This window comes from Diabrotica virgifera, chromosome 7, assembly GCF_917563875.1.
Source record: "Diabrotica virgifera virgifera chromosome 7, PGI_DIABVI_V3a".
NCBI classification, from domain to species: Eukaryota; Metazoa; Arthropoda; class Insecta; order Coleoptera; family Chrysomelidae; genus Diabrotica; species Diabrotica virgifera.
Window position 1 is genome coordinate 203,289,322 of NC_065449.1, and position 131,042 is coordinate 203,420,363.

The 131,042-nt window shown below is 33.3% G+C and overlaps 4 protein-coding genes across 4 annotated transcripts; all 4 read right to left on the reverse strand.

Moving 5' to 3' along the window:
* Positions 1–4,741: 4,741 nt before the first annotated feature.
* LOC114337604 (cathepsin L-like proteinase) lies at positions 4,742–13,770 on the reverse strand. The gene is made up of 5 exons (XM_028288095.1): positions 13,610–13,770; positions 9,023–9,113; positions 8,108–8,440; positions 6,754–7,030; positions 4,742–5,059 (listed from the first exon to the last, which is right to left on the reverse strand). Exons 1-5 carry the CDS (start codon positions 13,753–13,755, stop codon positions 4,812–4,814), a joined length of 1,095 nt encoding a protein of 364 aa, XP_028143896.1. The 5' UTR covers positions 13,756–13,770; the 3' UTR covers positions 4,742–4,811.
* A 20,163-nt stretch (positions 13,771–33,933) lies between these two features.
* Positions 33,934–58,671, reverse strand: LOC114337606 (cathepsin L-like proteinase). The gene is made up of 5 exons (XM_028288096.2): positions 58,560–58,671; positions 54,882–54,975; positions 53,773–54,105; positions 43,650–43,929; positions 33,934–34,234 (listed from the first exon to the last, which is right to left on the reverse strand). The coding sequence occupies exons 2-5, from the start codon at positions 54,963–54,965 to the stop codon at positions 33,987–33,989; spliced, it is 945 nt and encodes a 314-aa protein (XP_028143897.1). The 5' UTR covers positions 54,966–54,975; positions 58,560–58,671; the 3' UTR covers positions 33,934–33,986.
* Positions 58,672–74,262: 15,591 nt separating this feature from the next.
* Positions 74,263–83,456, reverse strand: LOC114337607 (cathepsin L-like proteinase). The gene is made up of 5 exons (XM_028288097.2): positions 83,419–83,456; positions 82,246–82,339; positions 80,449–80,781; positions 75,617–75,896; positions 74,263–74,574 (listed from the first exon to the last, which is right to left on the reverse strand). Exons 2-5 carry the CDS (start codon positions 82,327–82,329, stop codon positions 74,327–74,329), a joined length of 945 nt encoding a protein of 314 aa, XP_028143898.1. The 5' UTR covers positions 82,330–82,339; positions 83,419–83,456; the 3' UTR covers positions 74,263–74,326.
* Positions 83,457–94,919: 11,463 nt separating this feature from the next.
* LOC114337610 (procathepsin L-like) lies at positions 94,920–121,893 on the reverse strand. Its single transcript, XM_050657076.1, has 4 exons — positions 121,777–121,893; positions 115,444–115,767; positions 106,371–106,650; positions 94,920–95,217 (listed from the first exon to the last, which is right to left on the reverse strand). The coding sequence occupies exons 1-4, from the start codon at positions 121,891–121,893 to the stop codon at positions 94,970–94,972; spliced, it is 969 nt and encodes a 322-aa protein (XP_050513033.1). The 3' UTR covers positions 94,920–94,969.
* Positions 121,894–131,042: the final 9,149 nt, after the last annotated feature.

The following is a 131,042-nucleotide window of genomic DNA, read 5'->3' on the forward strand; positions in this document are numbered from 1 at the left end:
AATAATATAAGACCTGTACGAAGACCCAAGGAAGCTGAAGATGTAGATACATCATTATTTGTTTCTTGCCCCGATTGCATGGGATTCTTTAGAAGAACGTATTTAAGAAGACATAGAAAGCAATGTCCTGCCAGATCTAAATGTAAAACTGTCAAACGTGAAAATCATTTATCTTTATCACAAGTATTCACTGTATGTTCAGGTGTACACGGTGATTTTCTTGCTTCTTTGCGTTTAAGTGACGAGATTTCAAGAACTGCTATGAAAGATATGCTCATTTGCTCATATGCTGAAAGCTTGCTAAGAAAGCACAATTGTGCTCAAATAAGAAATGTTATCTCAAATAAAATGAGAGAATTGGGACGACTTCTTATAAGTTTGAGAAATACAACTGGAATTCAACTACTATTTGATGCTTTGAAACCACAGTTTTTTGATAATATTGTCGGAGCTGTAAAAGTTATTAGCGGATATTGTGAAGAAACCAAAACCTTTCAAGCGAGCAGTTTGGCACTACACATGGGGACCACGCTTAAACAAGTTTGTGACATAGCTACAAAGAATATTATACAGAAAAGTCCTATTATAATCTGTACTACTGCCGAAGAAAGTCTTAAAGACATTAAGCGTTTAAAAAATCTTATTGAAAACCATTGGACATCTGAGATTTCAAGCCTTGCACTGAAAAATTTAAAGGAAAATAATTATGTTTCTCCAAAATTGTTGCCATTGACCCAAGATGTTATAAAATTCCAAACTTTTGTAATGAACGAAGCCCATGAAGCTTCAGATGCATTGAAGAAGAATATCCACATTAAGTTGAACTATCGAAAGCTGATCGAGTCTGTCTTAGCATTGACATTATTAATAAATAGAAAGCACATTGGGGAAATTCAGTACCTAAAAACCGAGACTTATAATTCAACAGTCAGTGAAAACCAGCAAACCGAGTTTCTAGATTGTCTTTCAAAAACTGAACAAACTTTGTGCAAGAATTACAAAAGAGTAGTGACCGGTGGAAAAGGAAGCAGACCTGTTGCAATTTTATTTCCACCGGACCTTCAGAAATTCATTGAACTTCTTCTAAGTTTCCGAAGTATTTGTGTGACTCCGACAAATCCGTATTTATTTGGTAATCCTAACACAGAGCTGTGGTTGAGTGGCTATCATATTGTGAAAAAGCTGGCGACAAAAGCTGATGTTTCGGATACAACTCTGTTTACATCAACCCGTTTAAGAAAACAAATTGCCACATTATTGCAAGCAATCAATATTAAGGATGACGAAATGGAACAGTTTGCTACTTTCATGGGACACACCAAAAAAACACATGAATCGTATTATAGGTAATTATAAATTCAATTTTTTTATCATTTTTATCAACGACCATTTAAAAACTACATTCACTTGTGTTTTATCAAGTATAATGATGAACTTTATTTAGTCGTGAATAATGAATCATAATTCACAGGTCATAAATAAATGACAATTTGAGTTTATTTATATAAAAATACAACAACTTACATCTGAAGAAAAAATAAAAAACTTCTTACACCGTAGGGGATCGAACCTATATGTTTAGAATAGTATTTGGGGTTTAAAATCTTAATTTCATTGCTTTTGTTCCAATTAAACAAATTACACCAAAATCAAGTAGTATCTACTACATTTTTGATTTAAAAAAATTCATGTGTAGTACAAAAACGTTTTCATTTTGCTTTATTTATTTAAAAACCGTGCTTATTACCTATTTTTTGTGGCACTGTCCATATTTCGCATACATTTTTAATGGGAAAGTTCTGTTTTCCAATCCTCTTTTAAAAAACAGAAACTAAAGGTCAGTCTACTTGGCTACATACTCAAATGTACGTACTTCTGATACTTTAACTAGTTCTGTCTCGTAGGCTTCCTCAAGACTTGTATCAGACAGCAAAAGTTGCCAAATTACTTATCGCTGTTAATAGTGGACAAGTAGCAAAGTATAAAGGAAAATCCCTTGACGAAATAACTTTGTCAGACAATGAATCATTGCTGGATGAGACTGAAGCAGAAAAACCTTTATTTCATGGTAAGAAATTCATAATTATTTATTTTCTTTTAAGGTACCAGAATGAAGGAAACTTTTTTATGACAATAAAGTTTTTTGTAAAATCAACAACATAAATTCCAATACCGTAAAAGTGAATATTTTGTTTGAAAATTAATAGGTTAATGAAATCGTTTGTTATTTGCTGTCATTAGAACACGAAGTACTGCGCCAAATTCATTACTGTAATATTGATTCGGAACACAAACAATAGTGCAATGAAAATTTTTAAATTTCAGTTTATTTTCAAAATTCGCCCCGTTAAAAAAATATAGATGCTTAAATTTTCAGTTAATACGTTAACTAGTATCTACGAAATATGGAGGAATTTAAAACATGCTTTACTCACCACGTAACTTTAGCAAATCAGGTTGATATTTCATTAGGATTACTAGAAAAAATTAATATATGCAGGCATGAAGATTTAATATATATATTTTTTTTAGATCAAAATATTAATGAAAATGAAATAGAAGAGACGTGGGAACAGCAATTCGGAGAACAAGCAATGAAAAATGCGGTATTAGGTAATTATCTATTTTTCCTTATCCAGAACTAAGAATTTAAAGAACGTGGAATGAAAGATAAACTGTTATGTTTTAGATGAAAGGGAAAATAGTATAAAAAAAGGAAAGCGAGGAAAGTGGAATTCAGAGCAAAAAAATGTATTGAAAACAGCTTTCAAAGATCACATAAAAAACAAAAAAGCTCCGAGAAAAGAAGAAACCGAGTTGATAATGAAAAAACATAAAGATTTATTCAAGGATAAGACGTGGGCCACAGTGAAAGCTTTTGTTTATAACTGTTATAAAGGTTAAACAATTGCTAATTTACTTTAAATATTTTAGACTTGCACTGCGCTAGTATAAACGTTTAATTTTATTTCAATGTTTAATAATTATTTTAGTCATTCTCAGCATTAATTATAAATAAGATAAAATGTAAAATAGCTATTAACCAAATATTTAATGAAGTACTCGTATTTACTTTTGTACTTCTTTTTTCTTGCAGCTGTTTGTATTTTCAGTTTAAATTTTTTTCCATAATTCGAAATATAATATTTTATTTATTATTTTGTATTATTTTCTGGTTTTTCAGACATTTTTTTTTAAATCTGTAATACCTGTTGCAGGAAATTTACTGAATGAAATCGAGTAAAGAAATATCTAACAATACATATAGGTATAGGGTGTTTTATTATAAAACAATGTATTTGTTTTATTTTATACTAAATACTGTATCAAATTTTGTTTTCAAGATGAAAAGAAGGAGAACTTTATATTTCACCAATACTGTCGATTTTTCCAAGGTGGGCATTACCCACTCGTGTCCCTGAGAAGCTACACCGATGTTTGTGTTCTTTATTGAATTAGGCACTCTTTATAGTATTTTTAAGATTGATTATCTTTATATATGTGTGTCGTTCTTACTTCTAACAATTGTGATTTACGCCCAATGGTATATATGTGAAAATAAATTTCACGCACGTTTTCAAGCCCAGCGGCGTTGTCAAATGTCGGGCTTCATAGCGATTTATTTAAATATAATAGTTCAAATGTATAAAACTTATACACGAAAGCGCCCCCTACCGCATGATTTTGGAAACTTTTTGTATAAGTGTATGTATAAGCTGTACGTTGTGAAGCCTTCGCAAAAATTTGTCCAGTTGGGTAAGAAAGTAAGGGGAATCCAATGGTTGTTAGATACTCGGGCGACGTTTCGAAACCCGCAGTCGGGCTCCAAAAGGTAGTTGCGGGCTTGTAAACGTTCAAAATATATCTTGTACGGGCCTGTATAAGAGCGTTTATATGTGTATATATATATATATATATATATATATATATATATATATATATATATATATATATATATATATATATATATTTAAATTTTGGGCCGCCGTCGTTTATTCTCCCGGTAGAATTTTACTTGCCCATCCGCCCCTGCTTATAGACAATTCTTAGACCATTTTTAGATGCGCCATAATATGCAAAAATTAGCGTCTTCCCAAGTGACGGAACCTCTGCCCGTTTGAAATCATAGACGTAGTGAGATAGTCCACATAGATATGTGAGATACTCCACATACTGTTCCAAGCTTGAATTAGACGTCATCCTCTAATTTTTTTCTATTGATTTTGCTTCGCATACTATCTACTACCAGTCCAATTTTTTTTCTGTAAGTATGTTTAGCAAAAATATGTTTTTTTTAATTAATGTGTCTAGCAAAAGTTTAATTTTTTGAATTTATCTCAAATATCCACTATTACTGTTATAGAGAGTGTCGAGGTGAATCTTCCTCCTTCTCTCATTCTCGTTGTTGTTTCAAATATTTATGATAGTATATTTCGAATTCTTAATATGTTTTTTTGTTTTTTGTATGTCACTTATTTCTTGTCAGTTTGTTGTGTCGCACTGTTCCTTTTTGTTGCCGCGATCGGCTCTTCGTTAATTTGTTTTCATTGTAGATTATGTACGAGCAACCAAATTTCTTTTTCTGGTAACAGATCACGAAGTGATAATCGCTAAGGTAATTTCAAACTTTCACTTAGCGGATGAAGCACACCAAGAAGAAATGACTTTTTGTATAAATGTGACTAGATTTTAATTTTTTTGATTCCACCAAATGTTTGAAAGTTAATTAAAACCAATCATGTAATTTTTATTTATTTATTTCTTTATGCAAACTTACATATTTATAATGTATATTATTTATTTATTCTCATTTACAATTTGGGATAACTGTTCATTTGGTTAAGACCGCATAAGTTGTGACCGCGACTAATTCTGATGTAACCAAGTTCACCCCAGCTGGTTCCCCATGAGTTTTTAACGATGAAGACGTCATTAGTGTATCCCACAGCAAGAACTCCGTGATTAAGGCTAGTTCCACAATTTTTATTGTTGAAAATTCCACCTCCATAAAGCTGCCATGTATCTGCATCTACAGCTATGGATACTGGACCTACGCTAGCTGAAAAAACAAATGAATTCTAGTTACTAGTTGAAGTTACATCAATTAAAGCTACGATAATTTTTTACAAAAAAGGCAACAAAACCAAGAGAAATACACACCATAGATATTATATATGCAACACAAAATACACAATAACTTCATCCTCAAACCATTTTTTTTCGACTACACACTTGTTGTGACCTATTAGATATAGGCCAATTATATAAATTTTTGAAAAGACATACATAACCTGACCTTGGCTATACAGTCTTCCCAGAATTTTTAGAATACTCTTTTTTTCGAAGTGGAAATCGAAACGTCAAATATTAGTTATTTAAAAATGTAATTTTCCTCTTAAAATATGGGATTACAACTGCATGTATCGACTTTTGTCCTCCTCTTTTATGAGACCTTTGTTATTTAATGATATTTGTTCTAATAATTCTGTTTCATATCCAGGGACTTTTGTTTGTTATTTGTTTCGGCTTCGTTTTTTTTTAATGTATTCTTATATACAATACGGCAATCTCCATATAGATTAAGAAAACCAATGAGATTTTTATCAATATCGCCATTGTCATCAATCTATCAGCCTAGGTATCTTCAGTAATTAAAATATTTGCTGAGGATACTCAGACATTCAGTCCAGGTAAGGCCAAACATGGGCAGAGAGCTAAATTGCCAACTAGACAACTTAAAAGAAATAAGAAGACGAATTGAAATTGCCAGGTCGGGTTTCATGAACATGCGTAAAATGCACTGGGACACCAAACTATTAGTCAAAATAATATTGAGAGCACTAAAGTGTTCTGTGTGGTCTCTATTACTATATTCATTACTTATATTCATTACTATAGTCATTACATTCGAAATGTGGACGTACTGCCGAATGTTAACCCGGGAACAGTCGCGCTCTTTTCTGTCATTTAATGGGTCGCGCGTTAGATTTTGTCTAACAATACGAATTTAGATGCAAACTTACAACAAATTTTTATGTTATAGTATTTTTGTTGCCTTGTAATGTTACAAATATCATTTCTAACAATTATTAAAGCTAATTTTTTCTCACCAAAGCCATAAATTCCAAAAAAATAATAAGAAGAAGGAAAACGAAAAAAAAAAGAAGAAAAAAAAACCTACGCATTACTACAACCTTTCTCGAGGCATTTACGAGTGGAAAGTTATGTTGCAAAATTTTTCATCCAGTTATCACGAAAAAGGATAAAATGTTAGATTTCCTCTAACGGCGCGACTGCTCACGGGTTAAGAATAATCTTGACCAGCAGAACTACGAATGAAGTACTGATAATAATGAACAAACGTCATCATCTAGGCAACACTATCAAAATTAGAAATACGTCATATCTAGGACACGTAATGCGCCATAAGGAATTTGAGCAGCTTCAGATAATATTAGAAGGCAAGCTCGATGGTAAAAGGTGTATAGGATGCAAGAAATTGTTGGCTACGAAACACCAAAGATTGGGCCAACTCAACAGGAAATGACTTAATTCATCAAGCCCAGAACAGGGAGAAATTTGCCATATTGATCGCCAACCTCAATAGAGAAGCCACAGGAGGACGAAGGCCAAACATAACTAACCTGCTACAAGTACTGTATCAGATATTCAATTAACAGATTCAGGCAGATCATAACAAATTATAAAGAATCACAATTTAAAATCAGTACTGTAAAAAGGCTGTTAACTTACAAAGAGCACTAGCCAGTGCAGCTTCAGTTTTGGCAAGATTTACATATCCACTGATAGTAGAAAGTGTTCTTGATCCTCTTTTGCAGCTACCATCTCTGCCGGTGTAAGCATATTGCTTTTCTGATGCAAGTCCGTGGCTCTTAACATATGCAAAGGCATTTGTCATTAAACCGCCATTGCAACCAGAGTTTGATGAGTCACAGTCTACCAATTCTTGTTCACTTAGTGGGACCTTTTGATTTTTGTGAATGGCAAGTTGACCTTCGAGAGCACCTGTCTAAAAAATAAATTAAATATTTAACGAAGAAGAAGAAGAAGAGGACTGGACAATTCGATGTAATATAAGGTTCGAATTGTTTTATAATGCTGTGTGTCTGTTTCTTGTGTTTCAAATGTTTGAAGTCATGGAGTAAAAAATATGGTTTTATTGACAGCTACTGAATTATTACACTACAGTGGTTGGTTAGGTAAAATTTTATAATAGGCTGTCCTAAATTGACAGCTAGTGAAAACTACACCTTGTCGACATAACTTCAAACAATGACTTACGCACTAGAGTTGTCAATGAGGTAACTATTCTAAATAGATAGCGATTCAAACTAGTCCCGAAAGCTAATTTAAAATCTCACCAAAATTCTACGATTCATCAGTCTATTGCCTTTTTGCATAGTAACAAAACTTTGAACTTTAAAAGTTTACAAATACAATTTAATCGAGGAAACGATTGCAACACTGTGAAGTACAATTAGAATAACACTATTTGGCAATTTATTCAGTTTGCAGGAAGTTGAATGGCCTTTAATTAAGCTATTAATCGATATGTTTCACAATTATGGACGGTGAAACTGTAAAAATTTATGAAGTTAAAGTTAATGTAAGATTACAAATAAAGAGATTACTTTGTAATTGAACAAGTCAAAGTCAATTAAATGTCAGTATGTACATATATTTTTTTATTAAATTTAGTTAATACTAACGATGGTTCTTTCCTGTTTTTCTTTATAATTACTTTCTTTATAACTTTCCTTTGTTGCTAATCAATAATTGTTGTTTTTTTGCGTATTTTGATTTTGCTCGTCTTTATTTGTGATACATATATCAATACTAAATCTTTCTTTCGGCAATATCTTTCGATACTAGAATAACAAACCACATATCTCAGCCAGTATTTGATAATGTTAATTGCACTTTTAGACTTAATATTTGTTAATGTATTGTTAATTTTAGTCTGTACTGAGGTATTTTGCCATTAAGTTTTTGATGAATTAGATTTTCCAACGCTTTCATGATTTGATTGTCAACAAAAATCTTCCCAAGACTGAGAAAAAAATTTAAAGTTATTAATAATACTTACGGCACTGAAAGCCCAGCAAGATCCACAACTTCCTTGATTTTTGACTCCCAAAACAGCTTTGTTTCTCCAGTCAACAGAACTTGCAAGTTCAACATTGGGATCTGCTTCGTATGTTTCGATAAAGGATAGTTCTGGTCTGTTGATAATTTGAGAATTCAACAAAGCTTTAAATTCAGCACTGGACCAATCGGCAAATTGATTGACGGCAAGATAGTAGGTTTCTTCTCCGTTCTCGTATTTGGCATTATGTTCTTCGATTTTCTTCAAGTTTTCTTGGAAAACTGCGAAACGAAGTTTGTCTTCAACAAGGGAGTAGGATTTGTTATGTGTTGCCTTGAATAAAGAGAGAAATTATTAACAGCTTTATAAAAGAAAAAAATTACGAAGCAGTTATTATGGATACAATGAGGGAAACAAAAAACAAAAATTTTTATTTGATTTATAGCAACGGCACAAATAACTATATTTATTTTAGAAATACTTAATAATTGAAAAATTAAAAGTGGTCTACAAAATACTTTCCAAAGCCAATAAAAAATATTTGCAAAAATTATGATGAAATATGAAAACAAAATTATCTTAGAACACGAGGGAGGGTTTTTTCATCCCCTTTTTCTATTTTTACTTTTTATTGTTTATTTACGCCCCCACCCCAGTCAAAAAAAATTGTTCCCAGAGCTTGGTTGTCTGTTAGTTATGGGTTGTTCGAAAATTAAGCATTACTAGGGGACACGTACTTTATATGGGATACAGTTTATAATTTTATAATTATTATATTTTAAGCTAATTTTCACATTTTTTGTCTTTTTGATGTCTTGGTTCAAAAATTACATTTTTAATCTATTGAGAATTAATACCGTTTAAATCACCGTTAAACCGTTAAATCATAAAATTAACATATTATATAATCAATACCTTAAAACTGGTCCATTTTTCAAAGGCGCCTAGGTTGGCACTTGTGGCCACAATGAGGGCAGCAAGGATGAACAGCTTCATTCTGATTTTTCTGAAAATTTAATGCGAAATATTAAGTTAATCTTTAAAAGAATTTTGATGTGAAAATTATTTGTCTAGGCTCAACAAAAGACCCAATAATTGCCCTGTAAATTTTACCATACTATTATCCAGCCAAGTAATTTGTGAATTTTTTTTATTCTATATTTTTGTCCTTCTGTTTACTCCATAATATAATATATAGAGGATGGCAAGTGAAAACGGTGTACCCTGTAAGTCAATATTTTTAGAAATTGTGAAAACAATAAAACCAGTCGAATTTTATTACAAATGGGATATACTTTTTGACTATAGAGACATCTGTAATGATTCCTGCCATTTTTTCACAACTTTTTTCCATTGATTAGGAATAGAAAATATACCATGTGTGGCATATCAGTAGTGAGGTACTTTTATTGAGTATTTAGACATAAATAAATTTTATTTTCATATATATACCTAGATATCTTTGTGAAAACGAATTTATATAATGTGTTTAAACAACAGATTGGCTAAATACCAATTAAAAATCCACTTTGAAGACAGACTCCTCAATCATACTAAATACCCAAAATATTTAGGTGTGACTCTCGATAGAACGCTAAGCTTTAAAGAACATCTTACAAAGACGACGGCAAAACATAGAACACGAAACAATATTATACAAAAGTTATGCGGTACCACATGGGGTTCCTTAGCGAATACACTTAGGTCGACAGCACTGGGACTCGTGTATCCCGTTGCAGAGTATTGTGCACCGGTATGGCTCAACAGCCCACACACCAAACGTGTTGATGCCCAACTAACTCGTGTATATATTGTTTATATGATCTGTAAGTTTCATGGTTTAAAGTCCTTACTATTGAAAGGGCTGTAGTTAAAAGGGGTTGAACGAGTCACTGATCACGAATGTATGCAAATTTAGAAACACCAAATCTTAATTAATTTTTGTCTAAGAGAAAAACAAAAAAATACATGATATTCAGAAAAGCAAATCTAATTTTTTTGTTTTTCTAGGTTTTTGGTATCTCTAACAATTTTTAAGTTATTTTGAAAAAAAGCATATTTTTCAAAATTTAAATTTTTAAAAATTTTACTTTGAAACCAAATTTTTTCAAAAATAAGCACTTTGAATCGATGAAACTTACAGATCATATAAACGCAAAAGTAAAATAATTTGTGGAGCGGTAACGATTAATTTCATTTAAGTTGCTAATTAGTAGTTGGTCTTCCCGATTTTTTTTTTGCAAAAACAAAAGGGACCAACTTTATTTTCAGCGTAACTTGCTTAAATTTAATGCTAGAAACTTTTTGTAAAAACAGAAATAAAGGTTTTTTTAAACACTTAAAAAAATTATAATGGGTTTTTCCCAAAAAGTGCTTAATTTTTTCGATATTTCACGTCGAAATATTCTATTAGAAATTTGGTGAATATGACTCTATTTTTCATTGGCTATAACTCTAGTTCTACGAGATCCAGAGACCTAGCGCGTACACCATTTTTTTAACTTTTTTATAAGCTATATTTTTGCTAAGAACATTTTTTTCGACAAAATACTTACTTTTTGAGTTATTTGCGAAAAACCGTCTAAAAATGTGGTTATTTTGTTGAAAAATGAACATATTCACTCGCAAATAACTCGAAAAGTGTTGACTTGGCGAAAAAGCTCTATAGAACAAAAGATACTTAAAATTAGTTAGTTTACGCATTTCCGGACTTATTTTGGACATATATTTTTTCACCCCCAAGAGGGGGTGAAAGTCACCCCCAGGGCAAAATCACACATCGGCACAATATCACTTTTTTTCTTTGACATGCAAGCTATACGCATGCCAAATTTTATGTCAATCCAAGCGGTTCTTTAAAATTTAGAGCAAAAACCGTGAAAGAATGGACTATATGCTGTATCTCCATTACTAGCGAATATACAGGGTGTTACAAAAATACAGGTCATAAATTAAATCACATATTCTGGGACCAAAAATAGTTCGAATGAACCTAACTTACCTTAGTACAAATATGCACAGAAAAAAAGTTATAGCCCTTTGAAGTTACAAAATGAAAATCGATTTTTTCGAATATATCGAAAACTATTGGAGATTTTTTATTGAAAATAGATATGTGGCATTCTTATGATAGGTGCATCTTAAAGAAAAATTATAGTGAAATTTGTGCTCCCCATAAAAATTTTATGGGAGTTTTGTTCCTTTAAACCCCCCCAAACTTTTGTGTACGTTCCAATTAAATTATTATTGTGATACCATTAGTTAAATTCAATATTTTAAAACTTTTTTGGCTCTTAGTATTTTTTCTGTAAGGCAGTTTTTATCGAGTTGCGGCTTCTTTTTTAATATGTTTACATAAAAATTTTATGGGGATTTTGTTCCTTTAAACCCCCCAAATGTTTGTGTACGCTCCAATTAAACTATCACTGCGATACCACTAGTTAAATAAAATGTTTTTAAAACTTTTTTGCCTCTTTGTATTTTTTCGAGAAGGCACCTTTTATCGAGATATGGCTTCTTTTTTAATATGGTTCAAAATATACCTAAAAATGTAAATCATACATAAACTTTCATATTATTACCAAGTCTCCATAATCGTACTTAACCATATACAAATATGTGATGGATTTGACAAATATTCAAAATATCTCGATAAAAACTGACTTTTCGAAAAAGTACTAAGAGCCAAAAAAGTTTTATAAATATTGTGTTTAAGTAATGTTACTACAATAATAATTTAATTGGAACGTACACAAAAGTTTGGTGGGGTTTAAAGGAACTAAACCCCCATAAAATTTCTATAGGTTGTCCAAATTTCACTATAATTTTTTCTTAAGATGCTACTGTCATAAGAATGCCATATGTCCATTTTCAATAAAGAAATCTTTAATAGTTTTCGATATATTGAAAAAAATCGATTTTCATTTTGTAACTTCAAAGGGTTGTAACTTTTTTTATATGCACATTTGTACTAAGGTAAGTTAGGTTCAATCCAACTATTTTTGGCCCCAGAATATGTGATTAAATTTATGACCTGTATTTTCGTTACACCCTGTAGTTGTGTACGATTTCGATACAAATATTATTTCTACTCAAAATCTAAAACCTGTTGTATGATAAAAATTTGTAGGTGATATGTTCTCAATGTGCTCTCATAAATCAGAGTTGTTAGACATATTCCTTAATAATATAAAGGATAAAGAAGAAATAATAACATTTGTCATGGAGAGCGTATATAATAACACACCACCTTTCTTGCATGTTTTAATCTCAAAGAAAATTACTAGATATAAGACTCAGGTGTATAGAAAACCAATAGATATCTAAATTACAAATCAAATTACAATTTTAACATAAGATGGGAAATCATTAAGTACTTATTCTATCAAAAATTTTTCCTTAAAGGAGAAACATTTGTTAACATCTGGGAAAAACTTAAAGCGATTGGCAATAAATTCAACATTTCAACAACATTTAAAACAACAAACACATTGAGATCTATTTTATCTAATAATAAACCTTCAAATGAACAAAAAGATAACCAAAAATTGTATTAATAAAATACCTTGGAAATGCGAAGTCAATACATTTTTATTGAAGTTAAACATTAAGATAAGTGAACATAAATCTTATATCAAAACTAGAGAATTTGATAGATCGTAAATATGTAAACATGCATGGTAAATAAACATAGAGTTCGACGCAAAGATTTACGTATAATCCTGAAAGAAACAGATTGTAAAAGGAGAAAAATCAATCTAACACGGATCTAATTATGTTAAATAACTATTGCGTCGCAAATTCCTCGAAAGAAAGCAGTGGGGTCTGAATCTGGTTACCCATATTAAAAAAGGAATTCAATAGAAAGGAAATATTACTATTACGAAGTTAATAACTGTGGAATCACTAACAGGAGAATTTTACTGCCATTATTGCATTTTTTTTTCAGATTTTTATGACACATTTTTTGAAACTAATTTAATGTAACCGACTGAACTATCTTACAATAAAATCATCCCAGAAACGCAACTCAAAAATATTGACACATTTTAAGGTCTTCTATTTTAAAATGTATGAAATATGTCTAAATTGCCCTTAATATGGGTCAGATAAAATTAAGAATTTAAGAATTAAGAATTAAAAAAAAATTAAGAATTAAGAAAAATAAAAATGAATGAGTCAGATAAAATTAAGAATTTATTAAGGATATTATATATTAGAAAAAATTTGTTCTTGAAAAATACCCAAAAAATGTTACATCTAACAAGATAAACAGACAATTTAAAGAAACAAACCTGGATTAGGAACACAAGCACAGAGAAAAAGAAAAAAATAGCATAAAAGAATATTTATTTAAGATTTATTAAAGAATTCTTAAAATAAAAAATTTGATTAAAAATAAAGAAGTTAACCATGAGTAGTAAAATTATTCAAGAAATAGGAAGACAGCAAACAATATGCAATAATCAATAAAAAATTGTACAAACTATGTGATTTTCTTACCTTTGACTAAGAACAACAGAATATAACTTATCGATGTAATGAAATAATACAACTTTTATAGTAAATCTTTTAATCTTGATCCTTTTGATATTATCTCGAGTGTTTCTAAAACTATACTCCACAACGAAAAAAAAACAATTTTGCATACAATCAAATATCGAAATACGTTTCAGAAAAGTACTTAGTGATAAAATTAAAAAACTACCTTCGGTTATACTTATTAAATTATTTTATTTTTAATTAAATATATACGTACCGAATAAATTATCCCTCTCGTTTACAAAATCTCGACATATTTTAAATATTGTATAGAGTAATAAGGGTTACTTTTTATTTATTTGATCCTTGTAGATGTGGTTTTTATGTGATCTTCTTTTTACGGTGCTTATCCGTTCCGAATATGCACCGTAGGATCCTTTCCTAACTGTGCTTGCAGCTATTCAGAATTGTCCAATTGTCAATGTATTGAACCACTTTCTCAGGTTTTGAAGCCAAGATATATTTCCTCTCCCTCTCTTTTCAAATACCTTACCTAAAATACCCCCCACCGCCTCCAAAATAAAACACCCCCATGTGTGGTGGTCGCCTATATCAAGGGAATCAAAAAATTCTTTCGATGCTTTTTGTCGAAATTTTTAGAATTTTTTGTTTTGACAAGGGACGAGTTGCTTCCCTCCTCCTTTATCCGGGCTTGGGAGCGACATCGGCATTTACTGAGCTACTCAATTCAGCCAGTCACTTGGCGGAGGCAGAGTTATATCTCTGATCATTGGAATATTGGATAAATCAGCAGAGTATACAAGAAAGGGATAAACGCATATTCTTTATAATGATAGGGGAAAAACTGTTACCAGCTCAGTGGGGAGGTTGTACGATCAAATAATAAAAGAAAGAATAGAATCAGAATACGAAGACATGGAAGAAGAAAATGTATTTCGTGCAGGAAGATCGTGCACTGATAATACAGGGTGTCCAGAAACTCTACCGACAAACGAAGACAGGAGATTCTTCAGATAATTTTAAGATAATTTAACCCAACGCACTTAGTCCGAAAATGCTTCCTAAGGGAGCTAGAGCTATTTGAAGATGGCGTCTTGTAATTAGTTTTTGTTAAATACCTCCAGAATGCTTCTATTTAGAAAAACAAAAATTGGTACGCGTATTTATCTTCAAGATATAAATCTAATCCATCTGTTGCAAATTTCTAGTACCGATTACGCACTTAGTCCTAAAATGCTTCCTAAGGGAGCTAGAGCTATTTGAATATGGCGTCTTGTAATTAGTTTTTGTTAAATACCTCCAGAATGCTTCTATTTAGAAAAACAAAAATTGGTACGCGTATTTATCTTCAAGATATAAATCTAATCCATCTGTTGCAAATTTCTAGTACCGATCATAGGCGTCCGTTTCAGGTAGGGCAACGGTTATTTTATCGCATAACTTTTTTATCTTTAACTTTTATGCATTTCTGACACTGGATTATTAAATTGTCAAGTATTCTAGTACTAAAAGGTACTCTTAGTTTAAATCGGTAGGACACACCGTTTTCTAGAAAAATCGATTTGAAAATTTTTCGCTTTATGAATTAAAAAAAAATTTCAAAAAAAAAACTGTTTAAAAAGACGAAAACTGGTACATTTATTTATATTCCAGGGATAAATCGATTTCATTAATTGCGAATTTCTAGTACCGGTCATAGGCGTCCGTTTTGGGTAGGTCAACTGTTATTTTATAGCATACCTTTCTTGTCTTGAATTTTTGAGCATTTTTGACACTAGATTATTAAATTATGAGGTATTCGAGTACTAAAAGTTACTCTTACTTTATGTTGGCAAAAAACTTCGTTTTTTGTTGAAAAGTTCTTTCAATATTTTTTCAAATTCCAAAAGTAAAAAACTTTCAAATCCATTTTTCTAGAAAACATTGTGTCCTACCGACTTAAAACAAGAGTACCTTTTAGTACTAGATTACCTCACAATTTAATAAGCCAGTGTCAGAAATGCATAAAAGTTAAGGACAAAAAAGTTACGCGATAAAATACCCGTTGCTCTACCCAAAACGGTCGCCTATGACCGGTACTAGAAATTTGCAATTGATGGAATCGATTCATCTCTGAAAAGTAAATATGCATACCAATTTTCGTTTTTCTAAATAGACGCGTTCTAGAGGTATTTAAGAAAAACTAATTTCATGACACCATCTTCAAAGAGCTCTAGTTCCCTTAAGAAGCATTTTCGGACTAGATGAATTGGGCTGAATTATCTTAAAATTATCTAAGGAATCTCCTGTCTTCGTTTGTCGGTAGAGTTTCTGGACACCCTGTATATCCGTTCTGCGGGAGGTAAAAAAAAACGAAAGGAGAGGAATCTATCTACCCACCTATTGTTTGTAGATTTAGAGAAGTCATACGATACGGTACCTTTGAAAAAACTGTTTCAAACATTGTCGAAAGTAGGTCTCAGTAGAGAGTACTTGACTGCTATCTCAAATATAAACCAAAATGCAAGAAGTGTTGTTAAAGGAGTAAACTTTTTAACTGAATAAATTCCAATAACAAAGGAGCTTAAAAAAGAATGTTGTCTGTCTCCGACCTTATTTAAAATATACACCTACATATTCAATCATCGCTACAACAGTGGACGAAACAAGTATCCGGAATGAGACATAGGCGGTGGTAAATATCTCGCACCTTGAAAACCATATGGCAATATCTGCAATTTTTTCATGAAATGACCTTTGAATGTAGTCTAATAAGAAAAAAAATCTATTTTTTACTGCTATATAGCAGCGTCTGCAAAAAATTTTAAGTTCGGCACCAGAAAGATACATCCCTATGGCTTTTGTCAAAAATCGGTTCTTCTTTTTATACCATCAGGCATTATCTGCAGTAGTTGATGCTCTACGGTTCTAAAATTGGAAAAAAAAACCCAGATCTATATGGCAATATGTGCAAAATGTGACCCACGCTCGTAAAATGAAAGCAAGATCTACTAAGGAAACATCCTTTGAATGCAACAAAACAGAGTGCTGCATAGAGATTTGATTGCAACACTGGAAATAAGCGACAAGACTATAAGAAATTGATATACAACGTCGTACTGCAGATCCCAAAAGAAAAGCGAATTATAACCGACAGACATTATATAAGCGACAGATTATAATATGCAAGACTTTGATTAAGTGTTAACACTAAAAATTTGTAATAAATAAGTACAATCAATAAAAAACTGTTATTTTATATGAATTTTTACTGTATCATGTGCGAAAATTGATATATTTTTTAATACCATATGGCCGTATGTGCTAAAATACCTATTTCCTGGGGGAAATTTTACGTACTTCTTAATTCATATAAAAATATGTAAAATTAAAGACAACTGTGCCAAATACCAGGTTTGCAGCTTAATTTTTGGAATTACAGTAAATAAAATTAGCTTTACAAAAACTTAAAATGCTCATAACTCAATATTATGATTTTTGCAGTTACTGCCCTATGGTTTTCAAGGTGCGATCTAACAACTTTGTTTTTCGCAGATGATCAGGTAGTCATATTTAGAAAGCTAAAGAAAGAATATGAAAATGGAGCCTCAATATGAATCTGTCAAAGGCAGAGTAACTTAAAATAGGGGATGATAAAAAAGATCTAGAATAAGAAATTAAAAACACAAGAAAAACAAAAGAGACATCGAAAACAGAACGCAGCAGGGCAAAAAAAGCGGTAAATATTCTAAGCTCTCTACTATGGTCTAAAGATATAAAGAAATACAAAAAACGAAACTGACAATCTATCGAATCTTGGTGGGCCTATTATATGAAGTAGAAGTTTGGCAGATCTCGAAAAAAGATAGAAAAAGTATAGAAGTAGGTAGTAGAAATGGATTATCTAAGGAGAGCGTGGGGTATATGCAAAAAGAATCACATCAGAAATGAAGATATTAGAAAGAGGACAAATACTGTATATTCCTGTATATACTGTATATTAACAAATTTAATTTACAAAATACCTAGGGTAAATTTAGTGGGCGCAAACAAACGGACATTGGCAACTATAAATGAAGGCATGCGAGTAATGGTACGAATGGGTAAGAAGATGTATGCACTACAATGTGTAATAATGCCAAACATGTCACATGACATGATAGTAGGAGTTGACGAATTGGCAGAAAAACATGTAGTGATAGATTTTAAAAATAATACGATGAATCTAACAGAAGAAAAAGAAGAAGAACAGGACAAGGAACAGGAGAAACAAAATACGGACGAATCAGGTAAAGAACAAACAGTGGAAATGAATTTGGCAACGAAGCAAGGACAAAGAAGAAAAGGGAGAAAAAGTCAGAAAAAGACAAAAGAAAATGAAACCTGTGGCTCCTCAAAAGAAGAGTTGAGCCCAGAAGAAGAAAAATTGAGAGTATCAAAAGCAAAAGAAAACTGGGATTCCTCAAAAGAAGAGATGAGCTCAGGAGAAGAAGAAATAAAGCTAACAAATGAAAGCGAAAAAGATATGATCGAAACAGTGGCATTTGAAGAGGAGGCATATGAAAACGAGGATGCAGAATACACGGTAAAAGTATATGAAAAATCTGAGGAAAAAGACAGAAGATTGATATGGGAAAAAGGGAAAGACAACATAATAGCCGACACTCTAACACAGGATGAGGACACTGAAAATAAGGAAACAATTACTCTACAGGTGGGACTAATTAGAGAAATACAAGAAGAAGGGGTATAAGACGTAGATTAAAGTAAGGAAATATACAGGGAGTTGATTGTATAACATTATATAGGTATATATTAATTATAGAGAACTTTTCGGTGAGAACATTCATCATTATTTTGCATTATACAGGTTGGATTTTAAATAAAGAAGTTTATCTAAGTTTTGCAATCACGTTTATTAATACAAAAATTCTTTTACTTTAACCAATTAGATACATTGATATAACTTACGTACTTATCACTTAAGATTAGGTACACCTTGACGATCGATAAAATTAAATAAAATTAATTTTTAATTAGAACTAGAACGATACCGTGTATAATGTTATATTTTTATTTTTATTGAAAAGTAATATGAGTATTTGTTAAATTAAAAACAAAACTTCCGTCTTCAATTAAAAATTTATACGTCTACTTTTTTTAAGAGCAAAGTCTTTTATTGCACCATCAATGTCTATCGCATCACACACCTCTTGCTCAATAGACAAAATAGCCAAATTAGTATGTCTTAGAGTACCTACTTATTGTTGATCTTAAATAATTTTTAATCATTTTCAATTTTGAAAAACTCCTCTCACAGCTGGAATTGCTTATAGCAACTGTGAAAAATATTCACAATAGAGTATATTCCAGTTTGTATTTAACAATAAATTTAAATAATTCAAGTGAGTCTGCATTAATCAATTTCGTTGCCTGTAGCAGCAACGAAAGTCCGCAGTCGAAGTTTTTCCAGGTTGAAACCCTGCTCGCTAATTTCGTCAGATTCGTAGTCTAGATTACATTCAGTGTTGTCTGGATCTAATAATATAGCCGGCGTTATATACACAAACTTATGCGTTAAATTCTGTTGCTGTTGAAAATGCTCACGAATTTCCACAATAACTCTATCTAACAAAGAAAATAGCTTTCGTCTCAACTCATTTTTCCGTCATCGAAAATATGTTTTCTTGTTATGCGCTTCCGAGGTTTTATGGAAATTCTAAGTTCTTCACACATATTTTTGCATAACCTACAGCGCCATTTGCCCATTCCTCTCTTTTCTCTGTCAATATCATCTGCAAAGCATTTACTTTCTGAGCGCACAATCTATGTCAAGTCCCCTTGTTTGTTTTTCTGTGTATCATTCTTTTCATGTAGCACCGGTTGCCACAGGCCCAAAAAACAAAGAAAGGAAAATGACTACATCGAAACTAGTAAAGCACCTGCATCTGTCCTAGTGTTTAAGCTTTCACCTGCCTTTTTCAGTTTTTCCAAAGTGACGAGAATGTCTTTGTAATGATGCCATCTCACATTTACGGCATAGCTTTTGCACTCCACCGTGCGTCTTGAATCCTTCTTTTGCCAGTAGCTGCTATCAGAACCTCCCAGCGATGTGTCGATGAGAGAAAAAAAAGAATAGGCAACATTCTAAAGTGCCGAAAAAAGTTATGCTGATTGTTAGTCATAAACGGGGAATTCCCACAAGTCAGTATAGACGTTGTTGCCAGTCGCTACAAAATATAATTCAAAGAAAAAGAATTCCCCGAATTCGTCACAAAATAAGTATGTAATGAAAAATTCCGTGCTCCTTTCAATCAGTCCGAATTGTAGTTGCGATAAAAATATAAAATAGTTCAAATATTTACAAAATATTTTTATTATTTATTTTTATTGTTAAATTTTGCCGCCCCCTAAAAAGTGACGCCCGGGGCGAGCCGCCCCTGCCGCCCCCACTACGCTACGCTACTGCGTCTAGTAAATTGTCATTCCATCGTTTTCGTGATCTTCCCACTGAAGAACCCCCTCTCGCTGTGCTTAATCCTATTTGTTGTCATTCGGCTTATGTGGTCAGTCCAATCTATTCTTCTTTCTCAGTCATTAATGTTATCCACCTTGCACCTCCGTCGTATATCTGAACTTCTAGCTCTGTCCCATAGAGTCTTACCATTGATTTTTCGAAGGGTTTTTATCTCCGCTGCTTCGATAAATCTTTGAAAATGTGAAACGAATAAATGAAGATAGACGGCCAAAGAAAGCTTTAAAGCACATACCAAAATAAAGAAGAAGGAGCTTTAGTTGCATGTGAAGACCATGTACAGCACATAATGAGAGATAGAGCCTCCAAAGAAGACGAGTGGATGGACAGAAAACGATGGCAGTCGAAATGCGAGAAGCGACAGAGGCTGTAGGAACCTCGCTTATAGGTAGAAAAAATTCTTCCTTGTTGTCTTCACATTGTTGCATTTAAAAAACCTACCACAGAACGAATTTTGCATCTTTCTCTTCGCATCTTTATCTTTCGCATCTATCTTCAAAGGCTGCTAAACTGAAGAATCAGTTGCAATAAGTCATGTCTCTGTGCATTGCTCCTAACATGCTCAAGATATTCTAATTTGCGCTCTTTGATGATGTTAAGGATCTCGTATTCTTTTGTCCATTCTACGTAGGACATCAACATTAGTCACACGATTCACCCTTGAAATTCTTAGCATGCATCTGTAACATCACATTTCGAAGGCCTTGAGTTTTTCAAATAACCTTCACAAAGCCGCTTGTTGTAGGGTATATACTCTAAAACCCTAAGCCTGCCTGTCAAAAGATGATACCTATCGACGGCTTAGTGTGAAAAACTCGTATCTCATTAAATTACAATTTTACATGAGAAGCAAAAGCTGATTTTCTGCAGATTTTCTGCATCTAAAAACAAAAACTACTGTTACGTATTTTTAATTTGAGCACATTGAGACAAATCTCTGATATTGGCCCAGAGCTGAAAGTGTTAAATGTTGCTATTAAATTGGAAATACAAATATTAACTATGAATGACACGTAAATATCCTTGCAGTATATAGAGCCTATGCCCAAGTAACTATGATAACCTCGTATATCTTGATATACGTGTTTTTCATCTACAATGAGGTTGTGTTTATGATTATTTATGAGGTTTTCATTTTTCATAGCTTATTGCACACCTCCAAATACTAGGTTGATACAATACCAATCTTTTGATTTAAGGTTCATAAAAATGTTTCTATATGCCGGACAAAAAACATTTCTCCAAGTCGAATCTCTTAAACAAACACTCCAAATTAAGTACTAAATTCTTGGTTATAATAAATATACGTGGAATTCACACTAAATCAAGAGAGCAATAATTGATATACGTGGTTTCTTTTTTCGGTTGTAGAAAATATTCTGGTGTATTTGGATTTTTTCTAACAGTTGTAAATCATGAGATACAAGGTTTTCAAACAAAAGCCACCGAAATGTCATTTTTGAAAAAATGAGATACGAGGTTTTCACACTAAACCAACGCTAACGTAACGGTTAGTTTAAAGGTTTCTCAGATTACAAGGAAATCTCCATATTTACGATTTGGTATTTACAGCTAAGTAATCAAAAATTAAAACGCATATTTTCATGTAAGTTATGTTGTTATTTTCTTTAATTTTCAGAACGTACGTCGTATTTTCGCTTATAGCATCAACTCATATTTTTTATTTCTTAGCATGTGACCAAAGTAGCTCATTCTCAATTATTGAAATCCTTTTTGGATATTGAAAATATATTTGGGCAAATAATTTTTAGTTATCTATTTGGTCTCACAAAAGTTCAAAAATTATTTAATTAAAAATAATGTCTGAAGGGAGGGGGCTAATTTGGTAATACTATATACTGATATATATCTTCTTAAGGACCTGATGATGGTGTAAATGTTAAACTTCGAAACCGGCCGCCCAAAAATTTTTACTTTTGCATTCTAAATAAATAAAATCCAACAAGACTGTGAGTAGTAGACTTATTACCTACCCTATATAAATAATGGCTCATTTTCCTTTCCTTTATAATGTTGAGTATTTCTTTTTCCTTTTTATCTCTCTTAATATTTCCGTGTTTGTAACCTGTTGGGTCCATGACATTTTTCACATTCTTCGAGAACACCACATCTCAACGCTGGCAAGTCTTTTTTCAGTTGCATCTGTAATGGTCGAAGCTTCAACTCCATATGCAATCATGATATGTTATAGTGTGCATACAAACATAACTACTATTTACTGTATAATATCATTGGTTGTATATTTCCTTAGAATTTTTTTTCTTTTCAGTTTTTACTGCATTCCGTGGCATACTATATTTCGAACAGATGATATTGATGTTAAAGTATCGCATTTACAAACTTATATTCTGTCAGTTCTTGATGTACATGCGCCTTTAAAGTCAATTTTAGTCAGTAATGTATTAAAGCCATACTCTCCGTGGATTACTGGTAATATTAAACATTTGCAAAAGTTACGTGACAATGCATTAAATAGATTTAGAAGAACAAAATTACCGGAACAATGGTTGTACTACAAACAATTTCGAAATTATACAACTACTGCTATTAAAGCGGAAAAAGGGCTTACCTTAATATGAAATTTCAGAATTCGAACTCAAAGGAAAAATGTGCCGAATTAAAAAAATTTAATATATCCAAACAGAAAAAAAATGAATTACCTAGGCATTTAAAATCAGTAGAGGATATAAATAATTTTTTTATTAATAATATAAATATAACAATATAAATACAAGGTAGTAAAGAATTACTTAAATATTATGCTCATAACGTAAAAGAGGGTATTAATGATAACTTCAGTTTTTCGTATGTTTCTGAAGAGCTTATTAAGGATATCATTTTTTCGTTAAAATCTAAAGCTTTTGGCAATGACCACTTAAATATTACAATTGTTCAGTTGTGCTGTCCTGTGATTATTCCTATTCTATTTTTATTTACTTCTCTTTTTGTTAGCGTCCATCTTTCGCTTCCATATGCGACTGCTGGTCGTATTATGATCTTATATATCTGGATTTTTGCACCTCGTGAAAGAAGTTTTGACTTCATTAGATGTTTCATTGCAAAGAAAGATTTATTTCCTGCCATTATTACCGTTTCAACTTCTCGCTCTAATTTGTTTTCATTTGTGATTGTTGTTCCTAGATATTTAAATTCTTTAACCACTTCGAAATTATGATCGTTTATAGTAATATTTTGCCTTATTCGCCGTCGTTCTTGTTTTGAGACGACCATGTATTTTGTTGTGTCTTTATTTATTTTTAGACCGATGTTTAATGCAGCTTCGTCAAAGCTCGTGAAAATATCCTTAATTTCTAATGTTGATTGTGCCACTGCGTCTACGTCATCGGTAAAGGCGAGTATGATTTTTGCTCCCCGAGCAGTTATGTCTGGTTTGAGTTTTGGATACATTTTTCGCATGACATATTCTAAGGCCAGGTTAAACAACAATTGAGAAAACGGATCTCCCTGTCTTAGTCCAGAATTTACGCAGAAAGCATTTAATATTTTTCCCCCTATTCTAACTTGTGCAAAGGAGTTACTTACACACATTTGTGATACCGCAGCTAGTTTCTTTGGTACGCCGAGCTCGATCATTGCCTTCCATAATGTTGCACGATTAATTGAATCATAAGCCTGTTTGAAGTCTATAAAGGTCTGATGAACGTCCTGATTATATTCCCAATAATTTTCAAGCATTTGTCTTATTGTAAATATTTGATCAACAGTCGATCTGCCCGGCCTGAAACCACACTGGTAGTCACCAACTATTTCTTCGGCGTGTGGTACTAATCTTTTTAATAATATCGAAGCCAATATTTTATACGTAGTGTTGATTAGTGAGATTCCTCGGTAATTCATGCATGATTCAAATTTTTAGATGGCTATTAAAAAATAACGGTTGCTGATAGAAAAATGAAAATTTAGGGTTGAATGTATATTTTGGTTTTACATCATATAAAATTAAGAAAAAACAGCTTGTCCAAAAAAATATAAAAAATAAGCAACCCCCTTTTCACTTAGGTTGATCGTACCAACTCAGAAACCTTCCCAGGTTCATGCACAACAATAGTTATTAAGGTACCAAGGAAGATACACTTGACAAATAATGACATGATTTAGAAGTCAATTAAGTATGATATAATGCCCTAGGTGTGATATATTGCCCTGCGTTATTTTGAAAATTAATGCCCTTGGGCATTAAATTTAAATAATTAGTTAAATGCTGTCAAGTTGACAAATAAAAACCTAAGTAAAACTATGGTTACCACAATTATTACGTTAAGACTATTGCTGGTAAATGTATTTATTTTAAAACTAATTAATTCAAAATTCATTCAAATTTTTTGCACACAAAGAATAATTTAGTCGGACATTAAACGTTGAAGGCACCACGGGTATTATAGATTATAAGGCTAGTGAGGCAGGTAACTGGCCTATTAGAAATATCTCGAGAAATAAAGGCAACAGAATCATGAAAATTGGAATAAAGGGGTTTTGAAGGATGATCTATTAAATGAAAATATTTTCATCTCTTTGCAACTTTCGGTTATACCGAAGTTGCTTATAACTTCTTTTTTTTTTAATGGGACACCCTGTATATTTTTATATTTTTGGATTCTCTTCGATGTCTTCTTTTAAAATATAAGGTTTTGTAATATTTTACAGGGTATTTTAAACGATAATTGCGTTTTTTTTTTATTAATTTCGTAGCAACATTCACACCCTGTAGAATTGTAGTAGTTTGACATCTAAAACTCTACTTACGTTCAAATGATTTTTAATATACTCTACTATTGTTAAGAATCATTAGTATAGCTAAATTTTTAATTTTAGTATACAGGGTTGGTCGAAACCCGGAATGAGTATTTTCTGAGTTTTCTTAAATAGAACACCCTGTATTTTTGTATTGTAATAAAATGATATTTTATAGAACTTTTTTATTTCTTAAGCATTCCCTATACCTAACTACTCTAATTTGTGGGTTATTGGTGATTCAAGCTAAACATTAATTGCACCAAAAAAAAACGTAAAATTTTATTAGGTTGGCCGTGAAAATACTCAATCCCAAATAATTTTTCAGAAATAAATACATATTAATCCAGAGTGGTCCTTAAAATTACCAATAATGGTTTAGCTATCAAAATACCTACGTAGTTAAGATTGTTGGTGCGATTAACAATTAAGCAGAAATTAAAGCAGTTAGGTATAGGAAATGCTTAAGAAATAAAAAAAGTACCATAAAATATCATTTCATTACAATACTAAAATACAGGGTGTTCCATTTAAGAAAACTCAGAAAATACTCATTCCGAGTTTCGACCAACCCTGTATACTAAAATTAAAAATTTAGCTATACTAATGATTCTTAACAATAGTAGAGTATATTAAAAATCATTTGAACGTAAGTATAGTTTTAGATGTCAAATTACTACAATTCTACAGGGTGTTAATTTTGCTACAAAATTAATAAAAAAATGTAATTATATTTTAAAATACTCTGTATAATATTACAGAACCTCATATTTTAAGAAAGGAGACATCGAAGAGAATCCAAAAATGTAAAAATATACAGGGTATACCATTAAAAAAACGAAGTTATAAGAGATAAAAATATTTTCATTTAATAGATCATCCTTCAAAACCCCTTTATTCCAATTTTCATGATTCTGTTGCCTTTAGTTCTCGAGATATTTCTAATAGGCCCTTTATTTGCCTCACCCTGTATACACCATTGATCTCAAGCGTTATTATCCTTATAATACCCTTGTTACCTTAACAGCTATAAGATCATTATACGATAAAATGCATAGTTTGCGAGCCTATAAGGTACATACATACTGTTGTATAATTTTTATGGAAATTTTAAAAAATTAATTTATATCAGAGACCACGAGATCATAGATTTTCATCGCCCTGTATATTACCAAAAATTATAAACATTATAATTAGTTAGTAACCAGTGTTTTAGCGGAAGGTGAAATCGTTAAGTGATTTGTTAATGGTTCTTTGAACGGATATACAATTATGCGGTAAAAATTAGAAAGTACATTTATTTCGCGTTGGAATCGACAATAGGACATTTGTAAATGATTCTTATAAGGAGAGACAATAAACAAATTTATTGAGTTTAGAATATAAGGTTTTTTGTTTAGCATATTGAAACAACGAAAAGTAATTTGGTATCTCCTAGAATTTAAAAAAATTGAAAAGTTGTAAACAAAATAAATGGGTTCTTAAGAAATGAAAATATGGATGTAGTGGATAGACAGGATATTTGTGATTGGCAGAGATTAATGGATGGAAGGGATGAGAGTGTTGAGTCTGATTTTGAGGATAGAAAAAATGGTCACTGTGTAATTAATATCTGGAAAAGACAGTTCAGTTTTTTAAAAAGTGAGAAGTCGGTGTAAAGTGGTGAAACCTTTGCGAGCACATCGTGGTAAAACGAAATCGTTGACCGAGTTGAGAAGTTAATTTTCTTTGTGTCCGAGGAGATTTCTGTGTTCTGTCTAGAACGAGTAGCCGGTGGGTATCAATTTGCACAAGATATTGAGCAGAGGGGAAACTGAATAGCGAGTCCCGTTTTTTTTTGTTTGTTGGTGAAGCAGTTTGGACGAGAAGGATCTTTCGCTACATCCTAGGAGAAAGTGTGAGAGAATCGAAGGTTGCGCAATCCAGGAAGAAGAAGTAAAGAAGAAACAAAAATGTTAGTCAGAATTTTTGTGAAACGGAAAGAGTTTGTTTTATATCAACACCATATTTGTTTATTTTTGTATTGAGCATTTCTATAGCATAATTTAGTCTTTCCAAAATTTAAAGAAGAGATAAGTAATCAATTTAAAAGGAGAAAAGTAAATTTTAGTATTTTTGTAAGAATAGTCTAACGAATTATTTAAATAAATTTTTTATTAAAATAAAGGAGATATCAGAATTAAAGCTTAATTTATTAGATGAGAAAAAGTTGCAGCAAAATGAAAATTCAGTATAATTTTTAAATCTTATTTTTATGGTATATGGGATAAGTAAAAAATATTTATAACATTTATATGACATCGAGTGTTTAATTTCTCTGTTTTGTCCCTGGATGAAGTAAGCAACTTGAGATACTAGAAGACACACACCTATGGTAATGCATTAAAATTAAAATAGCCCTGAGAGTAAAATTTTATTAGAGAATTCAATTTAATTTTGGTTTTGATTTACATAAGTATTAATTAAAATAATTAAGTAATTAATCAAAATATGAAATATGAAATGATATGGAACTTAATATTAATAAATGCTTTTTAATAACTTTTGCTAGATCCCATTCGCCTATTCACCATCAGTATTTTATTAATAATACTCCTTTCACACGTGTGAACGAAATTCGCGATTTGGGTATAATATTTGATTGTAAATTAACATTTTACTCTCACATTGACCATACTGTTTCGAAGGCATTTAAGATGTTGGGTTTTGTATTACGTTCATCAAAAGATTTGTCAATTCACACAATAAAAATCTTATATTGCAGTATCGTGAGATCAATTATTGAATATGGTTCTATTGTCTGGTCACCTAGTTATGCATATCAAATCCTAAATATTGAAAAGGTTCAAAACAAATTTTTACGTTTTGCAGCTTTTAAGATGGGTTTAACAGTTGGAAATTATACTTATGACAATATATTAATGAGACTAAATTTACAAACTCTTGAACGCAGAAGAGTCATGTTGGATATTTGTTATCTTTGCAAAATTATCTCTGGTGTTATTAACTCCGAAGAATTGTTAAGTCTTGTATACTTTAATATACCTGCTAGATTGACACGAACTCCAAAAATATTCAAGGAACAACAGCATGCTACAAATTATGGTCAATATGCACCAATTAGTAGATCGACCCTGTATGGAAACAAGTTTAGTCATCTAATAGATCTGTTTGGTTCTTCAGTTTCCTCTATTAAACAAGAACTCGGGCGTCTTGAATTTTGAATTTAAAAAATTAAATAGATTTAACTGTTATAACTGATTAAGTTGTTTTCATTATTTAAAAATATTTTATATTATTTTTATTTTTTATGTTTGTGTTATATACTTACTTATTTGTAGTTTTACGTGTATCTAAATTTTATATTTTAATTATTACGACGTATTTTGTATGTATTGGGTTTATCCCGTTAAGAAATAAATAAATAAATAAATAAATAAATAAATAAATAAATAAATAAATAAATAAATAAATAAATAAATAAATAAATAAATAAATAAATAAATAAATAAATAAATAAATAAATAAATAAATAAATAAATAAATAAATAAATAAATAAATAAATAAATAAATAAATAAATAAATAAACAAATAAATAAATAAATAAATAAATAAATAAATAAATAAATAAATAAATAAATAAATAAATAAATAAGAATTTGCTGATCAATCTTATAAAAAAAGAGAAATACAGATCATAACAATACATGAATAAAAACATTCATTTTTATTTATATAAATTGGTTAATATCTCAATCAGCATGTCGTGCTATATCCAACGCGTTATGATAATGAATGAAGCATGAATAAATATCGCAATGTACGTCTCTACATCGTTGAAATAGCACTTGTATACTAAAAAGCGCCTTTTTCGTATCCAGTACATTCCGAAAACTAAACTGTGTATGGCTGATTTTTTCTTCGCACAGTCTAATATATCCTTTGATGTATAATTTAAAAAAATAATTTTAAAAGATGGTTCATTAAGCTGATGGTCAGAAAATCAGTACAGGGTACGGATTTTGTTTTCTTTGGTCAAGCAATCAACGTCGACTTCAGCCATGTTCTTGGTATTACTTCGTTTAAATATATTCTTCTTCTACGGCACTACAGCCCAAATTGAGCCTTGGCCTCCTTTATTTTTTGCCTCCACCCTTGCCTGTCTGTGGCTGCTCTTCTCCATACACGGACTCCTAAAAGGGCTTGTGCGTCGCTGTTTACTGTGTCTTCCCAGCGCTTTCGTGGCTTCCCAACCGCTCTCTTTCCTTGCATTCTAGCATTCAGTGCTCGTTTTGGTAGCCTATCCTCTCCCATTCTTATCACATGTCCGGCCCATTGCAATCTTTGTAATCTAATGAAGTCTGACAGGGGCGTTTCCTTATAAAGTTGATAAAGCTCGTTGTTGTATCGACTTCTGAAGATTCCGTTTTCCCTCACAGGTCCTAGTATTCTCCTAAGTACTTTCCTTTCGAATGTGTCGAGTTTGTTTTTGGATGTTTCTTTCAGCACCCAGACTTCACTGCCATAGCATGTTATTGGTCGAATTAAGGTTTTATAGATTCTAATCTTTGTATTTCGGTGGACACTTTTTGACCGAAATATATGGGAGAGGGCAAAATAAGCTCTATTTGCCTGCGTTATTCTCTTCCTTATTTCTCCATCTTCTGATCCGTCGGCATATATTTCTACTCCCAGGTATGTAAACTTTTCAACCGTTTCAATGTCATCTTCATGTATAGTGTTTTCTGGGACTATATTTCTTCTCGTCTGAGTCATTATTTTTGTTTTTCTGTGTCAATTTCCAGACCTAGCATTTTTGTTTGTGTTTTTAACTCTGCATATGTTTCCTGTGCTCCTGTTGATGTTCTACTCATAATATTAATATCATCAGCATAAGCGGCCAGTTGAACCGTTCGGTTGGTCAGTAGATTTCCTCGTCCAGTTTGCATTTGCCTAACCGCATACTCCAGTGCCAGGTTAAACAATGTTGGGGCCAGCCCATTTCCCTGTTTTAGTCACTGCGAAATGTTAAAAAAGTCTGTCCAGTGGTTTTGTATTCGTACACATGCCTGAGTTTCATCCATTGTGGCTTTAATGAGTCTTATTAACTTGTGTGGTATTGCCAATTCAGCCAATATATAGTATAGTTTGTTCCTTTTGACTGAGTCGTATGCCTGTTTGAAGTCTACAAACACGTTGTGAACATCAATATCGTGTTCCCATGCTTTGCTCAAGATCTGTTTTACTGTGAGTATTTGATCCAGTGTCGATCTTCCCCGTCGGAAGCCCGTCTGATACTCTCCAATAATATTTTCTGCTAGTGGTTGGAGCCGCTGGTTTATAATATACGTGAGGACTTTATATGCTGTACATAGTAGAGAGATTCCACGGTAGTTGTTGCACTGGAGTTTGTCTCCTTTTTTATAGATCGGGAACACTATACTTTTCTTCCAGTCGTAGGGTATTTTCTCTTCTTGCCATACGTCTTTGATGAGCGCGTGGATGTGACTTGCTAGGTAGTCGCCACCTACCTTATATAGTTCTGTTGGTATTTCATCAACTCCCGGAGCTTTATTGTTTTTCTGGGCCTTAATGGCTTCGAAAACTTCCTCTATGGTTGGAGCTTCTACTCCATTCTCTTCTACGTAGATCATACCCATTTCATCTTCCATGTCTACTTGAGTTCCAAGTAGTATCTGAAAATAATGCTTCCAGGTTTCTGTGACTTTCTGTTGGTCACTGATTATTTGCCCACTTTCATCTTTACATAGACTTGTTTGAGGTTTATACCCACTTTTTATCTTTTTTAGGTATTCGTAAGCCCCTCTAATTTCGTTGTTTTTGAAATGTTCTTCCATTTTTTCTATTTGTCCATTTTCATAGGCTCTCTTTTTATTTCTACATGTCTTGTCTGCTTTCCGTCTTGCGACTTAAAATAATGTTCGTCTTTCCCGTGTTCTTCTTGATATGTACATTTTGTGTGCTTCATTTCTTTCCTCGATTGCTTGTCTGCACTCGTCATCAAACCATGCTGCTCTTCTCTCCTTTTTCTTGTTTCCCAGGGTGGACGCTGCTGCTGTCAGTACTGCTGTTTTGATATTAGTCCATTTGCCCTCTATGGAGTGCAGCTCTAGCGTCCTTAACTCATTTGCGACTTCTTGTTCGAACTTCTCTTTACATTCCTGAATCTTCAGTTTTTCCATGTCCAGTTTGTTTGTTCTTTGTTGTCTTTCGTTTCTTTTGCTGTTAACTCTGCATCTAAATTTGGTTTGTACTAAAAGATGGTCTGATCCACAGCATGCTCCTCGTCGTGTTCTCACATCGGAGATGCTACTGGCTGCCCTTTTGTCTATCAGCACATGGTCAATTTTATTGGTTGTGGTTCCATCTGGTGAAATCCATGTCATTTTGTTTATGCGTTTATGTCGGAAGCATTTGGAACTTATAACCATGTTTTTACTGGTGGCAAAATTTATCAAAAACTCCCCATTCTCGCTTGTTTCATTGTGCAGAGAGTGTTTTCCTATTGTGCCATAGAAGTGCGGTTCCTTGCCTATTTTAGCATTCATATCACCCATTATAATCTTGATGTCATTTTTTGGCGCATTATCATATACTATCTCCAGCTGTTGGTAAAAGCTTTCCTTTGTATGTTGCTCTTGATCTTCTGTTGGACAGTGAATGTTTATCATTGTTAGGTTGAAGAAGTTGGTGCAAATTCTTAACTTACATATCCTTTCACTGACTGCCTGGAAGTCGATGATTTTTTACTTAAAATCATTATCCACCACAAATGCGACTCCACATTCTTTGCTTCCTTGTTCCTTCCCACTATATAGAATTGTGTGCGTTTTAGTGTCCCTGACACCTTTCCCCAGCCACCTTGTCTCCTGAAGAGCAGTAATCATGATCTTATATCTTTTTAGTTCTTGCAGAAGTGCGGTTTGAGCTCCTGGTCTATTTAGCGTCCTCACATTCCAGTTTCCAAATGCATAGTCCATGTTTCGTAGCTTGAGTCGTTTCCGAAAGTTCCGTCCTGTATTCCGAGGCAAATGTTCAGGTTTCGTAACAGTGTGTTTTTTTCCGGGAGTGGGTTGTCAGCCCACTGCCCAACCATCCTCCTTTATCCGGGCTTAGGACCGGCAGTGGTGACTCCTGAGCTACTCGATTCACCCATTTGTCATCACAGGCGGAGTTCGTTTAAATATAATAATAAAATTAGTTAGATTTTTGTGTAATTAAAATATTAAAATACAACAAAATATAGAGCAAGAAAATAATATATTAGATACAGATTGGAAGAAATTTTGGTGGAAATCAAATTGTGTGAATCGAACACCGCTGTCCTGCGCGTAGCACCAAAAATTATTGTTTATTTCAAAAAATTTCTGACGCCGTGGTTATTAATCGATTTTAATTTTAAAAATTGCAAATGAAAGGTACAGTACACTTCTATAAGCAAAAAAAATTCAACTTGCTATCTGCTTTATTTTCAGTCCTGTAACATTTTGAAAAAATGATTTTTTTTGCGAAAGCTGGATTGCAAAATTTATTTTGCAAAATCTATTAAACCGATCTTAATAAAATTTACAGTATTGTTTACTGTATCATAAAGTTTTTCTGGGTGAAATATGACGGTCCTAAGTGTAGCATAAATTGTTGAAAAACGTAAAATGCGGATACTTGTTTTTGTATGTTTTTTTTCGCAATTATTGCTATTTTGCAACTAGGGTGACTATTTTTTAAATTTTTAACCAATTCTATATCGTAGGGAATTTAATTACGCAACTTTAACGTTGGTACAACTTTTCTCGGAAGTGAATATTTTTAAAGTTATAATCAAAAAACGAAGAAAAAAATCGAATTTTTCCTTCAATTTTTGACATTTTGATTATTTAATCAATATTCCGGACCTTTTTGAGAGGAAGGATAACTCAAATATTATTATTTGATTTATTTTCAAGCAATTCCTGCAAAAAAATTTGAGTCACCTCTCAACGTCCATCTCAAAACAGATGCGCCCTGGACTACAGTCTAATATATCCTTTGATGTATAATTTTAAAAAATAATTTTAAAAGATGGTTCATTAAGCTGATGGTCAGAAAATCAGTACAGGGTACGGATTTTGTTTTCTTTGGTAAAGCAATCAACGTCGACTTCAGCCATATTCTTGGTATTACTTCGTTTAAATATATGCCATTATATTATTGTTAGGCGTTGAGTACCGTCGGTGTTAGTTTTATGAGTTCAGCATAATACATTGTTAAGTACAGATGCTTTGTATCTTTTAGTTGTGATATTACTTTTTTCCCTTCATCTGATCTGATTCGTAAGTGTTTACTGTCATTACATTATGTAGGATGGAAGTTGTTCTGATCTAGTATCATCAAAGAGTTCTTGTATGTGTTTGGTCCATATTCAAATATCTTAATTTTTATCTGTCACAATATTGCCCTGTTGGTCTCGCAGTTTGTTAGCTTTGTTGGATTTCTGAAGACCAGCTGCTTGTTTTACCTTTTTTATGTATAAAAAATAAAAACCTTATCTTGTAAAAGGTATATTTAAAATCCCTAAAAAGAGTTTCTACTCTGCCATGTAAGGTTCTGCCTACAATTTCCCAACCAATATGGTTAATGTCATGTGATGCCAGGGGTTAATCTGGAAATATTTTTAACATCATTTAAAATCGGATAATATAATGTAACTCCAACTGTTTAAAATCAATTTAAGGGTTTTTATTCGTACATTTTGGTAGCTTAAAGCATTTAAACCTGTGAAAACACTGCTGATGGAATATTGATTCCGAAAACGTTTTGTTGTGATACAGCCCTTTTTAGGGATTTTAAATATACCTTTTACAAGATAAGGTTTTTATTTTTTGTGATTTATGGTATAGAGCCAGTACAGGATTTTTTCCTTGTGATATTTTTTATGTATGTTAAGCTAGTAAGTTATTAGCATAGCACTATAGTTATACAATTTTATAGTTGTACATTTTTTTACTTCATTTATTAAAAATAAATTCAAACCAAATCTGTAATTTATATCATTTATTATTATAAATATATCACTTTTCATTAACTGTTATCTACAACTTGGGGTAAGAGTTCATGAGGTTAATACCACATAAGTTGCTACCACGGGCAACTCTGATGTAACCTTGTTCACCCCAGCCTGTTCCCCATGAGTTTTTAACGATGAAGACATCTTTAGTGTATCCCACAGCAAGAACACCGTGGTTAAGAGCGTCTCCACAATTTTTATTGTTGAAAACTCCACCTGAATAGAATTGCCATGTATCAGCTTCGACAGCTATTGACACTGGACCAACATTAGCTAAAATAAGTAGATATTAGTAATTTGTTTAAAAATAATGTATTTGGAAGGGGCAGTATTTCGTAGAAAAATATTTAGTTTGTTCAGATTATATGAATCGGAAAGAAAAATAAGTAAATAAGCTGAGAGCAGAAAAAAATGCAAGAAATCGATTTGTAGCGGAACCAAAACGTCAGAGTTATAATCGAAGTTTCCATGTCCGCAGAAATGGGAAGTTAAAAGAGGATTATGTGTCACAAAAAAAAAACATTTTATATTATTTTTTTTTTATTATTTCGAATACTTTCTCTCTCAAACACCGACTATAATACGCGCATATTCGCCTCCCCCCCCCCCCCCGGCATGTTTAGAATCTGTGCACTGTATGTGCTTCTCTTTCGACTACGTTTATCAAAACATGATATAATAAGAATAATGAATAAGAAACATGATATAATAACATTATAAGAATTTTGAACGTGCGAGGGTTTTCTCGTGCGACAGTTTTGACGCACCGATCCTTTTCACACAATAAGAATTGATAGCCGGGGAGGTAGTGTCAAATTTAACCGGAACATTTTAGCATGGCTGTTTTCTTTTTATTCAGTTAGGTGTTCCAAAGCTTATTAACAAATCATGTGTCAGCTGGCCCAAAACCGGGGATTTTAGGCAAGAAAAGGTAAAATGTGAAATTTGATGGAAAAAGCTACAACTTATATGTCAAATATTTATCTCCGTGAATTACGTGTATAATAGCCAAGGATACCTAGCTACTGGCTTTCACCCAGATGACTCAGGTTCAAATCCTGGCCTTGAAAATATTTTTTGTTTTTAAAATTGACATTTTGATTTGAAAAATGATTATGATAGGTAAATTTATATACCATTTACCTACAAGTGAGGTTTTACTTCCTTAGAAAAAAATATTGTTTTTGTAGTGTCTGCGTAAATAATAATTACTTAGATTGGTCGTATTGACTCAGAAACCTTCCCGGTTTCATGTACAACAACTTTGCTTGAGGTTATCATAATTAAGATCAAATGCATAGTTTACGATTCGATAAGGGGCATACAGACAAACATTCAACACCCTTTTTCACTTAGATTGGTCGTACTAACTAAGGAAACTTTGGGGGATTATGTAAAACAACTTTGTTTATTAAGGAGCTCAATCATAATAATATTATGATTTTATCATATATGATCAAATACATAGTTTACGATTCTATAAAAGACATGCAGACTTTTTTATATTGTGCCGTATAAATAATAAAAACGTAGTATTATCAAAAAATAATTATGTTTCAAATCAAAATGTCAAATTTAAAAACAAAAAAGATTTTCAGGGCCAGGATTTGAACCCGAGTCGTCTGGGTGAAAGCCAGTAGCCAGGTATTATTGGTTATTATACACGTAAGTCACGGAGATAAATATTTGACATATAAGTTGTAGCGTTTTTCCATCAAGCTTCATATTTTACCTTTTCTTGCTTAAAATCCCCAGTTTTGGGCCAGCTGACACATCATTTGTTAATAAGCTTTAGAACACCTAACTAAATAAAAAGAAAACAGCCTTGCTAAAATGCTCCGGTTAAATTTGACACTACCTTCCGGGCTATGAGTCGCCCGAAGACATTTTGCTGTGTTGTTTGGTATATTATTTTTATTTACACTTTGTGGCTGAGGTAGGTACATGATACGATGTCAGATATGTATCATTACGATGTATCATTACAAATGGGTATTTTTTGTCCATACTTTTGTCCTAATGTACTGTAATGCTTATTTAATTCATTTGCAATGTCTATTTTGTCAGTTAATATTTCTTATATTTTTAATTAAAAGACTTAATTTGTTTTTATGATCGTTGTTCTACTAAGTTATTTGTGGGATCTTGGATTAGCTCATCTAATTAGATCATACAATCTATGTAATAAACTATTCTAAATGGGAAATAAGCCACAATTGAACTAAAAAAATGATTTTATTAACGTTTAGACATCCGATTTTAGCGTCGAAACGTTAATAAAATTATTTTTTTTTTGTTTAAATTGTGACTGATTTCCCGTTTAGACTAGTTTATTGTAAAAATTTCACAAGGAAACAGCTTCAGAAAAACATTACAATCTATATTTTCCATGTACAGAATTTAAAAGACCCTCTGTCATCCATTCATTTTTAAATGTTGTTCCCCTCGTTTTAAATGTTGTTTTTAGATAATTTCACACAAGACGTGACTGTCGCCCTACTCCAGTTTTCACCGAGTTGTTTACCCTATAAAACTAAATAAAATTTCGTAGAAGAAAAAGTATATTTTATATGGAGCGAAACAAATTATAGCGTTGTGTTTACTTTATCGTCGAAGAAAGAAAAATAAGAGGAACCGAATTCATTGGGTCCATCCTATTAACACAAAAGATAGGATTTATATATTTTTATATTCACACATATTGATGGAACACTCTCTATACTCAACGTTAATTGCAACTATGTAAAATAAAGTTTTTTATAATATACTTAGCAGTTTTAATTACTGTTATCAGTAACATAATATAATTAATTTTGCTGTACTTATAAAATGTGTTTTTTTCTTTATCACCTAATTCGTCAAATTAATTAATTCAAATTAATTCGTGCACTGTTAAGTGCACGGCATACACCATTCCAAGCATTTCTCGTCAAGTTTCGATCTTTATATATTTCTATTGTTTTGTCCCAATGAAGAGCTTCCATTAATGTTATTAATATTTCACTATCAATCTGAGACATCATAATATAAAACATATGCACCTACCCAAGTAGCAATTTGTCGACGCGACAACGTTGTCTACCGCATGGCAACGTTTTCTTACAACGTTGTTATTGCCTAGAAGACGACCCTATTCTGCACTGATTTGGTGGACGATTTTTGAGTTGTCTTGACGTTGCCTAGGCAACCTCCTGTTTAAGCAACATCGTTTCGTAAGCGTTGCATAAGACAACTGAAGCGACTATAAAAAGCACCTGCGCGTGCAATGGTTGCTCAAGGAGTCAGACTAGTTATGTTTTTTTACCTATATTTTTAACACATGTATGGTGAATGCGAATACCAAAAAGTAAACTGTTTTGACATCGTATTGGGTATTTAAATTTATATAAATACATAAAGGACTTATTACCTGATGTGAAATTTATAAACGCATCTCAGATTACCGTCAAATGTGGATATTTCACTTTTAAAAAACACACGCGCTCCTTTTTTTATGACATTTTTGACAAAAAATATGCAAATTTAAAAAACCAAATTTTAATATAAAAGTCAAAATTTATGTTCAAGATGTTCTGTATAAATTTAATGTATTGATGGTGCTTTTAAAGGTATCAGAAAATGCCTGCATTTTTTATATTCTGTGTTTTCATTTTCTTTACATCCCAAAAATCTCAAGTAAAACCAAAATGGCACATTAAACAATATTACTAAAAAATACCTTATTACCAACTTTAGACGGATAAGACAACTTAGAAGTCCAATCGCCAACCAAACCGGCCGCGCCGACTATCAAAACCATTTTAGAACGCACCCTCTTATTGGGTGACAGAGGTCATGTGACCAGTGTCAAAAGTGTATCACTCTCCTTAACAGCGTTGCCACATTTAGTAGATTTCTACTTTTTTGGTAGATTTTTGATATTTTTTAAAAAATTCTATTAGGCAATATTTTTTAGTAGATTTTTGGTATATTTCAACAGAATTTGATCCATTTTTTTCGAATCATGAGGAAACTATAATAGGTATTTTTGAAAAATATAAACGCAGAATGAAAGACTGTATTATTTAGAAAAACCAAAACGTTTCTTTTGAACGATATATTTGGAATTAAAAGTCACACTATTTTTTTTCTTTTTTCACCCCTGTAACTCATTAAAATAAACATTATAGAAGTTTTCAGGGACTTTTGGTCCTCGGTAATAACGTAATCTTTCTTTCTGCGTTTAAATTTTTCAAAAATACTTATTAGTTTTCTAAGGATTCGCAAAAAATGAAAACATTTAATATACATTGAACATTTTAACAGACGACATTTTGCGCCTGTCCCCTTAAGTTAGCTGTTGTTTTTATTATCAAAAATCCCAAATATATCCCAAAACTCCTTAAGTATATTTCAGTTTTTGATTTAGTAGATTTTAGCTAAAAAATGGCAATTACCAGTTGGTGGTTTGGAATAATTAGGTTTCCAATTTTGTGGAATTCCTCCTGAGACATTTAGGACGGATGTGCATATCACTGTATTACTGTATTTACATGGCCTAAAAAGAAACTCCTGATTTTGTGAAAACAAAACTACTGAAAGAGTAAAAACTGACCTGGCAACCCTGTCTGCCAAAGCTGATACAAAGATTAAGAGGATCGGTACGTATTTTCGGCTGCAATGCTATTCAAATGGGGATTCATTTTTTTCGAATCCTGAGAAAACTAATAAGTATTTTTGAAAAATTTAAACGCAGAATGAAAGATCACGTTATTAGCGAGGGCCGAAAGTCCCTGAGAACTTCTATAATGTTTATTTTAATAAGTTACAGGGGTGAAAAACTAAGAGAAAATTTAGTGTGATTTTTAATTTCAAATATATTATTCCAAATAAACTTTTTATTTATTCTAAGGGACTTTCGGCCCTCGGTAATAATTTAGTCTTTCATTCGGCGTTTAAATTTTTCAAAAATATTTATTGGTTTTTTCAGGATTCGAAAAAAATAAACACAATGCCGTGGTAATATTTTCAAAATCTATCTTTGTCTTACAACGCACTCAGCCGAATATAATATTGTCAGCATATATTGTCAGTCAGACACTGACAATCAGTGATAATTTTAAATATTGGACATTGCATCGGGAATATGTTGAGTTATTGATTAAATATTATTGAAATATAGTATATTTGATAATTAATTGATTTAAGACGTGAACTTAATAAAAAGTTATTTATTGTGTATTATTTGTGGAAGATCCAAGCAGAGAATACATCAGGATAATATATTCTGTGATCCAAGTATTTTGTTGTTAAAGATAAATTGTAAGCGTTCCATAACAATATATTATTAAAAAATCACTTTAACACTTTTCTTCTTTTCTCGATTGAGTATTAGTCTTTGTTGTACAAATAAATTATTACAATAACTGAATACATAGTTAGTGAAAAAATTATCACATTTATTAACTGAATTAATAATTTCCAATTATAAAAATAACAGTTATCCAAGAACATTCAAAACCCATCTCTTTAAATTAATGATGACATTTTCAAGTAGAATGACATTCTAGTAATGTTTACATATCAATACCAGTGTGAATTTTACTACACGTAATTTGCCGTGTAAAGACAGAAAAAGTAGGGATACACGTAAAATATTTGCGAATTATGTACCCATAGCCTTAAAAGGTTATCAAATCTCAAATCTACTGATAAAACAATGGAATGGAAACCAGCTATTAAAAAAACAAATAAACAGGTTGTTAAATAAATCGAAAATTTCCATCAAAATAAAATATATAATAATAAGAAAAACTGAGGTTATAAAGGAAATTCTTTTTCTCCTCTGGAAGTTGCCGCAAACGTGTCACAACTCTAGAACAACACCTAAGGTCGTGACGTGACAGACAACTACAGAGTCGGCCAGGGCGTAAATTAGTTTAGCATTATAACATTTTTAAGTCGTTGCGATTTTGTTGAAAAAACTGAACTGTGATATGTAGTTGTCACAATGGTAATAAATTAGTTGCCCCTATAACTAAAACTAAAGGTATTACTTAACGTTGTAACATCGTAATGTCAGTCGGGGTAGGGGACGTTGGCCTAAACAACTGAAAATACTCTTGGGCAACGTTGTATACAGTGCATTTGTTTGTACTGACAACCAATGCGTCGAAAAATTGCTAATTGGGTAGGTACAAAAAGCCACAAAGTGTAAATAAAATAATGTACCAAACAACCAAGTAAACTACTTTCGTGCAACTGAACGACTGTATCATATGAAAGGATGCATTAAGTTCCCTATGTTACTGGGTGCGTAAAGACGGCACGGTTGCCGTCTGTAGTTGTAGCAAGGGACGGCATAAACACGGCGACTTCACCGAACGTTCCAACCACCATCTAGTGAGAAAGGCTCCATATGATTATATGCGCCACCATTGGAATGTCGTCGTGCGTTCTAACCCTCTCACGTTTAAATTCTTATAATGTGAAACAGCACATACGTTTTGTCTGGTCGACTTTTCTCATACAGTTGAGACGTGGATCCTTGAAACATCAAACGTAAATAAATTGGAGGTCTTTAATAGTCTAAGAGCTAGTGAACCCTCCGACTAACGGTCGTCCTGTAAGGCTAGAAATTTGTATAGCGATAATTCATAGCACACCAAGGCTAAAAACCATGATCTGGCAGGCATCAGCCGTGCACGTGTATCTACCAGGTAAATCGAAAAGTGCATAGTTTAGGGGTAAAATAAACCTTCTCATGTAAAGTTTAAATTTAAGTATGTGTTTGAGTAAGTCATTTAGAAGAAATGTGTACAATGCCAGGCGATACTCAACAGCATAAGACCTTGCTAGGCGAGGGGAAAGGTTAGTGTTTTTCCTAAAATTATTTTTTTTTGCATCGAACAAAGTTTTTTTAGGTTTTTTGAATCATTCCAAACCGAAAAGGTCTATACTGACTTTTCTCTTAGGGTAAGAGTTTTTTTCCATATAAGCGATTAAAAAATTTAAAAATCGCGAAATCGGCCATTTTTAACCATGAATTGGACATTTAACTGAAAATTTCAATGTTGCCAAGGTAGGTTGCCAATTCTTTAAACATCGATTAATGAAATCCCGAAGAGATTTTTTTAATACAATATCGAAAACCCCTTGTTTTTTAATTGCTACTCAAGCAAGCGCGATTCTGTAGTATGAAAGAGGGCGCTTGAGTTTGCATAAATTATTTATCTCTAGAATGGGCAAATTTGAAGATTAATCCTCGTACAGGTCGTTTTTTATTTATAAATAAGGACTTTTTGGCATTAACATATATAATACTAGTGACGTCATCCATCTGGGCGTGATGACGTACTCGATGATTTTTTGAATAGGAGTGGAGGTCGTTTGATAGCTCATTTGAAAGGTTATTTAAGTCTCTATTCAGAAATATAAACATTAACATAATTATTTATACACGATGTACAAAAAATTGTGTTATTAAATTAATTTACACAAAAAGAAGAAACATTTTTTGCACACCATTTGTATAAATAATTAGGTTAACGTTTATATTACTGAATAGGGAATTAAATAACCTTTCAAATGAGCTATCACAGGACCTCTAGTGCCATTCAAAAAATCATAGATTACGTCATCACGTCCAGATGGATGACGTCACTAGTATTATATAGATGCCAAAAAGTCCCAATTTAAAAATAACAATCGACCTGTCCGAGTATTTCTCTTCAAATTTGCCAGTTCTCGAGATAATGAATTTATGCAAACTCAAACGTCCTCACTACTTATACTACAGTGTCGCGCTCGCTTGATTAGAAATTAAAAAGAAGGGGGTTTTCGATATTGTATTGCAAAGAACTCTTCGGGATTTCATTCATCGACGATTAAAGAATATCTACCTACCTTAGATTCATTGAAATTTTCAGTTAAATGTCCGATTCAGGGTTAAGAATGGCCGATTTAGCAATTTAGTAATCCTATTAAAAGAGGAGTACGGCAGGGATGCCTCTTGTCACCCCTGCATTTCAGCGTTTACTCCGAAAGAATTTTCAAAAAAGCACTTTCTGAAGGAATAATTGTGAACGGTGAAGTCATCAATAATTTGCGATATGCGGACGATACAGTATTCCTAGCTTCTAGTCAAGAAGATCTGCAAACACTACTTGATAGTGTCGTTGAGAGTTGTAGGGAGGCAAGTCTGGATCTGAACATACGGAAAACCAAAATACTCGTAATAAGTAAACAACAGCATATAAAACCGTCTATATATGTAAATAATACCAAACTTAAGCAAGTTGATAAAATCGTTTACCTTGGACAGCAATTTAATTGTAACGCAGAAAGTCACGGCGAAATTAGATCTAGGATAGAGCAAGATAGAGCGGCTTTAAGGAGGATATCCAAGGTGTTATGTAACAGAGACCTAAAATTGGCATTGAGGATCCGCCTACTTCGCTGCTACGTGTTCTCGGTCTTACTTTATGGTGTCGAATCCTGGACTGTGAATAAAATCTATCTAAATCGCCTTGAGGCTTTCGGGATGTGGTGCTATAGAAGAATTTTAAAAGTTTCCTGGGTGGAGAAGATTCGAAACTCCACCATAATAGAACGTCTCAGCAAGACTACTGAGATCATAAAAAGCATCAATCAGAGAAAGCTGGAGTATTTCGGACATGTAATGAGAGGTCCCAAATATAGGTTGCTACAAAATATCATGCAAGGAAAAATAGCAGGCAAACGCAGTCCAGGACTAAGAAGAACCTCATGGTTGAAGAACTTGCGAGATTGGTATGGTGTTGATACAAGCATGCTATTTAGGGTGGCAGTGAATAAAATTAAGATAGCTACGATGGTATCCAACGTTCTGAAAGGACATGGTACATGAAGAAGAAGAAGATTTAGCAATTTTTAAACTTTTTAAGCGCTTATATGTCTAAAACTATTAACCTAAGGGAAAAGTCACAAAAGACCTTTCCCGTTTGGAATGATTCAAAAATTCTAAAAAAAAATATTATCAATGCCAAAAAAAAATTTTAGGAAAAAAGCCTAATCTTTCCCCTCGCCTGGCAAGGTCTTATGCTGTTCAGAATCGCCTGGCATTGTACATATTTCTTCTAAAGGACTTACTCAAACATATACTTAAATTTAAACTTTACAGGAGAAAGTTTATTTTTCCCATAAACTATGCACTTTTCGATTCACCTGGTAGATACACGTGCAGAGCTGATGTCTGCCAGCTCATGGTTTTTAGGCCTTGGTGTGCTATGAATTATCACTAGATAAATTTATAGCCTTACAGGAAGACCGTTAGTCGAAGGGTTCACTAGCTCTTAGACTATAAAGTGTGTATCTACCGGACAATTCTCAAAATTTGATACGAAAAGTAGCGCATAGGATAGGCAAGGAGCACAGCTTTCAACACAGCGAGAGTTAAGCCACATACTGAGAAATAATAAGTACCAATATGCTCAACTAATAGTGAAAAAAAAATAGAAGGAAAATAGGACTTAGAAGTAAAACACTCGGACAATGGACTGGGCTAAATTTTGAACAGCTAATAAGAACAGCTGAAGACAGAGAAGAGTTTGCAATTTAGAAATCAATCTCCATTGAAAAGAGAACAATTTAAAAAAATATATGATTTTTAACAGAAAAGAACTTGGTAAACTTCAGGCTCATTATTCAGGTAAAATTGCTATTAACTTACCGAGAGCATCAGCTAGAGCACTTTCAGTTTCATCAAGTTCGACGTAACCACTGATCGAAGAGACTTGTTTGTCTTTTACATGATTGCAATGACCATCTACGCCTGTATAGGGGTATTGTTCTTCTGATGAAAGACCATGATGTTCAATATAAAAGAAGGCATCTGTCATCAAACCTCCGTCACAACCATCGTTTACCTTATCACAGTCTACCAATTCTTGTTCACTGAGAGGAACACGTTGATTTTTGTGGATGGCGAGTTGACCTTCGAGGGATCCGGTCTAAAAAAAATTAAAAATGTCGTAAATAAATTTTTCTCTTCTCATACTTTAATATTACTCTGGGCTAATTAGCAAAATTCATGGAAAAGTTATTTACTAGCAATTTTATTGCTGGAATCGAATTATCAGATCCTATATATTAATAATATAGGTATGCAAAGTCCGCAGATAGTGTGCTACTTCTTTTTATAAACAAAATGGCGCCGACAAATCGTATTTTTTTCAATTATTGCTCTATAACTCCGAAGATTTTAACTTTACAACAAAAACACCCAAATAAAAATTCACCGCAATTTAATTCTGCATAGAGATAAGTTTTCCCGATTTGCTCCGACGAAACTTTCCTCGGAAAATGCGGGTTTTCCCAACAAAAACTCTAATTTTCAAATAAAGTTTTAGGTAAGTAATTATTAATCAATAATTAAATAACTTAGTGACATCAAAGCTTTCTTGGTATAGATTGCAATTACAGAAGCCGGTGAAAATTAAACGAATATTTTAGCAAAAATTCAATTGTTAATTAACAATTTACGGTCGCAATAATAACCAAAATAATCATGATACGATTAAACTTATAAAGATTATAAAGGTGAGATGCTTATTTAATGTTTTATCGACAAAATATAAATTTTTCGTTTTTTTTGCATAATCTTTAAATTTAAAAAAAAATAGTTATAATACGCTGGTCTAATTAGTAAAGTACAAAGAAAGGTTACTTACCAGCAATTTTATTGCTGGAATCGAATATTATGATCCTATATACCGGGTGTCCACTTATATTTTCACCCATTTTAACTGCCTATAACTTCTAAACGGCTTAAGATAGAAATATGCGGTTTTCGATGAAATGTTTTATTTTGGTAAAAGTTTTGTCTGAATGGATTGAATTTTTTATATCGCTTTCAAATACAAAAATAAAAATAGCGGATTTTTGAAAAAAAACATTGTTGACTTTTTTTAATGGAAAACCCAGTATATTTATTTGTAAATTGAAAGAAAGGTCATTGACCTATCCAGCGATATAAAACTTTTCAAAATCGGTTGTCAAATCACTGAGTAATTAATTTTTAAAATGAGCGGTGCAACGTGGATACCACATACCTAAATAACATAACTAAGCAAAATGATATTATGTTACGTGATTTCCACATTGCATCTTTCATTTTAAAAATTATTTCCTCAGTCATTTGATAACCGATTTTAAAAAATTTAAGATCGCTGGATAGGTAAATGACCGTTTTTTCAAGCTACAAAAAAATATACTGGATGTTTCAATAAAAAAAGTCAACAACGTTTTTTTTTTCCAAAACTCCGCCATTTTTTATTTAAAAGCGAAAAAAAATGGTCATTTACCTAAAAACTTGAAAAAACGGTCATTTCCCTATTCAGCGATATAATTTTTTTTTAAATCGGTGGTCAAATGACTGAGCAATTAATTTTTAAAATGAGAGATGCAATGTGGAAATCGCATAACATAATATCAATATGCTTAGTTATGTTATTTAGGTATGTGATATCCACATTGCACCTCTCATTTTAAAAATTAATTACTCAGTGATTTGACAACCGATTCTGAAAAACATTATATCGCTGGATAGGTGAATGACCTTTCTTTCAATTTACAAAAAAATATACTGGGTGTTCCATTAAAAAAAGTCAACAACGTTTTTTTAAAAAATCCGCCATTTTTCTTTTCGTATTTGAAAGCGATATAAAAAATTCAGTCCATTCAGACAAAACGTTTACTAAAATTAAACATTTAAGCGAAAACCGCATATTTCTATCTTGAGCCGTTTAGAAGTTATAGGCAGTTAAAATGGGGGAAAATATAATGGTAGGGGAGCCCAAGCGGGGATTTTTGCAGTTACTCGAGCGCGTCAGATTATCATATGGGGAGAAACCTGGTACCCTGCAGATGTACCTATACCATATATTGGCTCTTAACACAGGGGAGTTCGTTAAGGGGGAACCGAAAAATAAAATCTATCCTTAAAAAATCTCGAAATTGTCAGATTAAGATAAGGTAAGTTAAGTAGATGCCAAATAGTGTATATTTCAAAAATCTGACGATTTGAGCCGGGCGTAAGGAAATGGGTGAGTCCCAAAGTTTCACAAGAAAAAAGCGAATATTTCGCGAAATTAATGACAGATCGAAAAACTAAAAAATATGTGCTCAATATTTTTTTAAAATCTATCGAATGATACCAAACACGATTTCCCACGGAGAGGGGTGGGGGGTAAATTTAATATTTTAAATACGAATCACACGATATTTCGCGAAATGAACATCAGATCGAAAAACTGTAAAATACACTTATTCAATATTTTTGAAAAATCTATCGAGTGGCACCAAATACGACCCCCCACGGAGATGGGGTGGGGGGTTACTTTAAAATCTTAAATAGGAACCCTCATTTTTTATTGCATATTTGGATTCCTTACGTAAAAATAAGTAACTTTTATTCGAAATATTTTTTCGAATTATGGATAGATGGCGTTATAATCGGAAAAAACAACTGTTGGAAATGGAAAATTAAATTAAAAAATGACAAGCGCCCACTAAAATGGAAAATTTTACTTAACTTTTTTTGGTTTTAGGACCTACTGTTCACAACCCAATAGGTCCCCAAAGCGCTCGAGTGACTGCACATTTAGCATACTTTGCTCCCCTACCATAAGTGGATACCCGGTATTAACAATATAGGTATGCAAAGTCCTCAGATAGTGTGCAACTTTTTTTATAAACAAAATGACGCCGACAAATCGTATTTTTTTTAAGTCTTGCTCTATAACTCCGAAGATTTTAATTTTAAAACAAAAATACCCAAATAAAAATTCACCGTAATTAAATTCTGCATAGAGATATGTTTTCCCGATTTGCTCCGACGAAAACTTTCCTCGGAAAATGCGAGTTTTTCCAACAAAAACTATAATTTTCAAATAAAGTTTTAGGTAAGTAATTATTAATCAATAATTAAATAACTTAGTTACATCAAAGCTTTCTTGGTATAGATTGTAATTCCAGAAGCCGGTGAAAATTAAACGAATATTTTAGCAACAATTCAATTGTTAATTAACAATTTACGATCGCAATAATAACCAAAATAATCATGATACATTGATCAAACTTATAAAGATTATAAAGATGAGATGCTTATTTAATATTTTATCGACAAAATACAAATTTTTCGTTTTTTTGCATAATCTTTAAATTTTGAAAAAGAAATAGTTATAATACGCTGGTCTAATTAGTAAAATATAAAGAAAGGTTATTTACCAGCAATTTTATTTTTATTAGCAATTTTATTGCTGGAATCGAATATTATGATCCTATGTATTAATAATATAAGTATGCAAAGTCCGCAGATAGTGTGCTATAGCGTGTTTTTTTCAATTATTGGTCTAGAACTCCGAAGATTTTAACTTTACACCAAAAACACTCAATCTACATAGAGGCATGTTTTTCCTGATTTGCTCCTACGAAAATTTTCCTCGGAAAATGTGGGTTTTCCCAACAAAATCTCGAATCTTCAAATAAATTTTTTGGGCAAGTAGTTATTTATCAATAATTAAATAACTTGGTGAAATAAAAGCTATCTTGGTATAGATTATAACTAAAGAAGCCGGTGAAAATTAATCGAATATTTTAGCAACAATTCAATTGTTAATTAAAAATTTACAGTCGCAATAACAACCAAAATAATCACGAGACATTGATCAAACTTAGAAAGATTATAAATATGTGATGTTTATTTAATATTTTGTCAACAAAATATTATTTTTTTATTTTTTTGCATAATCTTTAAATGTTTAAAAAAATAGTTATAAACAAATTAACATTTCTCAGAAATTATTTATTATATTCTAATTTTAAAAAATACCTAAAATGCGTATTTCAAAGATCTTGAAAATGAATGCTTTAAAAAAATTTTCAAACCATTTGCAAAAAAGTTATGAAACAGCAAAATAAATATGCGATTGCTCCGTTGTTTATAGTTTGTTTTAATTGTTTCAAAGCTTAAAAGTGAGTCTGTGGTACAATCTAATTACTCACAAAGAATATCAAATATTAGTTCAATGGTTATATTTTAATCAAAGGTTAAATATACTTTTTTTTGTAATTTTTAGCGCGAAATTAGGCTTGATACAGAGCCGGAGCTAAAATTTTCACTCGAAGCGACTGACACGCAGCATACATAATACTATGATTTTATTTATTAAGTGTACGTAGCGAGACGGTCGTCGCTTCGAGTGAAAATTTTAGCTACAGTACTGTATTAGTCTACTTTTGCGCGTGTAAATTACCAAAAAATATATTTATAATCTTTAATTAAAATATAACCATTAAAATAATAATGGATATTTTTTGTAAATAATTAGCTTGTACATTAAACTCACTTTTACGCTTTGAAAGAATTTAGAAAAATTATAAAAAACGTAGTAATCCTAGGTTAATTTTGCTGTTTCATAACTTTTTTGCAAATGGTTGCCAAAAAGGTTTAAAGCATTCATTTTCAAGATATTTGAAATACGCATTTTAACTATTTTTTAAAATTAGAATATAATAAAAACTTTCTGAGAAACGTTAATTTGTTTATAACTATTTTTTAATTTAAAGATTATGCAAAAAAATAAAAAATTTATATTTTGTCGACAAAATGTTAAATAGGCATCTCATCTTTAGAAGATTTCAAAGTTTGGTCAGTGTATCATAATTATTTTGGTTATTATTGCGACCGTAAACTATTAATTAACAATTGAATTGTTGCTAAAATATTCGTTCAATTTTCAGCAGCTTCTGGAACTATAATCCAAACCAAGAATGCTTTTAAATCACCAAATTATTTAATTATTGGTAGATAATTACTTATCTAAAATTTTATTTGAAAATTAAAGATTTTGTTGGGAAAACCCGCATTTTCCGAGGAAAATTTTCATCGGAGCACATTGGGAAAATCCTATCTTTATGCAGAATTTAATTGCGGTTAATTTTTATTTGAGTATTTTTGTTGTAAAGTTAAAGTCTTCAGAGTTATATGAGCAATAATTGAAAAAAAACAGGATTTTCGGGCGCCATTTTGTTTATAAAAAAGTAGCACACTATCTGCGGACTTTGCATATCTATATTATTAATATATATAATCATAAGCTTCGATTCCAGCAATAAAATTGCTGGTAAATAACTTTGCCCAAAAATGGCGTATTCTCCGATAATCAGCCCAGACTATATATCCATTATGATTTCACCAGCTGTATTATAAATGATACAGATTGTCATTACGATACAGATTTTTAACTAATAGAATCACGATATCAAATACATACGCTTTGACAGTACATCAATAATATGTAATGGTAGAGAAGCCCAAGCGGGAATTTTTGTAGTTACTCGAGCGCGTCAGATTATCATATGGGGAGAATCCTGGTACCCTGCAGATGCATCTCTACCATAAATTAGCTCTTAACACAGGGAAGTTCGTTAAGGGGGGCCCGAAAAGAAAATATATCTTTAAAAATACTAGAAATTGTCAGATTAAGATAAGGTAAGATAAGTATATGCAGAACAGTCTATATTTAAAAATTCTGACGGTTTGAGCAGGGCTTAAGGAAATGGGTGAGCCACAAAGTTTCACAAGAAAAAAGCGAATATTTCGATAAATAAACCTGAGATCGAAAAACTAATAAACACCTGTTCAATATTTTTCAAAAATCTATCGAATGATACCAAACACAACCCCCCACGGAGGTGGGGTGGGGGTTACTTTAAAATCTTAAATGGGACCTCCAAAATTTTTATTGCAGATTTGGATTCTCTACGTAAAAATAAGCAACTTTTATTCGAGACATTTTTTCGAATTATGGTCAACGCTATAATCGAAAAAAACGATTGTTGGAAATAGAAAATTAAATTAAAAAATGGAAAGTCCCCACTAAAATGAAAAATTTTACTTAACTTTTTTTGGTCTTAGGGCCTAATAATCACAACCCAATAAGTCCCCATAACGCACGAGTGACTTCAAATTTAGCATACTTTGCTCCCCTACCATAAACAAACTGACTAATGTAAAAATTAAATCTTTTTTTTTATTATTAACTACACCGCGTCAACCATGAAAGGTTATTGGCGGGGGAGAGTTGTGTACATAAAATCAGATGTTAGCTTATAACAACTAATTACAATTGAGGACTTAAGTCTATTTTTATATTAGATTGTACAATTTAGTTAGTTTTAGAAATTTAGTCACTTTATCACTTTAGAGCACTTTTCAGATCACTTGGTAAATCACTTTGAAGTCGTTCCAGGTGATAGAGTGGGCAATTAATTAAATATTTTTAAGAAAATGCCGAAAGACGAAAGGGATATTAAAAATGTACCGTCAAATTCATTTTAATAATTGTAATATTGAAAATATAAATTTATCAACAAAATAATTGGTTCAATCATATAACTTCTTAATTTGTTTGCATAACAAAATTTATAAATTTGAATATATAGTTTGTTGTGAACGATCATAGAAAAAATCATGTATACAACTTGCATTTAATTATCATTATGAAGCTCGTATTCTATACGTACTCGCCGCAGGTTGACTCGCTTCGTATCGTTTATACTCGCTTCATAATGACCATCATTAAATGCTCGTTGCATAATATACTATTATATGCTTTTTAAGCGGTGTCCGGACAAATAATCCCGGACAAAAAATCCCCAAAAATTATCCCGGACAAAAAATCCCCAAGAAATATTTTCTGCCGAATAGTTCTCTAAAAGTTTTCCCGAAATTTTAACAAATTTAGAATTCCAATTCCATGCCGAAATTTTTAAATTTTACATGACAAAAAAATGTGAGTTTTTTCAAAAATGTTTCACAGCTGCTCGGGAAGAGAAGGTCTGTAGGACGGCCTCGAAAAAGATGGAAAGATGCAGTCAGAGAAGATCTGAAGCAATTGAAAGTGAGACAATGGGAAATAGTGGGACAGGACCGACAAACATGGAAAGTAATAGTAAACGCGGCAAAGACTATCGAAGAGCTATAACGACATTGATGATGATGATGACTAAATATTTTTGTCGTCAAATTTACAAAAAGGAACGGGTTTTTTGCAATTGCAATCAAGATTATCGTTTTCACAGGCAGCGGAAATGGAACAAGTTTTTTTACAATCAAGATTATCGTTTTCCAGACCATCAGTTATCATCACGAATACGCAATGTTTTAAACTTCCAACTGATACACCCACCTATCTATAGCCAACCAACCTACATATCTTTATATCATCAGCCTCCTCCTGTAAATTATACTACTTATCATAATTTCAACATTACTTTGATATCAGACCTCCACATACTATAGACTGTCTAATTTACTCTTACAATTAGTACATTTAAACCATTTTTCATTCATAGTAAACTCAACTTTCATCAACACAGCTGGACTAGCTTCCATTTTAAATTCGAACCACAATCATCAACCTTTACACATAAATAAAACATCGTAGCAAAAAAATTTTCCCACTTAATTACTGGGTCCCAGATGTTCCTATACATAAATGGATCCATTTTCGCTAATTAATTTATTTTCATTATTATTATGTATATATGGTTGCATACAATCTGGCTAATTCTCCATCCACATTATAAAAATCATTTAATACAACCTACATAATTGGGTTAAACTTTATTATAGCCACATCTTTGTTGATGTTAGCTATTACTGTTGGAAATTTAAAAAAATATCATATCACAATCAGTTGGCTGAGGTAACACATGGTAACTATTATGTCACATTGTCACATTGTTCGGTTTGATCTTTGACACCTTTCAGAAACATCACTCAACTTTCATCCAGTTGCCGTAATGTTATCGAAATGTAAACAACTCAATTTTTTGCATCCCACATGTTGGGAAGTTAAATACCTTACCTTAGGGCATTATTCCTGTTGCCATTTGCCCATCACAAGGCATTTTAAGTAAATATGCATCTGTAAAGCATAAATTTTATATTTGAAGGGTTATTACTCCTATATTTCTTTGGTGGCTCAGCTAGCATCCAGACTGTGAGTATAACCGCTTGTTTTAAACCTTAGTCAGAATTTAAATAACAATTTTACATTAATAAAATAGGTTATACTTACTTTTAGGTCTTACACTGATGATGATTTTGTAATAAAATCGAAAACGTTTTGTTCTGATGTAACCCTTTAGGGATTTTAATAAATTTTATACCTTTTACAAAGGCTTTATTCCAATTTTTGTGATTGATGGTATACAGCCAACTACAGGAAAAATTTTCTTTCCTTGTGGATTTTGTTTTAAACATAGTTATTCAAAGAATAGTGAGCAAAAGATTTAAGCAGATAATTGCAACATAATTCCCACAGCCTTAGCTCATTCCACATATCTTCCACGATTTTTGAAAAAACTCACACTTTTTGTCATGAAAAATTTACAGTTTTCGACATGAAATTGGAATTCGAAATTTGGTCGTCGAAATTACAATTGATGCTTAATCTTAATTGCTATTCATTACTTTCGTACCGAAAAGCGGTTTCATGGCGATTGCTATCTATAACTCTAATGCACTGAGGTTGAAAAACATTTGCGTCGATTGCATTCACGGGAAAACTTTTAGAGAATTTTTCGGCAGCAAATATTTCTTGGGGATATTTTGTCCGGGAATTATTTGTCCGGGGATTTTTTGTCCGTGAAATTTTGTCCTTCGATAATTTGTGGGGATTTTTGTCCGGGATTATTTAAACGGGGATTATTTGTTCTAGTATCTTTTAAACCCTTTTATTTATTTTTTAACATATATTATATAGAGCTGTTCACAACTAAAGATGCAACAATTTTAAGTCAAGATGTTTGACGAATTTTAGCAGACGGTTCCAACACAGTAGCCCCTTAGGAGGATATACCTCTCTATTTCAGGCAGAGGTATATGCAATCATGTATTGTGCAATCATGTATTGTGCAAGGATAAACAAATTAAGGACTTATATTACTAATAGGAGAATCATTATCTCTTCAGGAAGCCAAGAGGCCTTGAGAGCTCTAAAGAACCCAAGGATAACATCCACGCTTGTACGGGAATGCCGCGAAGAACTTCTGGCGGAACATAACGAGATAAAACTCATATGGGTGCCTGGACATCAAGGGATCGCTGTCAATGAGAAAGCTGACGAACTTGCTAGACGAGGATCAGCAACAAGATACGTCGGTCCAAAACCGGCACTGGGAGTGCCCAAAATAACAATAAGAGACCGATTAAGAGGATAAATACGAAGACAATACAAAGGATACTGGGAAAAAATCCCCACAAAAAGGCATGAGAAGAGTTTTATATCTTAGACAAGCGCGAAAAAAGCTGAATAACAGCGCAAAATGAACAGGAATCAGCTCAAAACTACTACAGCACAGGTTTCCTATCTGAACAGTTTCCAGTAAAAGGACACCTAAACACTATATGACTATACAATGAAGACCTCAATTACGGACTATGCGATATAGAGACATCTAAATTTACTGTCCTATATTCCTAATCCAAATTAATGTATTTTGCTCTTTTAATCATTTAGATCTAAATACAAACTGGTGATAATTGTGTGGGATTCTTCTTCTTCTTCCTCTTTGTAAGCAAATCTGCTTGTTCATTGGTAGATTGATACCTCTATGGAAGGTTGTCAATACATATTTTGCGCGGCGGCTCATACTTCTTCTACCGATTGGTGACTTATATCTTGCTATTTTGACCACAGGGCATTAATCTGATGATGGTGTTACTTTTATTTTAAATCATACCATTCTTAAAACTTAAATTTTATTTTAATATTAATACTTACGGTACTGAAAGCCCAGCATGATCCACACTGTCCTTGATCTTTGACTCCCAAAACAGCACTTTCTCTCCAATCAACTTCTTCTACAGCTTGGACATTGGGATCGACTACGTGTTTTGCAATGAAGGATTGTTTTGGCTTGTTAGCCATCTGACGGTCCAACATGGCTTGGAATTCTGCGCTGGACCAATCGGCGAATTTGTTAACAGCCATGTAGTAGGTTTCTTCTCCCTTTTCGTATTTAGCATTGTGTGCGTCGATTTTGCGGAGATTCTCTTGGAAAACAGCAAAACGAAGTTTGTCCTCAATAACGTTGTAAAATTTGTTGTGTGTTGCCTTAAACAAAAATACAACATTTATTGTTGTAGATTATAAAATTATTGATTTATTGCAATAATCGTTATATTTTACATTTATTATTAAATAACGTATTAATAATATCACTGTAACAATATTATATTTTACAAATATAAAACCAAATTTTAAAGAGATTCTCGATTTTTTACATAAATCGAATTTTATTATGCATGTATACAGTATACGCTGTGAGCTCGTACGTAGAGGGGATATTTACAAATTCGCGAACGCCAGTAGTGACAAGTTTGTAAACGTTTACCGGAAATTTGACATAAATGTCAAAGTGATTAATTTAAAATTAAAATTAAAAACATTAATTATAAACAATATTAGTTTTAAACACTAACAATACATATTAATATTAAACACTAACAATATACTTTTACGTTTTAAATACTGAATTTAAGTTTTTTTAATGTTCCGTAATATCTAATTATAAATAATCTATTATAATCTTAGCGCCATCTACACGATTATTGTCAAAGTATCCGAAGTAAGAAATTGATATTTTATCAATAGAACGTCAAAATGATTAGAAAAATCTTAAAAAAATCGATTACAATTTAATTACTTTTTTGCGTTGTAAATATTAAGCGATAACAATTAAATAATAAATTTAAAAATTACCAGTAAAAGTTGAATTAGTAACCGCTAGGAGCGACACCAGCGAAGCTCAGAGCGTATACTATAATAATATTACTAACTTGATTGTGAATTAAAGATGTAAAACATAAAAATAACACTAAAATATATACCTTAAAACTGGTCCATTGCTCAAAGGCAGATAAATTGGCATTTATGGCCACAATGAGGGTGGCGGCTAGAATTAACAGCTTCATTTTGAGTTTTCTGAAAACATAATTCGATATAAACATTTTAATTCGATATAATAGGTTATTGATTATGTACTATAGAAAGGAACTACAACGTTAACGGGGTTTTATTATTTCATATGGTCAATGAATCTCTATATATGAAAAAACCGCGGAGTGCTACCATTTAAAGGGGTGCGTTTTTGAGAAATGGGTAAATTAGTCCCTGGGCACAGGTTACATTAGGGTGAGGTCTATGCACTTTTGGTACAAACACGTCTACATAAAAATTGTTCCTGGTTAAATTTCCTATCTAAATATAACTTGTTAAAGTCAAAGGTATTTTTTTTACAAAAATATATTCAAAAGAAAAAGCACAAAGAAACCCAAAAGAAAGAAATTTTGTTTTTTGTCCCCTAACTTTTGCCCACTGGGATATAAGTATAGACATTGCTTCACAGAAAAAAAAATTACATATTTTTTCTTTAAGTCTTACTCTCTTGGTAGAGGTCATTAGGATTTACAGTTTTCGAAATATGATTTTTCAAAGTTCGCCAGTCACAACAATTTTGGGCAATTTTCCTTGTTATTTCGCAAATATTGTTCTGTAATTTTTTCATTGTAACTTTAGGCATACGCAATGGTACATGTAAGCGGAATAGAAATCAATTACCTTTAAAATGTTCTACTGTATAATGTTGTACGACTTCTTTTAAAGAGGTTATCTTTTTCAAGATTTTATACTTTTAACGAGTTTTTATATTTTTTACGATTATTTTTTAAATTTCCCATTATAACTTTTTTTTCTACATTTAGGTAGGTATATATTAATATAATAAAAAAGAAAGCTTATTCTGTTTACTTTAAGATGGTGTATTATAAAAAAATTATAGGATTATTTTTGAATAAGATATGCTTTTTCAAAATGTAATAAGTAGGTACTTGCAACGATTTTTGATTTTAGGATTATTATTTAAATTTCTCATTATAACTTTTTTATGTGATTGTGTGTTATGATTGAACCTTATTTTTTATAGGTAATACTTTGGATCCACTTGACTCGGCCGGGCAAACTTCAAAATATGGATTAATTCCAATATTTACTGTCAAAGCTAGTGCACCTGCTTTGCTTGAAAAAATAGCATGTAAATGTACCAAGGGATGTACAAAAAACTGCGGTTGTAGGAAGATAGGAATTAGTTGTTCAATATTCTGCAAACGGTGCATGTGGATGGGTACTAACTGTGGGAACTCTAAGATAACTGAGGTGCCAGAGGAAGATATTGAAGCTAATGCTAACGAAGAAATGGATTTTGATTTTGAAAGTTGTTCAAAATGTCAATGTTTAAATAATTTTAACTAAAGTGATGTTTTCTAATACTAATGTTTATGTAATTTTTGTAAGAGAAATAATTTTAAATAATACAGGTAAAAAAATATCAAAGAATCACTCGTCTTCCATTATTTAACTATAGATGATACACCATTTTAAAGAACAGAAGGTAAGCCCTCTTTATTGAGCAATATATAGTATATTCATATACAATAAAAAAAAAGTTGTAATGAGAAATTTAAAAAATAATCCTAAAATCAAAAATCGTTGCAAGTACTTATTACATTTTGAAAAATAATATCATATTCAAAAATAATCCTAGAATTTTTTGTAATACACCATTTTAAAGTAAACAAAATAAGCTTTTTTTATTATATAATATAATATATACCTAAATGAAGAAGAAAAAAAGTTATAATGAGAAATTTCAAAAATAATCGTAAAAAATGTAAAATATAATATTTTTTTATGTTAGGTATTATATAATATAGGTATAATATTATATTATATATACTATATATAATATAATATTATATAATATATAATATATTATGTAATACACTATTTTATTTTTATATTATATTATAAAAAAATCGTTAAAAGTATAAAAACTTGAAAAACCATAATCTCTTTAAAAAAAGTCGTACAACGTTATACAGCAGACCATTTTAAAGATAATTGATTTCTATTCCTATTACGTGTACGATTGCATATATCTAAAGTTACGTAGAAAATAGTTACAGAACAATATTTGCGAAATAACAAGGAAAATTGCCCAAAATTGCTGTGAGTGGAGAATTTTGAAAAATTATATTTCAAAAACTATAAATCCTAATTAACTCTACTAACAATATTTTAATATTTTAAAGAAGAAATGTGTAGGTTTTTTTTCTCTAGAGCAATGTTTATACCTATATCCTTGTGAACAAAAGTTATGAGACAAAAAACAAATTTTCTTTCTTTTGGGTTTCTTTGTGCTTCTTCTTTTGATTATATTTTTGTAAAAAAAAGTATCATTGACTTTAAAAAGTGATATTTAGATAGGAAATTTAACCAGGAACAATTTTTATGTAGATATGTTCGTACCTAAAGTGCATAGAACTCACCCTAATGTAACCTGTGCCCAGGGACTAATTCACCCATTTCTCAAAAACGCACCCCTTTGAATGGTAGCACTCCGCGGTTTTTTCATACATATATAGATGTCCATTGACCATATGAAATAATAAAACCCCGTTAACGTTGTAGTTCCTTTTAGCAATATTATTTTGAATATAATCAATAGCCTATAAGTTTTTAAAATGTTTAATGGATAAAAATAAATTATTGGATATGTTAACAATTGGATATGTAGGTATGTTAACAAAATAAACAATAAGGTGCCCGATCGAATTTTGTTCTGATTATAATTAAATAATAATTATAAAAAATGACTTTTTTTATGAATTAAAAAAATTTACCCGGCAGGTATTGCTTCCGATTTTTTGGATCATTTTAAACAAAAAAGGTTTTTTGTAAGATTTCTATTTAGTTTATCGTTTTTGAGTTATAAACAACTTAAATCTGAAAAAAAAATGAATGATGACGATTTTCAAGGCTCAAAAACACACGTAAAAATATAATTTTTTTTAATGACTAAATACCTAAAATCTTGGTACCTTCATCTGTCAGGTTCTGTTAAGAATTTTTGCTATGTTTTATTCTAAAGTATATTTTTTTACTTGTTAATGAGGAACGTTTCTTATGGGATTGGGATGCATTAACAACTAAAACGCAATGTTTTAAAATAAAATAAATACAAAATACTAAATTAAGATCTAGTATAGGTATTAAGATCTGAACTTGAATGTAGGTACTTCATAATTTCAAAATGATATTTTTTATTTATGTTTTTGAGCGTCGTAATCTGTTATTTCTTTTTTAAATTTTTATTGTTTATACATAACTCGAAAACGATCAACTTAAGATAACAATTTCAAAAGACCTTTTTTGTTTAGAATGATCCAAAAAATCTGAAATAATACCTGCCGGGTCGAAATTTTTTTAATATATAAAAAAGAGTCATTTAAAAGTCAGAACAAAATTATATCGGGCACCCTTTGTTTTTTATAATTGTTACATACTAAATTACATAATATATCCAATAATTTTTATCCAATATACAGATCGGTGCAGATCAACCTTATAATCATATCTTAGACTACAACTGTAGTACAAACAATTTCAAGTGCAAATAATATAAACAATATAAAAATATACTTAAAACAATGATCCTTGATGATTCTTACCTCTCACTAAAAGATGCAGATTATAACTTTGCCGATGCCACAAAAAAATACGATTTTTATACAATTTTTTTTATCTTAATCCAATCGAATAATTTCTGCCATATATTACTTTCAATGATAAGCAATTTTTTAAATATAATAAGATATTAAAATTCACTTTGAAGGTAGCCATATAGAAGGATTTAAAGCCTTAAAACCTAGAATGATAAGTATCTCTTTCGAACTCCACGTTAATGAAATAAGTCTTTTAAAAAACGGTACGTGGCACTTGATGAGTGCGTAATGAAGATTTTTGTTTAATAGCAACATTCTTCTTCTTCATGTGCCTCATACTTTAAGGATATTGGCGATCATTATGGCTCGTTTTACTCTGTTAGTAGCGATTCTGAAGAGTTATATTGTTGTTTTTCCACTGCACTGCTTTAAATGTTTCAACTAGGACGTACGTCATCTCCCCGTTTCTCTTTTCCTTCGACTTTCCCTTGTATAACTATATTGTATACCTATCAACTCATATTTTTCATTTCTTAGTATGTAACCAAACTAGCTCATTTTTCTTTCCTTGATAGTGTTGAGTATTTATTTTTCTTTCTTCATATTTCTTAATATTTCCGTGTTTGTTACGTGTTGCGTCCATTATATTTTTCACATACTTCGACATTTCAAAGCTGGCAAGCCTTTTTTCAATTGCGTCCGTAATTTTCCAAGCTTCAACTTCATATAAAAGGACAGGAATTACATACCATCTTAATAATACTCTAGCTCTAATTTATATTCTCAGTTTTCCATTACATAATACTGTTTTCATTGTTAATTTAGTTCACATCCCAATTAATTGTATCTTAGTACTTTTTCTATAGCTTTACCGTACGTCATTTCGTCCTCAATCTTGTTCTTACTGACAATCATGATTTTTGTTTTTTTTTGTGTTAAGAGCTATTCCATACGTCTCGCAGTACAGCGTAGTGCCATCAACAAAAATTTGCAGCCATTCTCCGCTGTCCCCAAGGAGTATTTCGTATTTTGTATGGTCTGTATACCTTTTTTCTTGGGAGGTGGGAATCTTCTCAAAACCGTCTAGGAAGGTATCACAGGTGTGTCGGATTCGGCCCATCCTATCCGTATCACGAGCCGCCTACCGTCTAAACCCAACCCCTCTTTCTCCAGCCGACGGGTCTTTCTTTCGCGAGCTTTTCTTAGCGAGCAAGTCTGACCCATCGACCTTACTCATAGCTCCCCTCCGGCACTTCTAGCGGGCATTCCATGGATTCGATCGGCCGCCCCCCTCGCCCACGCCCCGCACCGGACAGGCCGGTGAAGCGACCGGATAGCTCAACCCGTGCGCAGGTAGGCCGACCGGGGTGTCCCCAACTCAGGATAGAACTTACTACAGAATGTCAGTTGGCAGTTACGAGTAACTCCACTTATTCATGAACGCTTTCTCATCCACCCATTCATTCTGACATTTAGATGGGGCAGTCTGTGTAGGTTGGATGTAGAAGGTCCTTCCCCACTGACTGTCCCAAAACGGTATAAAACATGCTATAACATACAAGAGAAGAACTAGAGTAAAAGGAGATAAAAAAAGCAGAGATAAAATTAGAGAAGAGAGAAGGAAGAGAAAAGATGAAGAGAAAGAATAGGAAAGAAGCAAAAAAGGAAAAGAAAAAAGAAAAGATAGAGAACATAAACAGGAAATAGAAAGATAAAATTGTTCAAAAAACGTTGACTGGTATAGATAAAATTAAATAAATAAATAAATAAACTACCATAAAATAAATAAATAAATAAGTAAAACCATGTAAAAATCAAATAGGCATTCAGTGTAGTTTGGAAGTAAAGGGTCCTCCCCCGCTGGCTGCCCTCCACAACACAAATACATTTTAAAGCAACAAATATAGTGGTCATCCCATCTGCAGACGCCTCTCCTTCTCTTTCTTGTGTTTCATGGTCTTGGTGACAAAAGCAATGACCAGTTCAAAGTCTCTTGCCATTAATGGATCTCTGAGGAATTTTTAACGTAGATCTTTAATCTCATCCGTTCACCAGTAGAGGGTTTTTTGGTTGTTTTTCCTTTTTACGGTATCCAACTTTGCTGCTTATCTTTTTGGCCTCCGATAGGTAGGTATTTTTGTTAAAATATGTTTCAGTATGTCCTATCGGCCGCCTTATTCCCCCTTTAACCTTGATTTCATATTTGATTTATCGGTGATACTTTTCTTGATAGCCCTTCGCTTGCAAAAGTAACGTCAATATGCGTTTGACTGGCCCCCCTTAAGGACGTAGGTTTATTATTGCTTAGCACTTGTAGGTCAGTCTGGGATATCCACTCATTCCGGAGTTATCCCTTTTTGTCGTTTATGGGGGAACTTCATAACCTAGATTTCGCATTAATGTCCCCGGCGATCATATTTTCTTTTTCGTTCGCGGCGGTACTCATTATCTCATCTACTATGTCTTTGTATCAAGGTACAGGAATATTGGGAGACACGTAACATGCCACGAGGCTGAAGTTCCTAAGTCTGATGAGGACATGATTTTCCCCCCTGAGAATGGCACGCACTCCCACATCCCTATTACTAATAAGCAGTGCCACGTTTTGCTCGCTATCTGCCACCCACCCGCCGACCGAGCGACCGATGTAATTTTCTTATTTGGTTCGGGGACGATGAGCAGATGTATTTCTAGCTTGCAGGCTTTTGCGTGGATAATCTGCGCGCTCTGCCCACGTTTACCTGCAGTATCCTTATACCAGGTTGATCCTTGAGGTCCATTTAGGTCCAGTTCCCTAAGGTCTCCTCTGCAGCGGATTCGCATCTTATTGTTAAGTTACAATGTCTAAAAATTAGATGAATAAATAAATAGGTATAGATAAAACTAATAAATAAATAAAAGAAATAAAATGTATGTATTGATGTGATCTTGATTATTGATATGAGATAATATTCTTATATGTCATTTAATTTAATCAATGCATTAATCATAATCTAATTAATTTACCAGATCACATATCAATATGTTTTCAATCTCAGGGCGAATTATAAAATTAATTACTTACTCTCGTGGCTTCTAAGTATTTCTCAATGGTTCCTAATCGGGATAGGAAAGAAAAAAGTAAAATAATACACACATATGGGTTACAATTATAATCAAATTATTGTTTATTTCCCGCGTGGTAGCGGGTAGATACTTCTCTGCGATCCCGGTAGGGAATAGATCTACTTCAGGAATAGCACACCTGCCCTACGCGAGCTCATGGATTTCCCCAACATCCCTTTACCGGGGAAACCATGTCCAAACCCAAAGCATTCCCATCTCCACCATTTCCTCCTTCCACATCCTAACCAACTCGCCAACACGCACTAGCCAAGCGTGGCGTTTTAATGGCTAAAACCCCAAAAGCAAATTTCCATGAAAGACGAAACTACTGAACGGCCCTCAGTCTCCGGCGGCTCCAACACCCCCAGCCAAGGTAGCGGGTGGAAAAGGGTTGGAGCAGAGGGTGCTAAGAATCCCCGGAAAAGATCAGGCTACCACAAAGAACGACAAATGCATATCACCTCATATAATGTTAGAACTCTTATATCGGACCAGAACATGATGGAACTGGAGGAAGAACTGAAAACCATAAAATGGGACATCATCGGCCTCAGTGAAATCAGACGAAAAGGAGAAGCGCAAATTACCCTTAAATCGGGGCACTTATTTCATTTTAGAGGAGAAGAAGACACTTCAAATAGTGGAGTAGGATTCATTATACATAGAAAGCACACCCAAAATATAATGAAAATTAACAGCATAAGTCCCAGGATTGTGTACCTCATCTTCAAATTAAATGCAAGATATAACCTTAAGATAATTCAGACATATGCTCCAACGACTAGCCACTCGGATGAAGAAACTGAAATATTTTATGACGACCTACAAACAGCATTACATACTACACCAGCATACTACACAATAGTTATGGGCGACTTTAACGCGAAAATGGGCTTTAAACAAGATGATGCAGAAGTAGCAATGGGCAAGTATGGCTACGGCGAAAGAAATGAACGAGGGCAAAGACTGCTTAACTTCTTACACCAGGAAAATTTATCCGTGATGAACTCTTTTTTCGATAAAAAGCCTCAGCGTAAATGGACATGGATAAGCCCAGATGGCAGTGTCAAAAATGAGATAGATTTTATCATAACGAACAGAAAAGAAATAATTAAAGATATTGAAGTACTTAACAAATTTTCGATAGGAAGCGACCACAGATTAATCCGAGCAAGGATACAATTAAATGTCAACTTGGAAAGAACAAAGATGATCTTCAAAACACGAAAGAAGAAATGGATTCCTCCAGAAAACAACGACCTCTATGAAGATATACTAACCAGACGTATACAAGACTTAGAAAACGAAATAGAAGACATCGAACTAGCAAACAATCTCATAACGGAGGCACTTAAAGAAACCGAAAGGGAGTGCTGCCCGACGGTCGTGACCCATATAGAAAAATTAAGCCAAAATACCAAAGAGTTAATAAGTAAAAGAAGACAACTGACGGAAAAATACGACTCCAACTACACAACACTGAAGAAATTAAATAAAGATATCCACCGGTCGATCCGAAAAGACATAAGAGAAAACAATACAAGAGAAATAACTCAAATAATTCAAGAAAACAAAAGTTTAAAAGTTTTGCGGCGAAATACGAATAACATTGGCAACAAAAATATGTACAGAATAAGAAATAAAGACAACAGCATTGCTACGGATAGAGCCGAAATCCTTAAGGTTGTCGAATCGTTTTATCGCGAAATGTATGAGAGCACCAACGCAAGGCAAGATCAGCTCCTGTCCAAAATCACAAACCAGGGATCAGAATTAATGCCAGAAGTAACACCATACGAAGTTAAAAAGACACTTTCAGAAATGAAAAATAATAAATCCCCTGGCGATGACGGAGTAGTGATCGAGGCAATCAAACAAGGTGGAAATAAAATTATCCAGGTTTTGGCCAAACTTTTCACCGAATGCATTTACCAAGGAAAAACGCCTTCTCAATGGAACAATGCAGTCATTGTTTTATTGCACAAGAAAGGTGACATAACAGATCTAAAAAACTACCGTCCTATCAGTCTGCTATCACACATATATAAACTTTTCACAAAAATTATCAAAAAGAGACTGGAGGCTAAGTTAGACTTCTATCAGCCTAGAGAACAAGCTGGCTTCAGATCCGGATACAGCACTAACGACCACTTACTGGTAATAAAAAACTTGATCGAGAAGTCTGCGGAATACAACAAACCATTGGCGCTGATATTCGTGGACTACGAGAAAGCGTTCGATACCATAAACCAGCAGAAAATGTTAAAAGCATTGACAGAATGCCGAATAGATTATCGCTATACTAACATGATAAAATATATCTACCACAACGCAACGGCTAGCGTAAGACTATCTGATCAACAAACAAATAAATTCTGTATACAGCGAGGAGTACGGCAAGGAGACACCATCTCACCAAAGTTGTTCACAACCCTTTTGGAACACAGTTTTAAGAAGGCAGATCTGAACGAATATGGTATCAAGATAAATGGAGAGAAGCTCAGTCATTTGAGATTCGCAGATGACATCGTCCTTATAGCCGATCGTATGGATGATGCAATAATAATGTTGAACAAGTTATATCACGCTTCCTTAGAGGTCGGACTAAAGATTAACATCAACAAGACGCAAATAATGACTAATCTGGTGCTAAATCGTAATATTGTTCTTGATGGAATGAATATTGAGCAGACTGCATCTTATAAGTACTTGGGACATGAAATTCGGTTGGGAAGAGATAACCAGACGTGCGAGCTCCCACGTCGCATAGGATTAGCCTGGGCAGCGTTTGGTAAACTGAGCTATGCATTTAAATCGGACTTACCCATATGCCTGAAAAGGAAAATCTTTGACCAGTGTGTATTGCCTGTACTCACTTATGGAGCGGAAACATTAACACTCACAAAAAAGGTAGTGAACAAGATTCGCATTACTCAAAGGGCTATGGAGCGCCAGATGTTGGGTGTCTCCCTGAGGGACCGAATCCCAAACGAAGAAATACGTCGTAGAACAAAAACAGCGGACGCCGTCGAAAGAATCGCGTCGCTTAAGTGGAATTGGGCAGGACACGTCGCCAGATTGTCAGACAACCGATGGACAAAACGTATTGTCGAGTGGAGGCCACGAGAAGAAGCACTACGGAGCAGAGGACGACCACCAACCAGATGGGCTGACGATCTGAAACGTATTGTCGGCAACTGGATGCAAGCCGCACAAAACAGAGAAAGATGGAAAGAGCTGAGGGAGACCTATGTCCAGCAGTGGACGCGTACGGGTTGATGATGATGATGATGATGATTGTTTATTTTATTTAAATGGCAATCACTGCTTAATATTTGCTAGATCTTATTATTCTTAAACATAACATTTACAAATGGGAATCTTATTTCCTTTTGGTTTCCAATTGAAAGTTTTTATTAACATTTAACTATTAGGATTTATTAGCAACAATTCTATTTAAGTTTGATGAAGCTTTTCTGATATTATTTATTATGTTCTTCAATTTATAATGTGGTATTAAATACGAAAAACCCATACATTCATGTCCAAACAAATTAGACTGACCTTTTTCTGGTGAACTGAGAATGTCTTCACACAAGACCCGTTTCCTGCTATCCTTGGCTGCGATCAAAACCTCGTCCTGGCTTTCAGTAATGTTCTCCTTTGAAAACTAGCTCGTATAGCTCTCGTACCTGCTTCTGTCGTGATGCTGTATTCTACCTTTTTCGAAACTGCAATCAGCTACCGTGACACTCTTGGCTCAAGGAGGTTCTTTTACTCTCAACCTGGCCTACCTCTCGTTCCACGATAGATACTCCACACTCACGGAACTACACCGGCTTTCTCACTCTCCGTACACTACCGTCTACTACTGGACTTCACTTCTCGACAGCTCATAACATTCTGATCTATCTTTTCCATTCATTCCCCTACTTTCTAAATATCCCTTCCAGATTCACAAATCAACCTTCCACCACCAACTCTCATTCGCAGTATTCCTCAAAACCAATTTTTAATCTTTCTAAATATGCTTAATGGATTTCCAAAAAAAATAGTTAATTCCCATTCTAAAATTACTTTCTACTATTTACAAAATTTAATGACCTATTATCTACTTCAAATCAGTCTTATTTAGCATAGGCTAATGATCGAACCTTCCACGAACAACGATAATGACCTATTATCGATTTCACTTGAGTTTTATTTAGCATAGGCAAATGATCGAACCTTCCGCGAACAACGATAATGGTACGCGCCATTCACTTTGTTTATTCTAAACGCATTGCCCGAGTTTCGTTTAATCACTTCTTAAAATTAAATATAACAATTTGTTGTATACAGGTTGTTCTAAATTTATATGCCCGTGGTTGAGAAAATTGAAAATATTTTATATTAAATTGAATTCTGCTTATAATTATCAAAATTTAATTTTCAGATCAAATAGACATATAACAAATCCCCGCCTTGTATTCGATAAAATTTATCTGCATTTTTAAATAAATTTTCTCGAGGCAAAACCAACTCCCTGTATATTTCCTTACTTTAATCTACGTCTTATACCCCTTCTTCTTGTATTACTCTAATTTGTCCCACCTGTACAGTAATTGTTTCCTTATTTTCAGTGTCCTCATCCTGTGTTAGAGTGTCGGCTATTTTGTTGTCTTTCCCTTTTTCCCATATCAATCTTCTGTCTTTTTCCTCAGATTTTTCACATACTTTTACCGTGCATTCTGCATCCTCGTTTTCATATGCCTCCTCTTCAAATGCCACTGTTTCGATTATATCTTTTTCGCTTTCATTTGTTAGCTTTATTTCTTCTTCTCCTGAGCTCATCTCTTCTTTTGAGGAATCCCAGTTTTCTTTTGCTTTTGATACTCTCAATTTTTCTTCTTCTGGGCTCAACTCTTCTTTTGAGGAGCCACAGGTTTCATTTTCTTTTATCCTTTTCTGACTTTTTCTCCCTTTTCTTCTTTGTCCTTGCTTCGTTGCCAAATTAATTTCCACTGTTTGTTCTTTACCTGATTCGTCCGTATTTTGTTTCTCCTGTTCCTTGTCCTGTTTTTCTTCTTTTTCTTCTGTTAGATTCATCGTATTATTTTTAAAATCTATCACTACATGTTTTTCTGCCAATTCGTCAACTCCTACTATCATGTCATGTGACATGTTTGGCATTATTACACATTGTAGTGCATACATCTTCTTACCCAGTCGTACCCTTACTCGTATGCCTTCATTTATAGTTGCCAATGTCCGTTTGTTTGCGCCCACTAAATTTACCCTAGGTATTTTGTAAATTAAATTTGTTAAGTTAACTTCTTCTATTAGTTTTCTGTTGACCAATGTTGTTTCAGATCCAGTGTCTATCATAATTTTAATTGGTTTCTCGTTGATAAATCCATCCACAAATTTTAAATTAACTCCATTTTTCTTTTCGTTGTTTCCTGCCAATTTAATAAACTCCTTGGGGTGACAAAAGATTCCTGTTTGATTTTTGGTTTTTAGTGAGCGCCGTCGTGAAAAGACGCCGGTTGCTCATCGTTGTTTATATTTTCGTCATAATGTCTCTCTCCGTCATATTCATCTGTCTGGGTATTATTTACTTCTCTTCTATTTTCTCTTGGTCTGTCGGATCTGTTTCGGTTTTCTCGATATCCCTGTTCATTTTGTCTACCATTATTTCTGTTTTCTTGATTTGAGCGTGTGATGTTTCTACTCTGGTATTCTCGATTCCTGTCCTCATTCCATTGCCTATTTCTTTGTTCATAATTTCTTCTTCCGTTGTCTCTATATTCGTTTTCCCTTCTGGGATTAAAATCTCGTCTTGTATAGTCCCTTTTTGCTTCATCCATTTTTTGTTGTGTTTCATCCATTTTTTGATCCAATTTTTGTTGTGTTTCATCTATTTTTTGTTGTGTTTCATCCATTTTTTGTTGTGTTTCATCCATTTTCTTTGATGTTTCTTCCTGATTTTTATCCATTGTCCTTTTTGCTTCATCCATTTTTTGTGACTGGAGTTGCATCAGTTGTAATAGTTTATCTATTCCTGATAATTCTTGCTGTTCTGATGCCATGATTGTCGTGTCTAGAATATCTTCTTGGTCTGAATGTTCTTTTTGTTTTTTGTTGTCTTTGCTTTGGCTTCTTGTCACAGACATTTGTTTTCAAGAAGTACTATCCCCGCCAAATATGAAATTTTATTAGTATGTTACCAAGACGACTTTTTCTCACCCAAATATTATAAATTGTCAATAAATATATCAAATATAAATATCGTAAAAATAAAATATTAAATCAGTTATGTAAAATTTGTACCTAAAGAGATCTAAAATTTTATGTTATCAAATGTAAGTATCTCACTTTTTACCACAGGCATATAAATTTTCAAATACCGGCTTTACTCTTTCTATCCTTCAAATTTGCTACTAGAAATACTTTACAATGCTTTCCACGTTGGACGACAGTTGATGTGATCTTGATTATTGATATGAGATAATATTCTTATATGTCATTTAATTTAATCAATGCATTAATCATAATCTAATTAATTTACCAGATCACATATCAATATGTTTTCAATCTCAGGGCGAATTATAAAATTAATTACTTACTCTCGTGGCTTCTAAGTATTTCTCAATGGTTCCTAATCGGGATAGGAAAGAAAAAAGTAAAATAATACACACATATGGGTTACAATTATAATCAAATTATTGTTTATTTTATTTAAATGGCAATCACTGCTTAATATTTGCTAGATCTTATTATTCTTAAACATAACATTTACAAATGGGAATCTTATTTCCTTTTGGTTTCCAATTGAAAGTTTTTATTAACATTTAACTATTAGGATTTATTAGCAACAATTCTATTTAAGTTTGATGAAGCTTTTCTGATATTATTTATTATGTTCTTCAATTTATAATGTGGTATTTAATACGAAAAACCCATACATTCATGTCCAAACAAATGAGACTGACCTTTTTCTGGTGAACTGAGAATGTCTTCACACAAGACCCGTTTCCTGCTATCCTTGGCTGCGATCAAAACCTCGTCCTGGCTCTCAGTAATGTTCTCCTTTGAAAACTAGCTCGTATAGCTCTCGTACCTGCTTCTGTCGTGATGCTGTATTCTACCTTTTTCGAAACTGCAATCAGCTACCGGGACACTCTTGGCTCAAGGAGGTTCTTTTACTCTCAACCTGGCCTACCTCTCATTCCACGATAGATACTCCACACTCACGGAACTACACCGGCTTTCTCACTCTCCGTACACTACCGTCTACTACTGGACTTCACTTCTCGACAGCTCATAACATTCTGATCTATCTTTTCCATTCATTCCCCTACTTTCTAAATATCCCTTCCAGATTCACAAATCAACCTTCCACCACCAACTCTCATTCGCAGTATTCCTCAAAACCAATTTTTAATCTTTCTAAATATGCTTAATGGATTTCCAAAAAAAATAGTTAATTCCCATTCTAAAATTACTTTCTACTATTTACAAAATTTAATGACCTATTATCTACTTCAAATGAGTCTTATTTAGCATAGGCTAATGATCGAACCTTCCACGAACAACGATAATGACCTATTATCGATTTCACTTGAGTTTTATTTAGCATAGGCTAATGATCGAACCTTCCGCGAACAACGATAATGGTACGCGCCATTCACTTTGTTTATTCTAAGCGCATTGTCCCGAGTTTCGTTTAATCACTTCTTAAAATTAAATATAACAATTTGTTGTATACAGGTTGTTCTAAATTTATATGCCCGTGGTTGAGAAAATTGAAAATATTTTATATTAAATTGAATTCTGCTTATAATTATCAAAATTTAATTTTCAGATCAAATAGAAATATAACAGTATATAGATAAAATGAGTAAAATGTATATAAATAGAAATTTTCAATAAATAGTATATATAGATAAATAAATAAAATAAATAAAATTAAATAATTTAGTTGAATAAATCTAGGTATAAATAAAACTTATTAAATTAAAGTAATGGTGTGCATAAGGTATTTTCTGTGAATCTATGTGAGAGGTAGTGTAATGTATTGGCCATGCAATTATAAACCCCAATCGCGACGCTCATATGTATTGCTAATTATCGCATTATATTTCAGTGAGTTTACAGGTAAAATAATTAACCAGTTGTGTTTGATATGTAGTCAATTAAAGATTTGTTTTGGGCTCATAAGTGTTTTTGTACCAGACGTCTCAGGTAGCCTCCTGTTTCGTAGGTTGGCTATATAGGGGTCCATTTCTGTTCTCCAGGAAACCATCTCTCACCTTTTCACTTTTATTTTTTTTCTTACGCACCCTTTTGGGATTCCCTTTTCCTTCCGCTGCCGTACACCCACGCCCGATACGCTGGCCATTGAATACGGTCCATCAAATGACCTTCTTCATTACAGGTGAGACAGAATGCAGTGTTGCTACACTGCACTGTCGTGTGCCCTGTCTTCATGCAGTTGTAGCAACACGCTACCCTGCTTTTCCCTGTACATTCAAACCTGCTATGCCCATAATGGAGGTATTTGTAGCACCTCATCGGAGTGTACCTCTCTATAATGGGACAGGACACCCAGCCTATCGCCATGGTATTATATCGTCTCAATTTCTCCGCTTTCGTAGGGCGCACGGCTATGGTTGCCACTTGTTCTCCGTGCAGATTTGTTCGTAGCATTTTTATGTCTACCTCGTCCTGTGGTATTCCAGTGTATGCTTGTATGGTTTCATGCAGGCATTTCTCTGTGACCCCTGGGTCCAGACCAGTTATCGTGAAATAATTCTCTTTGCGCCTTACTGCCATACTCATACCTGACATCCTCGTGTCCATCTCCCTTTTTAGATTTTCTGCAGCTCCCCTTCCTTTAATCTTCAGGAGGATGTCCCTCCCTTCGGTTTTTTTAAGTCTATCCACCTTTACTCCTATTTTCCCTATATTTATTTTCGCATTCATCTGTTTTCAGACGTCTGTATATGACTTGCTAGCGGTTATAATTGGGAGGGCTTCCTCTTGCTCGTTTTTAACTCCTTTATCCATTTCTTTGCCTCGTATAATTTTCTCCTACGTTATTTTCCCCTGCCTACGAATTCCAGGGCTTTTCATACCTTTTCTTTGTTTATTTCGTTATTTATTAGTACCCGTATTATCTCGGGCGGCTCCTTCCTCTCTTTAATTTGTTTTAGGACCTTCTCAGCCATTTCGTATATACATTGATCCTTAATTTTTGTGACATATGTATACCATTCTCTCCTTAAAGTTGCCATGGAGGTTCTGTTCACGTTTTCTATGTACTCCACGTTTCCCTCTTGGCAGCCTTCTATGACTTCATGCACTTCTTCTCTGATAGTGCGTATTACGCTTTCTATTCCACACTCTTTTATTTTATTTTTTGTTACTATCAGGCATTCATTCTTAGCTACTGTTTCTTGCAAGCCCCCTTGTTCCCATTTTGTTTTTACATAAACTATTTCCTCCCACTTCTTTTTATTTGGTTGAAGTCAATTATGTCCCCCCCCTTTGTTTAATGCTTCAGTCTCCTTTCTTTGCCTTTCTCGCTCTATTTATATTTTGCATTGTTCGCATCGAATGCTCTCCTCCTCCGCTTTTGCCTTTTGACTTGGTTCAGGCTAGTTATGTTCTGTATATATATTTCCCCAATTAGCTTTCTAGCTTTTATTTTGTATTCCCCCTGTATGGGTCTTTTGTTGTTTAATATTTCCAATACTTCTTTTAGCTTTCTCAGTATCCTTTCATTTTCTGTCTCCTCGAGGTATTCGGTGGTCTCTTCCCTCTTCTCTTTTTTGAATCTCTCGTTTTGTTCAAGGCTATCCCCTTTTCTTTTTTTGGACTGTTGTATTGCTTCATAATCCTCTTCGTTAAACAGTAAGGCTTGAAGAATGCTATCTCCAATTTTTGCCAGTGTGTCTCCGTTTGCTCTTTTCGTTTATTTTCCACTCATTCCACTTCTATTATTTCCACCGAGGGTTCCCCCTCCTCTGTATCTTCTTCTTTTTGTTCGACTTCTCTATTAGTTTCTTCTAGCATGTGTTGTCCAATAATGTCGAGTGTATTGTGGAACCCGGCCTGTTTATTTTTAGCTGATTCTGATACCACTTTAACATTTCTTCTTCAAACCTATTTTGCTCATCTATTTCTTCTATTTGCCGTCGTGCGGCAGTTCTTCCCCATTCTCGTTTTTGATAGTCTTCGCTTAGTGCTTTTTATTTTGCCTGTGTAGTCGTCCTCTTTTTTTTTCGTTCCTTTCGTTTTTTTTTTTAATGGTTTCATACAAATCCCACGAGTTGGGATGTACTATACGTCCGACGCGGCAGTGCGCCCTTACCGCGTTAAGGCTGTGTTACTTCCGGAGGTCGCCAGGTATCCCGAAGGGATCGTTTGCAATGTCTAACCCTCGCATCTCTCATATCTTGGGCACGATACCTTCCACCGCGATAATGGGTGTTATTTCATTGAGGTTTACTCCTCTAATGGTCTGTATATTTGAGAATATTCACTAATGTTCCGTTAATTGATATGCATTTATTGATTTCTTCTAGTACATCCTTTAACATTTCTTCTGAGAACGTAGGATTCTCACATCCTGATCACCTATTTCTTTGTTCGGTAATATGTTTCCGTAACACAGAAGACTTGTGTTGTATTTTGTCAAAGGCTTTCTCAAACTCAAGCAGACATACGAAGAGCTTATTTAAGAAAGGGACCTGAGTCAGTTATTTGTTATTTTTTGTTAAGAGTGGTTTCATTCACTATGATGGTAGAAACATAGTTTATGGTAGAGAGGGACCCGATTTATTCTATTATAATAAAGAAATCGTCTGGCGTTCTCTTCATTTATTACAGAAAAGGACTTCATATCCAGACAGTTTTTTGCATATTTCTCGAAAATTAGTTAACATGACTCGAGTCCTTTTCGAAATAAGCTGTTCATATGAATACGTCACAGTTGACATCTCGACACCGTTCTAAGACTGATTGTATAGTTAATAATGCCTCTTTAGTGCCAAAGAGTTTTCTAAATCCCAGTTGGTTTCTTGTTATGCTATCGACTAGTTATTTGTAGACACTTTGATGGATCACTCGCAAGAATACTTTTAAAACATGGTTCATCAAACTGATCGTCTTATAATATCTTACATTTTATTGTGTTGGGTTTTTTGGGTATTGGGATGAACTCAGATATTAGCCATTCATCAATGTCCTAAATGCCAAAAAATAGCATGCCTGAGCCACCAAAATGTGTTGGGTAAAAACCCTTTAAATGTAAACTATTATGTTATGTTACACATTTATATAAAATTTAAATGATATTCTAGGTATGCCTGGATGTTAAACAGGGCAACACAGGACTCTTCCCACGTAGTTGGATTTTTTTGGAGAAACCTCACATATTAGATTTCAATGGCCATCTCTTAAAGTATACCTTTTACAACAAATCTAGTATTTTGTGATTTATGGTACACAGCCAGCTACAGGAAGTTTATTTTTCTCGTGGATTTTGTAAATTGTTAATATTTTTTATAAGACCACCACACATTTAAGTTCTTTAAAAATTTTCAATGTTTTCTTTAAAAATTTTGTTTTAATGATTTTAGTATCTGATTCTGATAAAATGTATAATACACAGTTCGAGTTCTTCTTGCTGATGTATCTATCAGTGACGTATGTTGGCGATCGTCATGGCAATATTTATCCTATCTGCAGCAGCGCGGAGAACCTGCAGAGACGTAGTGTTAAACCAGGTTCTGAATATCTCTTCTTCTTATTCTTGGGGCTCGCTTTCCTTTCCATATATTTTTCCTTGCAGGATGGTATGTAAGAGGGCCTATACACAGAATCATGTCATTCAAGTTTCGAAATTTGATGTTGGACAATATCTCTTGGTTCTCCTTAATATGACAATTTTGTGCTATTAAATCCCAATGGCGCTAGTTATGTAGTAGTGGCTACTTATAAGTGCGAGAGATTTTCCACTAATAGAAGACATTTCCTAATTTTTCGGAAATCGTTAAATCTTTCCTGAAATTCATTGCTCAAGGAAACTAAGTAATTAGAAATTGTAGCATAGTTTTCTGGAGATACAGCAATTCCATCTTCTTGAGCTTTTACCAATGTCGGAAATTTATGCAAATTTTTATATTAATTTTCTCGATGTACATCTTTAGCTTGTCTTCGAAAGCAAATACCTTATTTTCCAACTGCGAAATAATTTTATGTTAACCTTGTAAACGACGATTAAGTTCATAAGTTTTGTTGCAAATAAATATTAAAAACACCACCAATTATCTTGACCAAGTTCACTATCAAAAAATTTGACAAATACGTGAAATTTTCCAAATAATTTAATCGTTTACAGGGCCCTTTATTTAGCCTTCGGGCCGCATAAAAATTCTAGATGGCCGCTGGTTGAGTATCAATGATGGACCGTAGATGTGTAGGAAGAAAACAAGTTTCTTGGTTAAAAAACATTCGAGAATGGACTCAGATATCAAATGCAGGACAATTATTTCATATTGCAGAAGATCGACATTTTGATTGATCCCCAATGTAGCTGTTTAAAAAAAAATCCAAATTATTAGTTGTTTATTTATCTTTAATTTTGAATTCTATTTGGTGTTTCATTTACATTAAATCATTTACAATTTAGGGTAAGAGTTCATGAGGTTAATACCACACAAGTTGTGACCACGGGCTACTCTGATGTAACCTTTTTCACCCCAGCTAGTTCCCCATGAGTTCTTGACAATGAATACATCTTTCGTGTATCCAACAGCAAGAATACCGTGATTGAGGGCGGTTCCACAGTTTCTGTTGTTGAAAACTCCACCTCCATAGAATTGCCATGTATCAGCATCAACAGCGATGGAAACTGGACCTACGCTAGCTGAAAATAAACTAAATGTTAGCATGTGTACGTTGTAAGTTGTAAGAATTAAATTAGATAATTTATTAGATATCAAAATGATCAAAGGCATATTGTTTTAAGAAGATACGTTAAATTGAAAAATTAGCATTAAGACAAGAAATGTTTCGTTGAAAGTAGAAGAATACCCTACAGAAAGACGACATAAAAAGAGTGCTAAAAACAGCCGAGATGAAATCGCCTTAGAAAAATCAATGGTAAGACACTATTGGACAGAGCTAGAAGTACAGACATACGGCGGAGGTGAAGGAACCTTTGTCAATGGACTGGCTTATCAGGCTATCAGCAGATGAATTATTACAAGAAGAGTACCGTAGTTTAGACCTAAATACCAAATAAAGAAAAATAAGATTACAAATAAAATTTGAAAAAACTAAATATCTAACCAACGAATCTATAAACATATCTGAGAATATAACTCTGGAAAATAATATAGAAAAGCTTGAGTCGTATGTATACTTGGACAAAAAATCGGACTGTCAAAGCTTAAAGGCTGATTTAAATAGAATATGTTTCTTAGTGGGAAGCCTTTGATCGATGACAAATAGTATTTAAATCAAACTTACCCAACACTTTGAAGGCAAAAGCCTTCGATCAGTACGTACTACCATACTTCGATCAGTACGCCAGTTCTACCATATGGAACTGAAACTTGGGCTCTTAACAACAGCATAGTCAACAAACTTCAAGTGACCCAGGGAGCTATGGAACGGAGAATGCTCAACATTAAGCACAATGATCGCAAATCCAATAAAGAGATAAGAAGACGATCAAAAGTAACAAATGTGATCCAGAAGATTTCCTTGTTAAAATTGACCTGGGAAGGACACATCGAAAAAAATAAATAAATGACAACCGTTGGACGATGCAAATTCTCCAATGGTGACCAAGGGCAAGCAAAAGAAGAAGAGGCAGACCTCAAACAAGATGGACTGATGACATAAAGTGGATGGCTGGTCACAAATGGATGCAAAAAACAACAATCAGATATGAATGAACTTACCAAGAGCGGAAACGAGTGCATTTTCAGTTGTTCCAAGTTCTACGTAGCCACTGATGGAAGAGACTTGTTTGTTCTGAACATTCTTGCAGCGACCATCTCTGCCGGTGTATGCATATTGAGATTCGGAAGAGAGACCATGGCCTTTAACATAGTTAAAGGCATCTGTCATCAAACCTCCGTCACAACCAGCATTTACTGTGTCACAGTCTACCAATTCTTGTTCACTGAGAGGAACACGTTGATTTTTGTGGATGGCGAGTTGACCTTCGAGGGATCCGGTCTGGAAACAATAAAGTAAAAATTTAGAAGCAATTAATAAAATTTGAATGAGTAGGTATGTATAATTTTTCATTGTGTTAATTCACTTGAAGAAACTTAGGTATACAGTTCTTTACAGGTTAAAACATTTGTTGTTGTGAGTGATGTAAAACAGTGATGTTTTACCTACTAGCCTAACCTAAATTTTTGGTAACTTGTATATACATCAAAAACTAGCAACAAATAATCATAACGATGTAATCATACTTACTGCTAATTCAATTTTTTTTTTATTTAATTTCTTTATTAATTTTGTTAATTTAATTTTTTATTATTTTTTCCATTATGTTCTATTATTTTTTTATTATTTTTTTATTATTTTTTTATTGTTTTTTATTATTTTTTATAAATTCATTTTTTATTTAATTTTTATTAAGTCGATACAATTGATATATATGACGATATTCCAATTAGATCTGATATCTTCGTTTTTTATTTTGAAGTGTTTTTGTCTATGTCACCACGTAGGAGTGATATTATATCTTTGTTGTGTTTTTTTTATAATCATTGTCTAGTATTTTTTTATATGTATATTTTATAACCAGTATTTCTGAACAATCCGACAGATCTTATTGAACTCATGTCGTTCTCTTTCTATCGGTCCATTTTAGGGCCTTTAAATTAATACAGATATTTCTCTTGAAGTAAGGAAGATATAAACTTGTTCAGTAATTAAAAAATATTTTTGGTCAGGTTAGTCTTGGAAACAATTGTAATGGCTCAACAGACGTTCTCAGGGGCGTCATTTGACAGGGTCAAGGGGGCGGCATTTGCCTGACTGGCATTTGCCTCCTGACGCTGAACATGACTGAAATATACAAAAAAAACATCAATTTTATTACTCTAGTATTGTAAAATAGGCGAGCGGGAGATACCCCTAAAATGACCAGGTACTGACCACGGAGGGCCGAAGGGCTAACTTTATTCAGACTTTATATTTTAGAGGGTGCTGAAAACGAAAATGAAGTTTATTTTGAATATGTTGAGGAACATTGTCAAAATCGCAATTTTAACCTAAAAATAAAAGAAAATAAATCACGTTTTTTTGCGTTTACCTCGCTACAACTCTGTTCAATTTTAATATTTTTTCTGAAATTTTTACAGTATATAGCTCTAATATTTCTGAAGACAACGGTACTTGTCTTAAGCTTTAATTCTTATTCTGATAAAGGTTATGAATTATTCAAAGGGAAAGGTACGGATTTTTGCATTGCAAAATTTAATCGCAAAAGTTTAGTGACAAAACTTAAAACTTAGCCTTTTAATCACGTTTATGTTAACATAGAGAGTACAAAGAAGTTTTCTGGAAAATTTTTGATCAAAATGTTTTATAGAAAAAAAAAAATAGTGCAACTTTTATTATCGATATTAGAAATCCCCGATATAACGGTTATTTTTCGAGATACTGACCATGTGTGATGAATGGCTAATTTTGGTCTTAGATTATGTTTTTGATGGTGCTGAAAACGAAAATGAAATTTATTTTAAATTTTAGGTGGGGGAATATTGTCAAAATCGCAATTTTACCATAGAAATAAAAAAAAGTGAAATCCAGTTTTTTTGCGTTTAACTCGCTACAACTCTGGTCGATTTTAATAGTTTTATCTAAGGTTTGTACACTATATGTTGCTCACTATTTTGAAGACAACGGTATCTACTTTAAGATTTTAGTCTTATTTTAGTAAAAGTGATGAATTTTTTAATGTACAAGGTACAGATTCTTGAATTGCAAAGTTTAATCGCAAAAGTTAAGAGGCAAAATTTAAAATTTATCTTATTAATTACGTTTATGTTAAAACATAGAGTAGCAAGAAGTTTTCTGGAAAGTTTTAGTTACAAATGTTTAATAGAACAAAAATTGCGCCACTTTTAATATAGACGTTACACGTCCCAAAATAGCGCTTATTTTTCGACATACTGACCATGGGAGGTGAATGGCTAATTTTGGTCATATTTTATGTTTTCGATGGTGCTGACAATGAAAAAGAGGTTTATTTTGAATTTTGTGTGACGGATCATTGTCAAAATCGCAATTTTAACCCAAAAATGAAAAAAAAAGTGAAGTCACGAATTTTTACGTTTAAGTCGCTACAAAACTGTTCCATTTTAATATTTTTTTTCTAGAATTTCTACGGCATATATTTCTTACCTTTGTGAATACTATGAAAGTAACTGTAGTCTTTCAGTCTTATTTTTGTAAAAGTTATGAATTTTTAAAAATTAAAGTTGCAGATTCGTGTATTGCAGAATTAAATCGCAAAAATTAAGTGACAAAATTTAAAATGTATCTATTTGATTACGTTTATGTTAAACCATAGAGTTCAAAGAAGTTTTATGAGGAGTTTTAGGTCTAGATGTGTTATAGAAAAAATATGGTGCAACTTTAAATTTTAAGAAAAACGTGGTTTAACTTTTTTTATTTTTAAGGCAAAATAGCGATTTTGGCAATTATTTTCTCCCACCTAAAATTCAAAATAAACTTGATTTTCGTTTTCGACAGCATCAAAAACATAAAGTAAGACCAAAATTAGCCATTCATTACCAATGATCAGTATCTCGAAAAATTACCGCTATTTTGGGGATTTATAACGTAGATGTTAAACGTTGCACAATTTGTTTGCTATAAAACATTTTGACCTAAAACTTTCCAGAAAAATTTTTTGTAAATACTTATGTTTTATTTTTGAATTTGATATAAATTCTATATTTCACATTTTGTCAGTCAAATTTTGCGATTAAACTTTGCAATTCACGAATCTGCATCTTGTACTTTAAAAGATTCATAACTTTTACTAGAATAAGACCAAAAGCTTAAAGCAGAAACCATTGTCTTCAAAAAAAGAGTGATATATAGTGCAGAAACTTAAATATTAAAACAGACCAGAGTTGTAGAAAGCTAAACGCAAAAAACGTGATTTAATTTTTTTTTTATTTTTAGGGCACAATTACAAGTTTGAAAATATTCCCCCACTTAAAATTTGAAATAAATTTTATTTTCCTTTTCATCACGGTCAAAAACATAATCTAAGACCTAAATTAGCCATTCTCCACCCATGGTCAGTACGTTGAAAAATAAGCGTTATATTGGGCATTTCTAATGTCGACATTAAAAGTTGCACCATTTTTTTATAAAACATTTTGATCTAAAACTTTCCAGAAAATTTTTTGTACTCTTTGTTTTAACATAAACGTAATTAAAAAGCTAAATTTTAAACTTCGTCACACAACTTTTGCAATTAAACTTTGCAATGCACAAATCCGCACCTTTTCCTTTGAAAAATTCGTAACCTTTATCAGGATAAGAATAAAAGCTTGAAACAGGTACCGTTGTGTACAAAAATATTGGAGCTATATACTGTAACAATTTCGGAAAAAAATATTAAAACGGAACAGAGTTGTAGCGAGGTAAACGCAAAAAACGTGATTTCATTTTTTTTTATTTTTAGGTTAAAATTGCGATTTTGACAATGTTCCTCCATTTTCGTTTTCAGCACCCTCTAAAATATAAACTATGGATAAACTTATCCCTTCGGCCCTCCGTGGTCAGTATCTCGAAAACTAAGCGCTTTTTTGAGGGTGTCCCGATCGTGTATAATGTATTGTATATATAATGCTTGCCCCCCACCCCAATCAAAATTTCAAATGACGCCCCTGGACGTTCTGAAATGTTAGTTATGTTTGTACACGTACATGTCACACTGATCAGTTCCTATCATTTGTATTTAACTACAAAGGTCAAAGTTTAGTGACTTCAAAATGGCGTTGGTTATTAACAACCCGTCCAAATATAATCAGCGTGCGGCCATACAAATTTCAACCCTCTGTGGGAAAGGTCATGTTAACATGTTTTTTTCAACCTTGAAAGACCCTTGCTCATGGAATTTTCGGAAACTAGACTGCATATTAACGAAAACCTTTATAGGGAAACTTTAAACAAGGTTTATTAAGCAATATGACCAAAACGTCCAGAAAAGCTTGTCATTATTCTGCACGACAATGCTCTGCTTTATATCGCCTTAGAAGTGAAAAATTAGTATTTTCATGTATTTTATTTTTCCGTGAGTAAAAATAAAAACCGTAGTCGTGCAACTTGGTTCATAGGTCCATCTTGGTATAAAGAAAGACTCTTTTTTGTGGGTAATTCATTTGTTATTTTTCTCGTAGTCTTATCGTTTTCCATTTTCTTGAAGGAAAAGACCAAGATGATTAAAGCTTGGTACATGAGTTTCTGTTGATTTTACATTCTAGAATTTTGTTGAGTGCAATATTCCGTTATATCGGTTTGTTGATTTATCATTTTATATTATATAGACTGCTACGCCATATGTAAAAAAATATTAATTGGATCACATCCTTTTGTAAAATCTGAAAAGTTCAAGTGCTTTGTCAACAATATATCTCTACATAAGATATTAATTGCTCCTACTTATCTCTCTATTTTGATAACGGTATTACTTTTATCTTGAATATTTTCATTCTAAAAACTTAGATTTTATTGTAATATTAATACTTACGGTACTGAAAGCCCAGCATGATCCACAGCTTCCTTGATCCTTTACTCCCAAGTCAGCGCTTGATCTCCAATCAACTTCATCTGCAGCTTGGACATTGGGATCCTCTACGTGTTTTCCAATGAAGGTTTGTGTTGGCTTGTTAGCCATTTGACGGGCCAACATAGCTTGGAATTCAGCGCTAGACCAATCGGCGAATTTGTTAACAGCCAAATAGTAGGTTTCTTCTCCACTTTCGTATTTAGCATTGTGTTCCTCGATTTTTTTGAGGTTCTCTTGGAAAACAGCGAAACGAAGTTTGTCTTCAATAACGTTGTAAGATTTGTTATGGGTTGCCTGGAATAAAAATATAATAAATAATATAGATATAATCATGTCTGAACAATATTTTATTACCAACAAATTACAGAGTCGTATCAAGTAAAAATAGCCAAAAATGGTAAAAGTTTAAAAATATACACAATATTACTAATATTATATTGTAGAAAAAATATCGATAAATTATTATTAAAAAATAATGAGAAGGTACATAAATGTATGATGTAAGATGTAATAATTTGAATGTATATAAACAAAGATGCTACTCCAGTCATTTGTCCTTCTCATGAAGTTTATTAAGAAAGAAAATAAACAAAGTTTTTCTATAAATTAAAAATAGATCAGCGCATGTTTTAATAAGTGTATTACTTAAAAGCAAAACAATGAAGTTGCCAATAAATTAACAGCAGTATAAAAAATATAATTTTTCTACAACCATGTTAAAAATACAATTTTTAGCACTCCATAGGAGCGTTAAAAATGCTACTTTAAAGCACTAGTGCTTTAAAATTTTTAAGGCACTGCAGTTAAAAGTGAACTGTCAAATTGTGAAACGTCTAAATATTTATATTTCATTTATTAACATTAATACTAATAGTACAACTTGCGCAATTTGAAAAAGGTGGTTTAAAAGGATTTTAAAATTTAATTTAAACTGTATTATTGCATTTTTAATACGTTTGTAAAAAAACCGTTAAAATTTGTTAGAATATACAACAATAAAAGTAAGATGATATTCTATACTTGTTATGATTTACGTATTGACAGTATAGGCAGTTTTGATGTAATGTCAAGAAAAATATAAAAATGGAATGTCGTAACAGTTTTTGTAGATATTGTCCTGTAATTGAGAATGAATAAATTATAATTGTTGATATACAAGACGTTTGTAGAAAAAATATTGTATGATATACGTGTTAAAAAGTACATTTTTAAGGCACTCATGTGAATTGCAGAATTCGCTTCGCTCATTCTTAAAAAAAGTTGATTAAGCACGATGGGTAACATTAGAGTCACAACAAGTGATTTGAATAATTTTAGTAAAGAGACTTGCAATCAGTTGAAAATGATTGAAGACCAAGAACAGTATATTAGAATGAAACTTGCAGGAAACAGAATGTATTTACTAAAACTTTCAAGAAATAATGGATTTTTAACAATTTATAACGTATTTTTAATTAATTATAAAAATCATTCTGGTAAGAATAAAAGGAGAAAACTAACAGGAAAATAAGATAGGCGGGTGTTTAGATATTTTTCGATGTTTGCTCTCATTGCTTCCAAACGCTAAAGATTTCAAAATTATCAGAAGACTGGCAGTTATATCAGTTATTTTTTAATTTTACTTTTAGTTATTTTTCAAATTTTTAGTTTGTTTTTGACGTTTAGTGCTGATGTATCAACAAAATTGTATTATTTAGATTGTGAAGTAAATATTGGCTTTGTCGTATAAAATTAAAAAATTATTACTCAAATTAATACCTTAAAACTGGTCCATTTTTCGAAGGCACCTAGATTGGCACTTGTGGCCACAATGAGGGCAGCAGCAAGGATGAACAGCTTCATTCTGATTTTTCTGAAAACATAATTTGAAATAATAAGTAGCTACCTAAATGAAAAAATTAAATAAAATTATAAAACTAATCTTTTCATATTTTAACATACATCTGGATATTGGAGGGATATTGAAAATAGTTGTGTAGTGTAGACCATTGTACGAAGGTATTAATTATACCATAGTTCCCCTCTCTATCTCTCTGTCTCTACCTCTATCTCTCTCTCTCTGTATCCTAACAACCTTTCGTGGGTCTTGGCTGCCTGTACGACTTGCTTATACCTACTTTGGTTAATCATATCTTCTGACCAATTGTATATTCCCATGGCATGCAAATCTTTTGAGATGTTATCCCACCATCTGAGTTTAGATCCACCTAAATCTCTGAGCTTTTATCTCGTTGATTTTATTTGGTTGGTTATAAAAGATTACCAGTTCTTAGTTTGTTCTAATTCGATACCTATAGGTCTACTGCCGATCAGATTTTCCTTCCTTATCTGCTTGGTGAGCCATTTTTTATTGACTATGCACATGCCCTGTCCACCTCAGTATCTGGGCTTTTACCCCGTTGATGTTGTTTGATAGGTTATAAAGGGTTCCTTTGTTTTAATTCGATAGTGTCTTGTTATCCTATCAACTGTTGGAACATGTATTTTTCTATGTTAAGATGCTGTCGAGATCATCGAAGATCTAAATACAGAATACTATCTTTGTCTCATATTTTTGGTATTTGATGAATAATAAGATCTTTTACTAAAAACTGTTACTCCATGTAATAGACACAATAACATACTGCCAATATTGTTGCTAGTGAATGTTGAGTATTCGAAAGAACTTTCAGCGCGCAAGAAATAAAAGAAGAATCTCAAGTAAAGTAAACATACGAGTTAAAGAAACTTGCTTAAATTACAAGAACGCGCATAATAGAGAAAAATTAATAACCAAAAGGGCATATTTTCCATTACTTAATGAAGAACCCTTATTTATGATCAAATTATGAAGACTTTAAAAAAGTTAACAAAAAAATTAAGATAGAGAAATAGTAGTTATATAATAAATAAAGAAATAATTGAAATAGAAGAATTTTGGGAATATCTTACCTTCTGAAAGAACAACAGAATACAACTTGTAGATCCTAGAAAAGTTTACAACTTTTATACTATATTTCTAATCTTCATCCTCTTGAAATTCGATAAGTGCAAATGAATTTACACAAAAGCAAAAAAATACATATACTATATCGAAATGCGTTTTAAAGAAATATTTTGTGATAATATCGTTCAATGATGAGTATCAACCCTTGAACTCACCTATTTAGTTCTATTTTTAAGAGAAATAGGTGACTACAAAATAAAGTAATCTTCGTTATTCACAAAATATTTGATCCATTCAGTTTCGTTTGGTATTCAAAGCTGTTTTGTTTGTATATTTAGCTCTTTATGATAGTAATAAATAGAATGGTAAAAAATGTCGAGATAGGTACCGAAAAAATCGTAATTAGATCATACGATGCAATAAGCCTTCCTTTGATTATACAATTAGCCACACAAGAAGTCTAAACACATTTAGCGCAACTTATCCCTGCTGTTTTAAAGTGCCAACTTAAAGAATATATAATTTATAGAGTAAGGATTTCCACAGTTTTCACTGTATTCCTTCACTCAATTGTTCTCTCCAGTTCCTTCTGGTTTGTTAGTCCCCTTCCTGTAGATTTCTTCTTTTCATTGCGTTGTCCACTTCATATCTGAAAGATCTTCGGGGTCTGTCCAGTTCCTTTTGGTTTGTTAGTCCCCTTCCTGCAGATTTCTTCTTTCCATTACTTTGTCCACTTCATCTCTGAAAGATCTTCGGGGTCTGTCTCTCTTCTGTCTTCGTATCGGGCTCCACTTCGTTATTCTACCCCCTCTGTAGCTCAGTGGTAAGAACGCCTACCTTTGGATCGAAATGTCCGAATTGTCCTGAGTTCGAATCTCACCAGGGTCAGGAATTTTTCGTTTATTATAAATTAATAAACGAGAATAGTTTATGTCCTTGTGGGATCGGCACTCACCATCAGAGGGAGCAGACATTCTGATACAATTAACGTCTCTTTGCAAAGACAATGACGTCGACTTTGCAAAGTAACAAGACACTTACTCAACATACACACTACACATTACTCTCCAGAGTTAGAGATAAGTAATAGTCTAAAAAATCATTATGAAATTGACTGGCCAGTTGGTTGTGAAAACCAGTGCCAATAAAACAAAACCCACACACACACTCCGTTATTCTGTTTAGCCCACGTTTTTGTCTGTTATTCTGACATGTCCGTACTACATTAATCTTTTTGTCTATGTATTCTGTTATATCTGAATTCATTCTCATTCTTTAATATTTAAATTCAAAAATTAGTATAACTATTAATAATTAGCCAATAATTAGAAAGGAATTATGTAGCGCAATGCAAGAGTTAAATGTACCAAAAAACTAATCAGATTAGTAAAACTATGCCTAACCAACACCAAAGAAAAGTAAGGATCCAAAATCAACTGTCCGATGAATTTAACATTAATGAAGGCCTAACACAAGGGGATGCACTGTCAACAACACTTTGTAACCTTGCGTTGGAATAAGTAATCAGGAAAACTCCTATAGATAGCTATGGTACAATATTTACAAAGCTCAATCAGGTCGTTGCCTACGCAGATGATATAGACATAATCAGCTGGACATTAAACGACCTAGAAAAAACTTATACATATTTTAAAGAAGCCGCACAGACTATAAGTCTAGAAGTTAATGTCTCAAAGACAAAGTACATGATAACAACTCGGGAAAAGGTACAAACGAAAGGCAACATATCTCTGAGCGGGCAAATATTTGAAAGAGTGGACTGTTTCAAATATTTAGGATCAACAATAACAGAAGGAAATAAAAACAGTGATGAGGTAACAGCAAGAATTTCGCTTGGAAACAAATGCTTCTACAGCCTACAAAATATCATAAAGTCAAAATCAGTATCTATTAATTCAAAAGTAAAAATACAGGGTGTAACAAAAATACAGGTCATAAATTAAATCGCGTATTCTGGGTTTTATAAATTTGACCTAGCTGAAATCGGTGTCAAATTCCTCGTGCATAAACAATTTGAATTAAACCTTTACTGTAAATAGCAAATTGATTGCAAAACATATATTTATTTTATAAATAAAAACAAACAACATTCAGATAGAAATAGGAATACCAGTAAAATACAGTCAAACAATTAATTATAATAGTAATTGAAATTAAGATGACGGACAGTGGCAGCGACACTTATTTATCAGAGGATGGTAAAAGGAAAGGAAATGAATTTGACGGAATCTTTAGTAAGAGCAGAAAAGTATATCGATCTCCCGATACAAAGAATGCTGGAGGTAGAGAGAATGAAATTACGGAACTGATGAAAACGTTAATAACTGATAATAAAAAGAAAGATAAGGAACTAGAGAATATAAAAAACATGGTAGGTGAGTTGGTAGGAGAAATGAAAGAACTCAGAAAAGAGAATAGCGAGTACAAAGAAAAGATTAAACAAATAATTCAAGAAAATGAAAATTTAAAAAAGGAAATGATGAGTATGAAACAAAAAATGGATAAATTAGAGCTAACTTTAGAAATCTGCCAAAAAGAAAGAAAGAAAAATAATTTAATAATGAAGGGTTTGCCAATAAGTACGTCTGATATGGAACAGCTTAAGAATGAAATAGGAAACTTTTTAAATAAAGAGCTACGAATAATGGCAGAGTTAAATAAGGTACAAAAGATCAACGACAATATGTGCATTATTGAGTTTAGTAAGTTTGAAGACAAACTAAGAGTACTAAAAGCAAAAAGTAATCTTAGAAGTTATAGACAACACCGCGTATACATTGAATGCGATTTAACACTTAAAGAGATTGATATGCAGAAAAATCTTAGACATATAGTAGCAAAAGAAAAGGCAAATGGCAAAAGAATAAAGATGGGTTATGGTTTTATCGTTATTGAAGACACCAAATGGAGATGGAACCATAGTACGAATAATATAGAAATAGTCAGAGATAATGTAGCAGCAACTGGTTTAAAAAACTACTAGTTAATGCAAATTCGAGGATGGATATGGATACGAACATGGCACAGATTATGGACATGAGAGAATATAACAAAATCGATGCGAGTCTTGACAAAAATATGCAAAAACTAAACCGTAAAAATACAGACAATGAAAGAACTATGAATGCAAAAAATGAAAAACAAAATAAGTATTGGAAAATTGGGTTGTGGAATATACAAAGTCTAAATGGTAAAGAAGAGGAACTTATTGATGAGTTTGAAAACACAAAAATGGATTTTTTAGCATTAACTGAAACAAAGAGAAAAGGTAGTGGATGTATTAAAATGAGAAATGAGCACTACATGATTTTTGGAGGTGTTAATGAGTCAGAACGTGCGAGGGCAGGAGTTGCCCTAATGGTTCACAGAAATGAGCATAAAAATATCACTAGATGGAAAAATATTTCGGAAAGACTTATTAGAATAGATATGAGTAAAAACGAGAAGACAACAATTATTGTTGGGTATGGACCATCGGAAAATGAAGCCAAGGAACTCAAAGATAGCTTCTGCGAACAATTGCAGGACGAAATGGACCAAATAAATCATAAGGTCATAATAGTAGGCGATTTTAATGGGCGAGTGGGGTCAAGCAATGAATATGACTACCCTATAGGACCATATGGAGAAATGGTCAGGAATAATAATGGACAAAGAGTCATCGAGTTTTGCATCATGAATGATATGCAAGTTAGTAACACATTTTTTCAACACAAGGAGATTCATAAATACACACGAGTGATGGATTCGCGGAACGAAAAATCCGTTATTGACCTAGTATTAGTACAGAACAGATACAAAAATGAAATAGCGGACGTGCGTGTTAAAAGAGGCTATGAGATCAGCTCGGATCATTTTCTCGTTGAAACTAAAGTAAAGACAAGGAGAGAACAGGCATTTAATATTAAAAATGAAGAAAATCGCTACGAACAACCAAGTATTAAAGTATACAAACTTCAGTCTGAAAATATTAGGAAAGAATACTGTCGTAAATTAAATGAAGAAATACGAAAAACAAATTGGAAAAATGAGGAGGATATAGAAATATTATGGAACATTTTTAATGAGCTGGTGTACGCAACTGGGAGTAAAGTATGTGGGGTAACGAAAGGAAGATATCTGAAAGGTACAGCTTGGTGGAATAATGACATAAAATTGGAAGTTTCGAAGAAGAAAAAATTGTGGAAAAAGTATATAAGCAATAAAAGTGAAAGTAATTATCAAGAATATAAGGAACAGAGAATACTGGTTAAAAATAAAATTAAAGAAGCTAAGAATTGACAATGGGAAGAATTTGGAAATAAAATGGAAAGTGATAGTAAGGGGAATGCGAAGTTGCTTTATAGGACTTTAAAAAATCTAAGACAAAAGAAATCAAACGGATTAACAGGTTTAGAGGACAAAGATGGTAACATATTATTAAAAAATGAAGAGATTACCGAAAGATGGCGAGAACATTTTATGGAGTTATTAATGGGAGACAACAACGAAATAGAGAATGACAGGGAGGAGTACAATTTAAATGAACAACAAGATGATGATGACATAACATACGAAGAATACAGGGAAGCAATTTTAAAATTAAAAAATGGCAAGGCTGCAGAACACGATAATATTAAGGCTGAGCTAATTAAATATATGGAAGGAGAAGGATTACAATTACTATGGAAGATCATAAGGAGCTGTTGGCGTACCGGATGCATACCTAGAGATTGGACGCTTGCAACTATTCTACCATTACACAAAAAAGGCGATAAACATAAGTGTTCTAACTATAGAGGAATATCATTGTTGGTAGTTGCTAGTAAAATCTACGAAATAATACTAGAGAAAAAGCTGCGAGAAAAGATCGAGGCCACACTGGATGACAGCCAATGCGGCTTTAGGCCAGGGCGAGGTACAACCGATCTCATATTCACGGTGAGACAGTTATCAGAAAAAGCCCTAGAGCATAACAGTAAGTTGTATCTCTGTTTTGTGGACTTGGAAAAAGCATTTGATCGGGCGCCACGTAACAAGATCTGGGAAATATTAAACCGTAGAAATGTGAAACCGAAGTTAATCCAAGCAATAAAGAGTATATTTATATAAATGTACACGTAATAATGTAAGAACGAACAATTGCTCATCTCTTGAATTCTACACAAGGACAGGTGTAAGACAAGGTGGTGTTCTGAGTCCTTTGTTATTTATCACTCTAATGGATGAAATTGCAAAAGAATGCAGGGGTAAGGTAAAAAGAACTAGGGTTGGGGTGTATAAACTTCAACAAGTTTGCGTGTCAGAGTTGATATATGCCGATGACCTGGTTATTGTGGCAAAATCAGAAAAAGACTTGCAAGTAAATGTGAATGTTTGGAATGAAGCCTTTAAGAAATTTGGGATGAGAATAAATATTGAAAAAACAGAAGCTTTAGTAATATCGAAAACACAAGAAAATATAAATGTTAAGTTGAATAATGAGACCATTACACAAGTTGAGGACTTCAAGTATCTAGGATCAATAATGAATGGGCAAGGAAATATAGAACCAGAAATAAACAGCAGGGTAATGAGTGCAACAAAATTATACTATGCACTAAATAAAAGTTTTATTAGGAAGAAAGAAGTAAGCCTGAAAACAAAAATGAAAGTATTTCAAACCGTATACGAGCCGGTGCTACTCTACGCTAGTGAAACGTGGACAGTGAACGACAACATCCGTAGTAAAATCCAAGCATGCGAAATGCGATATTTACGGGCGGTATCCGGGGTGACCAGACGTGATCGTATAAGAAATGAAGACATACGTGAAAGGTGCGGTGTTGGAAGGACCTTAGACAGACTTGAAACGAAAAAGTTATCGTGGTTCGGACATATGGCGAGAATGAGTGAAGGTAGAACTGTAAAGAGGGTATGGAAAGCGGCATCTGACAACAAACGAAGAAGAGGCAGGCCAGCAAGAACGTGGAATGCAAATATTGGAAAGGCTTGCGGAAAAAGAAATATTGGGTGGAGAGAAGCAGAAAGACTAGCTACCGACCGAAAGGCATGGAGACGTCTCATTTCTCCACTTACCTCGACACCGTAAGGTACAAGAGGACGGCTTAAGTAAGTAAGTACATAAAGGACTTATTACCTGATGTGAAATTTATAAACGCATCTCAGATTACCGTCAAATATGGATATTTCACCTTTAAAAAACACACGCGCTCCTTTTTTTATGACATTTTTGATAAGAAATATGCAAATTTAAAAAATCAAATTTTAATATAAAAGTTAAAATTTATGTTAAAGATGTTCTGTATAAATTTAATGTATTGATGGTGCTTTTAAAGGTATCAGAAAATGCCTGCATCTTTTATATTCTGTGTTTTCATTTTCTTTACATCCCAAAAATCTCAGTAAAACCAAAATGGCGCATTAAACAATATTACCAATATTACTAAAAAAATACCTTATTGCCAACCTTAGACGGTTAAGACAACTTAGAAGTTCAATCGCCAACCAAACCCGGCCGCGCCGACTATCAAAACCATTTTAGAACGCACCCTCTTATTGGGTGACATAGATCATGTGACCAGTGTCAAAAGTGTATCATTCTCATTAACAGCGTTGCCACATTTAGTAGATTTCTACTTTTTTGGTAGATTTTTTATATTGTTTAAAAAATTCTAGTAGGCAATATTTTTTAGTAGATTTTTGGTATATTTCAACAGAATTTGATCCATTTTTTTTTCGAATCATGAGGAAACCATCATAAGTATTTTTGAAAAATTTAAACGCAGAATGAAAGACTGCATTATTTAGAAAAACCAAAACGTTTCTTTTGAACGAGATATTTGGAATTAAAGTCACACTAAATTTTTTCTTTTTTTCACCCCTGTAACGTATTAAAATAAACATTATAGAAGTTTTCAGGGACTTTTGATCCTCGGTAATAACGTAATCTTTCTTTGTGCGTTTAAATTTTTCAAAAATACTTATTAGTTTTCTAAGGATTCGCAAAAAATGAAAACATTTAAAATACATTGAACATTTTAACAGACGACATTTTGCGACTATCCCCTTAAGTTAGCTGTTGTTTTTATTATAAAAAATCCCAAATATATCCCAAAAATCCTTAGTATATTTTAGTTTTTGATTTAGTAGATTTTAGCTAAAAAATGGTAATTACCAGTTGGTGGTTTGGAATAATTAGGTTTCCAATTTTGTGAAATTCCTCTTGGGACATTTAGGACGGATGTACATTTATCACTGTATTACTGTATTTATATGGCCAACAAAGAATCTACTGATTTTGTGAAAACAAAACTACTGAAAGTGTAAAAACTGACCTGGCAACCCTGTCTACCAAAGCAGATACAAAGATTAAGGTTATCAAATATCAAATCTACTGATTAAACAATGGAATGGAAACCAGGTATTGAAAAAAAAAAACAAATAAACAGGTTGTTAAATAAATTGAAAATTTCCATCAAAATAAAATATATAATAATAAGAGAAAAATAAGGTTATAAAATAAATTCTTTTTTTCCTCTGGAAGTTGCCGCAAACGCGTCACACCTCTAGAACAACACAGGGTCGTGACGTGACAGACACAGACAACTACTCAACTACAGAGTCGGCCAGGGCGTAAATTAGTTTAGCATTATAATATTTTTAAGTCGTTGCGAATGTTGAAATAACTGAACTGTGATATGTAGTTATCACAATGGTAATAAATTAGTTGCCCGTATAACTGTGATATAACTACAGGTTGTAACATCGTAATGTCAGTCGGGGTAGGGGACGTTGGCCGAAACAACTAAAAATGCTCTCCGACAACGTTGTAGACAGTGCATTTGTTTGTACTGACAACCAATGCGTCGAAAAATTGCTACTTGGGCAGAGGAAGCAGACATTCTGATACAATTAACGTCTCCTTGCAAAGACAATGACGTCGACTTTGCAAAGTAACAAGACACTTACTCAACATACACACTACACATTACTCTCCAGAGTTAGAGATAAGTAATAGTCTAAAAAATCATTATGAAATTGACTGGCCAGTTGGTTGTGAAAACCAGTGCCAATAAAACAAAACCCACACACACACTCCGTTATTCTGTTTAGCCCACGTTTTTGTCTGTTATTCTGACATGTCTGTACTACATTAATCTTTTTGTCTATGTATTCTGTTATATCTGAATTCATTCTCATTCTTTAATATTTAAATTCAAAAATTAGTATAACTATTAATAATTAGCCAATAATTAGAAAGGAATTATGTAGCGCAATGCAAGAGTTAAATGTACCAAAAAACTAATCAGATTAGTAAAACTATGCCTAACCAACACCAAAGAAAAGTAAGGATCCAAAATCAACTGTCCGATGAATTTAACATTAATGAAGGCCTAACACAAGGGGATGCACTGTCAACAACACTTTGTAACCTTGCGTTGGAATAAGTAATCAGGAGAACTCCTATAGATAGCTATGGTACAATATTTACAAAGCTCAATCAGGTCGTTGCCTACGCAGATGATATAGACATAATCAGCTGGACATTAAACGACCTAGAAAAAACTTATACATATTTTAAAGAAGCCGCACAGACTACAAGTCTAGAAGTTAATGTCTCAAAGACAAAGTACATGATAACAACTCGGGAAAAGGTACAAACGAAAGGCAACATATCTCTGAGCGGGCAAATATTTGAAAGAGTGGACTGTTTCAAATATTTAGGATCAACAATAACAGAAGGAAATAAAAACAGTGATGAGGTAACAGCAAGAATTTCGCTTGGAAACAAATGCTTCTACAGCCTACAAAATATCATAAAGTCAAAATCAGTATCTATTAATTCAAAAGTAAAAATACAGGGTGTAACAAAAATACAGGTCATAAATTAAATCGCGTATTCTGGGACCAAAAATAGTTCGATTGAACCTAACTTACCTTAGTACAAATGTGCACATAAAAAAGTTACAGCCCTTTGAAGTTACAAAATGAAAATCGATTTGTTCCAATATATCGAAAACTATTAAAGATTTTTTATTGAAAATGGACATGTGGTATTCTAATGGCAGTAGTATCTTAAGAAAAAATTGTAGTGAAATTTGGGCACCCCTTAAAAATTTTATGGGGGTTTTGTTCCTTTAAACCCCCCCAAACTTTTGTGTACGTTCCAATTTAATTATTATTGTAGTACCATTAGTTAAACACATTGTTTTAAAAACTTTTTTGCCTCTCAGTACTTTTTCGAAAAATCAGTTTATATCGAGATATTTTGAATATTTGTCAAATCCACCACATATTTGTATATGGTTAAGTACGATTATGGAGACTTTGTATGTAATATGAACATTTATTTATTGATTTACATTTTTAAGTATATTTTGAACCATATTAAAAAAGAAGCCACATCTCGATAAAAGATGCCTTATCGGAAAAATACAAAGAGGCAAAAATGTTTCAAAAACACTGTGTTTAACTAATGGTATCGCAGTAATAGTTTAATTGGAACGTACACAAACATTTGGGGGGTTTAAAGGAACAAAACCCCCATAAAATTTTTATGTAAACATATTAAAAAAGAAGCTGAAACTCGATAAAAATTGCCTTATCGAAAAAATACTAAGAGGCAAAAAAGTTTTAAAAATATTTAGTTCAACTAATGGTACCACAAAAATAATTTAATTGGAACGTACACAAAAGTTTGGCGGGTTTAAGGGAACAAAACACCCATAAAATTTTTATGGGGTGCACAAATTTCACTATAATTTTTATTTAAGATGTTCCTGTCATAAGAATGCCACATGTCCATTTTCAATAAAACATCTCTAATAGTTTTCGATATATTCGAAAAAATCGATTTTCATTTTGTAAATTCAAAGGGCTGTAACTTTTTTTACGTGCAAATTTGTACTAAGGTAAGTTAGGTTCATTCGAACTATTTTTGGTCCGAGAATATGTGATTTAATTTATGACCTGTATTTTTGTTACACCCTGTATACACAACAGTAATGAGACCTGTAGTAATGTATGCATCAGAAACATGGGACTAGTGAACAAGAGGAACAACTTCTTAGATGGGAAAGAAAAATCTTAAGGAAAATATATGGACTTATACAGGAGAATGGAGAATGGCGTATAAGAATGAACCACGAAATAAATAGAGTATTTAGCAGACCGACTATAATAAAAGAAATACGAAGTAAACGACTCATTTGGTTAGGACACGTAGAAAGGATGGATGATAAGAGAAATACAAAAAAGTACTTAGAAAAGAATTAAATGGGAAGAGACCGAGAGGTAGGCCTAGAAAAAGATGGATTGATGGTATTAACCAGGATCTGAAAGACCTAGGAATACGAGAATGGGAAAAACAAGCAAAGGAAAGAAAAATATGGGCAGCTATAATCAAACAAGCAAAACGCACATAAAGCCGAAAAGACCTCCTCAAAAAAAAAGAAACAAGAAAGTAATATTATAACAAAACGCACATAAAGCCGAAAAGACCTCCTCAAAAAAAAGAAACAAGAAAGTAATATTTTAGATAAATATTGTTTAGAACTTTTGAGGAGTTATGCGTGTGGCTGGCCTCCACACCATGTAAAACTTTAGAGCCTAGAAACCCCAACGGGCAACCATGGCCCTCCATGGGCTGTCAGCGGTCACCGATGATGATGATGATTAATAATTAGTATAGTGAATCGCAAACCCTTTTTTCAGCACGTCATTAATTTTGACGTCATATAGGACTTTAAGAATGCCGCAAATCATTACATGACATTTTAGGTAAACGTCGTAGGTTACGTCTCTACGTCGTTGAAATAGCACTTGTATACTAAAAAGCGCCTTTCTCGTATCCAGTACATTCCGAAAACTAAACTGTGTACGGCTGATTTTTTCTTCGCACAGGCTAATATATCCTTTGATATATAATTTTAAAAAAAATTTTAAAATATGGCTCATTAAGCTGATGGTCCGAAAATCACTACAGGGTACGGATTTTGTTTTATTTGTTAAAGCAATAAACGTCGACTTCAGCCATGTTCTTGGTATTACTTCGTTTAAATATATGTTATTATATTCTTGTTAGGCGTTGAGTACCGTCGCGCGTCGGTGTTAAATAGTTTTATGAGTTCAGCATAATACATTGTTGGGTCCAGAAGCTTTGTTATCTTTTATTTGTGATATTGCTTTTCCCCTTCATCTGATCTGATTGGTAAGTGTTCATTGTCATTACATTATGTAGGATGGAAGTTGTTCTGATCTAGTATCATCAGAGAGTTCTTGTATGTATTTGGTCCATATTCAAATATTTTAATTTTTATCTGTGATAATATTGCCCTGTTGGTCTCGCAGTTTGCTAGCTTTGTAGGATTTCTGAAGACAAGCTGCTTGTTTTACCTTTTTATGTATGTTAAGATAATAAGTTATTAGCATAGCACTATAGCTATACAGTTTTATAGTTGTACATTTTTTTACTTCATTTTTTAAAAATAAATTCAAACCAAACTTGTAATTTATATCATTTATTAATATATATAACTTTTTATTAACTGTTATTTACAACTTGGGGTAAGAGTTCATGAGGTTAATACCACATAGGTTGCTACCACGGGCAACTCTGATGTAACCTTGTTCACCCCAGCTTGTTCCCCATGAGTTTTTAACGACGAAGGCATCTTTAGTGTATCCCACAGCAAGAACACCATGGTTAAGAGCGTTTCCACAATTTTTATTGTTGAAAACTCCACCTGAATAGAATTGCCATGTATCAGCGTCGACAGCTATTGACACTGGACCAACAGTAGCTAAAAATAAGTAGATATTAGTAATTTGTTTAAAAATAATATATTTGCGAGGGGCACGATTAGTTTTAGTCTAAGAGCTAGTGAACCTTTCGACTAACGGTCGTCCTGTAAGGCTAGAAATTTTTCTAGTGATAATTCATAGCACACCAAGGCTAAAAACCATGACCTGACATGCCTCAGCGGTGCACGTTTATCTACCAGGTGAATCGAAAAGTGCAAATTTAGGGGGTAAAATAAACTTTCTCCTGTAAGGTTTAAATTTAAGTATGTGTTTGAGTGTAAGTCATTTAAAAGAAATGTGTACAATGACAGGCGATTCTGAAGAGTATAAGACCTTGCCAGGCGAGGGAAAAAGATTAGGGGTTTTTCCTAAATTTATTTTTTTTGCATCGAACAATTTTTTTTTAAGTTTTTTGAATCATTCCAAACAGAAAAGGTCTTTGGTGATTTTTCTCTTAAGTTAATAGTTTTTGTTATATAAGCGGTTGAAAATTTTGAAAATTGCGAAATCGACCATTTTTAACCCTAAATCGGATATTTATCTAAAAATTTCAAAGTTGCCAAGGTAGGTAGATATTCTTTAAACGTTGATTGATGAAATCCCAAAGAGTTTTTTGCAATACAATATCGGAAACCCCTTTGTTTTTTAATTGCTAATCAAGCGGACGCGACACTGTAGTATAAGTGAGGACGTTTGAGTTGGCATAAATTCATGATCTCGAGAATGAGCAAATTTCAAGAGCAATTCTCAGACAGGTCGATTTTTATTTTTAAATTAGGACTTTTTGGCATATATATAATACTAGTGACGTCATCCATCTGAGCGTGATGACGTAATCGATGATTTTTTTAAATGAGAGTAGGGGTTGTGTGATAGCTCATTTCAAAGGTTATTTAATTATCTATTCACTAATATAAACATTAACATAATTATTTATACAGGGTGTACAAAAAAAAATTTATATTAAATTAACTTTGATTAAATTTGACAAATAGAAGAAAAAATTTTTTTGTACACCCTGTATAAATAATTATGTTAATGTTTATATTACTGAATAGAGAATTAAATAACCTTTCAAATGAGCTATCACACAACCCCTACTCTTATTTAAAAAAGCATCGATTACGTCATCACGCCCAGATGGATGACGTCACTATTATTATATATATACCAAAAAGTCCTAATTCAAAAATAAAAATCGACCTGTCTGAGGATTTCTCTTTAATTTGCCCATTCTCGAGATAATGAATTTATGCAAGCTCAAACGTCCTCACTTATACTACAGTGTAGCGCCCGCTTGATTAGCAATTAAAAAAACAAAGGGGTTTTCGATAGTTTATTGCAAAAAACTCTTCGGGATTTCATCAATCAATGTTTAAGGAATATCTGCGTACCTTGCCAATATTGAAATTTTTAGATAAATGTCCGATTTAGGGTTAAAAATGGCAGATTTCGCAATTTTCAAAATTTTCAATCGCTTATATAACAAAAACTATTAACTTAAGAGAAAAATCACTAAGGGCCTTTTCTGTTTGGAATGATTCAAAAAATCTAAAAAAAATTTGTTCGATGCAAAAAGAATAATTTTAGGAAAAACCCCTAATCTTTCCCCTCGCCTGGCAAGGTCTTATGCACTTATTATCACTAGACAAATTTCTAGCCTTACAGGACGACCGTTAGTCGGAGGGTTCACTAGCTCTTAGACTATTTGTTCAGATTATATGAACCAGAAATAAAAACAAGTAAATAAGCTTAAAGCAGAAAAGAATGCAAGAAATCGGTTTAGATCGAAAAGACATCAAACTACTAAAAAACTTGTAGCGGAACCAAAACGTCAGAGTTATAATCGAAGTTTCCATGTCCGCAGAAGTGGGAAGTTAAAAGAGGATGTACTCTCTAGCCCCTGCTATGTAATCTTTACTCCGAGTTTCTATTTAAAGAGTCACTGGAGGATTCCAAGGATGGAGTCAAGATGAATGGCGTAAATATCAACAGCAAGTGATACGCATATTACAAACTAGGACAAATAATTCCTAAGCAAATAATCCCGGACAAAAATCCCCACAAATTATCCGTGGACAAGAAATCCCCGGACAAAAAAGCCCCGGACAAATAATCCCTACAAAAAATCCCGGACAAATAATCCCCACAATTTTTTGCACAAAATATCCCCACAAAAAATCCCTAAGAAATATTTTCTGTCGAATAGTTATCTAAAAGTTTTCCTGAAATTTTAACAAATTTCGAATTCCAATTCCTTGCTGAAAACTTTATTTGTGTTATATTTATGTTAACTTTATTTGTTTATACAGGGTGTTTCATTAATAATTGTCCATATAGTAACTGGAGAAATCTTAGCACAAAATACGAAGATTTAACCTAAAACACTTAAATAAAATGTGGTTCCTTACTGGGTTACAGGGTGTTTTATCTAAAAATTTAAAAACTATTTTTGCTCAGCATTTTAAAATTATTCGACGTATCCTTTTCATACTTGGCAGGAAGTATAGGTACTATACAACCTACTAAATTATGTTAAACAAACGTTTATGGCTATTACCAGAGGCGTACGACGGGGGAAAGTGAATGGTTGACCTTTTCCAAATTCTACGCCACTGACGAAATTGCTGTTTTAGTTCAATTTTTGGATTCTCCAATACTTTCTATGAAAATAATATACTCTTCATTCGTAACGATAAAGTTATTAGTTTTCGAAATATTTGAAGGTAAAAATGAAACGACACGGTTATTTTGATCAGTGTATTGTGTCGCTTCATATTTAATTTAAAATATCTCGAAAACTAATCATTTTATCGTTACGAGTGAAGAGTATATTATTTAAATAAAAAGTATTGAAAAATCAAAAAATTACACTAAAATAGCAATTTCGTCAGTGGCGTAGCATTTGGGAAGGGTCAACCAGTCACTATCCCCTGTCGTACGCCTCTGGTAGTAGCTAGAAAGGTTTATTTATTTTAATTTAGTAGGGTGTAAAGTACCTGCACTGTCTGCCAAGTATATAAGGATACGCCAAATAGCTTTAAAGTACTGGGTACAAATAATTTTTAAATTTTAATTATGAATCGTATCATAAATTATTATTAATCAAAATAACTGTGCCGTTTCATATTTAACTTCAAATATCTCGAAAACTAATGACTTTATCGTTACCAATGAAGAGTATATTATTTACGTAGAAAGTATTGTAGAATCTAAAAATGGCACTAAAATAGTAATTCCTCCAGTGGCGTAGAATTTGAGAAGGGCCAACCATTCATCATCCCCTGTCGTACGCCTCTGGTAGTAGCTAGAAACGTTTGTTTATACCAATTTAGTAGGGTGTCTAGTAGTCGCACTTTCAGCCAAGTATGAAAAGGATACGTCGAATAGTTTTAAAATTCTGAGCAGAAATAGTTTTTAAATTTTTAGATATAACACCCTGTAACTCAGTAAGGAACAACATTTTATTTAAGTGTTTTAGGTTAAATCTTCGTATTTTGTGCTAAGGTTTCTCCAGTTACTATATGGACAATTATTAATGAAACACCCTGTACATGAAAAAAAAGTGTTTTTTCAAAAATCTTGGAAAATATGGGAAATGAGCTAAGGCCCCGTTTTCATGGCAGGCGCTTAACTTGCATTTTGATAACGCGCGATTACAAGTACATACATTTTACTGAAGACCGTTCACATGCCAACGCGCGTCTTAATGACATGAAACGCGCGTTAACATGTGAACGGTCTTCAGTAAAATGTATGTAATTGTATCGCGCGTTATCAAAACGCGCGTTAAGCGCCTGACATGAAAACGGGGACTTAGCTCATTCCCCATATCTTTCACGATCTTTGAAAAAACTAACACTCTTTTGTCATGTAAAATTTGAAGTTTTCAGCATGGAATTGGAATTTTTGTTAAAATTTCGGGAAAACTTTTAGATAACAATTCGGCAGCAAATATTTCTTGGGGATTTTATGTCCGGGATTTTTTGTGGGTATATTTTGTCCAAAAAAATTTGTGGGGATTATTTGTTCGGGATTTTTTGTGGGGATTTTTTGTCCGGGAATTATTTGTCCGGGGATTTTTTGTCCGGGGATTTTTGTCCAGGGATAATTTGTGGGGATTTTTTGTACGGGATTATTTGTCCGAGGATTATTTGTCCAGACCCCGCATATTATACTATACGGTGTTGATTGCGGATTCCCATTCTGTTACTAGGGTCTACAGCGACTCTTCGAAAGGACCAATTCAGTCTATAAGCAATTTGGTGTTAAAATAAACATTAAGAAAATCAAAGTGATGTCAATGCAAAAAAACCAAAATGTACCTCACCTTACACAATAAACGCAGGGCCACGTGTGCAATGTGTGCGGCGCACACAGGCGCCAGCAAAGTGGCGCCACTAGAATTTTCACAAAAATTTTAGGCGGATCAAAATAACACACCCATTTTTTATTCAGCTTCTACCAAACGTTGGGTTATCATAAAACAACACATTGCAAGTCTGGCTTTAAAGCATTTATCTAATACACGCTGGCTGGTCCAGCAGAATTGATGCTTTAAACTTTAAAGCCATTATACAAAAATGTGTCAGAAATTTATTATGCTTTATGTGATTATGATATAACGCATTGGGATAAAGATCGTTATTGAAATTATCAAGCTAGATATTTAGGAGATAAAATATCAGCATTTACATTCATAGGCTCAGTTGTGCAGTCTACATGCCTATGGTATAAAGTTTCGATGAAAGTTAACTTCGATTTTGCAATCAAAAACAATGAATATGCAGAGCTGGCCTTAAATGATTTACAAGATATAAAACAACTGTTGCTAGAGTTTCGGACAGATATCAAATTTAGTGATGTAATTACTACAGCAAATGAAACTGCAAAGAAACTGGATGTGGAGCCCAGTTACGGATTCGGAAAAAACCTAACAGTTCCATTACGAACATAAAGACGAATCGATTTTGGATCCTAAAATGTCATACAAAGTTAATTTTTTTCATTGCGTTTTTGAGCAAGCATTAATGTCAGTAAACGAAAGATTTTACATTGAAAATCATGTTAATTCTTTCAAATTTTTATAAAGGTAATTTCAACGACAGTACAGAAAACTCACAATTAAAACTTTTGTGTAGAAATTTGTAAAAAAACTCAGATTCAATGATCATCTATATATTATAGAGGGAGACGATTTGTTTAAAGAATTATATGAATTATACAGCTTCAGCCTTCGTTAAAAGAATTAAATAATGCCGTAAAATTTTAAAATATATATTTTTAAAGGAATTAACTGTTTCTTCTTTTGATGTGCCTATCCGTGAGGAATGTTGGCGAGTATCATGGAAATCTTTATCTTAACTATATCCGCGATATGCAGAGCGGAAAAGCTGCACAGATGTTGTGTTGAACCAGGTTCTGGAGTATTTTATCCAGGATGTTTTTTCTTGCTTGACCTCGCTTTCCAAATATTTTCCTTGCACGATGGCTTGTAGTGGGGCATATCTGGATTCATTTCGCCTAATGTGTATAACAGTGGCGGCTTGTCAGAGGAGGCAAGGGAGGCTCAGCCTCCCTATAAATTTTTTACACACTATACACTGTTTTGTTTATCATGAATCGCGAAAATAACAAGCACTCTCACTATTATACAACGTATAAATTCCATATTATCACTAATTATCCATACGTACGGAGCATTGGCATTAGAATGCATGATCGCGTCTCAGTTCTATTATATATTATTGTAGGCAGGACCCTGGGTTATCCCGAGATGCATGAACGGAGCACGGAGCCGAGAAGCCCAGCAGTCTCCGTTGCTAATGCTCCGTGCAGCGCAGCAGGACTTTAAGGAGACCCGGTCTCCTAACAGTGGCATCTACGGTGCCATCACACGCTGCCCGGAGATATACCAAGGGAGGCAGAATAGCTTCTCGGCTCCGTTGCGTGGTTGCGTGCGTCTCACGACAACGAATTTTAGGGTCCTGACTAAAAATAATGAAAAATCTAAAAGTGCGAATTTTGTTATGAAATTTGGTATGTGGGGTTATAATAATATTTGGAACAACTTACCAAATAACTTTTTCCGATATATCTCTAACTCAAAGCAAAATATCGGTAATTTATGGTGTTTTTGAATTCGCAGTAGGCCGCGTTTAGAATTAAAAAATTCAGTTGAGTATCTTAAAAAATTTGAAGCTTCATTATGTATGGACTGCAAAACTTCAAATCTGTATTTATTCTGATATGCGAGGTATCTATTTACAGATAGATGGAATTGTTAACAAATAAACGACACAAACTTTGGTATTAAACTTTTACAATTAGACTAACTATTTTTAAAATGATATGATATCATGAAATTATGAATTAGGATAATATTATGAAATGTAAATAAAGAATGGTCAAAAAATGGGGCCTTAAATTACATTTTTTGGCGCATTTTTTTGCTAGTGCAAATTTGTCTAGATATTTTACAGTTAGGTATAGCCTCCCCTATTGTAAAAATCACGAGCCGCCACTGATGTACAAAGTATCCTAATTTCAAACTTTGAAGGTGTCCAGTACCTCTCGGTTCTTCTTCATTTTTTTAAGGACCATCTCATTTGTGATCCGGTCAGTCCTCGGGATTTTAAGAATTCTACGGTATAGCCACATCTCAAAGCTTCCAATTTTCTGCACATATCTTCGTCCAAGTTCCACGATTCAACACCATAAAAATTGCGTTGTGTTGCACTTTCTACGTGGGTTTGGTTGATTTAGAGTTGCCCTTCTGTTATCTTTTTGTTGCTAATGATCATAAGCTTTGTCTTCACTTATATTGATTCCATATTTATCGACTGTAGTCTGTGATTTTTTTCATAAGGACTAAAGGACTTGTAGGTCTTCCAGATTGTCCGCAAATATTATGGTGTCATCTGCATACCTGATGTTATTTAGCAGGTACCCGTTTGGTAGAATTCATTTTTCAGTTTCGTTCAAAGCTTCGATAAATATTCTTTCAGAGTAGAGGTTGAAAATTAGAGTGTACAAAATGCAGCCTTACTTCACTCCATGCATGATGTTCACGTATTCGGTATGTTCACCTTCAACTCTGGGTTTGCAGTCTGGTTCCAGTAAATGCTGGGTGGCGCAAAACATGAATTTTTGGGCGCCATTAAATGTTTTGCACACAGGCGCTAACACGTGCTAGCGCGGCACTGAATAAACGGACACATTTTAGAACAGGTCAATAAATTTAAGTACCTGTGCTGTTGGATCGACAGCATCCTAAAAAAGATCGGGAATGGAACAATCCAGAAAATCTTTCGAAAAAATCAAAGCTACTACATTGCACAGATTCTAAACGTGTCGGTGGGGGATGGCGTCTATGAGTTGTATTAGAATCGGTGTATGAGAGAGAAAGTATTCGAAATAATAAAATAACAAATTTTATATTATTTGTTTTTTTATTATTTCGAATACTTTCTCTCTCGAACCGACTATAATACTACGCCAGTCAATAGGAGCAAGAATAGGATATTACCTCCAAATTATATCCTACTGCATGGATTTTATTGAAATTTTGGGCCTAGCCTCTACTTATCTCCTAATTCAATGTCTACCCTATGCCAATGTGTGCTTTTATCTTGGGGGTGGTTCCTAACCCTTCTCAGGGGTGGAAAATTTTTTGGTTAAAATTATTCACTAGATAACCTAATTCTAAGCAAAAATTGTTCTATAATTTTTTTTGAAGTTATACTTCTTTAGGCGCGATTTCATTGAGGGTGAAATTTTATTAATCTGCGCGCATGCGCACACAGGCAGTATGGAGTTAGTTACTAAATGTTTTAATTTATGTATGTATCATTTCAAAAAAGGTGTGGAAAGAATATATTAGTGTTTTTAAATATATTTTTCTACAAACGTGTTGAAAATGCAATTTTTAATGCACTCTTTAAAATTTTTAAGGCACTGCAGTTAAAAGTGAATTGTCAAATTGTGAAACGTCAAAATATTTATATTTCATTTATTAACATTAATATTAATAATACAACTTGCGCAATTTGAAAAAGGTGGTTTAAAAGGTTTTTATTATAATATTGTGTCTTCGGATTTGTCTTCCTTGGGCGTAAAATAATAAAACATATTTTTTTATATTTCACTTGTCACCGTTATGTATAATTATGTATATCTGAAACGTAAGTAGCATGCGCCTTGATGGCCTTGTTGGTAGAGCATTGGACCAGAGATCGAGAAATCGCGAGATTGTGGGTTCAAATCCCGGACGATTCATACTTTTTTCTTTTTTTTTTTTTAATATTTGGCATTGTTAATGGTTAATTTTTGGTAATTATTGTTAATTTTTTGTATTGTAACTGTTAAGTAGGTATATTTATTTCGTTGAAATTATATTATAATAGAAGTATAACTTCTTACGTGCGTACAAAGTCACACATTCTTTTTTTGAAAACTCGTTACTTTTTGAGTTATTCGTGGTCAACATTGGCCATTTTCATTGAAACATAATACCTTTTCGAACGGTTATTTGCGAATATCTTAAAAACTATGCACCTAATGAAAAAAACTATATTATTCAACATGTTTGTAAGTTATAAAAAAGAATGTGTGTGTACTTTGTACGCAAGTAAGAAGTTATACTTCGAAATATGATTTCAATGAAATAAATTTACTTTCGGACAGTTTATTTGTATTTTATTTAAAGATTAAATTAATTTTTACTTACTACTTTCCAAAAATTTTTACTAAAGCAATACCAAAAATTAAAAAAAAAATATTAGAAAACACCAGGATTTGAACCGGGGATATCTTGATCTCCAGCCCAATGCTCTACCACTGAGCTAGACCCTTTTGTTTATACGGGCTACAATATTTCTCAGACATATTGACAAACATACGAAGTGAGTTATAAAAAACTTTAAATATTACTTATTATCTTATTCCCGAGGTAGACAAGTCCAAATACACAAAAATTATAATAATAGTTATTTATGAAATAAATGTTAAAAGCACAATAATTTTAAGGCACGTATGTGAAAGATTCGCTTCGCTCATTCTGCAATTCACATGAGTGCCTTAAAAATGTACTAAAACACCTACATCATACAATATTTTTTCTACAAACGTGTTATATATCAACAATTATCATTTATTCATTCTCAATTACAGGACAATACCTACAAAAACTTTTACTTTCACTTGACTGACATTCCATTTTTATATTTTTCTTGACATTACATCAAAACTGCCTATACTGTCAATACGTAAATCATAACGTTGTTCTGAAGCTATTTCCTGGTGGCATTTTTATAATTAAGTATTTTCTATGGGAAATAAGCCACAATTTTACTAAAAAATGAATTTATTAACGTTTCGAAGCCCAAATCGGGTTTCGTTGTCAAAATACAAAATACTATTAAAATAAACAAAAATGTTGTTGCTAAGTAAAAAAATTCTTCTAATAATTTATTTAATCTGACTCATTTATATTGGCAATTTAGACGTATATTATATATTTTAAAGTAGAAGGCTTTAAAATGATATCGCCAATATTTATGATTTGCGTTCCTGGGACGACTTTACTAAAAGATAGTTCATTCGATTACATGAAATCAATCCCAACTCAAGAATATCCGTCGCAAAAATCATAGCATGTGATCTGTCTTTAAAAAGACAACCAAATGCAACGATGACAGTCAAATTCTCGCGTTAGAGATTCCATAGTAAATCACGAGGGAAACCAGGAAAAAACCTCGTGATACTATCCCGACATCGTTCTTACAATTCTTACATTTAATTTACCTTCAAAAAACTAATACCAAATTCTGACTTTAATATGTTTGAATTATAAATAATATTAATAATACATAGATATACAATAAGTATACTAAAATATAAAATTTTTACTAACTCGATGTGTTATTGACTTACTAACCGTGGTATTTTCTTTCTATTGACTTCCTCTTTCAGTATGGGTAACCACATCCTACTGCATTCTACCGAGGAATTTGCGACACAATTGGTTTCATTTAGCATAATTAGAGCCGCTTCTTTGATTTTTCTCTTTTTACTATCTGTTTCTTTCAGGACTATACTTGAATCTCTCCAATGAACTCTATGTTCATTATCCCATGCGTGTTGACATATTTGAGATCTATCAAATTCTCTATTTTTAATATAAGACTGATGTTCACTTATTCTAACGTTTAATGGTCTTGATGTTTCACCTAAATAAAATTGTTCACATTCACAAGGTCTTTTATAAATGCAATTCTTTGTTCCTTCTTGTTCCTTGTTAGGTTTAGTTTTGGATAGAATAGATCTCAATGATAAATCTCAAGAAATAAATTCAACATTTCAAAAACATTCAAAACAACAAACACATTGAGATCTATTCTATCTAAAACTAAACCTAACAATGAACAAGAAAGAACAAAGAATTGCATTTATAAAATACTTTGTGAGTGTGAACAATTTTATTTAGGTGAAACATCAAGACCATTAAACGTTAGAATAAGTGAACATCAGTCTTATATTAAAAATAGAGAATTTGATAGATCTCAAATATGTCAACACGCATGGGATAATGAACATAGAGTTCAGTGGAGAGATTCAAGTATAGTCCTGAAAGAAACAGATAGTAAAAAGAGAAAAATCAAAGAAACGGCTCTAATTATGCTAAATGAAACCAATTGTGTCCCAAATTCCTCGGTAGAATGCAGTAGGATGTGGTTACCCATACTGAAAGAGGAAGTCAATAGAAAGAAAATACCACAATTAGTAAGTCAATAACATATCGAGTTAGTACAAATTTTATATTTTAGTATACTTTTGTATATCTTTCAACACAGCTTTCAACACAGCGAAAGTTAAGCCACGTACTGTGAAATAATAAGTAACAATATGCTCAACTAATAGTGAAGAAAAAATAGAGGGAAAAGAGGACTTAGAAGTAAAACACTCGGACAATGGACTGGGCTAAATTTTGAACAGCTATTAAGAACAGCTGAAGACGGAGAAAAGTTTGCAATTTAGTAACCAATCTCCATTAAGAAGAGGACAATTTAAAAAAAAAAAGATATTATTTTTAACAGAAAAGAACTGGGTCAACTTCAGGCTCACTATTCAGGTAAAATAGCTATTAACTTACCGAGAGCATCAGCTAGAGCACTTTCAGTTTCATCAAGTTCGACGTATCCACTGATCGAAGAGACTTGTTTGTCTTTTACATGGTTGCAATGACCATCTACGCCTGTATAGGGATATTGTTCTTCTGATGAAAGACCATGATGTTCAACATAAAAGAAGGCATCTGTCATCAAACCTCCGTCACAACCAAGGTTTACCTTATCACAGTCTACCAATTCTTGTTCACTGAGAGGAACACGTTCGTTTTTATGAATAGCGAGTTGACCTTCGATAGCTCCGGTCTAAAAACAAATTAAAAATGTTACTCACGTAAATAATTTTTTCTATTCCCATACTTTAATATATCAATTATGATTTCACTACCTGTATCATAATGAGCTTTATTATGAGGCCGCATATGAAATGCCTCCCGAAATAGGATTTCTTACCTGTCGCTAAAATGGTCACATACGAATTGCCTCCCAAGCTTTAAATAAATTACATGCTTCTAATCTTCATGTGAAGGTGAGACGTTGCCGCATCTTCGTCCCTTTGTAAATTTTTGGCAAAATTGGTATTTTGTTATTTAATTTATTTTATTTTCAACCTTTATGTATTAAACATTATTGACACTAGGCGGTATTTATAAATTTTAACTAACTTATACATATATAATTAGTTTTATAACCATTAAAATATATATTTTATAATAACCATTATTTTTTATTATTAATAATTTAACAAAAAATACAAAAATATATTAAATATTTTTAAGATTTATTAAAAATAACATCACAAAAAAACTTACTTGGAAAATATTACAAAATGTGTATAGAAATATAAAATTACAACATTATTTTTCCTAAATTTATAGGATACTACTTTGACAAATTCTAATCTATTTCTTTTACAGTCTCTTAATTCTAAAATTTTTTCATTTAGAAAATTTATTTTTGCTGTACCCGCAACAATTTTTTTTGGTGTCGAAACAGAATTCATTTTAATGTAGGTATTTATTTGAAATTGTAAAATTACATCAATAAAATTATTAATGTTAGCATGAGGGCAGTAGAAAGAAGAATTATACTTAGAATGAAAACTTTCGCATAGGTATGTGGTTCTTTGTAAGGATGAAGAGTGCTCAGCCCAAAGATGTGGAGGAAATGTCGAATTTTCAGATATGTAATTATCAACAAGATAATCACAAAACTGGGTGACTCTTTCATCGACTGGTTTAATTTCTGCCAAATCTATAGCAAAAAAATCGCTAACATCTTTAGGATGTAAGAATGAAAGACCAAAAATATAAATAAGAAAATGCGTAATTTCGGTTAAGTCAACACCTTTTTTCTGGTATTCTGGAGCTAATCCCAGTGCTTGAACCTTTCTATACCATGCCTGACCCAAATAAAAACGACATCCATGAAGATCTGCTTCAGGAAATGCCATACAAATACCATTATTATGAATGGAAATTTCAAAGTCTCAAGTTATTACTTTAGGGGATACAGGACAGTTAATTTTAAAACATTATTCTATGATATATTTAAAAGCGAGATAATATGAAGATGACTTTTTATCTTGAAGTAAACAAAAGACAAGAGGAATATAATGTCTATTTTTCAAGCCATGTATACTAAACAATTGAGTGAAAAAACGAGGACAGTATTCAAAAGTTCCGTCAACATACCAATTGGAAACAGTCGAAAGAAAACGAAGATTTGAAAAACATGTTAATTTAACAATATTATATTATATTAATTATATTATATTAAATCTTTGTCATTTTTAATTATAAAATTTTCATTTCTATTTGTAATAATAGAAGATGAATCGAGAGTTTTATGAAATTCGGATAAAGTTTTGGGAAGTTTAATTAATGAATTTATGGTTCTAGGATAATATAAATTTTGTCTCACCCTATCCCTAACAACACAAAACATTCCAGGAATGTACTATCAAAGTTCTATTAATGTTTGAATGTACTGGACATTCAAGGAGCATTCGGTTAATATCTGATTAAGTTATTCGTGGAATGTTACCACAAGACATTCTATGAACATACTACCAATGTCCTATATTTTAAGAGAGGCCATTTACTATTCAATTTGCATTCATTTTTAAATTTGCTGCGCGTGTATATGTATTTAGGCAATCCAAACCACGTGACTTCTAGTTCTGGTTGGCATGGGCATGGCATACAGGTTACAGAGGTTATGTTTGTAATATCATTTCATTTCATCATTTCACTGTTTATCGTCATATTTTGGATTCATTTGGATTTCGTTTGCTGTATTTTGTGAACTTTAAAACTTTACCACACTGCAAAGTGATTATTTAAGGAAATTATTATTGGAGACACCAGATGTTTGGAGAAAGGTAGGACAAAAAATTTTTATCAATGTTCATTTTTCTCTGATATTTATCAATATTGATGAATTTTGCAAGCAATAACATTATTTCTTTTATTGTTTTAGATATTTATTGAAGCTGAAAATAATTGGGGATTTAGATCCATATACAATTCAGTCAGAATTGGATTTTACCATAAAGTGCATTCCACCAAATTACTATTATAGATATTATAGATGAAAGCATACAAAAGCCTTCAGGCACATAAATATTTTACAGCTGGATTTGTTTTTAAAGTTGGAGTAAAGTTGGAAGTCACAAGCAACAACTTCGTAAGTACCTACACGAATATTGAGGAAATCCAGCTCCTGGATTCTACTGGGCAAACTAGAAGATTGAAGAGGACAAAGCCTTTTGAACTAGTTGGAGTGATAGTGAAAAGCAGAGCATAATGCTTGTGTGCATGTGTATGTTAGAATAGTGCGGTTAGAAAAGCAGAGCATAGTGTTTGTGTGCCTGTTAGATTAGATAAGAGACGCTATGGGTAAGCTCTTCATTTTAAGGAACAGTAGTAATTTAGGTTCAATTAAAATTGCTCATTGGTCAGAGTTATGACCAGATTGTAATTCTAATGAACAATTCAATACAATGAATCGTCATCGTAGTGATGATTATGGAAAAAAATATATAACAAGATTTTGTGCAATAAAATGTTTATATTTATCAAGGGTGTATTATTTGGTATGGCTACATATACAGAAAAATGAAAGAATACCCATGAATGAACATATAAAACACGCTGTATTTTCCTGTCACCGTGTCACAAAGAAAATTGTCCAGTGCAAGTAACAATAATTATTACATGTACTTGTGCTGACCAGTTTTTTGTGTGACACGGTGACAGGAAAATACAGCGTGTTTTATATGTTCGTTCATGGGTATTCTTTTATTTTTCCTACTGTACTTCTGGTATATCGTCGGTGATGTGACAATACCTCCTATCTGCTTTTTCATGAATTTTGTAGGAGATGAAAAACTTGTTTGGGCCACCTCGTGTTTTCATATATTTTTTGATTTGTTTTGTAGTAAATTCAACTATATATTTACTACAAAACAAGTCAAAACTTACGTATGAAAACAGGAGGTGACCGTAAAAAATGTTTTTCGTCTCCTGCAAAACTCATGAAAAAACTTATAGGAGGTATTGTCACATCACTGACGATATATTTCAGAGAATGTCTAAAAATATACTTTGAATGTCCTAAGAACATTCATGGAATGTTTCAACAAGACATTCAGTCTAAACAATATACTGTGAATGTTCAAAGAACATTCGTAGACATTCATGGAATGCTCCAACAAGACATTCAAGGAATGTTTAAAATGCTGACACAGCACTTTCCTGGGACTTTCCAGGGACGTTCGTGTGCTTTTGGGTACATTCCAGGAATGTTTTCAATGTCCTGTGTGGACCTTCTAGGAACATTCCTGGAATGTTTTGTGTTATTAGGGATTGATATCATTGATAGTAAATGTCTCTATATTTGTCTTCTTAAGTTCTTTACAGATGAGCTTCATGGGTTTTTCGCTGAGATCTTCCACGGCTGCTCTTTTTATTGAATTGCTTACGGCTTTTCTATTGTAAACTTCAGCAGACAACTTCTCGTGGTTATGATCTAATATTGATTCAATTATCGTATTTTCACATCCCTGTGTTTTCACAAATGCTTTGCAGGTTTTTTTAGTACATGTCCACCGTTTTACTGTATCTTTGGCCAACATTTTTTGAAAACCGAATATAAAACCATCAATTATTGATAGTAAAGGTTTACCCTTTTGACTGACACTTATTGTTGATTCCATTATTTCGGATGTTATGACTTAAACACAATTTGATCTTGAAATCGACGAACTGACAAGCTTGAAATAGACAAACTAACTGATGCAGCAACTTTCAAGTATTTATACAACATTTAGCCCATTAGCACAATTTAAAAAACAGAATATAAACAAACAAAAAGATTAAGGTAAAAGTACCTATTCATGGAATCGTTAAGAAGAGATTAGAATCGGAATTGGAATTACTCAGAAAATACCCAGAGAATATAAACAAACAAAAAGATTAAGGTAAAAGTACCTATTTATGGAATTATAAAATGGAATTATAAATATGGAAGAGATTAGAATCGGAATTGGAATTACCCAGAAAAGTTGGATATTAGGTTGTCGGGTAACAACTTTCTTTTCTAAAAAGAAATATGTATGTCGTACTGCGAAATATTTATGTGAAACAAATTTTTTGTACACTGCATTAAGAATTAGAAAATTCAAAATCAATAGATACTACCTATTTAAATTATGATTTGGCAACATTTTGTCATTATACAGAGAATAAATAGACAAAATATCAGCCTAAATGATTAACGAAACGAAGGCATTTCGATTGTACCTGGGAGGCATTTCATGTATGAAAATATTTACCTGAAAAAGTGGGAGGCATTTCGATAACGCCGTATTATGATACAGATTTTCATTACGATACAAATTTTTAACCAATTGAATCACGATATGACATCAAATACATACGCCTTGACAGTACTCAATATGTAATGGTAGGGGAACCCAAGCGGGGATTTTTGCAGTTACTCAAGCGCGTCAGATTATCATATGGGGAGAAACCTGGTACCTGCAATATTAGCTCTTAACACAGGAAAGTTCGTTAAGGGGGGCCCGAAAAGAAAATCTATCCTTAAAAATACTTGAAATTGTCAGATTAAGATAAGGTAAGTTAAGTACATGCAGAACAGTGTATATTTAAAAATCTGACGGTTTGAGCAGGGCGTAAGGAAATGGGCGAGTCGCAAAGTTTCACAAGAAAAAAGCGAATATTTCAAGAAATAAACCTGAGATCGAAAAACTAATAAACACGTGTTCAATATTTTTCAAAAATATATCGAATGATACCAAACACCACCCCTACGGAGATAGGTGGGGGTAAATTAAAAATTTTAAATACAAACACCGCGATATTTCACAAAATGAACATCAGATCGAAAAACTGGAAAAATCATTTTCAAAATGTTTTTGAAAAATATATCGAATGGTACCAAACACAACCCCCCACGGAGGTGGAGTGGGGGTTACTTTAAAATCTTAAATTTGACCCCCAAAATTTTTCTTGCAGATTTGGATTCTTTACGTAAAAATAAGCAACTTTTTTTCGAGACATTTTTTCGAATTATGGACAGATGGCGCTATAATCAGATAAAACGATTGTTGGAAATGGAAAATAAATTAATTTAAAAAATGGAAAGTCCCTACTCAAATGGAAAATTTTACTTAACTTTTTCTAGTCTTAGGACCTAACAATCACAACCCAATAGGACCCCATAACGCTCGAGTAATTGCAAATTTAGCATATTTTCCTCCCCTACCATAAACAAACTGACTAATTTAAAAATTAAATCTTTTTTTTTTATAAGTACACCGCGTCAACCATGAAAAGGTATTGGCGGGGGAGAGTTGTAATAAAATCAGATGTTCGCTTATAGCAACTAATTGCAATTGAGGACTTAACTCTATTTTATATTAGATTGTACAATTTAGTTAGTTTCAGAAATTTAGTCACTTTATCGCTATCAACTATAGTTTAGAGCACTTTTCAGATCACTTGGTAAATCACTTTGAAGTCGTTCCACGTGATAGAGTGGGCAATTAATTAAATCAAAACGGGAACTGGTGTATGTTTTCAAATACTGATAGTGTGTAAATAAATTTATTAAAATTAGCTAAGTACTTTCAGCATTTTTAATGCCATCATCAGAGCTATCCTATAAAAAGACTAAGTTGAAGAATTTTATTCATAAAAAATTATAAAGTAAAACTTTCGTCTTATAGTTGTAACTACCTCAAATGAAGAGAAAACTGAGGTAGTTACAACTATAAGACGTAAGTTTCAGTTTATAATTTTTTATGAATAAGATTTTTCAACTTAGTCTTTTTATAGGATAGCTCTGGTGATGGCATTAAAAATGCTGAAAGTACTTAGCTGATTTTAATAAATTTATTTACGGACTATCAGTCTTAGAAAACATACACCAGTTCCTGTTTTGATTTATATAGAAGTGTGTACAAGTCAAACAGTCTGTTTCTATTATTAATTAATTAAATATTTTTAAGAAAATGCCTTAACAAAATAGGGATATTAAAAATGTACCCTCAAATTCATTTTAATAACTGTAATATTGAAAATATAAATTTATCAACAAAATAATTGGTTTAATCATATAACTACTTAATATGTTTGCGTTACAAAATTTATAAATTTGAATATATATTTTGTTGTGAATGATCATAGAAAAAATAATGTATACAACTTGCATCTAATTATCATTATAAAGCTCGTATTCTGTACGAAATCCGCCGCAGGGCGGCTCCATTCGTATCTTTTATACTCGCTTCATAATAACCATCATTAAATGCTCGTTGCATAATATATGCTTTTTAAACGGTGTCCGGACAAATAATCCCCTGACAAATAATCCTGGACAAAAAATGCCCACAAATTATCCCTGGACAAAAAATTCCCGGACAATAAATCCTCGGACAAACATTCCCGGACAAAAATCCCCACAAAAAATCCCAGACAAATAATCCCCACAAATTTTTGAACAAAACATCCCCACAAAAAATCCCGGACAAAAAATTCCCAAGAAATATTTGCTGCCGAATGGTTCTCTGAAAGTGTTCACAAAATTTTAACAAATTTAGAATTCCAATTCCATGCCGAAAACTTTAAATTTTACATGACAAAAAAATGTGAGTTTTTTCAAAAATCTTTCATAGCTGCTCGGGAAGGAAGGTCTGTAGGACGTCCTAGAAAAAGGTGGAAAGATACCGTCAGAGAAGAACTGGAGAAAATGAGAGTGAGACAATGGGAAATAGTGGGACAGGACCGACAAACATGGAAAGTAATAGCAAACGCGGCAAAGACTATCAAAGAGTTATAACGACATTGATGATGATGATGACTAAATATTTTTGTTGTCGAATTTAAAAAAGGAACAGGTTTTTTGCATTGCAATCAAGATTATCGTTTTCAAAGGCAGCGGAAATGGAACAGGTTTTTTTACAATCAAGATTATCGTTTTCAAGACCAGCAGTTATCATCACGAATACGCAATGTTTTAAACATAGTTGTTCAAGTAAGCAAAAGATTTAAGCAAATAATTGCAACATTATTCCCACAGCCTTAGCTCATTCCCCATATCTTCCACGATTTTTGAAAAAACTCACACTCTTTTGTCATGAAAAATTTACAGTTTTCGACATGAAATTGGAATTCGAAATTTGGTCGTCGAAATTACAATTGATGCTTAATCTTAATTGCTATTCATTACTTTCGTACCGAAAAGCGGTTTCATGGCAATTGCTATCTATAACTCTCATGCACTGAGGCTGAAAAACATTTGCGTCGATTGCATTCACGGGAAAATTTTTAGAGAATTATTCAGCAGCAAATATTTCTTGGGGATATTTTTTCCGGGATTTTTTGTGGGGATATTTTGTCCGGGAATTATTTGTCCGGGGATTTTTTGTCCGGGGAATTTTGTCCTTGGATAATTTGTGGGGATTTTGTCCGGAATATTTGAACGGGGATTATTTTGTTCTAGCTTCTTTTAAACCCTTTTGTTTATTTCTTAACATATATTATATAGATCTGTTCCCAACTAAAGATGCCACACTTTTAAGTCAAGATGTTTGACAAATTTTAGCAGACGGTTCCAACCCAGTAGCCTCTTAGGAGAATATACCTCTGTATTTCATGCAGAGGTATACGCAATCATGTACTGTGCAAGTATAAACAAATTGAGGACTTACAGGACAAATATTACTAATAGGAGAATCATTATCTCTTCAGACAGCCAAGAGGCCTTGAGAGCTCTAAAGAACCCAACGATAACCTACAGGCTTGTATGGGAATGCCGCGAAGAACTTCTGGCGGAACATAACTAGATTAAATTAATATAGGCGCCTGGACATCAAGGGATAGCTGTCAATGAGAAAGCTGAAGAACTTGCTAGACGAGGATCAGCAACAAGATACTTCGGTCCAAAACCGACACTGGGAGTGCTCAAAATAACAATAAGAGACCGATTAAGAGGATAGATACGAAGACAATACAAAGGATACTGGGAAAAAATTCCCACACAAAGGCATGGGAAGAGTTTTTTATCTTAGGCACGCGCGAAAAAAGCTGAAGAACAGCGCAAATGAACAGGAATCGGCTCAAAGCTACTACAGGTTTCCTAACTGGACAGTTTCCAGTAAAAGGACACCTACACACTATAGATAAAGATTGTATAGATGACACCTATACAATGAAGATCTCACTTACACACTATGCGATATAGAGACATCTAAATTTACTGTCCTATATTCCTAATCCAAATTAATGTCTTTTGCTCTTTACATCATTTAGATCTAAATACAAACTGGTGGTCATTGTGTGGGATTCTTCTCCTTCTTCCTCTTTGTAAGCAAATCTGCTTGTTCATTGGTAGATTGATACCTCTATGGAAGGTTGTCACTACATATTTTGCGCGGTCGACTGATACTTCTACCGATTGGTGACTTATATCTTGCTATTTTGACCACAGGGCATTAATCTGATGATGATGTTACTTTTATTTTAAGTCATACCATTATGAAAACTTAAATTTTATTTTAATATTAATACTTACGGTACTGAAAGCCCAGCATGATCCACACTGTCCTTGATCTTTGACTCCCAAAACAGCACTTTCTCTCCAATCAACAGCTGGGACATTGGGATCGGCTACGTGTTTTGCAATGAAGGATTGTTTGGGTTTGTTAGCCATCTGGCGGTCCAACATGGCTTGGAATTCTGCGCTGGACCAATCGGCGAATTTGTTAACAGCCATGTAGTAGGTTTCTTCTCCCTTTTCGTATTTAGCATTGTGTGCTTCGATTTTGCGGAGGTTCTCTTGGAAAACAGCAAAACGAAGTTTTTCCTCAATAACGTTGTAAGATTTGTTGTGTGTTGCCTTAAACAAAAATATAACATTTATTGTTGTAGATTATAAAATTATTGATTTATTGCAATAAGCGTTATATTTTACGTTTAGTATTAAAAACGTATTACGTGTAAAACGTGTAATTGGAATCGCTCTTTCGAACTCCACGTTAATGAAATAAGTCTTTTAAAAAAACGGTACGTGGCACTTGATGAGTGCGTAATGAAGATTTTGGTTTAATAGCAACATTCTTCTTCTTCATGTGCCTCATACTTTAAGGATATTGGCGATCATTATGGCCCGTTTTACTTTGTTTGTAGCGATTCTGAAGAGTTATATTGTTATTTTTCCACTGCACTACATTAAATGTTTCAACCAGGGCGTACGTCATCTCCCCGTTTCTCTTTTTCCTTCGACTTTCCCTTGTATAACTATATTGTATACCCATCAACTCATATTTTTCATTTCTTATTATGTGACCAAACTAGCTCATTTTTCTTTCCTTGATAGTGTTGAGTAATTCTTTTTCTTTCTTCATATTTTTTAATATTTCCGTGTTTGTTACGTGTGGCATCCATGATATTTTTCACATTCTTCGATAACACACGCATTTCAAAGCTGGCAAGCCTTTTTTCAATTACGTCCGTAATTTCCAAAGCTTCAACTTCATATAAAAGGACAGAAATTACATACCATCTCAATAATGTTCTAGCTCTAATTTATATTCCCAGTTTTCCATTGCATAATACTGTTTTCATCTTCTTGAAAGCGCTTCTGGCCATCTCAATGCGTCGATTTATTTCGAGGCTGCGGTTTCATTGTTTATTTAGTTCACATCCCAATTAATTGTATCTGAGTACTTTCTCTATAGCTTTTCCTTTACCGTAGATTGTTTCGTCCTCAATCTTTTTCTTACTGATAATCATGATTTTTGTTTTTCTTTGTGTTCAGAGCTATTCGATACGTCTCGCAGTACAGCGTAGTGCCACCAACCAAAATTTGCAGCCATTCTCTGCTGTCCACAAGGAGTATTTCGTATTTTGTATGGTCTGTATATCTTTTTTTTTTTTGGGAGGTGGAAATCTTCTGAAGACCGTCTGGGAAGGTGTCCCAGGTGTGTCGGATTCGGCCCATCCTATCTGTATCACGAGCCGCCTACCGTCTAAACCCAACCCCTCTTTCTCCAGCCGACGGGTTTGGAAACTTTCTTAGCGAGCATATCTGACCCATCGACCTTACTCATAGCTCCCCTCCGGCAATTCTAGCTTGCATTCCATGGATTCGATCTGCCACCACCCCTCGCCCACGCCCCGCACCTGACAGGTGGGTGAAGCGACCGGCTAGCTCAACCCGTGCGCGGGTAGGTCGACCGGGGTGCCCCCAACTCAGGATAGAACTATCCAGAGAATGTCAGTTAGCAGTTACGAGCAACTCCACTCATTCTTACTTTCATCTATGCACGCATTCTCATCCACCCATTCATATTTTCTTTCATTCAACTCCAAACATTCCTTACTTTCATCTATACACACTAACTCATCCACCCATTCATTCTGACATTTAGATGGGGCAGTCTGTGTAGGTCGGATGTTGAAGGTCCTTCCCCACTAACTGTCCCAAAACGATACAAAACATGCTATAACATACAAGGGAAGAACCAGAGTAAAAGGAGATAAAGAAGCAGAGATGGAATTAGAGAAGAGAGAAGGAAGAGAAAAGATGAAAAGAAAGAATAGGAAAGAAGCAAAAAAGGAAAAGAAAAAAGAATAGGTAGTGAACATAAACAGGAAATAGAAAGATAAAATTGTTCAAAAACCGATGACTTGTATAGATAAAATTAAATAAATAAATAAATAGACTACGATAAAATAAATAAATAAATAAGTAAAACCATGTAAAAATCAAATAGGCAGTCAGTGTGGTTTGGAAGTAAAGGGTCCTCCCCTCGTTGGCTGCCCTCCACGACACAAATACATTTTAAAGCAACAAATATAGTGGTCATCCCGTCTGCAGACGCCTTTCCTTCTCTTTCTTGTGTTTCATTGTCTTGGTGACAAAAGCAATGACCAGGTCGAAGTCTCTCTTGCTATTAATGGCTTTGTCCATTAGCTCGTGTGCCTCGCCTAGAGGGGATCCCAGGCCCAGCTGCAGCTCACCCCACATGGTACGCATGGCACACGAACACGACATGCCGCGCGTCATCAACTACCCCACACTCAGGACATAGATCGTCAGCTGCCTTCCCTATACGGTGGGTATATTTTCTGAACGATACATGCCCCGTCAAGAATTGTGTGAAGTAGTAGCCGACTCACCGGTGCCGACACTCGCACCACCTCACTACATCCGGGATCAGGGATCTCGTCCAGACCGCCTTCTCGACTTCGGCTGCCCACTCCCTCTGCCACAACTCTATACTTCTCTTTCTTTCTAATGGTCCTGAACCTATTGTCCCGTTGCCCTTTTGGTATATTCGGACTCTCTCTCCGGCCAGGATGTGCACCGGCACAGAACCAGCCACCACCTGTAGGGCAATGGTTGATACGGTTCTGTACGCGCTGCACACCCTGATCAGAGGTCTTTCTTTGTGCCCTGAGAAGCATGTCTTTATATTTCTTCATCCGGAGGACCGCGTACCATACCGGGGCCCCGTATAGTACTATTGATAGGATGGATTGTAACATCACTGTTATTTTTTGTGATCCTGGGCCCCCTATGTTTGGCATTAACTTGTTTAGTACAGAGGTCCTTTTTTTAGTCTTTCGACATGCTTCCTGAACGTGTTGTCCGAATTTCAGTCTGTCGTCTAACGTAATTCCTAAGTATTTCACGGTCTTTTGGGGTCTTATTTCGGAGCCATTGTACTCGAATAATATGTTATTTCTGTATCTCGGTCCCCTCAACATTTTCGCTTCCGTTTTCTCTACTGCAAGTTTTAAATTATTTTCTTCTATCTATTCCGCGGTTCTCTTTAGTGCTTTTTTTACTTTTTCAATTATGCCCCAATCGCCTTCGACTAGTTAGGCCAGATCGTCTGCGTATGCAATCGCATTTACTCCTCTCTTTTTGTTTGCTTCTAGTACCCCGTTATATAATATATTCGATAGTGATGGTCCCAGGACTGAACCCTGGGGCACTCCCGCGGTCATTTCCATCTTCTTTTTCTTTGATATGCATACGGTTCTTTCAGATAGGTAGTCCTATATTATGTTGGACACATATTCCGGAGCCCCGCATTCGACTATTCTGTCTACAATGAGGCCCCAGTTTGCTAAGTTAAAATCATTTTTTATGTCCAACACAACAAGTACCACCCACCTTTTCTTGCTTGCCTTTGCCGCGTCCCGCGTTCAGGTTGCGGCATCGACGATCTACCTTTCCGGAATCCGTACTGTTGATTAGATAAGGCTCTCTCATCTTCCAACATGTCTTCCAGTCTCTTCTTAATAAGTGTTTCGTAGAATTTTCCAAGGTAGTCCAGGACGCATATTGGCAGATAAGAGGCAGCTGAATCGGGGGGCTTCCCAGACTTCAGGAGCAGAACTAAGTTCGCTTCCTTAAATCCCTGGGAACCTCTTGCTTCTGTAGTAGGTAATTACATATTTTTCTGATCAAACCTGGTTTCTCTGTTGCTATTATCTTGATTGCCTCTGGTGGCAGCCCGTCGGGGCCGGGAGCTTTCCCCGTCATCATCTCCTGACCAGCGGTTTTAATTTCATTTTCCGTGAAGTCCTCTACCATTGTTGGAAAAATCTTGATAAAATTTTGAACTGTCTTCGTGGGGAAGAGAAATTCAGCTGATTCCATCCGCTGGTCCTCGTCAAGTTTATATGGGGCCATTATTTTTAAGGATTTCGTGGTAATTTTATATGCGTCGCCTCATATATCCTCATCTAAAGCTTTAATCAGGGCCTGCCACTTTCCTTTCTTACTTTGATTTATTGTTTTGTTTAGTTTTTTCTTCTGTTCTTTGTATATTTCATTGTGCTGTATGTTGCCCTGGCTTCTTGTGTAATTCTTTCGAGCTCTGCGGCATTTCTCACGTAGATCTTCAATCTCATCCGTCCACCAGTGGGGGGATTTTTGGTTGTTTTTCCTTTTCACGGTGGTTAACTTTGCTGCGCTCTCGAGTACTCCTCTCAGTTGGCCAAAGTCAGAAATCTCTTCCTTATTTATCTTTCTGACCTCCGATAGGTACGTCTTTTTGTTAAAATAGGTTTCAGTATGTCCTATCGGCTGCCTTATTCCCCCTTTAACCTTGATTTCTTATTTGATGTATCGGTGGTAGGTAAATAACTGATCATCGAGGACATCTCAATCGTGGACTCTTCTTTATAGCCCTTCGCTTGCAAAAGTAACGTCAATATGCGTTTGACTGGCCCCCCTTGCGAACGTAGGTTTATTATTATTTAGCACTTGGAGGCCAGTCTGGGCTATCCACTCATTCCAAAGTTCTCCTTTTTTGTCGTTTATGGGGGAACCCCACAACATAGATTTCGCATTGATGTCCCCGGCGATCATATCTTCTTATTCGTTCGCGGCGGTACTCATTATCTCATCTACTATATCTTTGTATCAAGGTACAGGAATATTGGGAGACACGTAACGTGCCAGGAGGCTAAAGTCCCTAAGTCTGATGAGGACATGATTTCCCCCCTGACAATGGCACGCACTCCCACATCCCTATTCCTAATAAACACCGCCACGTGTTGCTCGCTATCTGGCGCTCACCCGCCAAGCGAGCGGCCGATGTAATTTTCTTATTTGGTTCGGGGACGATGAGCAGATCTGTTTCTAGCTTGCATGCTTTTGCGTTGACAATCTGCGCGCTCTGCCCACGTTCACTTGCAGTATCGTTATACCAGGTTGATCCTTGAGGTCCATTTAGGTCCAGTTCCCTGAGGTCTCCTCTGCAGCGGATTCGCATCTTATTTTTAGGTTAAAATGTCTAAAAACAAAGATGAATAACTAAATAGGTGTAGATAGTAACAGTAAATGAATAAAATGTATATAAATAGAAATTTTTAATAAAAAGTATATATAGATAAATAAATAAAATATCTAAAATTGAATAATTAAGTTGAATAAATCGAGTGTATATATAAAATATATTAAATTGAAGTAATGGTGTGCATAAGGTATTTTCCGTGAAACTCTGTGAGAGGTAGAATCCTGTTTCGCAGGTGGGCTGTATAGGGGTCCATTCCTGTTCTCCAGGAAATCAGCTCTCACCTTTTCACTTTTATTTTTTTTTCTTGCGCACCATTTTGGGATTCCCTTCCCCTGCTGTACACCTACGCCCGATAGGCTGGGCATTGCATACGGTCCATCCAATGACCCTCTTCATTACAGGTGAGACAGAATGCAGTGTTGCTACACTGCACTGCCGTATGCCCTGTCTTCATGCAGTTGCAGCAACACGCTACCCTGCTTTCCCCTTTACATTCAAAGGTGCTATGCCCATAATGGAGACATTTGTAGCAAATCATCGGGGTGTACTTTTCCATAATGGGACAGGACATCCAACCTATTTCTGTGGTATTATATCGTCTCAATCCCTCCGCTTTCGTAAGGCGCACCGCTATGGTTGCCACTTTTTCTCCGTGCCGGTTTGTTCGTAGCATTTTTATGTCTACCTCGTGGTATTCCAGTGTATGCCTGTATGGCTTCATGCAGGCAACTCTCCGTGACCCCTGGGTCCAGATCAGTTATCGTGAAATAATTCTCTTTGCGCCTTACTGCCATCCTCGTCTTTTTAGCCTTTCTGCAGCTCCCCTTCCTTTAAGCTTCACGAGGATGTCCCCCCTTCGGTTTTTTTAAGTCTATCTACCTTTACTCCTATTTTCTCTACCTTTACTCCTATATTTATTTTGGCATTCATCTCTTTTAAGACGTCTGTATATGACTTGCTCCACGTTTTAATTGGGAGGGCTTCCTCTTGCTCGTTTTTAACCCCTTTATCCATTTCTTTGCCTCGTATAGTTATCTCCCACGTTATTTCCCCCCCCCCCTACCCACGAATTTCAGGGCTTTTCATACCTTATATTTGTTTATTTCGTTGTATATTAGTACCCGTATTATTTCGGGCAGCTCCTTCCTATCTTTAATTTGATTTAGGGCCTTCTCAGCGATTTCGTATATACCTTGATCCTTCATTTTTGCGACATAAGTATACCATTATGTCCTTAAAGTTGCCATGGAGCTTCTGTCCCTTTTTCTATGTGCTCCACGTTTCCCTCTTGGCAGCCTTCTATGATTTCATGCACTTCTTCTCTGATAGTACGTATTACGCTTTCTATTCCACCCTCTTTTATTTTATTTTTATTACTATCAGGCATTTTTTTCTAAGCTATTGTTTCTTGCAAGCCCCCTTGTTCCCATTTTGTTTTTACATAAACTATTTCACCCACTTCTTTTCTTCATATATTTGGTTGAAGTCCATTATGTTCCCCCCTTTGTTAAATGTTTCAATTACCTTTTCAGTCTCCTTTCTTTGCCTTTCTCACTCTATTTTTATTTTTTATTGTTCGCATCGAATGTTCTCCTCCTCCGCTTGTGTCTTTTGACTTTGGTTCAGGCTAGTTTTGTTCTGTATATATATTTCCTCAATTAGCTTTCTAGCTTTTATTTTGTGTTCCCCCTGTATGGGTCCTTTGTGTTCAATATTTTCAATACTTCTTTTAGCTTTCTCAGGATTCTTTCATTTTCTGTCTCCTCGAGGTATTCGGCGGTCTCTTCCCTGTTCTCCTTTTTGAATCTCTCGTTTTGCTCAAGGCTATCCCCTTTTCTTTTTTTTTTTGGACTGTTGTATTGCTTCATAATCCTCTTAGTCAAACAGTAATGCTTGAAGAATGCTATCTCCAATTTTTGCCAGTGTGTCTCCGTTTGCTCTTCTGTTTAATTTTCCACTCCTTCCACTTCTATTATTTCCACCGAGGGTTCCCCCTCCTCTGTATCTCCTTCTTTTTGTTCGTCTTCTCTATTAGTTTCCTCTAGCATGTGTTGTCCAATAATGTCGAGTGTGTTGTGGAACCCGACCTGTTTATTTTTGGCTAATTCTGATGCCACTTTAACATTTCTTCTTCAAACCTCTTTTGCTCATCTATTTCTTCTATTTTGCCGTCGTGCGGCAGTTCTTTCCCATTCTCGTTTTTGATAGTCTTCGCTTAGTCCTTTTTATTTTGCCTGTGTAGTCGTCCTCTTTTTTTTTTTTTCGTTCCTTTCGTTTTTTTTTAATGGTTCCATACAAATCCCACGAGTTGGGATGTACTATACGTCCGACGCGGCAGTGCGCCCTTACCGCGTTAAGGCTGGGTTACCTCCGGAGGTCGCCAGGTATCCCGAAAGGATCGTTTGCGATGTCTAACCCTCGCATCTCTCATATCTTGGGCATGATACCTTTCACCGTGATAATGGGGATTATTTCATTGAGGTTTACTCCTCTAATGGTCTGTATATCTGAGAATATTCACTAATGTTCCGTTAATTGATATCCATTTATTGATTTCTTCTAGTACATCCTTTAACATTTCTTCTGATAACGTAGTAAAAAGTAGAGGGGGCAGTACACAACACATACTTGTCGTACTCCTCTTCGTATTGGAATCTCTTTAGATTTTTGTTGGTCTACTCCAATTATTGCTTTCTGATATCGGTATGTAATGATTCTCACATCCTGATCACCTATTTCTTTGTTCCGTAATATGTTTCCGTAACACAGAAGGCTTGTGTTGTATTTTGTCAAAGGCTCTCTCAAACTCAAGCAGACATACGAAGAGCTTATTTAAGAAAGGGACATGAGTCAGTTATTTGTTATTTTTTGTTAAGAGTGGTTTCATTCACTATGATGGTAGAAGCATAGTTTATGGTATAAAGAGACCCGATTCATTCTATTATAATAAAGAAATCGTATGGCGTTCTTTTCATTTATTACAGAAAAGGACTTCATATCGAGACAGTTTTTGCATATTTCTCGAAAATTAGTTAACATGACTCGAGTCCTTTCCGAAATAAGCTGTTCTTATGAATACGTCACAGTTGACATCTCGACACCGTTCTAAGACTGATTGTATAGCTAATAATGCCTCTTTAGTGCCAAAGTCTTCTCTAAATCCCAGTTGGTTTCTTGTTATGCTATCGACTAGTTATTTGTAGACACTTTGATGGATCACTCGCAAGAATACTTTTAAAACATGGTTCATCAAACTGATCGTCTTATAATATCTTACATTTTATTGGGTTGGGTTTTTTGGGTATTGGGATGAACTCAGATATTAGCCATTCATCAGTGTTCTAAAAGCCAAAAAATAGCATGCCTGAGCCACCAAAATGGGTTGGGTAAAAACCCTTTAAATGTAAACTATTATGTTATGTTACACATTTATATAAAATTGAAATGATATTCTAGGTATGCCTGGATGTTAAACAGGGCAACACAGGAGTCTTCCCACGTAGTTGGATTTTTTTGGAGAAAACCTCACATATTGGATTTCAATGGCCAACTCATAAAATATACCTTTTACAACAAATCTAGTATTTTGTGATTTATGGTATACAGCCAGCTACAGGAAGTTTATTTTTCTCGTGGATTTTGTAAATTGTTAATATTTTTTATAAGAACACCACATATTTAAGTTCTTTAAAAATGTTCAACGTTTTATTTAAAAATTTTGTTTAATGATTTTAGTATCTGATTCTGATAAAATTTATAATACACAGTTCGAGTTCTTCTTGCTGATGTATCTATCAGTGACGTATGTTAGCGATCGTCATGGCAATATTTATCTTATTTGCAGCAGCGCGGAAAACCTGCACAGACGTAGTGTTAAACCAGGTTCTGAATATCTCTTCTTCTTATTCTTGGAGCTCGCTTTCCATATATTTTTCCTTGCAGGATGGTTTGTAGGAGGGTCTATACATAGAATCATGTCATTCAAGTTTCGAAATTTGATGTTGGACAATATCTCTTGGTTCTCCTTAATATAGGGCAGTCAATGAGGTTATTTGGCTCCGAATTCCATCCTACTACATCGATTTACTTGATATTTTCGCAATAAGTAGAGAATAGCTCAAGAAACAAAGTCTACCCTATGTCGATGTGCGCTTTTATCTTAAGGGTGCTTCCCATCCCTTCTCAGGGGTGTAAAAATTTTTGGCTAAAATAAACACGGAAGTGGCTAGAGAACCTAATTCTAAGCAAAAACTGTTCAATATTTTTTTTGAAAACTCAATAATTTTTGAGTTATTCGTGGTTGAAGATTGGCTGTTTTCATTGAAAAATGACACCTTTTCGGACGGTTTTTTGCGAATACCTTAAAATATATGCATCTAACGAAAAAAACTATACAAACCATTTTTGTAGCTTATAAAAAAACAAAGAAATTCGTTCCTTCATATATCTTCCAGTTATACTACAAAAAGAGATATGGTAGGTGAGAAGAGTTTGTTTTTTGGTGCATGCTAAAATCGGTGTATTCAACTTGAAATAAAAGAGAAACGGTGGATTTTAGTTGTATAATGCTACCAATAACTTTTGTAGTGATTGAAAAGACCTTTGGAATGTGCCACATTAAATGTCAATTACTAATGGATGGATTTTGGTAAAAATGATGACTAATGGAATTTAAAAAAATGTGAAGTACATTTAACCCCTCATCTATCAGAATTTGAATGCATCGTTTTCCTTCTAACTTACTTTTTATTATAGTGTTATTTCTATGTTCATAAAGTTGGACGGGTTTAAAATAGATAGTTTTTGAAAAAAATAAGATCAAATTATAGAGCGCATTTTTAAATTTTCTTAAGAATCTTCCTTTTCCTCCATATAACTCGAAAATGATAAGAGATACGAAAAAAAGGTACCACACAAAAATGTAAGATTTTGTTGAGTAAAAATTTTGTTTTATGTTTCATTATTTTATCTTATCATTTTCAAGTTACATGTAGAAAAAGAAGATTTTTAAGGAAATCTAAAAATGCGCTCTATAAATTGATCTTATTTTTTTTTCAAAAACCATTCATTTTAAACCCGTCCAACTTTTTGAACCCGTCCATAATACTATAATAAAAGGTATTGTCGAAGTAAAATGCTGAATTAAAATTTTGGTGGATGAGAGGTTAAATATACTTCTCATTTTTTCTTAAAATACATTAATCATCAATCTTTTGCAGCATATCTCGCTTAGTTTGAATGCAATATTCCTTTAATATTGCTCATTTTAAAGATCTTTTTAAGCACTACAAAAGGTGTTGGTAACATTATACTCCTAAAATCGACCGTTTGTCTGTTATTGTTGAATACAACGATTTGAGTATGCACCAAAAAAACAAACTATTTTCACCTACCATATCTCTTTTTATATTATAACTAGAAGATTTATGAAGGAACTAGTCTCTTTGGTTTTTTATAAGCTACAAAAATGTTTTATATAGTTTTTTTAGTTAGATGCATAGTTTTTAAGGTATTTGCAAAACAACGTTCGAAAAGGTGTTATGTTTCAATGAAAATAGTCAATTTTCAATTAGGAATGACTGAAAAATATTGAGTTTTCAAAAAAAAATTATGGACCAGTTTTTGCTTACAATTAAGTTCTCTAGCCACTTCCGTGGTTATTTCAACCAAGAAATTTTCTACTCCGAGAAGGGGTGGGAAGTACCCCCAAGATAAAAGCACACATCGTCACAGGGTAGACTTTCAATTAGGAGATAAGTAGAGCCTATTCCCAAAATTTCATTAAAATCCATGCAGTAGGATAGAATTCGGAGGTGAATTGGGATACACAGCATCTCAATAAACATCATATTACAAATAAACCATTTAATAATTAAATGCCCGTGGTAATGTTTGTTTAATAAATACGAGTAACCTAGTTTTGCATGCTAGTATTTGATACAAGGTAGAGTTGCAATAATATTCAGTGGGTGTTTATTAACAGTCAGCACTTTAAATCACGGTCACCTCGGCTTACCAAAACAGTAAATAAACAATAACCGACTTTAATTATATTTTTACGAGAACAGACAAATCAATTAGCAGTTGAGATTCGACGGGGTAACATCGATTTCAAGTAAATAATATACCACCAGTTATTTTCTGTGATATATTTAACGTGTAAATAAATGTCTTAACAACGAACTATATTTACTACATCAACCCTCATAGTCGGGGTAACCACCCCTCAGTATCCAGGGTGGCTCAGAAGGCGGGAGCCACCATATGGCGATCCAAGACCAGGCGAGAACGTAAGGAACTAGCAGTCTAGAACGAGAAATGGGAAAACACGTCAATGTTCTTGCACCTCGACCACCCTAGATAGCAGCGGGGTGCCCACATAAAAAGGATGGAGACGTCAGGCCTGACATGGAGCTGAATGGAACTTGGTATGGAGATGGAACTTCGTGTGGACAATGGACAATGCTATGGAACGTGCAGCGAGGACTTTTTGGTGATACGAACACAGACGTAAAAGTGGTGAGTCCATATTATCTATTTTTATGGTATTTCCTGATTCGTATAATATAAAATATAAAGTATAAACTAATATTAACGTAATTATCATTTAAGACGCACATTACCTTTTAAGTTTTACCTATTTTTACTTAATTATTCTATTTTAATTTCCTTATGATACCAATATTTATCAAAATATACAGAATTTTTTTTAACCCTGATATTAGTTATTATAGGACGTAATGATTCATTTTATTTGATACTGATTTTTATATGATTTTTATATATTTACCAACATATTTTATCTTTGCTGATTCTTATCCATTTATTATTTGACTACTGATTTTTATTACATTTGTATTGGCTAAGCAGTAGACCCCTTTTTAATGGTGATTTATATTGAGTGATATACTGATTTTTATGGCAATTTACTATATTTTTACTATTTTTGACATAATATTTTTCATATATATTTACTATACCGCGTAAGACTGTCAAATTTATGCGTTCGTTACGGGTACAGGAATAAGAAAATTATGAATAAATGAGTAGCAACAAAGTTACTTGGGAAGATTTCATCAAAATAGTTGAGGAGATTACGCAAGAAGTAACAAGACAAAGTAGAAGGGTCTTGAAGAAGAAAGTACCTAAATCTAAGGATATACAAGAAGAAGTAACGACACAGCTAATTAAATTGTATAACAAATTCACACATTTAACGAAGAAAAATTGGGAAGCGCTATCGGACAAACAAAGAGAAGCGTGCAACAAATATTTCGGAAAAATAAGAGACAAAGTTATACGCTCATTTCAAGATGTAAACTTAAGGACAGTAGTTCCAAGTTCAATACATCAACTAATCGACAAGGAAATAGAGGAAGAACAAAGCGACGAAGAAGTAGAAGAGGAAAAAAGTGACGAGGAGATAGAGGAAAAAATTGACGAGGAAATAAAAGAGGGAAAAAGCGACATAAAACAAGAGATAAAAATATTAAACATGGCTCTGACAATCAACGAATTTTTGAATATTGCAAGCAAGGTATTGCCCAACGAGTTTGATGGAAGCGCAGGGAAATTACAACCATTTTTAGACGCATTAGAGTTACTTGGAAAAATAGCAGAAGGACATGAAGAAACAGCAATAACATTAATAAAAACAAGATTGACTAATAAGGCTAGAAATCTGATAACTACAGAGGATACGATCCCACTTATAGCAGCGGCACTGAAGAAAGAATTAAGAGGTGACAATCCGAAAACGATAATAGACAAGTTAACAAAGAAAAGGCAAGGAAACAAAGATGCAGCAGTGTACGCATCCGAAGTAGAGGAATTAGCGGAACAGTTGAAAGTGGCATACATAGCGGAAGGAATGCCAGTGGAGCTAGCTAAAAAATACACAACGGAAACAGTTGTAGCAACAATGAAGCGAAACGTTAATACGGATAGAGCAAAGTTAATACTGGAGGCAGGTAATTTCACAACACCGCAGGAAGTAGTATCTAAATTTTTATCGATTGATACGACAGAGGAGAACACACAGGGAAGAGTGTTCAATTATAGGACGAATTATGAAAATAGGAGAGGACAACAGCAATACCGAAGAGGATAACACAACAAATACGACAGAGGAAGAAGAAATAACTTCGGACAACGGAACGAAGGAGAAGAAACAGGAAACCAACGGAATTATTCCAACAGAGGATATAGACAATTCAACAACCAAACGTACAGAGGAAACCAGAGAGGAGGACGAAACAGAAACGTAAGGCTACTTGAGTTAGAAGACAGCCAAGAGGAAACAGAAAACCAGCAGTTGGGGTTTTGAATGAACGAAACAAGGAAAGTACACAGTCAGAAGTGGAATATAATATTTACAACTTCGACTTAAACCTAACGAATTTTGTACGAATGAAAACAGGAATCCTAGAAAACACAAATACCTTTATCATAGACACAGGAGCTGATATTTCAATACTGAAATGTTCACAAGATTTTATGAAGGAACATGTGAAACCAAACACAAAAGCGAAAATAAAAGGAGTAACTAAAGGAGAATTACAAACAATGGGAGAAGTTGAAACAACACTAGAAGTAAAAGGATCTCGATTTGAGCATATCTTTCAATTAGTGGAACCTAGCTTTCCTATTCCAACCGACGGAATCATTGGGAGAGATTTCATTTCAAATTTTCAATGCATACTAGACTATTGTTACGGGTTAAAAGTCACTAAGCAACTAGAAACGATTCTTATAAATAAGATTGTCATAATTTTTGCTTTATTGTCACAAGTACTGGCCTAAACAATTATAAAAATCAGGCTTCTATATTGTCTTGAACATTAGCGGCTATCAAGCCATTTTTAAGTCCGAAATCATATAGAAAATCAGGCATGAAGTAGGCTTTAGGTATACATTGCTACCTGTCTAGTAAGGGTCATCTCTTTGTCTTTACCTGTCTAGTGTCATATCTTGCTCACTTTTGATTTACACTTCATGAGGACAAGTTAGTATTGTCCTATGAAACTCCTTGAGGATATTTAATCAGAAGTAATCCAGATAACTAATTAAGAAATATTCAATTTGATGAAGTTGACGATTGTCTTGCTCAGCAAGGATTTAAAATATCTGGATATTTAGGTCCCCAAGACCTTTCTTTTTGGCCATACGCTATCTTTAAGGCCAGCAATTTTTCTTTCTCTCCAATTCATTTTGATGTTGTGAGTTTTTTTTGAAACACCCTTGTCCAGGGTCGATATATTATATAACCTGTATAACTGTGAAGTATCCAAGTATGTAAATGCCGTACGACATCGTCCACGTGTATAACATCGACAAAAGAAAACATAAGGTAGGATTAAACCAATACTTCTCTTAAAAGAACGTTGTTTTGCCTGTCTAAGCCACCACACCATACAGCAGTCTGACAAATATCTCGGTTTTGTATTTTTTTCTTGTAAATAGTACCTAAATATAATATTACATAGTTTTAAGAATTATAATATAGGTGTACGCTGAAAAGAATATTCTTAGAGGCAAATATAAACTTTAGTTGAGCTTTTTACCTTTTCCTTTTGGTTTTTTTTATATGTTCAATTAAGATTAATATGAATTTTTTTAGTTTTGGTTAATAAGAATAAATAGTTTGTGAATTCTCCGATTTTTTTTTATTTCTTATTATTATTTTTTTGTTTGGTAGAAAATAAAACTAGTTATTTACCTTCGCATACCTTCAATAAAAACCGGTAACATCGGCGAAGAGTAACATTTGGCGCTCCAACGTAAAATTTTTTGTTATTATTTATTTTATAAAGCATTGAGTATTATTACATATTATTATTTAACAGATATAAAGATATACACTGCTGTACATAACTATTATTAGGCATAAAATTTCTGATTTTTGATATGGCATAGTGGCATAATAGTAATTGTCCTTCACATAACATTTCGAACATTTGTACTAATGGTAGTGGCATTTTCTGGCCGCTGATCACAGTTTAAAGAAGAAGAATAAGAAAAAAGAAGATATCAGGCTTCTTGACACGTGACGTGCGCACATCACTGTTTTTTTCTGTGCGCGGCTGATCACACGCGTGTTAGAAATAATTTTATAACAATTGTTAAAAAGTGTTTAAAATGCCAAAAAGCTGTGCTTGTCCACAGCGAAGAATTTTCATACCGAAAAGATGTGACATTAAAGAGTGATTGTTTATCCCGAAAGCGGCGAAAATATGAAGAGTTGCAACAGAAATTGGTAAAGTTGAGAGAGGCAATGGATGAAAAGGACTCAGGTATTTATATGATATTTTTTAAATTTGCTTATGGTAGTTAAATTAAATTTAGCGTGAATAAA

Excerpts from the sequence above, each read along its gene's own strand:
- LOC114337604 (XM_028288095.1), bottom strand. The coding sequence starts at position 13,755 with ATGCAAAATTGTTTTTTTTTCGTTGTGGAGTATAGTTTTAGAAACACT. Across the intron at positions 9,114-13,609 it reads TCTGTTGTTCTTAGTCAAAG|AAAAATCAGAATGAAGCTGT; the intron begins GTAAGAAAATCA and ends TTAAATTTTCAG. Across the intron at positions 5,060-6,753 it reads TGCACTGGCTAGTGCTCTTT|CTAGCGTAGGTCCAGTATCC; the intron begins GTAAGTTAACAG and ends TTGTTTTTTCAG.
- LOC114337606 (XM_028288096.2), bottom strand. The coding sequence starts at position 54,965 with ATGAAGCTGTTAATTCTAGCCGCCACCCTCATTGTGGCCATAAATGCC. Across the intron at positions 54,106-54,881 it reads AGCAATGGACCAGTTTTAAG|GCAACACACAACAAATTTTA; the intron begins GTATATATTTTA and ends TTTTTGTTTAAG. Across the intron at positions 34,235-43,649 it reads TGCTCTAGCTGATGCTCTCG|CTAATGTTGGTCCAGTGTCA; the intron begins GTAAGTTAATAG and ends TACTTATTTTAG.
- LOC114337607 (XM_028288097.2), bottom strand. The coding sequence starts at position 82,329 with ATGAAGCTGTTCATCCTTGCTGCTGCCCTCATTGTGGCCACAAGTGCC. Across the intron at positions 80,782-82,245 it reads AAAAATGGACCAGTTTTAAG|GCAACCCATAACAAATCTTA; the intron begins GTATTAATTTGA and ends TTTTTATTCCAG. Across the intron at positions 74,575-75,616 it reads TGCACTCGTTTCCGCTCTTG|CTAGCGTAGGTCCAGTTTCC; the intron begins GTAAGTTCATTC and ends GTTTATTTTCAG.
- LOC114337610 (XM_050657076.1), bottom strand. The coding sequence starts at position 121,893 with ATGAAGGATCAAGGTATATACGAAATCGCTGAGAAGGCCCTAAATCAA. Across the intron at positions 115,768-121,776 it reads ACGAAATAAACAAATATAAG|GCAACACACAACAAATCTTA; the intron begins GTATGAAAAGCC and ends TTTTTGTTTAAG. Across the intron at positions 95,218-106,370 it reads TGCTCTAGCTGATGCTCTCG|CTACTGTTGGTCCAGTGTCA; the intron begins GTAAGTTAATAG and ends ACTTATTTTTAG.